This window comes from Rhinolophus ferrumequinum, chromosome 7 (assembly GCF_004115265.2).
Source record: "Rhinolophus ferrumequinum isolate MPI-CBG mRhiFer1 chromosome 7, mRhiFer1_v1.p, whole genome shotgun sequence".
In the NCBI taxonomy this organism is placed as follows: domain Eukaryota; kingdom Metazoa; phylum Chordata; class Mammalia; order Chiroptera; family Rhinolophidae; genus Rhinolophus; species Rhinolophus ferrumequinum.
The window spans coordinates 89,245,830-89,390,008 of NC_046290.1; the positions used below are offsets into that span (position 1 = coordinate 89,245,830).

Here is a 144,179-nt window from a genome sequence, read left to right on the forward strand (position 1 = left end):
GTGATTGTGTATAATTAATGTTTCCTTTGGTTTGGGGACATGTAAAGGATGACTCAAAGGCTGACATCCAGTTTCTAGACTGTAACCAGTTTACTTTATTGTTTATTTTATTGTTGTTCACGTTCTTAAGTTCAAGAGCAACATATATTTTTCACCCTGTGGCTCTTTTATAAATGAAGCTACTTGGTGAAAAATCTATTTACATTTAGGCCAGTGGGAGAAAACATATCTTATTTGGTCTGTCTTCTGATTTACAGTCTTCGGGGGGAAATCATCTCAAATTTCTGTTCCTTCTGAAAAATTGTTCCCCCAATTTCTACATGGCTCCCTCTCATTCCATAGATCTTTGCTCAACTCACCTCAGTGACAATTTCTATGACTACCCCATAAAAAATAATAACACAATTAGGTATCCCCTGCCACCCCTTGGTATTCCTTTCTCCCCTTATCCTAATTTGTTGTTAAAATCTGCATTTATCATCAACCAATCTACCATGCATCTGCTTGTTTATTCTTTTGTGTTCTCCCCTAATGACATGTAAGCTCCTCAACAGATAGAATCTTGTCAGTTTTGTTCATTATTGTATCCCCAGCCTCTAGAACAGTTTTTGCATATCGTGGGTGTTTAATAAATATGTGATGAACATATTACCACAGAGGCTGGAACAAATAATTTTAGCAAGATGGTAGATGGATTTAAACAGGGCAAGTGTTGCAAAATGAAAGTGTCCTAATCTAATACTAGAAAAGTAGTTCTCATTCCTGTTCTGTCTAACTGGTGAGGGACCTTGTGTTATTATTCAAACTTTGTGGGTCTCAGGTTTCTATTTAGTCAATATGGAGTAAAAATAAAACCATTTTAACCCATATCCTATCATAGGTGTAAAAAGTCATACCATGCTGATGACTCCCAGATGTATTTCTCTAGTCAGGACTTCCTCCCTCCACTGCAGACCTCACTGCCTACTCAATATCTCTATTTCAGGGTCTCACAGGCTTCTCAAATTTAATATGCCTGAGACTGAACTCCTCGCAATTCTGTCTTTTTGATGAGTCAGGTCAAAAACCTTGGGTTTGTGCTTACCTCCTTCTTTCTCATACATCCTAACCTCTAATTCATCAGAATACACTGTCAATTCCATTGTCTTAATAAATATATCCAAACTCTGGCCACTTTTCTCCATCTTCACTACTGTCAGCCGGATCCAAGATATTCTCATTCCTAGAGTGCTATCAAAATCTTGATGGAGGTACTGAAGATGTGTCTTGACCATATATCCAAGTCAGTTCCTGCTGGTACACATTGCCTGACGTTGTAACAGATGAGAAATCAGTTGCTATTATACATTGTGTATTTCTTGGACTTACGTAACCAAGAGACCTGACATCCCTTTTGATTTTGCTAGATCAGTATACTTGAACTTGCTCTCTCAACATTCATTCATTCAGCATACAAAAAGGGTCTGATATAAGCAAAACACTTTGCTCGCTGAAAAACAGTTAAGGGCTCATATATAGCAGGAATTATTATTTAAATACCTAATGACAGAAACCTGATTAAAGTTTCAAATAATTAACCAGATACATACATATATAATTAGATACTAAAATAAGATGAGAAAATAAGTACTACAAGAATTCAGATACAAGAGTGCTAAAGATATTGAGACATTTTTTAAAGAAATTGGGTTCGACCTACACAGTTGACAATTTGAAAAGGGCAAGTGGCATTTCCAACTTGAAATTGGAAATGGGCAGTATGGGGCAAAGAGCAGTATTAAGAATTCATGGAAGATATGGTTGAATAGTTAGAGGGCGAGGTGTAGATTAGAGAGTACTAGGAAGGGAAATTTGAGAGCTATCTTACAAGATATGAGAATGACTAAGCATTTTTGAGAAAAAGAATGACCTGGAATTGATGTTTTAAAACATAATATGACTGCAGAATGAGAAATAGATTGGAGCAGAGAGATGTTATATAGATATAGATATAGACATAGATATATAGATATGTATAGATATGTATGTATGTATACACACACACACACACACACACACACACTCACATTTCCAAAAAAGGGATTGTTGCTAAAATCATCAAATGCCCTGTCTGACTCAACCACCCAAACCTCTACAACAAGGACTATGCATATTTAGGACTATGCATATTTAGGCTGTGTCTCATTGTCCAAGCATACACAAGTGTTTCCTAGACCTACCTAAGATGTCTGTAGCACAGGTATTTTTTTTTTTAAGTGTAGATTCTGACCATCCTCTGACTCTTGGGTCGATACAATGGCCGATTCTGTCTACTGCTTACCTTGATTATTAAAGAAGAAAATTTAAAAAAGGACTTATCTCTGTTCATTAACTTAATTTATTAAAAGAGCTCATAGTGATATATGTCCAATGAAGTTGCTCATTTTTAATAAGAATATTTTCTACAATCCTTAGATTCACGATTGCCTAGTATAAAATGTATTCATTAAACCAGATTATTTGTATAACTTGAGATTCATGAGTCAATTAAAAATTACAGTTCTTGGTAAGAAATAAAAAAGAAAAGGATGTGAGGTACAGCAATGTTGATTAGAAAAACTGCCAGACAGCCATTAAAATTTACATAGCGATTCTTGAGATTCTCAGACTTATTCCTATGTGCTTTGAAAAATATGATAACAATTATAACTAGACCTGGTCAGAAATTATATTCTTGTAGGTTTCCTTTGTTAAAGGAAAAATGAATTTCCAAATAACAGAGTGGTACAGGGATACTATCTGGATTAAATCCTTTTGTTCTTAGAGATTTTTTCAAACACTTGAAAGTTGGTGTTGAGAGACAGGTCGGGAGCCTGCCTGCCAATATGAGGTGCAGGAGTAATGGAGAGTATCTCTCAGAAGACCATTGGAACTGAATTATTAGACATTCTTTAGAAAACAGGACATTAATTATGATGTTAAAGCATCCTGGGTTCCATGTCTGCCTTTTAAAACCCGTGACTTAACCCAGTTCAGCTGTGGGCTCAAACAGACTCAAGAACAACTATTTTGGGTTGCATAATGAGTAAGATAACGTTATAAACACATCATTGTATTAGATTGGTGCAAAAGTAATTACGGTTTAAAAGGGTAAAAATAATTGCAAAAACCGCAATTACTTTTGCACCAACCTAATAACGTGAAGAAAGACTGACAATCATAGTCTATGCTTTCAAAGTTGGATTAATGGATATGGAAATATGAGGAACAGGAGAAGCACTGAAATTACTGGTATTAATAATTTACACTGACAATTCTGATTTACCTCGTTTCTTTGGATAATTTAACCTGTTTGAGAAAGCTCTTTTTCCTAAAAGGGCACAGAAATGTTTCCCCTGGCCAGACTTAAACATGGTAGCTGAAATATACCACTTCTTATATTCTGCAATTTCAGGGTTAATAGAAATGTCTACAGTTTTTTGTCCAAGTATTTACTGGTGTAAAATTAGACCTTTTTTTTTTTTTTTTTTTTTTTTTTTAACATAAGGCTTTTTACATTTTGGTAAAGAGCAAACACGACTGCTGCCTGATTCCCCAATAGTGTGCCTCTGTGACACTGCCGGTGACACCCACCGTCTCTGCTTGCATGAGGCTGCCGTCAATATCCTTGTGGTGTCTGTTCATAACTGAGTGGATTAGGGGGAGTGAGGTGGGGGACTTTGATCCTTCCATACCCCACCAACCCCAACAGCCTGGCAGAATTTCTTCAGTCACGGGGCAAGCAATTTTCCCTAGGCAGTGTGGTGAAAAGCAAGAGCAGAATTTATAGCTTTCCTCCAAACTATCCTTCCGTTTCAGCCTCCAGCCACTCCTGCCCCCATAACAGCACTGCCTCACTCACTCCTCAAACCAGCTCTTGGCAGTCTTCAGTCTCCCCAGGTAGACTCTTGCTTCTGTAGTTTCTCTAGGCTCCATTTAGAGGAGGGTAATCAGGAGCCATTTAACAAAAACCAAACATAATTTTTTGGAAGTGGCATCCCTTTCCTTACCATGACTCAACTTAGGAAGAAACTCAGCATATTCATAAAGTCTTGTCCCATCTTGCTCTTGAGATAGATAAGAAACACTAGTACCCTTCCTATCTGCCCTTTAGAGTCTAAGATCAATGGATGATAATTATCATTGTTGCTTGACACTTAACATGGTTTAAAATTTATTTCTTTAAACTTCATGCCATAGGAATTTCATAGTTTATCACTTTTACGATGAGATAAAGTAAAAATAACAATCATCTGAGCGTGGCATGGGAGTAAAACGCATTCTGGAAACAAGGGAAAGAATAATAGAAAATCTTAAGGTCCTCTTACCATATGATTCTATCAGTCATGAAAAATTCCCTAGGAAAAACAGATGAACTTGGGGCACTGTCATAGTTTGGACTGCTATGACAAAAATACCATAGACTGGGTAGACTTAAACAATAATTATTTATTTCTCATAAATGTTCCAGTTCTGGAGCCTGGAAGTCCAAGATCAGCGTGCCAGCAGTGCTGGGTTCCTGGTAAAGGCCTACTTCCTGGTTTACAGGCAGCCACCTTCTAATCGTATACTTCAGGGCAGGGAGAGAGAGAGGAAGCAAGTCCTCCCATGCTTCTTTTCATAAGGGCACTGATTTCATTAACAAGGGCACCAACCTCAGGATCTCATCACCTCCCAAAGGGCCCTCTTCCTAACACCATCACATTGGGGGTTAGGAGTTCACCTTATGATTTGGGGGGAGATACATTCGGTCCATAACAGGCACTTAGGGATATGTGCCAAACATTACAGAGTCTTAACAATTTGTCTAGTGGAAGCTATGTCATGAATATATTGATTATAAATATACATATGTGCATACACATATGTATATTATATATGTATACACATAATCATGTGTGTACATATAACCATGTGCATACGTATATATCATACATGTGTGTACACAATCATGTGTGTGCATATATGTATATCCACATACGTATATCTCTATAGAGCTATCTGTCTATCTGTCCATCTGTGTAGTTTGGAAAGTATATTTTAGGGTTATGGAAAATTTCCTAGGGCTGCCATAACATTACCAAAAACTTGGTAGCTTAAAACTATAGAAATTTATTCTCTCACAGTTTTGGTGACGAGTCCCAATCAAGGTTGGCAGGACCTGACTCCCTACCGAGACTCCAGGGAGAATCTGTTCCATGCTTTTCCAGCCCCTGGTTAATGGTCACATCACTCCAGTTTCTGCCACTGTCTTCACGTGGCCTTCTCCTCTGCATGTCTTCTTTTCTGTGTGTCTCTTATAAAGACACTTGTCATTGGATTTAGGGTCTACCCAGATAATCCAGGATGATCGCTTCATCTCAAGATCCTTAATTTAATTACATTGAAAGCCCCCTTTCCCAAAAAACACAACATTCACAACATTGCCAAGAACTAGGGCATGGAGACAACTTTTGGGGGCCACTGTTCAACCCACTTCAGAAAGGAAGATATTTTACTTTTAGTTTTGCTTTGTTTTCGCTTGCCTGTCATTAATCTCTTTACTATATTGTTTAGCTTTGTGTGATTGCCACAATAATACTGTAGTATTATGTCTTTCATCTCAGGCAATCAACAATGGGGTACTGGAAAGAAAGCCATCTTATACTCAATTTGGTATAAATATACCATCTATGACCATCTCCAAATTGTTCATTCTTTTTTACATCAATATGAAGAAGGTGATAGAACTCTCAAACTAAATGAAATAAAAACACCATTTGGTTCAATTGTGGTTATTTCACAAACACCGAAGGAAGTCTGAATCAAACTTGTATACTTCCAGAGGCAGGACTCAGCCTGCCTGTCTACACAAACGCATGGTGACATTTCCCTCAGAGAAGACACTATGATATCCCACAGCCCCAGTGGTATTTGTGTAGATGAAGACAGAGATATATTTTCCTCCTTGGATCTCTAAACCTCAACGTTTTAACTGCACTAAATGTTTAAGAAGTTCCTTCCAAGTCTCAGGCCTTACTCCAGTTCCCAGTGCCAGGCCCACTTAGTGATCTCTCTTTTCTTCTAAAAATGTAACATTTTTATGTGGCATGTACTCGAACGATGTTTTAGGAAAATAAAGAGTGGAAAGGAAATAATGAGGCCAAATACTAGATGCACGGTTTGTTTTTAGGGCTTCATAAAAACTGTAAAATATGTTTCCATTTCAATCATCAGGTTATAAATAAAACTCACAGTATTGTGCTCACTTTCTTTACTGGCTTCCAGGTTTTTAAAATTAGAGGAACAATGATCCTATTGCAGAAAATGGGTCTTCCTTTCTCAGAGTGAATTTGTACTTAGCCTGTGTGGGGCTATGATAAACAAAATACTCAGTTTCTTATTCATTACTTTCCTGTGGTAACTTTGTCCCTTGGTGATAATGGAGCACAATTTGAGGATTGGTCACAAATTGTGACTTTTTATGTGCCAGACTTCCTCTCGGATTTTGAAATGAGGATCTTAGAGGTAAGGTCAAAAGGCCTCAAGATAGAATGTGCCACTCTTCACTACTTCTTGGCCCCTGGTGGATAATTGACCAAATTTCCTCCTTACCATTAGTAAGGAAGCTGTATGAGCGATAATATGATATATTCAATGCATCCATTTGTAAAAAGCTTTTATTTAGAAGAACTGTACAAGCATCTAGTTGGTTGGTGAAAATGGAGGAATATAGCACAATTCTAATTTTATGTCACACCAATTTTTTTAAAATGCCAGTTGTATAGCAATGTGACTGTAGTGTTTCTTAGCTCCAAATGTGCGTGCCATGTGCTAGATGGAGCCCTTCACTCTCAGTGCCCCAGAAAATGGTATTTCTTTCTCTAGGTTGGTTTTCTAATTTGAGTTTTCATTTTAACCTCAAGAATTGTTCTCATATTTTGCTTGTCCTTCTCCTGCTTTTACCTTTTCCCCGGCTTGTGATGGTTATTTGTCTTCCCATAATTAGATTTTGGTTCATAATATAAATGAAAATATTTATGAGGTTTTAAAAAAAAAAGTCAATTTTAAAATTTGCACATGCAAAAAAATTATTGTGGGAAATGGCATTGAATGAATAAATGAATCTTATATGCTAGTATATATAATTAGGAATTGTTTGGGGTACTAAATAGGCACTAATCAGAAAGGGCAATTAGGCACCTATAAGATATATTCATGTCCAACCTAAATAAAAAAGCACTAAATATCGTTCATAAGGAAAATCTGAAATATTTTTTTCTCACAGAAAATGGTTCATCTACTTTATTTAAAAATCCATAAATACCTAGCCAGTTCTAAAATATGAATAGAATGTTTCTCTTAAATCTTGAGCTAAATTTCTATTTGTCTTATAACAAACCAAGGCTATTTGATGAAGTAAATTGAAAAGTGTTGTTGACATACGGATATTAATCAATATTTAGGTGAGTCCCATTAATTTTTAGGTGATGTCCCATAAAAACAGAGACCAGGACTGCTTGACTTCATTTGAGCAATGTTTGAAACACCATGCATATTTCTGTTCTTAATGATTTTTGAATCACATATTAGCAGTATATTCTGGCCATTATACGATTTTCTTACTTACTAATACCCTATTTTTATACCAAACTATAACCAAAAATTAACTTGCTTATAATTTATCTCAGCTCCATATCTCTTCCATTATGATCTTGCTCATTTCAAGAGACAGAATTCTAGAATCTCATTCTCCATCTCTACCAACGTTTAAGAAAAGTAAAAGAAAACCATTTCTGAGCTAACCTAGGTGATGCTTAAATACAAATGAGTATGTCACTCTCGTTAATCATATCAACAAAGCACTCACTGGCAATTCTTACTGATAATCCATAAAGCAGAGCTATTTCCATTTTTGTGGGCATCTACAATGTGGTAAAGCCATAAACCACTGATGGGACTCATGAGGGAAAATTGTGAGACCTGTGATGCGTAGAGCAGTATCACATATGACTCTATAACTTGGTAGTTTGAGATAAAATGAAAATCTGTCCTAGGTCATGGATCATCTTACAAATAATTTAGTTAAATGTCTGAAAATTCTAAAAGCATATATCAAATTGAAAACAGTTTTATGACTCTGGCGACAGAGAAATTCATGAATCATTCAAGTCCATTTAGCAGAAAAAGCTGGAGAAAACTATTTGTCTTTCACATCTTAATGTGCACTCTTAGATTTTTAACTTAAAATGGTAAACTTACAATGGCAATGGTTTGGGGAGTAAGGGCTATTCCCACATCTACTTAGATTGCAATTATATTCCTGTATTAATTTCCAGTTTTCTAAGTTGTGCTATCCAGAAGCATGTCAGTTACTTAGTTGTACAGTGTGCCATGGGCCAGCAGAGAAACAATGGACTGTAATAAAACTACCAGGACTTTGGGAGTCGGTCTGGACTTGGGTCCATAGCCAGGCTTGGTCACTTTCTATTTCTATAAACTTGGGCAAATTATTTAATTACTCTGAAAAACACCTATCTTGCATAAATAATGTAAGGGTGAGCTGAGGTAATGTACGAGGGTGCCAAAAGAATGTATACACATTTTAATAAAGGAAAAAACTGTACTAAAATTATACTGATGGTAACCACTTTGATCACCTTTTGTAATTGCAGAAGTCAAGCGTGACTTGTATTCATCTTGTTATCAGTATATATTGAGTATTACAATTTTAATACAGTTTTTTCCTTTCTTAAAATGTGTATACATTTTTTTGGCACCCTCTGTATATATTAAGTGCAGTCATTGCACCCAGCTTCCTTTGATTCTTGTTTTGCCTGTGTCTGATTCTCCAGCCTTTCTGGCAATTTCCTTTTTGTTTAAATCTGCATAGTGTAGGTTAGTTTCTCTTGTTTGCAATATATATTATATATGTGGTTAAAGAGAAAATGATTCAGTGTCAAAGCCCTAGCACGCTGCCTGCAATTTGGTAGATAACAACCTTTACTGGTCAGAAGCAGAAATTTGGATAGAGCAGTTTCTTTTCTGTCGCCATCAAAGTTTCTCAAAGCAGACTATTGACGTTTTGAGCCAGATAATTCTTTGTTGTGGGGGATTGTCCTCTGCACTGTAGCATGTTTAGCATCATGCCTGACCTCTACCTGTTAGATGCTGGTTGTGTATCTTCCCTCAACTTCCCTTACTCCTCTCTGCCACTTGGAGCCTTGGTTGTAACAATCAAGAGTGTTGTGCAGACATTGCCCAATATGCCATAGGGCAAAATCTCCCTGGTTTAGAACCACTGGTCTACATGAAGAGCAGGGTCCATTGCCCAGTAACCTGGACCCAACCCTGAGACCTTGTCCTTCAAATTCACCCTTGGCTGGTCACTAATTAATGCAGAATTCCCCCAATATATAGAAAAATGGTCACTGCGTTTTTGGTAGTCATTCCAGACCTTACCGGAAGAAAACGTCTTAATCACAAGAGTTGTTCCTAAATTAGCATAAAATGTCAGGAACATAGAGAAATGAGATGAGATATAGTATTGAATTTATTGAATTACTTAGTGCTCAGTAAATTCCATATGAATTTGAAAAGAAATGACCACTTCAGATTATTCAATTATTCAGAAATATAAATAATTCATATTTAACAATTATCCTTGTTTAATGCAGAAAATCTCAAGACATTATTCCATTTCTAAAATTCAGAAATAATCAAAAGGAAGTGAAATATGTACTGGGGTAGCAAAGTATTCTGCCTTTTGCTAATAATTCTATTGTGTGGTCTTTATTAGACACTGTGTGGGAGAAATTAAAAACCTGCTGTTCTATGACATACCTGATTTCACAAATGGTTGCTTTGATTTTAATATCTTTGTTTTTGAGGAAATAAAACTTTTTAACGTACTATAAACAAACTGCTGACCGTTTTAAGCAATAAAATCTATTAAGCCTGTAAAATGAAAGTGTCTGGCTAGACATTTCTTCAAAGAAGATATACAAGTTCCAATAGGCACAAGCTCAATAACATTACTCATCATGAAAATACAAATCAAAACCACAAGGAGATACCACTTTACACCTATTACAATTAAAGAGACAGATGATAACAGTTGCTAGTGAGGATGTGGAGAAATTGGAGCTCCCATATACTGATTGTGGGAATGTGAAATTTGGAAAATACTTTGGGAAACAGTCTGGGATTTCCTCACAATTACCATATGATCCAGAAATTCCATTCCTAGGTATATCCCCCACAGAAATGAAAACGTTTGTCCACACAAAAACATATACGTGAATGTTCATAGCAGCAGCATCTGTAAGAGCCAAAAAGTGGAAACAGCCCAAATACGCATCAACTAACAAAACTCAGTATATCTATATTATGGGATATTATTCAGCAATACAAGAAGTGAAGTACTCATACTTTTTATAACATGAGCCTTGAAAACATTATGTTTAATGAAAGAAGCCAGCCAGATGTAAATGACCACGTGTCGTAGAACTGCATTTATCTGAAGGGTTGTGTTGGTCTGTTTGGTTTGGTAGTAGTGGGGGTGTTGTGGTCAGAGCTGGAATGTCCCATCTGAGGAGACATTTTCCTGACCCCAAATCTAAAGCAACTACCCAGTCCCTCTCTGAACAGTAATAATTTTCATAGTCTGCATAAAACCAATCAGAGTCTGATATTTTTCCTTATTCATTTATATTTTATCATCCTAACACTGAAATGTAGTCCTACAAGCATAGACCTGGTCTTCTTATTCATGGCTGCATGTCTAGGACCAGGAATGGTGCTGGGCACAGAGTTAGCCACTTAATAAATATATGTTGTTTATGCAAAACAATTTAACATAAGGCTATGGGAGAATCAAAGATAAAAATATTAAACTAACAGTGACAATTTCTTGGAAGTCAGTACTTTAATCTTCACATAAGCCCTGGGAGGTCAATAGTATTATTTCCACTTTTAGAGAAGTTAATAGTTCACTTGAGATTTCAGTCTGTCCTGGAGCAGGATTACAGCTTATGTTTTGCATACTACAAATGCCATGTTTTTAAGGATTACATAGTACTATAGCTGACATTCAAGCAAGTGCCACTGAGATTTAGGGGTGTCAGGGAATACTTCAAGAAGGGTGGATATTTATAACTGGGTTTTAAATGAGAGGAAGCTTCTTCTTCAGGTGGTGGGATTATATACCAATCATAAGCATGGGGAGAGTAGAGCACAGAACTTGTAGAAAGCAATGAGGGGTTCACTTTGCCAGGAGTCCAGAATGAGCTATATTCCAAGATGAGGTTTGGAGAGTGAGGTGAATATTATAATTAATGTGCTCTTTTTTTGCAGAAGTATTAGGGTAGGCCTTCATAGAGTATGTGTTTCACTTCTCTCCCCACACTCTAGCTAACTAAAGATCTTCCTCAATTCCTAGAAATATTTTAGAATCTCTATAGGCTGTGTTCAATAATTCCATTACAGTTCTCTGTTTTCTTTTTTTGGAATTAAGAACTACGTCCAATTCATGTAACGTAGTGAAACTGTACAGATTTTCTTAAATGTACATAACGTAAATAAACATCCAGTTGGCTCCTATACTATTGGACATGGATTGCTAGATAAAGGACACACACAACCCACACAAGTGATAAACCTGGAGCACCCAGCCTTGGCGACCAGGGAGATTGCACCACTTGGCCCCAAAGACACCTACTACATAAGGCCACCCAGCCAAGACTGGGAGATTTAACATATCTACCTAATACATAGAAACAAACACAGGGATGCAGCCAAAACGGGGAGACAAAGAAAAGTGTCTCAAATGGAAGAACAGAACAAAGCTCCAGAAAAAGAACTAAACAAAATGGAGACAAACAATCTCCCAGACACAAAGAGAGTTCGAAATACTGGTTATAAGGGTGCTCAATGACCTCAGTGAGAACTTCAACAAAGAGATAGGAAACAAAAATGGACATAGAAAACATAAAAAAGAACCAGTCAGAAATGAAGAATACAATAACTGAAATGAAGACTGCATTAGAGGGAATCAACAGTAGATGAGATGAAGCAGAGGAAGCTGATTCCAAATCAGCGATTTGGAAGATAAGGTAGAAGAAAAAACCCAATTACAACAGCAAAATGAAAAAGGAATCCAGAAAAAATGTGGATAGTGTAAGGGGCCTCTGGGAAAACCTCAAGAGTACCAACATCTGCATCATAGAGGTACCAGAAGGAGAAGAGAGATAGCAAGGAATTGCAAACCTATTTGAAGAAATAATGACAGGAGACTTCCCAAACCTGGTGAAGGAAATAGACATGCAAGCTCAGGAAGCACAGAGAGTCCCAAACAAGATGAACCCAAAGAGGCTGACACCAAGACACATCATAATTAAAATGGCAAAAGTTAAAAGCAGAGAATCTTAAAAACAGCAAGAGAAAAGCAGTTAGTTACCTACAAAGGAGCTCATAGACTGTCAGCTGATTTCTCAACAGAAGCTTTGCAGGCCAGAAGGGAGTGGCACAATATATTCAAAGTGATGAAAAGCAAGGACCTACAACTCACATTACTCTACCCAGAATTCTAAACTGTCATTTAGAATCAAAGGTCAGATAAAGAGCTTCCCAGACAGGAAAGCCTAAAGGAGTTCATCACCACCAAACCCATGTTACAAGGAATGTTAGAGGGACTTCTTTAAGACGAAAACAAGAAGAGATAAAAAATATTAATAGTAAAATGGCAATAACTGCATATTTATCAACAATTACTTCAAATGTTCCAATCAAAAGACATAAGGTGGGGCCGGCCCGGTGGCTCAGGCGGTTAGAGCTCCGTGCTCCTACCTCCGAAGGCTGCCGGTTGGATTCCACATGGGCCAGTGGGTTCTCAACCACAAGGTTGCCAGTTCAATTCCTCGAGTCCCCCAAGGGATGGTGGGCAGCGCCCCCTGCAACTAGAAAACGGGAACTGGACCTGGAGCTGAGCTGCGCCCTCCACAACTAAGACTGAAAGGACAACAACTTGAAGCTGAATGGCACCCTCCACAACTAAAATTGAAAGGACAACAACTTGATTTGGAGAAAAAGGCCTGGAAGTACACCCTGTTCCCCAATAAAGTCCTGTTCCCCTTCCCCAATAAAATCTTTAAAAAAAAAAAAAAAGACATAAGGTAGCTAAATGGGTAAGAAAACAAGAGCCTTACATGCGCTGCCCAAAAGAGTCTCACTCCAGATCTAAAGATATACACAGACTGAAAGGGATGGAAAAAGATATTTCATGAAAATGGAAACAAACAAACCAAAAATCTGGGGGAGCAATACTTATACCAGACAAAATAGACTTTAAAACAAAGGCTATAACAAGAGACAAAGAAGGATCCAGTAATCCTACTTCTGGGTATTTATCTGAAGAAACCCGAACACTGCTTTGAAAGGACACGTGCATCCATGTGTTCATTGCAGCATTATTTACAACAGCCGAGCTATGGAGGCAACATAGGTGTCCATCAGTGAATGAATGGATAAAGAAGAGGGGATACATATACACAGTGAATATTACTCAGCCATAAAACAACAATCCCATCTGCCATCTGCAATAACATGGATGGACCTACAGGGTATTGTGCTGAATGGAGTAAGTCGGACAGAGAAAGACAAATGCCATATGATTTCACTTATATGTAGAATCTAAAGAACAATACAAACATACAAAACAAAAACAAACTAACAGAAACAGAGAACATTTTGAGGGTTGCCAGATGAGAGAGTGGTTGGGGGGGTGGGCGATGAAGAAGGGGAAGAGATTAAGAAGTACAAATTGGTAGTTACAAAACAGTCATGAAGATGTAAAGTACAAAATAAGGAATATAGTCAGTAATATTGCAATAACTGTGTATGATGTCAGATGGGTACTAGACTTATTGGGGTGATCACTTTGTCAGTTATATAAATGTCTAAACAATATAGTGTACACCACAAACTAATATAATATTGTATGTCAACTGTAATTGAAAATTAAAACAAAAACATTTAGGAGACATAGCAAAAAAAGTCATTCAATGGATTTGGGCTAGAATTAGGATTTGATTATAGTATAGATCAGAGTGATTGTAATATATCACTCAAATTGTCTAGTATAGATATCGTCTATAATGGCTTTAAAATAAATACTTTGGGTTCTGTGCTATGATTGAAAAAAAGAAAGCTAGGAGTTGGGGTATCTGATGAAAACATAGGATGAACTTCCTGCCTCCAGATTTATTTTACATAAGAACAAAATAAGCTAATTTATGTAAGCCCCTATTATTTAGATATATTCTTGTCTATACAGCTGAAGCAGATCCTAAAACTACCAGCCCTAGAGAGTTTCACTCAAGGGAGGCAGAAGGAAATAGCAAAGGAAATAGCTACTCTAGCAAAGGAAACAGCACTCTACTGGACTACTTTCTAATTTTACTTCCATTCTCATTTTGATAATTTCTATAAAGCCTTTGGTAATATTTCTTGTGGTCTTCATTTCTTCCAACAATACTTCAACATCAGAACAGGTAGTTTAGCTCTATGGACTCTTGAGTCAGACTACATGGTTAGGATCCCAGCTTGGCCTCTCATGAGCTGTGTGACTTTGAGCAATTATTTAATCACTCTGTTTCCTCATTTGCAAAGTATAAACAGTGATGAACTGCAGTTTGTAGGTTTTTTGTGATTATTAATTAGGAAATATGTAACAGTAAATGTTGGAGAGAAGCACAGCTATCCCACTCCAGAATGACTTGTTGAGCGTCAGTTGTATATTGAGCTCTATATTCAACCTGGGAGCACAGAGTTAATTAAGTCTCATTCCTTACTCCCTAGAAGGTGACAGTCTAATGCCCTGTGAGAGAAAATGTGTCTGCATTCTTGGAGATGATTCTCTATATAGTTCCATGTCCTGTTAACCACATCATAACATGCAAATCTGAGTTACAGAACAATGCTTAATCAGCAGATAAATTATGCAATTCAGTGCATCCTCCAGTCCCAAGAAGGGATGTCCTTGGCAGGGTACACAGAAAGATCAAAGTGAGTATCATGAGATTTTTTAACCCCACAAAAAGGGAAAACAGACTGGCTCTCAATACCTTCAAGTTGAGAATAATTCAGTTTTAGGGAGACCTGACAAAGTATGACAACATGAAAAATGTCTAATATTACTGAAATTTGTGCAAATGCCAAATTAAACTTTTAAAGCTTTAAAAAAAATTATACTATGAAAAAACTGACAAAGCAATTTCTACATGGCTTCTACTGCCTGTTCATACATTTATACTCAGAGATGCTTCCACTATTGTCAACATGACAGCCCCCACCCCTACTTAGAACTACTGGAGAAAGTTACTAAAGCTTGGAAAGCTGTATCAGTTCTTTAGAAATTGAACATATTTTCAATAGAAATAATGTTATACATGTAGCCTCCCTAACTCAAGATGTGTCTAAATATAGCAGTAATAACACTGCAGACTCCAGCAAGGTACTCCACGCTCTCTCAGGGGAAATTCATAATGGATTCCAACTTTGGATGTCAGGAACCATGTTCCAGTGTTGTCAACCTTTCTGACACTGTCTCCTCAATCACTGGAAATGATTACTGGGACCTGATAAAGAGTTCCAGCCTTCTGGGGCTATGGTAAAGGATAATAGGAAGAGAGCAAGAAGTCCTGGGAGGTCGTTGGTTTTGCATCAGCTCCTAATTACATTTCTTATAGGGCCTTGAGAGTCATTCACATCCCGTTACCCTGACCTGCCCCTTCTGTCTACAGTTTGTATCCTTCTGTAGACCACTGGCATGAAAAACTAAAGTTATTCTCTAGTCCCCAAGTTCCTGAGTGAAAGTGTACAGTCTTTTGGAGCAGTGGTTTTCAAAATTTTTAAACTATGACCCACAATAATAAAAGTGTTTAAGTCATAATTAAATAAATGCATACTTACATATATACATAACTGAAACAAAGGTTTATGGAACAAAACTCATCATATTATGTGATATGCACATTGATAATTGTTATTCATTCTATTCTATTAAAAAATGTTAGTTACAACTCACTAAATTGATTTCACATCTGATTTACAGGTTATATCCCACAGTTTAAAGAATTCTTATTTGAAGGTTTTTAAAAAATTAATAATAAAAGTAAAACAAATACAGCTTGAAACTAACAAATAAGGGAAAAATCACAAAATTCCAAGTCTTCTCAAAAATGTCACTCTACTGGAACTTCAGTTTTCTTTGTCTGTTTAGATGTTGAAGCTCTTTCTTATGTTTGCAAAATTCTCCACCTCATGATACTTGGGGCAGCAGGGCTCATCTCCTATTCCAAAATCTCCACTCTCCAAACACCCGCTTTCTCCACCCCCTAGGAGTGAGGGATGAGTACAACTTTCCAGGCCCTGGTCATGGAACAAGAATTCATCTGGCAGCATAAATTACTATTGGCCACAGTCATCATGGCGGACCAATGTACACTGTTTTGTGCCAAATGGACCTGGGTGCCAGATGCTGCACCCAATCGCCATGTCTGTGTCCACTTGGGGTTTTGTGGTGTGGTTTAGTCACAGTCATTGCACCCAGACTCTTTTGATTCTTGTTTTGTCCAGCTTTTCTGGCAATTCCCTTTTTGTTTAAATCTGCATCGTGTAAGTTACTGTCTCTTGTTTGCAATCAGTTGCAATCAATTTCCCTAAGGTTTAATTAAACATTAGGGATTTTATATCTGCTTTATGCAAAAGAAGACTGTCTTGGCAATTCCTTGCAAAATCTACTTCAGAAGTCCGGTGAAGGGAAGGATGGGTAACTCTGAGAGGTGAAGGTTTGATTGAGAGGTAGAGAATGTGTCTTGCTGGTGAGACAGTAAATAAAGGAAGAACCCATTTGGGGCTTTTTCCATTTTACTTTCTCAACTAGCTTCCCCATTATTTCCCTTCTTGCAGTCTAAAACTCTGAAGTGGGGTGGTTAGATACCAAAAGACCAAGATTCTGTGGGGAGAAAAGTAAGTTAGTCATCGGTAATGAAAAGGAAGGGAGCCCTGGTTGCAGCATTAGGGACTAAAAAGCAAGGCATTATGGTCACTCCCTGAGATAGGCTTTCACATGTAAGAGGCCAGTCCAGAGTATATATGAGTGGAGAACTACATGTGACACTAAAATACATCTATTACCCATGAGCAGTCATCTGAATATTATTATTATTTATTATTATTATTATTATTATTATTATTATTATTATTATTATTTTGGTCAATAGATTGTGAGATCCAGTTTAATTTTTCCCAGTCAAGGGCTAGACGACCAGTATAAATTCTCCTGGTTGGTCCATCCAGATGGTACCTCAGTTTATGTACAGTTTCTAGACAATAGGATTGGAACAAGGAATACCCAAGTACAAAGACGTGGGTTTGTTGGAACAAACACACATTAAATTCCATTGTTGCTTTCCTCTTTGGAACATTATGTTTTGACATTTCAACCATCCTCATTGCGCAAGAAATTCAGACTAAATGTTTTGTGTATGAATCTAGTGCAGATACGCTGAAAACTTGAATTCACACCCAAGATGTCACCAGCCTACCAAATCTGCACTGGATTAACACTCATACGTAAATATGATGACTCCTTATGCCTGCTTCTAGGAAACACAATGTATGGAGTGACAAGGAGGGATTTTCAAGTGAAGATACTTTGGGGGTGATGGACATGTTTATTATCTTGATTGTGGCAATGATTTCATCAGTATATACATATGTCAAACATCAAATCATACACTTTTAATATGTACAGTTATTATTTTATGTATATAATAATAATCCTCAATAATGTTTCAAAAACAAGACATTCACGAAAACTCATTCATAAAGAATACTTAAATTTGACTACTAGCAATATCTTATTATTAGATACTAGAAAGTAAAAGAATATGCATACATGCATACACACATATATACATGAGCTAATTCTGAGTTATTTTCCTTGTTGTGAAGCTAAAACAAACCAAAAGAACCCATATACTACTCTGAATGCCTCAGTAATAGATGCTTCTGTATATTCATGTTGGTGAACCTCTATTTTTAGTCCAGTGAACAAACATCGTGTTTTTTTCCAAAACCAAACCTACACAGAAGCCAAATATTTCATGAAAGCACATCAGAAAACAATCTACTAGCTTTGCTAAAAACAGAAGAGTTGCTCAAGCAATGGATCATAAATGGGGTGGGTAGCCTTAGCCTGGTGCTTTAAATAAATCATAATTCCTAGCAATAAAATATAAAGAAGTAATTTGTATATTCTCATCCTTTTAGAATATCTTCTCTTATCTGTTGAACCCATCTTATAACCCTTAAATGAATTTTCAAATAATTAAGAGGCTTTGAGAAAAAAAAAAGTTCTCATTAAGATTTGTCACTCCCTCATTCTAGCTCCATAATAAATCTCTAATAATTTGTAGGTTTACTCCACCCTTCTTCTAATCCAGGGTGAGGAAATATACCAAGCATTGTGCTTGGGAAGAAGAATGTTGGCCTATTCAGAAAGTTTCCATTTTGCTAAATGAGGTCCCTGCCTTCTCCTACATCTCCTATTCCACCATCTACACTTGACCCTGTGTTGACCTTCCTGTTTTATATTCAAAGAAGAAAGGGGAGTGATCTAGGCCCACCTCAAGTATACTGTAATTTCTTGGCTCCATTTAATCAGCAGAACACCAAGGGGCCCAACCTGTCCTCTTTTAGCAAAAAAGCAGCAACTGAAAGATCGATGAGTAATCTTACCTGATACTTGAAGGACCCTCAGCCCACGTGGGAGAAAAATATCACTGCTGGGATTGAAACTTTATAGATTGAAACTTCAGAGACTGAAATCTCTCTGTTTGCAGCTTGATGTCACCCTGCTCCTGAAGTTGGGTCTGCCACTTCCTGTCTCTAGTGGCAACACTGATTGTTTTACACACTTTCCCGTATTTGTCTGATGGCCTCTGGAAGTTACAAGGGCAAGCCTGAAGCATTAGTGCCAATAGATTGAGATGCTAAAGAAACAAACAACAACAAAATATCCTAAAATGTTAAAGAAATTCTCAATAGTCCAGCAAATTATCTTTTAAATGAATTAAATTCTGGTGAATTTGTCACTCGTCAAATTGATCATTGGTACATTGATAATGTAAGGATCAATCAAGCACGGGAGTCAGTGGGGGTTGGCCAGCTGCAGAAGTTGAAAGACGGGGATACGCCAACCTGCCAGTGTTAGAGCCTCAGCACTTCTAGTGGAGAAGCCCAAGAATGAATCCCAGCAGTGATATTTCTTGTACACGTGAGCTGAGGGTCCTTCAAGTATCAGGCAACATTACTCGTCGATTTTCTCATAGGTGCTTTTTGCTAAGACAGCAGGCCGGGCCCCTTGATGTTGTGCTGACTAAACAGAGCCAAGAAACTACAGTATGCTTGAGGTGGGCCTACATCCCTCCCAGTCCTCCTGATTCTACAAATGACCATTGTGGTTCCATGGCTACGGGATTATCACGCCATCTATCCCAATCCCTACTCTTGGTACTGAGCCTGGTGAAGAGAGAGGTGCAACCAGGCAGATCCTATGGGCTAATATAATAATAGGAGGGAATGGTGGAAGCCAGGGTTCAAGTCTTAAAAGAAGGGAAAAGAAACTTCAGGCCGAGGTTTTCCTGGGGTATTAGCTTGTAACTTCTAACCTGGGGTATTATCTTGGAAACTAGTCTGAACATCAGCCAAGGAACCTCTTCTTATCGGAAGGTCCAAGGAGAATGATTATGGAGAGATGAGAGCTATAGCATATGCCTACCAAGTCTCCCTAATATGTACGAAACTAGAGAATGGAGGCCTTATTGGCTATGGTTTTCTATCTCTGGTTTACCTACTTTGAATCCTTTTATTTGTCATGCAGCTTCTCTGAACCAAGCCTGCTATAGGAATAGCCACAGTGACAGTGGGACACTATAAAAGCTGTTATAATGAAGGATGTGTACTAATGAAATGCCTGGAGAAAATTAAAGTGTGCTAGTTTTGTCCCAGAGAAGTGAGTGATACATTAGGAGATGCTGCACTGGAGGTGCCCTCACCTTACAGTTTTCTCTGCATTTGTTATCGGCATGGGAATGGGTACCTGGCATTTTTTTTAAAGGGCCCACCAAGAGACTATTCATTAGCATTTTTTAGTCTTATATCATGTGATCTTGGAAACCAGAAGACATAAAGACTGAGTGTGGAGATCTGAGGATGAGTCATATGAAAGGACTGAATTGGGCAACCTTGGCTAATAAGGGTGTGAAGCCCAATACGCAGGTCCACTGAGACCAGACCCCAGGGTGCCTGGGCATCAAGAGCAAGTACAGAAAACTCTTTAGGGCAGCCGGTTTGCTCAGTGGTTAGAGCGCAGTGCTCATAACACTGAGGTCGCCAGTTCGATTCCCATATAGGCCAGTGAGCTGTGCACTCACAACTAGATTGAAAACGACTTGACATGGGCTGATGGGTCCTGGAAAAACACACTGTTCCCCAATATTCCCCAATAATAAAATAATAATAATAATAATAATAGAATAAAAATGAATAAAGATTTATTTTTAAAAAAGAAAAAAGAAAAAAAATTCTTTGGTTCATCTGGTGGATGAATATATTCTGTACAGTGTGGATCATTTATGTCAGGTGGGCATCAGCAGATGACCCAAAGCCCAGATTCTGTATGTTTTATATTGCTGGTGGTCCACCAGTATTATGCCAGGGCACAGGTAGACTGCCAGACACAAGCTTGTCTGGTGAGAGATGACTTAATTAATTAACATTCCTTTCAGCACCTTGTCACATATCGTCCTGAGTGGCATGAGGTACTCCTGTGCCTACACTTTGACCAATTATGTGCCCAAATGACAGCCCAGATCTAACCGTGTTTCTACCCTCCCTTAGGTAAGTCCTCTACCCCAAGGCTCTTGTAGCATGTGGTTGCTGGAAGTTGTGTCCCAAATACTCTGATCTTCAAAGAAGGGTGTCAGTCCCCGTGTTTGTTCTGGTTCTCTGTTGGAACAGAGCCACCAACACTGAGAAGAGGGAAGCTATTACAAACAGAAGTATCTGTATATAAGACAGCTGTTTTTAAAAACCATGAATATATATGGAAAATGTCTTCTCGGCAGGATCCTGATTGGCATAAATTTCTGGGCATAGTTTGTAGTCTGTGGCATAAATGATAGTTAAATATTTAATTTGTTTGAGAATTGTTCCCCAAACTATTATTACAGGACCACTTATTTGGTGCTATAAAATTTTTATATTTTAAGAAGCGTTTGATGTGTCGAAGACATATAGTAATGTTAACACCTCCCAAGCCTCTGACAGCAGTTCTCATCTTTAATGTTGAAGTTTGCTTCACGAGTCCTTGTGAGGAATGATATTCTGGGCAACAACTGTTCCTTAATACAGACAGATAGTAGGAAGAGTGAGCTTCCCATCAAACACCAAGCTCTGATCAGAGACTAAAACAGTGATTAAAACCTGAGCAGAACCCTGTTCCTGGACAGAGCTGTAAGGTGGGCGAGTCTTGCATTCAGCATTCTCACTCTGGTATTTAGAGCCATCCATCTCCCTCACATATCCTGTCCACTCCTAGCTGCAGTCTAGGTACTCAGAGCTTCTTGGTCCATTACAAGCATCCACCGTTGTGTTTTGATACCAACATAGCAACATTTGGGTCCTTTCTGAACCTTTTCCTTCTCACCCAAACCTCCCATAATCCAAAATAGCCAAAATGTGACTGGGGTAGAATTTCATTAGAATTTTTCTGGACCCAAGTAATTTGCACAAAGTCAGAATTCCGGAGTTGCAGTGGTAAAATCCTATGGGTGTAAGATTAGAGTCCATCATATGACGCTATTTGTTCAGTCTTTAATCTACTCATGAAACAATTCATCTTCAACAGAAGTGAGGAGGCAGAGGGGACTGGGAGAGGGTTCAAGAGGAAACTCAAATCAGAAATGGGAAAAGGGTAGAGGAGAGCATATTTAGATTGAAAATAAAAATTTTCTTTTTGCATTGATTTGCATTGTCAAATATTTATTTTCAAATGACATTAAATAAAAACATAACATTTCTATATTTCCTAAAGGGAAACCTGGGAAATATTGCGTTGTCCCTGATCAACAGTAATGTTAACAAATGTCTAGAATATTTGCATATGTTTATTCTGTTCATTTTAGTTAAATGATAAATTTACTCACAACTAGCTTATTGTCTTTCCCACCATTTTGCAATAATTAAAAATTACAATTAATAATTATCTATTTTACTCACCTCTTTTTTTGAATTATGTTAACAAGTTATATTGTTACAATTTCTACCTACAAAGTGAATTTTTTTTTGCTCACTAATTTTATTTATTTATTTATTTATTTTATTTTATTTTTTTAATTTTATTTTTTTATTAGTTTCAGGTGCACAAGACAAAGTAATACTTAGACGTTTATCATTTGTATCCCTCACACTGTGTGAACCCCCCTCCCCCCATCCACCATCCCCCTGACATTGCACAGAGCCATTACATTTCCATTGTCTCTATTCCTAATGCTGTACTTCGCTTCTTGTAAGTATATACATACATACATATATATATATATAATCAAGGTTGGCATTCATTATCATTCAGCTTCAGGTGCACAGTGCAGTGATCAGGCATCCACATCATCCCCGAGGTGGTCTCCCAAATGGGACACGTGTCCATCACACACCCCACAAAATCTCCCAACATTATTGATTACGTTCCCAAATTAATTTTCAAGACCCCATGGACATCTTGTGGTTACCGACTGTTTTCTAATCCCCTCACCTTCCCCCTTATCCCCATTCCCCGCCCATCTAGCAACCCTCAGTTTTTCCTCTTTGTCTCCAAAACTGTTTCTGATTAGTTCATTCACTTACTCTTTTCTTTAGATTCCGCATATAAGTGAGATCATATGGTATTTGTCTTTCTCTGTCTGACTTATTTCACTTAACATAATGTTCTCTAGGTCCATCCATGTTGTTGCAAATGGTAAGATTTCTTTCTTCTTTATGGCTGCATAATATTCCATTGTGTATATGTACCACAGTTTCTTAATCCAGTCATCTACCGATGGGCATTTCGGTTGTTTCCATGTCTTGGCTATTGTGTATAGTGCTGCAATAAACATAGGAGTGCATAAAGATTTTTGAATTGGAGTTTTGGATTTCTCCGGATAGATACCTAGGAGTGGAATTGCTGGATCATAAGGTAGTTCCATTTTCAGATTTTTGAGATACCTCCATACTGTTTTCCATAGTGGCTGCACCAATCTGCAATCCCACCAACAGTGCTCAAGCGTTCCCTTTTCTCCACATCCTCACCAGCGCTTGTTGTTTGTTGATTTGTTGATGATAGCCATTTTAACCAGGGTGAGGTGGTATCTCATTGTGGTTTGTATTTGCATTTCTCTGATGGTTAGTGAGGTTGAGCATTTTTTCATATGTCTGTTTGCCATCTGTATGTCCTTTTTAGAAAAATGTCTCTTCATGTCCTCTGCCCATTTTTTAATTGGGTTGTTTGTTTTTTTGGAGTTGAGTTGAGTGAGTTTTTTATAAATTTGTACTCACCTGTCTTTGACACTATTTGAAAATGAATACAAAATTTCTGGAAAAAATAGAAACAGACACATGGCCTGATGTAGGTATGCACACAATGCATATAATCCCAAGATCTTCATCAACAACTTCTTTCATTATGAGATTTCAGGCATGAAATTGGTCTTGGCCAATATAAATTTTGGCAACATATGCTAGTAGTACTCCTGGTAAGTAAAACTGCCTCCCATTTATGGTGCCAAAAATATTCTTGACTCATATCAGTAGTTGCTGAAAATTTATTTCCATGCCTTGGAATGGTGTTAGCAGATCCGTGATAAGAAAACTAAGTGTAACACAATGAGTTTTTCATAAAGTTAATTTTATTATTCTGAAATTTGGTCCTTTATTATAATGGTATTCCCTCCCTTCTTTTCAATGTTGAAATAAATCTTGCTTTTATGAAACAATGGTGACAGTAGATTAATAATTGTAATGTGTGCTTAAGGTTTCTAATTTAACAAAATAAAAGGATGGGAATCTTGTTTCTTTACTCATTTTCTTCCACTAGAGGAGGACAGATTTTACTTGTATTGGAAATCCAAAAGTCTGAGACCAACTGCTCCAGTTTCTATTCTCTGCTTCAAATATTGTTTTCTAGGAGGTGAGTGAATCAGACTAGAGCTAGGAATGAAAAGGAAAGAATTTCAAACATACTTTTCAGGGTGTAAACTGATATCCCCAGTTGTAAACTACCTGATACTAATACTTTTTCTTTTAACTGAAAAGATGTTTCTGAATTGAAAAGACCAGGGCTTCTGAGTAAATTCAGAAAGTGTTTCCTTCATCAACACAGAAGGGTTTTAAGAGCCTTTCTTACTTCTGGGCTCTTCACTGTGACTTTAAGTAATCATTTTCAGATTAATACACCAGAGTCTGTCTTTGGAGTTATCAGTTTTTTCTGTATTAGGAAATCTGAGGTTAGCTAGACGCCAGCTGCGGAATATAAGACAGAAGAAGCAGAAGCCTGATAAAGTGAGACATTGTCATCATTTCAATATGTATAATTAAGCATTTACGCATACTTCTTAAAAGCAGAGAGCTGGAAGGATAGTGTCTGCAGGGGGGGGAGTGTGTAATTAAATACCCCTCAGTTTTTTATCTTCAGTAAAATTTCATCTTTGTATAAAATGTTATTGTTATTCTTTGCAATTACCTCTTTCCTCTCCACTCTCTCCCCTCTTTAGAATCCTTAGTTTGAAGTCCGGATAATTTTTTAAATAATATAACTGAAAACAATGTTTTGTTATTTTTAAGTACAGAGAAGAGTCAGTATTTTATACTTCTTTAAAAATACGGATGTAGAGATGGAAAAGCTCCCAAGTCAATCAATATTTTTGGACATTTTGTGAAAAACACTGTCTAGGCACTCTGGAATTCCAATAAAAATGTCAATACCAACGTATTAATATAAGTTTTCAAAAATACTTTTGTAGAACAAACCAGTTTTGTGGTGTTTTACGAACAAAGAATTCAAATATATTCCTTGGCTGTCCAATTCCTCTCGCTCCCTCCCTCTGTCCCTCCCTCCCTCTCTTTCTCTCTTTTTGTTTTCTGTAATCGTTTAGTTCCCTTAATTCTTTATCGGTTTAATAAATGAAAAACCCTGACCCAATTTCAGCAGCCTGGTCCCCTCGACCTCATGCGATGCTTTCGGGCGTACGTGGCTTTCTGCCATACGTGGCTTTCTGCCATGGGACTGTCCGCTTCGCCTCCAGAGGCCCTTGTCTCTCTGGGCTGGTGTCTCAGCACACCAGCCGAGCGGGGGTGGCGGGACGAGAGCCAAGGGAGGAGCCCGCGGGTGTGGGGGGCGAGCTGTTCCAGCGACCCAGCAGTCGGAGCTGCGGTTGGCCTGGAGCCTGGAGGCCGGAGGTAGGCGAACGACACCCCCGCTGCAGTTCGAAGGCGAGTTAAACCAGCCCCAAGGGTACTCGGAGGGGAGCTGGGGCCGGGATAGGAGGCAGCTCTGTCCAGCGGGCTCAGTGGTCACCTGGGAGCACTTCGCCGGGACAGGTGTGTCCGAGGGGAGCGCCGAGCGCAGCAAGGGCGGCGCTGCCGGGCGGAGATCCCACTGGCCTTGGGGACAGACCGGGCGGAGGCGTGGCCCCGAGACCCTCCACAGAGTCTAGTGAATCAAGACGGAAAGCTTCTGATTTCTCAGCCGCCGCCATCCCAGCTTTTCCTGGCTCCAATTCAGCCTCCAAGTCGCAGCGGCCGGAAAGACCACCCCAAGAAGGAGAAAATCTGCCCCAGGACCTACCTCTGCTGAGGGGGTTGGGCTTGTTTAGGGCCGCAGAGGCGCCAGGCACTGACCCAGCCCGCCCGAGGAAAGAGCTGGAAACTGCGGGAGATCCCGCCCGTCGGGGCTCCCAAGGCGAGGGCGCCGCAGCTCCCTGCGTTGGTTTCGCGCCAGAACCGCACGCTATCTACTTAGCCGCCAGGTGTACAAAGCCTTATCCCCAGCATCCCTTCCTCTGAGCAACCTCTTGTTTGAAAACTTCTGATTCTGTTTCGCAAGATCCCCTTCTCTCCCCGGAAAGGCTAGCGAACTACAGGTGCCAGCCCTGGGCTCTGAGGACCTGCGGAGACCTGCGCCTAGAGGACACTGACGGGGCTGGGATCAGAGCTGCCTCCTGGCCCGGTGGCCCCCATGTACCTATCATGGCTAACAGGACTAGGGGCTGGAATGGTCTTACTGCACTTCCTGCAGAAACTCCTGTTCCCTTACTTCTGGGACGACTTCTGGTACCTTGTGAAGGTGGTACACTGTGGAATTCGGATGAAGCTGTACAGTCGGAAAGGGAAGCTGGTCACTGTCCTGGATAAATTCCTGAGCCATGCCAAGAAGCAGCCCCGGAAACCTTTCATCATCTACGAGGGAGATACCTACACATATGAAGATGTGGACAAAAGAAGTAGCAGAGTGGCCCATGTCTTCCTGAACCATTCCGAGCTGAAAAGGGGGGATACCGTGGCTCTGCTGATGAGCAATGAGCCCGACTTCGTCCACGTGTGGTTCGGCCTGGCCAAGCTGGGCTGTGTGGTGGCCTTCCTCAACTCCAACATCCGTGCCAACTCGCTCCTGCATTCCCTCCGCAGCTGTGAACCTAGGGCTGTCGTGGTGGGCGCAGGTAGAGTATGGGGTCTGGTCAGCTTCTGCAGAAGGTCAGCCCTGCAGGTTCCCCACCTCCTTTTTTTGTTAGAACAGTGCACAACTAATACTTTGGGCCTGTGATAAAGGGTGCATGTTACAAAATAATTTTACAAATTCTATAATATTACAGTTCTGTGACTGGTGTTTTAATAACCCCTCTCCAATCACTCTGATGTAGATTAATAAATCTCAAGACCGCTTTCAGAAAACTCTGAAGCTGTGAGCTCTCTGCTTCTAACTATTTTGGGAAGGGACAATTTCACTGCTATGGACAGCTTCATTGAGTGCAAGAACAGAGAGGTAAAACTGTCGGTTCTAAATTGTATCAGATCTGACAAAATTATTGGAGGAGTAGGAAAGTTATCTTGATTTCATTGCAGAATATCGACCTGCTTCTGATAGTAACACTATCAGGGTTGACTACATTTACAGAACAAATGCAGAGGGTGCCAAAATAAAATGTATACACATGTTAAGAAAAGAAAAAAACTGTATTAAAATTGTAATACTCAATATATACTGATAACAAAAGATGAATACAAGTCATGTGTATACATTTTTTTTTAATACCCCCGGTGTGTTTCAGCTGAAGGACATGAATTCCTATCTGCATGTCTGCTCTTATTTTGTACCTCCTGCAAGCTAGGATTTGCCTAGCAAGGTTGGGCTCCCACATACCAGCCAGTGGGTGGGTTCTTGGCAGATTCTATAGGCTTCTTTCTCTCTCTTCCCCTGCGGGATCTGTCCACCATTTCTTTCCTTCAGTAAGTTCTAACCTTCTGCCCCAACCCCCACCCTTGGAGTTAGATTTTGGATACACATATTGACACTGAACTATGAAGAAAAGTCTTTAGTTAGGGGCCTAATTAACAAAGTACTTAGGAAGCTGGGTTGCAATTACAAAGCAAAATTGAAGTATGAAAAATGATAGTTATTCTCTGAACTATAGCCATAAGTAGGATAAATGAAGCACACAGAATTTGGATAACATGGTGAAGCAACATTTACCACTTGTGCAGGGGCAAGTGATCATGTGACCACAGTTCATCTCTGGATATACTCCGACATTTTATTCTACTTCCCATATTATTGCTCATTCTAATATCGATTGCAGGTTTGGGAGCAAATCTAAAACTCAAATTGTGCTAAAAATGGATAAAACCATCAATTTCCTTTAGAAAAGCAAACGGAGAGGGCCAGAAATCCCTGAAAAGATTTCTGTGGCCATGATGTTGAGGCCAACCTGAGAACCATCCATAGCCAGTCTCCTGAGGCTCTCTTAACACGCACAGGACGGTTACCTCTCAAAATAGAGTATTCAAAGTTTGCTGTTGACTAAGTTGTTGCTTAATTAGGACCAATTAATTTCGTAGTTTTACTTGTGCCCACTTTCCCATCGCTTGCCGATAACTAATTTCATTGTTTCCTTGTTTTTGTTTTTAACAATAACAGTCATTTTTTATATATAAAAGCCATTTTGGGATGCTGGAGTTTTATGCCAAAACAATGTAGTCAGTTTGCTCAGTAAGTAGATAGCTGAAGAAATCAACCTTCAGTCTTACTAACAGTTCTTTTTAGCATGCCTCCAAAGTATAGAAATTACATGTTTTTCAAAGATGGGACAATTCTATTTTGTTTAATTACTAGCTTTTTAAAAAATAAGATATAGCTTACATCAAAGTCACTTTTCTGTATTTGAACCTCTTACCCTGAAATACTTATACTGTATTCTTGGTATCTTGAGTCTAATCAGTGAACAATATATACATATACTTTTTACAACTTTAAATTTCATTGGATGTTTCTGATGGAGGTGTACAGTTAAATCATTGTATCCCCAGGGTGAGTACATAGAGGTGGAAAGACTAGTCATGTGGTTTAGACAGAGATAAAAGCCTGACAGACCTGGATTTCATTTACAGTCTGCCATTTCTTAACTGTGTGGTGGAAAATAAGATCAGTTGCCCTGGGCTCACTTTACTTCATTGTAAAATGGTGATAATACCATCTACTTCACAGTGTACCTCTGAAAATGAAATGGCATAGCTTTAGTAAAGTGGCTGGCTGAGTGCCTGGTATGTACTAACTAGATCCTGAAATAATTGCTATTATTATTATAATAGAATCATCCGAGATTAATAAGGGATCTCATTTGGATTTTGCTGCTGCAACTTAATTTGATGTTAGGTATAAGAAAGACTAGTAAGGACTTTTCTTTGGAATAAGACTTTGAACACTTTACTTTGGCATGCTTTAGCAACATTTTATTTTTCAGAAGTTATATAGAACCGTTTCAGAAAGGTTTAACAGACGGGACAGATAATGTCCATGGTGATAGGTGAAGTTTCAATCATGGCAGGTAACTGCTAAGTGTCTCCAGGAACAAGCCAAAGGAAAAGTTATCAGCTACGCCCCCAGCAAATGTTATTTCTGCTGCTATTGTCATTAACAAAAATATTAACAGTTGCCATTTACTCAAGGCTGATTATGTAAAAGGCACTCTCAGTGATTCTGTGAGGCAGATACAGAGCTATATTTTGAAGACTGAGAGGGAAAGAAAATCATCTAGGGTGTCAAAGGTGACACAAGCTAGTAGGTTTCAGAGCAAAGATTCAAAACCTGGTCTCTGGTGTGAGACTATATACAGTCCAATTGTTTCTGAGAGTGTCAATCCCCTTATGATAAAATATGCATTCCAGTTATATAAAAATAGTAAAGTAAAAGTTGCCAATATTAAGACATCAGGCTTTTAATACACAAATAACTAGAAAAAATTAAAATGTTTATAAAATTAGTATTTCTTTCTCTCATAGTCTAAAGACTCAAAAAGACTTGCAAAGAAGTTTTGTATCTGTGTAGTTTGGTATAGACAGGATATCGAGTGGCATCTAAAATTTTCCCGGAAAATTTCAGCACTTACTAAAAATTAAATAGTCTTAGATTAAACCTACTCCTTTCCCCCCGATATTTCAACTCTGATATTGCTAATCGTGCGTGTGCCAAGATTGTCATCTGCCTGTGTGTTCGTTTCTCTTTACTTAACACAAACAGAATATGTTGTGATGCGTGTATATCGTTTTTAAAAGTCTATGTAATTATATCCTTTGACATATTGAGCCATAATAATAACAATCCCCTCCGTTTTGAAACTACTATATACATTGCAAAGTGGTTTATACGTGTTATCTTATGTGAGCCTCATCACAGCTGTAGCCTCGTGTAAAAGCTGAGGAGGGCAGCCTGGTTAAAGTGGGCACAGACTATTCTCTAGTTTATACGTCTAGGAGAGGCAGTGTGGGGAGGTAGCCTGCATTTTCTGATGCTAAACCATAAAAGTGTGCTGGGTGCACGACTGTCTTTGTCCTCCTTTCTGTTCCTGTTCGTTCCCTCTTTTACCTTTCCCTCCCCTTTCCTTACCAACCCCCTCACCTGCTCCTTTTCCTTCCCTGTCTCTCACCTTCCATCTGTCCATCTACTTTCTTTCAGCACCTTTTACACTAAGACATCCTGCCTCAGGTGTGCTATGACTATTCACAGCACCCCAATGGAACAGTAAAGTTTTATTAGCCAATTCACAGACATAGATATTTGTGTGGCTTTGAAGAACAGGACAAGAACTCGGATGTCAGCTCTTTGAGCTGAGGACGTTTGTTTTGTTCACTGATAAATTCTCAGAGTTTAGCACAAAGGAGATGCTCAATAAATATTTATTGCCTGGATGTATGTATGTATGTATGAATGAATGACCTAACAAAAAACTATGAGGTACATATGGGCATTCGGTAACTTTATTTACTTACAAAGTTTTGCTAATAAATTGTCCCTCTATTGTCCATTTGGTAACTGATTTTGAGAGTAGATATATCAATAGAATTTCTTTGTTGTATTATTTTATACCAATAAAATAAGTGCTAGAATCATGACACCCTAGAACAGGGATGTCCAAACTTTTTTCAACGGTTTTCACCAAGGGCCATATGCGGTAGAATACACAAACAGCTGGCCACTCACTCGAGGTGAAGTACGTATTGCCTCACCTGGTTTATTTAAGTAAACGAAATATATTTTTGGAATTTGCTGTGGGCCAATTAACAATGGATTGCGGGCTGCAGTTTGGACACCCCTGCCCCAGAAGTACAGTGTTTTAGACACACTGAGCATCCACAGAATTTCAGATTTACTTGCATGTACATATTTTGCTCTCTCTCCTCTGTCAATATACCACATATTAAATCATTTTAATTATACATAAATAACTAAGAAAGATTATGTTCATATTACACTGAACACTTTTACTTTAGATTCAATAATATTTTGTGTCTCAACATATTTACAAGGGTTTTGGATTTCTGTTCTCAAGAAGTAAAAATCTTGTGTCAGTTCAATGTACTTACAGTAATGTATGCAGCCTTGCTCTGTTAGTTTTTTCATGAACTGTTCATTCAGACTGTGCAGGACAAATGTTCCAGTTAACAAACGAGCCATTGTAATTCTCCAAATGACTTTCAGCCATAAAGGCATCTGCTTTTTAAAGACCAAGAAGAAGAGCTAGAGGAAAAATAAAGACCCTTTACATTTTATAGGAAACAATATGTATTCAGATAGATAAAATGCATGGCTTATGTGAATTTTGTTATTCACCCATGTATTATGATATTCTGACATATATCTATTTTAATTTTTAGAGAATTCTGTATTTTTACTTACGTTAGTAGAATGGATAGTTGTTTTGCCTTTTTTTCCATTTTAGACTCAGCGAGGTCAAGGATTACCTCCATTCCAAAAGAAAAACCTGATTTTGATAGGAAGTTTAAGTGGCTTCGTGGTTTATTAGCTGGAAAGGGCAGTGTGCTAAGCACTGATGATGCATGGCTTATTCTTTACTGATCATGGGGGCACTGACCTGGGGGTTCTTATTTTCAGTATTTGCTGAACATGTGTTTGCTGTAAGAGAATGATGCTTGAATAATGGCAGGAGCAAAAACAAATTAAAGGAAGGTTGTGCCCCCTCAGGCAAGTCGCACGGCTGAATGGGAGAAACACACATCTTAGAGTCAGGGGAACACGGGCCTGAATCCTAACTGTGCCATTAACTGAGACTGCTAACACATAGCAGATAATCAGGAATATCATTGGGTTTTCTGTGCTTAAACGTAAAGGACACACATGCCTGGACCACAGTGTATATTCAGTAAATGGCCGCCATAATTATTTTTAATTGCATGGTGGCAGAGACATATATGCAAAATATGACATCAGTCTTTGCCCAAGTCTCTTTATTTGGGATTTGCTGTGGGCAGAGGGCTGTACGGAGGGAGATCCAGGCACATGTCACGTGACCTGAGAGAACTGGTTTTAAGCAGCCGTCCTGTCTTCCCCCAGTGACGGAACGGTCATATCTACTTCCCAACCCCAAAGGCCAGGGCTGACATGCTGTCAGGCACAAGTTAGGAGCTAGATGGTTAGCTCTTCTCTGGTCAAGAGGATTGTTCCATTTATAACCAAGAACGCATGTGGCAGATAGCTCTGATGGGGTCTGAATCTTGCAGAAATGTCACCTTGGAATTGCCTTTTGAAAAACATATCATTCACTTACTGAAAAATAGTAAACCAAGTACATCATACCATTGTGGTCCTATTTGAGTAATAATTATTCATTAGCAATAGGAGATGTGTTGGAAATAATTTCAAATGAACTGTTATACTTTTTATTTTCTTGCACAATTTTGCCTTTCTGTTCCCCAAAAGATGTGAGGACAGCTGAGAGTGAAAACACATAAACCCACTTACAAACTTGTGTGCATATATTCAGGGCAGTTAGTAAAATTGTTTCAGGGAAGAAAATGTAACCACAATTGAAAGACTAGTGCTCCTATGCACTTTCAAGGGTTATAGTGATAATTAATAAAATAATACTTGTTGGAAAAAAAGCTGATATTATTCATGAAATGAGTTTCTGGCATAATATGAAGTATTAGTATCTACATCACACTATGAATTGCTTTAGGACTTTTCTTATTTATGCGTCAGTTTTCTGCCCAGGCATCCTATGAAAAACCTGTGGAGCTGCTCTAAGTAGTAGGATGGATGGTAGTTACAAGTATGTGGTGAGATCTATCGTTTATTTCGCTTTGAATTCTGTGTGAATATTGCTTTGCAGTATGGAAAATCAAATTGACCATTTGTAGTTGAGTATCATATTAGTTTTACTAATGCATAGAAGTTTAAATGCTTGCCAATGTATTAAGAACTACAAGCAATACCTTTGAAAACATTAGCTGGTTTTATGTATAATATTAATAGGCTATTTTAAAGAGTTTTTAATGCAGTATGATAACATAATTCACACTAATGGCATTTTAGAGGGATATAGTGTATTCTTCCTCACTAACTTCATAGTCTCAGAAATTTGAATAAGAGATACTATAATGATACAGAAAAAAATAAATTAATTTGTACAAAAAGTGCTAAAGGATTGTAAGGAGGGAGCATAATTTATCTGTTTTTCTGCTTGCAAACACACCTAACACAGTGGCTTGCATATGCAAGAAACAACATGTTTCTTGGAAGAACCTGTTGCTTTGAAAAGAGCGATTGAGGCTTCTCCTGTACTGTAGACTCTGTTAAAGGTCATAGAATATTCAGCTGTCTCGTTTTCTTAAGGTACTTTACTGTCAAGACCTGCAACTACAGTGGATCCCATGGGCAGAGTCACTTCCACAACCAGGTGTCTGTCCAGCCCCTACGGTGTGTGTGCCAGGTGCAGTCAGCCAAAGGATGGAGGACACACATCGTTATTTTGAGGCACTTACAGTTCTATAGTAGGCATCACTAACAAGTAAACCTTCGTGAAATACAGCCAAGTTTCCCTGACGTATTTAAACAAATGCTAGTTTGTGTCAGGACTTAATATTCAGAATTTACTTTCAAAATGACAGGAAAACTTTTCATCTTATTAGGAAAGATTGACAGTGATAAGTAAATAATGACTCTTTATCCCCTACATGACTTTTCACTTTTTAAATTTCAACTTTCACTGTCCTCACCCACATTTCCTACCACTATTGAATAAATAATTTTGTTAGATAAAATTCTACTTGAAAATTCTAAATGTCTCACCTAAGTCAACTTAAAATTAAATTGAAGGAAATTAAATTGTGTCTCCTCTCATTTTTAGGAATCCGCTCACTTTTTTTTCCTTGTAAAAGTCATCACTCTTTGTAAATGCTGACTGTTTCTTCAGACTCCACAATTCCAGCAAAGATTTTGGACCACAATTAATCATACTGTAACTTTCTTTGCACTTACTTTTGCCAATTCAGACATACATATCACTAAGAACATATAAAAGTTTATGGTGTTAATTCACAATTCCAGATGAGAAATTTGAAATTAAGGTAATGAAATGAGTCAGTTCAGAGACTTGTACTTTTACAGGCAAAGTGCCAGATAGAGTCATTAAAACAAAATCTAGTACTAAAAGTTAAAAGAAAATAGACAATTTGAATCATTTGCTTGTCTTGCTTTTTCATTTATTTATGACTTGTCCTTCCCTTAGCATTCCTTCTGATTTTTCACTACTCCTTTTTACCAAAGCAATCTGTAGACAGCAGCTTGCTGTGTGTGCTCAGTAGAACTAGATATTTTCTCTGGACTCTCACCATTTGCATTATTTGGATTTGTCACAGAAATAAAAATGAACTTGAAAAATTTCAAGTCCCAATCTGCCTTCCACCCCTGACATATCAACTCCTTACCATTTTCTGTTTCCTTCGTTTTCTTGCTCTATTTGTGGACTGCCTAGTCCCCTGTGACGCATTTCTCTTGCTGCCTGTCTGTGGTCAATCTGGATTATAGATTTTGAGGAAGTAAATCATGATTTTTCTCCAATGTGTTGTTTTCTAGTAGAACTAAACAGTGACTAACAGATGGCTTTTTGAGATAACCAGATGCTGATTCACGTTCCCAGGAAAATGTTTGATGCAGCACCCTGGAGTCAGCTTCAAAGCAGACTATATCTTGTGGTTATTTTTAAAGTTTTGTTAAATAATTACAAAAAAATATCACTGTTTAGATGGAAAGGTCCATATTTACATGTAGTTGAGCATTCTTTGACCAGGGTAATTTTTACATTTAATAGCATTATTTTTTTTTATCATTGATTTCTTTTATGAGGTAATGTATACATTTTACAGTTAGACTTCAGTTAGACTAAAACCAGTTTTACTGTCCACCAACTGTGACCTTGCTGTATTAGTCTCCTAGGACTGCTGTAATAAAGGACCACCAATGAGGTAGCTTAAAACAACAGAAATTTATCCCCTCACAGTTCTGGGGGGCTAAAAGTCCAAAATAAAAGTGTCTGTAGGGTTATGCTCCTCTCTCAATGATCTAAGAAAGAATCTTTCCTCACCTCTTCCTAGCTTCTGGTGGTTGCTGGCAATCTTTGGCATGTCTCACCAAAGACATGTAGCATTAACTCCAAAAGACCAGTAGCATCTCTCAATCTCCTAATTTCACTTTTGGCTCTGAAATTATCTCTAAGACATAATGACTTTGTGATTCCTGAGTTGTAAGGGGACTCTCCTGAATGTATTGCATTAAAGTAGAACCAAACAGTGACAGGTAGATGGGTTTTTGGAACAATGAGCTACTGAGTTGTATTTCAAGGACAATGTTTAGTGCAGTATCCTGAACTTAGATTTAAAGCAGAATATAAAAATAGTTTCATGGGGCGGCTGGTTGGCTCAGTTGGTTAGAGCACAGTGCTTATAACACCCAGGTCGCCGGTTCAATTCCCACGTGGGCCAGTGAGGTGCGACCTCCACAGCTAGATTGAAAACAACGACTTGACTTGCAGCTGATGGATCCTGGAAAAACACACTGTTCCCCAATATTCTCCAACAAAAAAATATTTTAAAAAATAGTTTTATTTAAAATGTGGGGAAAAACATAGTCTGGATAATGGAGTCTCCATAATTCAATTTGAATTAGCCTACTTGCATTGGTTAAACCAGGTGATAACCAGATTTCCCTTTCTGTGGTCCTGTTGAAACAGAATCATAAAATGGCTTTGGTATTACTTATCCAACATGAAAAGGAAATCAGCATCGTATTTACATTTTATCCCTGTTCCAACACGCAAAAGAAAATACAGGGCGAATGGTTTGAGATTTATGTTGTGTTTACTTATTCCTAATCGTCTGGTTTTTAGATTTGCTCGAAACTATAGAAGAAATCCTTCCCAGCCTCCCAGAAGATATCAGTGTTTGGGGGATGAAAGATTCTGTCCCACGAGGTGTAATTTCACTTAAAGAAAAACTGAGCACAGCATCTGACAAGCCGGTGCCACGCAGCCACCATGTTGCCACAAACTTCAAGTCTTCTTATCTTTATATTTTTACCTCTGGAACAACAGGTATGATTCATTTCTTCTTAAAACTTGGAAAGCAAGAGTGTCAGGCAACTTGCTGCCATGAGTGGTAGCTTGGGCCTTAACTTGGTTTAACTTGAACTTGGCAAGTCACCATGTTCACTCACACAGCCGTTGTCTTCGAGTTTGGTAGGACCAGCAGCACGGGGATGTCTGAAGACCTTGACCAGCAGCCCTGGTGCTTAGAGCATGACATTTGGCCAGCTTCTTTGGGAAGGTCTTCACTAGTTTACTACTCTGTTCCTTAGATTCCTGATTTATAAAATGAAGAGATTAGTTTAAATAGTTTCTAATCATCCTGCTGGATTAAAAAATTCATTAGTCTACTTTAAAAGTTTTCTATATTCTTGTGTAAAATGTTAAATCCTAAACACTATCCAGTCATAGCTTCAATTTAAGCACCTGTCGCTGGCTCTCCTGGTTTTTCTTAGGGTAATTGGAACACGTGACAAACAGGAAATCTTGAAGGTATTACAGGTTTGGGAGAAAATACAAAATAGAATCAAGTAACTAAACTTTCCCTTTTTTAGTTAAATGATAACACACACACACACACACACACACACACATACACAACTGCCTAAGAATTCCAAAGAAATGTTAAACTTAATTGAGCCTTAGAAAAAAACTGAATGATATTTATAGTAGGCTGAATAAGCTTTTTTAACTAGTTTGAAGATAACTGGCAGTTTGAATTGGACATATTGAAAATATGCTGATACTAATTTCTTGTGCACAGGTAGTATTGTAAGCAGAACTACTATTGTATGAGTAAAATTGTCTTACATTTTTTCTTTTTGTCTTCTTTCCTTTTCTTCCTTCTTTTTTTATTTTTCTATTTGGAGTCTAACAATGCTCTCTTTTAGACTAGAGAATAGACTATATTTTTACTATGTTTAGAAGAGCTTTGATAAATGAACAGAAAAATGCTAACATGTATCAAGTTGTTAGCATAAATTTAGTCAGGCTTTGAACTTGGAAAACAACAAATAAAATTTTAGAAATGATAAGCTTTGAAAACTTCCAACAGAACGTTCTTAACCAGTTTGTCTTTATGGCTGATTTCCTGTGAAAATTAGAAAGTGACTCTGGTCTTCAGAGCAATCTTCACCACTGCCCCTTCTCCCCACCCCAAAGAGAACAGGCTGGAGCAGACTGTTATCAGCTTTTGTTCTTCAAGATTAAAACCAGAGTGTTTTATACATTTGCACAGTAGGCTGAAATCAGAAGCATTACTATTTTTTCATTTCATATTTATTTATGTTAAAGTTACACGGCACAGAGATAAAAAATTCTAATTTTAAAGAAAAACACCTTGCTTCTCCCCTGCCCCCATTTCTCCTTCCCAAAACCAACCACATTTAGTAATTTTAGATCTTTCTTTCTATAATCATCCCCATATGTCTAAATAGAGTTAGTATCTTACAGATACTTCATAGATACGTACTAGAAGCTATCTACTGATTTTCCACAATGGAAGACGAGGATTTTGTCTTCTTTCATCACCATTCTCTCCCTCCACTCATTTCTTTCTCTTTCATTCAGGCACTTTTTCTCCCCAGCATCACACTAATATTGTTTCATCATAAATTTTGGCTTGGTTGGTATTAGCATCATAACTTACTAAACACTACTTCTAACTGAGCCCTATAGTATAACAAAAGTACATTTATTTCTTTTCACATAAAACTCCCTCCAACCTGGAATTAGCCATTGTTTTGTTTGTGCATTTGCTTGCTTAGTTTTCTATACAGTTGTAACTGGTTCATATTCATCCCTTTGTCAAAAAGGTAACTCACCTTTGATGTTGAAAAGATGCCTATACTTTGTCAAGCCCATGATTTTGGTCACCTCTTTCCCTTCCTCCCTCCATTTCAGTCTTGACCAGTTGCTCTCTTGGGATCATTCTTCACCATCTTCCTGGGAATTCCCTTCAACTCTTCTTTTTTCTGATCCCCTAATTCCTAGATCCTAAGTTTGTTTCCTCGGTTTACTTTTCATGTTATCATTGCCCTGCTTTCAGTAGCTGTCTGATAAAGAGTATTTAGGGGGTAAATTTAAGTCCTCACATGTTTGAAAATGTCTTTTTTTTCTACCATTACACATATTTGTATAGAATTATAAGTTAGAAATAATTTTTGTGCAGAGGTTTGAAGACATTGCTCTACTATTTTCTTTTTTTTTAATTAAAGTTTATTGGGGTGACAATTGTTAGTAAAGTTACATAGATTTCAAAGTGTACAATTCTGTAGCATGTCATCTATATCTCACACTACGTGTTCAGCACCCAGAGTCAATTCTCCTTCCATCACCATATATTTGATCCCGTTTACACTCTTCTAGAGACCCCTCACCCTTTACCCTCTGGTAACCCCTAAACTATTGTCTGTGTCTATGAGTTTTTGTTCCTTCATTTGTTTGTGTTGTTCCTTTGTTGTTTTCAGTTTTATATACCACATACCAGTGAAATCAAATGGTTCTCGACTTTTTCTGTGCTTTATTATTTTCTGATTTTCAGTATATATATTGAAAAGTCTTTTTCTTTCTGATTTATTATCCTATGCAAACTGGTGTTGTTATTCTTTCTTTCTCTTGGGGATTTTTAGAATTTTTGATGAGTTTTCAGTAATCTGTGACATCATTATGACTTGTACTGACACTGGTCTTATTCATCCATTTTCCTGAGAAATTTACAGGACTTTTTAGTCTAGAAACTCATGTCTTATGATTCCAGATACATGAAAAACTTTTTTTAATTTTGCATTCCCTTCTCTTTCATTTTTATTTCTATTCTTTCTCCCCATTCCCTCCTTTCTATTATACTTGATTAGTTGTTTATTCTATTATCTTTTATCTTTTGAATTCAGCCCTCCTGGACTGAATTATTAATTTTTTAATTTTTTCTATCCCATTTTCCTTCTCTTACCTTTTGATTTACTTTTTTGAGACATTTATCTTCTAACTCTTGTATTCTCTGAATGTTCCTCTTCTTGTAGCATGTTATTTTTGTATTATCGATACTTTACAGTCTCATATCTCTCAGAATATTAATAGTAATAGTTTTTATAAAATTTCCCCTTTCTATCTTGTCTTTATTTTCTTCAACATCCTTTTGTTTTGCGTTTGTATTGGTCTCTAGCCTTTATCCTGGAGAATTTCCTCAATTACCTGGTGACTTTTGGCTAAAAGTTAGTATTTAAAATGCAGATACCAGAACACACACACAAACAAACCAAGTCCTGACTAGAAGCTCGGTGTTCCAGATGGGACTTGTGGACTGCTTGGCCTCCCTGTCCAGGTCACTTCTTGGGGGGATTCAGAATGACTGTCAGTGTCTTTCAGTTTTTACTTGCGGGCTATTCAGATTCCTCAGACAAGAATCTTGAGGGGTAAAACTAGTCAAGTGCCAAAAGGGAATTGGAGGAGTAGACAGACTTTCTCTCATTCCCTCTCTTGATTCAATCCCTCCTCTTCCTGGTGTTTTCAGAGTCATCTTCTCCAGAGAATAAATCTCAGATCTCTTGCCAGTGTGGAGGAAGCACACTGTAATTTGGGCTGTAATTTGGTTGGTTTTTTTTGGTTTTTTTTTTTTGGCATTTTAAAACAAATATCAAAAGCATTTATTGACACTCCTCCAAAACTGGTTTGTGAGTGATCTTATTATACAGGGAAAAGTTTATCAATGTATTCTTTTAGCTTCAAATCCTGAGCAACATGAAGTCTTGTGGAGAGCGGAGTAATGTACAGAATTAGAAAATGTTGTGCTGTATGGATCTGAAGCTATCACAGAGTGTAACAATATCACTTTGAGCCTCAACAAGGATTTAATTGACATTTTTTATAAAAGGCATTTCTCCCTTTCTCTCTCTCTCTACTATAAACCGATGTTTTACAATTCAAAACCCAGAGCTGAATTAAGTGATTGGAATGATAGTAATATGAGAATTTGTATTAGTATGCCACCTAATAGAAAAATCACTTGATTCTCACACAAAAAAAAATCTCATGATGTTGATGATGAAGAAGGTGTTGGTGCAAGTTAGGAAGTGATATAAAGAAGTGAGGCTTTGAAAAGTTAAATGATGGCTGAACAGTCTGCTCATAGCCCCTTTTAGTAGGTTATAAGGGAGCCCTTTGGATAATATTGAATATTTCCTAACCACTCTTACTACCGCCAAGTCCTGTTTGCCCAAGTTCACCAAAATATTATATTCCAGGACGCAGGAACAAACTCAGAGTGTCTCTGAGTAAGAAAAGGATTGCGGTCACTTTTCATACCATTCATGTCTCTCTGACCTAGGAGATTGTGTGATATCTTGATGAATAAGAAATGCATTGTACAGATTCCCTTTTCTATGACCTTGGTGTAGTTGCTTCTTAAACAGAACTTCTATAAGGCTCCCCATTTATAGTTCCATATTTATCTTCTACTCTGTGAGGTACCTGGTAATCAAATTTCTGAGCCTTTCTGGGGTTCGGTGGGGATAAATCAGCTTTCTTCAAGGCTTCACTTTAAATTTCAACTTCTTGAGTCTGCTGTGTCAGTCACCAAATCGTCCATCTGTTATTCTAAATGTTGTTGCTGTCATCTCCAATTCCACGTTCTTTTTGCCTTGAGGGTCTGTGTATGTGTTCAATCTGCCAACTTCTAATTCTGTCACTGCTCACTGGCCTAAGTTAGGTGGCCTCAAGAATGTCTATGGAAGGCTGTTTAAGCCCAGACAGAGCAGCCATACATGCAAAAACTCCTAGAAGCAGTGGGAGGAGGAAAACAAGGTAACTGCCTGCGGCACTGCACCTGGGAACCAGTTGCAATCATCATCTAAATCTCTATTTCTGTTTGTCTCTCCTTCTCCTTAATCTTATGGATTCATTCTCTTTGTTAAAAATTACCCCAGAATTCCCCAAATTATTTATCCCTTCATCTGTATTGGTTTTCTCTTAATATCATTTCTTCCTCCTTCCTCCTAATGCCCAGTTCACTGGACATAGCCTCACTCCCACCTTCATGCCTGGACCACATCCCAACTATGTACTTATGTCTGGGGATATTTGAAGAGTTCTGATGTCGAGAATTCATAGACGGTTAGAAGAGCAAAGGATTTTAGAGAACATTTAAGGTGGCATTTCTCAAAGCATATTCCACACCATATCCCTTCATGACTTCAAAGAAATGAAATAAAAATTGAAAAGGGGCTTTATGACCACATAAGTTTGAGAAATGCCATTAACAAAAATGCCAAGGTTTCTGTACTGCTGGGCTTTTCAAGGGCTTTAATATATTAATGTGCTTTCTAAATCTTTTAAGAGGGAACTCTAAAATGTGATTTTAACAAGCTTCATTTATTCCCCTGGTTCTTTCCTTCTTTCAAACTTTAAAGTCCATCAACCTTTGATCACTTTTGTTTGTTGGACAATCTCATATCTGTTGTCTACTTTATCAAAAAATCTGAATATCTTGGATAGTTTATAATAAGTTAATGAGATCATTATCCACTTTAAGCTAACCAAATTCGGGAAAGAAACATGCTAATCAGTTTACTAAAGTGCTTTGAAGGAGTGACATAGGCACTCAGATGGAAAATTACTAGATAAAACATCCTTCTTTTCTTGACATATCTCCAATTGAAAAGTTCTTGTTTCTAAAGCTGGGTTGCCATGAGATCAGGAACAGTGTGGGAATAACATGGTGACTGAAAACCATGGATAGGAACTTCTTGAAGAAGAAAATGCATAAATATTTGATCCTCTAAAATGAAGGAAAGCTATTGCATTGTCAAGAATCAAATGGGAGCTAGTCAGATTTTTTGATAAAGGAGACAACAGATAATGAGTTTGTTCAACAAACAAAAGTGATCAAAGGTTGATGGACTTAAACGTTTGAAAGAAGGAAAGAACCAGGAGAATAAATGAAGCCTTGTTAAAATTGCGTTTTAGAATCCCCTCTTAAAAGATTTAGAAAGCATATTAATATATTAAGTCTTTACACATGGCTTTGACAAGAAAAGTTGGAGAGGTTCTGTATGCATGTGGAGGACAATGAACTCTTTCAGGTTGTTGGATGCCAAGCTATCAGGAAGAGCCACAGAGACTTCTTTTGAAAAAATGAATAAATAAATCTTAGTTAGGATAATAGGCAAGATAATGCCAGCTTTGTGTATAAGATTGAGTCTCTCCTAGTTAGTGGAAATGGAGCACAAAGCCTGTGGAAATGTCAAAGCAGGTGCAGCAACAAGGTCGGCTTGAGACTCACTCTGATAAGAGTGTGTAGAAGTCATTATAGATTGTGGTTCATAGCTCTGTGTGCTGCTGTGACCAAAAATCCAGTCAAAACTTTGAATCGGTAAATATGTTGAACCAGGAAAAACATAATGTCCTACTCTGGGTGAGATGGTATCCCAGTTGACTATGGGATGTATAAATAGTTTCGGTTGATACGGACCACAGGATATATTATGAAACCTGAGAAAGCCTACAAGAGAAAAAATTGGGATTTAGTTTGTATGGAATAGATGGAGCTGGTTGTCTGAGTAGCTATGCATTTGGAGATACAAAGAGCAGCAAGTGTGGCTCAAATGTCAGTTGGAAGATAGAGCATCATGTCAAGGAGGTTGAGCCAAGATGGGTAAAGGATCAGAGGTAGAGACCCAAGAAGAAACGGCAGTAACAGGACACAGCATGGAGCCAGGGCACAGTAGCGTGTTTTAGACTCTAGCCTTAGACAAGCAGACAACAGCAAGGAAGTCCTTCATTGTCAATTTAGGACTCAATTTCTAGAATTGGGAAATAAAGTCAAATCAGATGCAGTGTAAGTTTGCAGAGCCACTGAGGTTAGTAACCCCCCTTTGACAAGTGGCTAAATAAGACTGTATCAGTACCGGGTAAAGGACGACTCCTACGGCTGCACTGGCCACTGCTCTTCACCTGATCCTGCCATTTGCTTGCTTTCTGGGATTTCTCTGCCATTGGTCTCTGCATGCCTCTGGAACAACTAATGATACTTGTCACCATTGTACTTTATGAATCAAAGTAACTTTATTGATGAGGTAGATTTAGGATGTGGCCTTCTCCATGAAGACTCTCTAAAAATATTAGACGTCAACTCACAGGCAGAATATGACTAAAATACTACCTAATCTAACAAATTAATTAAATGATGATACTTATCTTTATAAAAACAAGTTGTGTTCCATGGTAAAGAAATATAGTTTAAATCATAAAATCACTGCTATTCAACCATTGACAGGGCAATTTCATATTATATATATACAAACTGGATGAATTTATTATGCTGACGTTATATAATACAGAGGGCTATAACAATATGAAAAATATTTAGGCTAAAAATGCAAAGTAACAAAAGCAAAACTTTTTATACACTAATTACAATTACAATTTTTTTTAATAAGAAACCCGTTGTACATAGAAGACTGGAAAGAAAAACTTAAAATTTTTTCATGAATGTATAAAACAATTTCAACATATGTATCACGGAATCTGATATTCTATAATGATCATATTCTGGGACATATTAAACATGACAAAATTAATGGCTCATATTGAGACAGAATCTTACTGGGAATGTTCACTAGAAATTTTCTACTTTAAAATAATTTAGATTTATATTGTGATTTGCCTCATTTTGGATGTACATTTTCAGGTTTTTGTCATTTTTCTCACTTTTATAGCAGATATGGCTCTTATGGTAACTTAGATCTATCCAGAAGAACTAAAACTACAAAATTCTATGTAATTTGAAGTTTTAGTTCTTCTGGATAGATCTAAGTTTCTAAAAATTAATTACAGTAGTAGCTTACGTTTGCATGGACTCTTTTACAAAGCACATTTTGATGTGTTTTGTCTCATGCATGGTTGTAGTTGGTACCAGCTTAGACTTGATTTCTACCACATATGTATTCCTTTCTTTTCTTCCAGGTCTCCCTAAAGCAGCTGTGATTACTCAGCTGCAGGCTTTAAAGGGTTCTTTTGGACTGTGGGCTTTCGGTTGTACTACTGATGACATTATTTATATAACCCTTCCTCTGTATCATAGTTCAGGATCTCTCCTGGGAATTGGTGGATGTATTGAATTGGGTAAGTTTTCAGTTTCTGTATAATAAGTTTTCACAATGCCTAATAATTAGAATTCTTGTTTTTAAAGTTTGAAACTCTACCAGTAGAATTCAGAGTGATTATGTGCACATTACAAAATTATAACACAGTATTTATTAAAAGGATACAATTTCATGACATACTCAGTGGATTCCTGAAATGGAAGGAGCAGTGCCCTGGGATGGCCATGTGGTTGGAGCTGGCTGTTGCCTGGGCTTCCTTTTCCATGGGGTCACTCATCCTTTAATAGTCTGCCCTTATCTCTTCAAATGGTGGGATGTGTCTTTCAAGAGAGTGAATGTGGAAGCTGCATCGCTGTTAAGGTTTATCCTTGGAAGTCACAGAGATCCTTTCACCTGCATTTGGTTGGTCAGAGCAAGTCACAAGCCAATCCAGATTCAAGAAGGGAAATACACCCCATCTCTTGAAGGGAGGAGTGGCAAATTCACATGGCAAAAGTAAGTGCATAATAAGAATTGCTGGTCCGGCCTGATGGCTCAGGCGGTTGGAGCTTCGTGCTCCTAACTCCAAAGGCTGCCAGTTGGATTCCCACATGGGCCAGTGGGCTCTCAACCACAAGGTTGCCAGTTCAATTTCTTGAGTCCTGAAAGGGATGGTGGGCTTCGTCCCCTGCAACTAAGATTGAACACAGCACCTTGAGCTGAGCTGCCGCTGAGCTCCCGGATGGCTCAGTTGGTTGGAGTGTGGGCTCTCAACCACAAAGTTGCTGGTTTGACTCCTGCAAGGGATGGTGGGCTGCGCCCCCCTGCAACTAACAAAGGCAACTGGACCTGGAGCTGAACTCCGCCCTCCACAACTACCATTGAAAAGACAACAACTTAACTTGGAAAAAATCCTGGAAGTACACACTGTTCCCCAATAAAGTCCTGTTCCCTTCCCCAGTAAAATCTTTAAAAAGAAAAAAAAGAAAGAAAGAATTGCTGAGGCTATCTTTGCAAACAATGTACCCCAGGCACCCCATAAGTTGGCTTATAGAGCTTGTGACATAGTAGATTCCACTCATAAACATGCTGACATTATTTGTCCATTCCTAGCTAGTCCTAAAATAATATATAGAGGTCATTTACTACTACATATATGTCTAAAATACTGTAAAGTAATTTTATAGAATAGCATATTTAGAATATGATCAATGTCCAGAGTAAGTAAAGATGAAAGTCAGGTCATTAGCATTTTCCTCAGAACATATTCATATGACTTACATTGTTGTTAAAGTTAGGTTCTGCTGTCATCAGTGAACTTTTTTGTTGGTGCTATCTCACTACCTTACTCACTCTCAGCCTCAAGATATGGACTGTACGATTAATGTTTTGAAATGAGCTTGATATAAATGGCCACTGACAGATTATGAAAGCCTTAAAAGTGAGCAAAAGTGTTCTAGACAGAGCAACGTCATGCGTATTTTATGTAAATTCTGCCCTGGAATATTTTTCCCTACTGCCTCTTTTTGCCTTTTCTCATAGGAGCTACTTGTGTGCTAAAGAAGAAATTCTCAGCAAGCCAATTTTGGAATGACTGCAAAAAGTATAATGTGACTGTGTTTCAATATATTGGAGAACTTTGTCGCTACCTTTGCAAACAACCTAAGGTAAGAGTAATCATTCTCACAGAGAAATAGTAATTTCAGAAAGAAAAAGTATTGAGAAAAAAAGTAATTTTTTGTGTATTATACTCCACCTTCTTCCAGAACATAGTTTAGCTGACTTACAAAGATATATGCAATACCCCAAGATAAAATGAATATGAAGCAAGTCAGAGAAAATAAAAGGAGCGCTATCCAGGAATGTACTAATGTGCTTTATATGGTGGCAGGAAAGGACAGACGGGCAATCCAGTCCACTTCGTGTTTAGACTGATTAAAATTTCTGCACACAGAGCCTGCATCCGATTGTGGAAGTAGATGCATGCTATGTTTACAGAAAGCAATTATTCCAAGATTGAATTAAATAATCTTTTAAAATGCTGTTCTCCAAAAACTCACAACACTGATTTAGCCTTGTTTTTCTACTTTTTTCTTTTGTATAAGTGGTTACATGAGAATATATTTTTGTTTGGTTTTGCTTTAAATGTAAAAAGAAATTTTGCTTTGATTTACACTTGTCTCCCCACCTAAAGCAATCATTTCCACATACTTTTGATAAATTGTCCCCTTCTGAAACTTGTTTAGCCGAGAGAATTGCAACAGCCCAAAGTTTGTCTTTATTGGTTTCCTTGCTTTTTGCCCACAGAAGTTATTTTTCTTTTTCTGGTCTCATTTATATTTCAAGATGCTTATTTTTTTAACTCTCTGATTTTCTAAACATTCTTAAGACTACCAAGAAGTGACTCTGTAATCAAATCAATGCCAGCCCCTTGAAGAATGATGATAGAGAATGCTGCCTTGTGTGAGCTGGGGCAGCAGAACCCCATGGCCTGCCCTTGGCCGTGGAGGAACATCCCTCCTAGGCTAGGGCATCTCTCACTCAGGACCTTTGCCTTCATCACTCCAGCTTAAGGCATGGATGGTGGCTGGGGTGTCTTCTCCATTTGGCTAAAATAAGGACATGCAATCCTTCTTTTACCCACAGGACAGCTGAGACTAGGCTGGAGGCATTTAAATAAAACTTTATTAAACATATGGGATTACACAGAGGAAATAAACACAGAAAAGAATGTGAAACTGGATAATCTTATTTACAAAATGCTTTTCTTTATTTTAAGCTTGGAGTTTGCCAGGGAGAGACCTCCTGTCTAGCTCCTGACCCACCTCCTTGTGGCAGAAGCCATCCTTATTCTTTTCGTTTGGTCAAGAGTGCTTCAAATAGCTACCGATTCCCTAGATCCATAGCTAAGACAGGGAGTCCCAGAGAAATGTTATAATTGTTTTTTACTTTTATTCTCTTCGGAGAGACTTTGCCTATATCAGCATTGTGGTCTTACCTGAAGAGTCTCAGTAAAACAACTATAATGCCACATCCTGACATATTTTCTCTTCTAGTTTTTATTGTATTCTTTGGTAATATAATGTCTGGACTAAGTTAGTTTAAGGAATTAATGTCCTCCAGTAAGGTAAAAGTCACCTTCAGTAAAGGACATAGTAGGCACTACATAATGAACTTCTTCGGGACCTTTCTAAACTGTGCCCCCAGCCATTCCTGTTTCCTCTCATGCTGTAATAGAAACATTAGTTTTTACAGGGTCTTTTGCTCAGTAAGTATTTATTGAATGACAGAATACATGCATTTATTTTTTTTCCTAAAATTTCACCATCTTAAATAATGCTGAAATTATTATCTTCATGCAATATAGCCAATGTAGGATCTCAGAAGTAAAGGTTGTCAAAGGGCATAGCTATTTTCGGTGATTTTCATGGCATGTTTCCAGATGGCTTTTTCAAAGTCGTTGACATGAATTAGAATCTCAACAACATGGGAGTATGCCTGTTGCACATTCTCCTTTCAGTACTGGATGCCGTTAAAAATAGTGGTCTTCCAGTTGTGCTTCATGGAGAACTAACGCTCCCTCCAGCATCCTCAAAAGTCCCTGAAGAATGGAGAACAAGGAAAACGGGCCAGACTTCATGGCCCACCCTTTCAGATATGGTAGATGAAACCCAGTTTGCTTGAGCTTCTTAATAACATTTTGTTTTAACAAAGAATGTCTTGGTTTTTTTCAAAGAATGGGGAAAAGATTATTTAATTTTACTTATAATTTTATAGACTAGAAACAAACACTTTTAATTTCTTCATTAAGATTACTGGCAAGGTGGGATAGTGTTCTAGCTGTATTTCCCCCTTTAAAATGTCTTCTCTTCCTCTTTAACTCATTTATCTCTTTGGCATATAATGTTTTATTCTAGCCATATGAGCGATCATTTCGTATAATAAAGGTATTAACAATTTGTCATACTTGCTGCAAATCTTTTTTCAAGGTGGTTTCCTTTTACATATTTATTTTTTATGAAATGAAATATTCTTTTCACCTATTTGTAATGCACCAATTTGGCGGAAATGAAAGAATTTGAAAGAACTGAGAATTGAAAAAGAATCCCTGATTGCTTTTAGTTAATTAAACATTTTAATTCTTGGGGCGGCTAGTTAGCTCAGTTGGTTAGAGCGTGGTGCTAATAACACCAAGGTTGTGGGTTCGATCCCCACATGGGCCACTGTGAGCTGCACCTTCCTTATATAAAATATATATAAATATATATGTTTACATATATATTTATATATTTTTTAATTCTTAAAGTTCTTTGAAGGAAAGATAGTGTTTGTGAAATAATCTCTCAGCACTTACCTGCAAACAAATTGAGGAGGCGAGAGGGAAATAAATATAAAGCTTTGCCCAAAGGAAAACAATCATTTTTCTGAGCAGAGATGCATTGTGTTCCCTAATCCCCTTTGTTGCTTTCGATCCGAATAAGTACAAGCAGTTCCTGGCATTAGAGATTAGGAAAAGGAGAGTCATTCTGTGATGACGTCTTAGCCCTTGAAGGACAGCTTGCTTTTTGCTGTCCAATAGTCATTCCTTTCAATGGATGTGTGCAGGGAAGGGCTAGCATCTGCTGTGCAGCCAGCACAGCAGTGGATTCAGGTCAGGCCAGAGAGTGAACAAATGACATGGTCCACACCCTCAAGGAATTAAAATTGAATGTCTCGTAAGCCATGGTTGGAAGTCCCAGACATTTATTTAACGTAAATCCTTACGTAAAAGAAAGAGAAACCACATATTCTCTAAGTATATCCAGATTTGTTGTCCATCTCAGGGTAAGTAATATATTCCTAAAGAGATTTATCTGCAGGCAGAAGTCACAGTCTGAGTTGAATGTTTATATGTAGTTGCATAAAAACACCCTAGAATTGGGTTTCCCTGGCAGAAAGCATTTAGACACCCCCACCCAACCCTATCTTTTCTCAGAATTCTAGTTACAAAAGTTCCTTTTAACTTTGAGGCATAAACATTGGTTGTGCCTCAAACTGCTGGCAACAGCGCTATCCTGTAAAAAACAAAGCCAAGGCACTGGCTTCTCTAACTCATGGAGCGATGGGGTAATTATTTTCTTCCCCTGAAACAGGGAGAGCAGCTCTTCCCACTTTCCAATTTTCTAAGTTTTCTGGATTGTCGAAGTACCATCGCACAATATCTGGTTGGATCTGGTTTTGCCTTAATATTAATGCTGCATTTAATATTGACAGCTGGGGAAAATGGTGGAACTTTAGACATCAGTGATCCTCTGGGGGAACTTCTACAGCGTATATCTTATTGAAATAAACCCACATAAGGCAGTCAACAATTAGCCCTACCTAGGGATATACCTAGGAATACTGTCATATATGTCACTCCTTCATTCATTTAAGTAATATTGTAGGTTTGGGTATACAGGGGCACACAAGACAAACAAGACCCTTTCCTCATGGAACTGACACTCTAGTTTGGGGAGAGAGAAAATAAACCAGCAAACACATAAAGGAATGTAATTGCAGACAATGATAAGTATTATGAAGAAATAAAACAAACTTAGGTGATGAAGAGTGATGGGTGGTGGGATTGGGCATTGTTAATTAGATCGAGTGGTCAGGGAAGACTCCACTGAAATGGTGGCCTGTGAGCTGAGGAACTAATAGGACAAGTGGCAGCCAGCCATGGAAAAGCTGGGGGACTGCAGTCCTGACAGAAGAACCTGAAAAGGAGGAAGCCCACAGAGGATACAGCCTGAATCTCGGAATAGAAGGAGAGTGTAGCTTGGCCCTCTATGCACCAGCTCTTGTAGGTTTGGTAGACCATAGAGGAGAAATTTGGATTTTATTCCCAGCAGAGCATTTGGGAAAAGGTAAAGGCAAATTAGAAGAAGAAAAAAAAAAACTATACCAATTTGGGATCTATTTTGAATGACATTAACAGGGATTAAGTTCAGGGATAGGGAGAGAAGGAATTGATAAAATCAAGAATGAATCCCAGGTTTTTGGTTCAAGCATCTAGGTAAATTTTGAACCATTTGCAGAGATAAGGGAAACTGAGATTTGAGGAATGACATTAAATTTCTCTTGGACCTGTTGAGTTTGGTATATTAAGTAGGCATCTAGGTGAAGAAGTAAAATAGGCAGTTGGATCTATGAATCTGGAGCCCAAAGAGTCCAGAGGATGGGGTCCAATTAACAAAGCAAAGACCTGTTATGATGCATATGTATGATGCCTGCTTTTCAAGTTAATATTATAGTTTATCATTTAGGCTGTATATTTTGTCCATAGCTTTTAGAGTGAAACACCTACATTTTGGCATTCTCAAGGCATAGCCAATACCTTTTAATACATGTACTTTAGTATACATATTTTTTCTATAAATTATATCCCTTTTCTTTATTCTGTTTTCTTAAAAGCTAAGAAATTCACTGGGAGCCAGAAAGTGTCCTTATGATTCTGGAGACTTTCATTAAATTGTATTAAAACTTTTACAAAATGGATTATACTCTACTCCCATTATGAAAAGAGAGACATTGTAAAGCATCCAGATATTTGATAAATATTCATTAAATATCATTCATTAAAAGCCATACAAATTGTATTAAATTTTCCACTAATAATGTTTGGTCAACCCTTAATTGAATTCCTGTTTGCTGGTGGGGTTTGACAGTAGCAAAATGAAAATGTTGAGTAACAAGAATCAAATGATAGCACTGAGATTTCTTTAAGACTTCAGTTTGAAAAGAGACCTACTTTATTTGCTCTAGTGAGAGCCCATCATTTCTTTCAAGCTTTAAGAGTTTTCCTTGTCATAATTAGATAAGCTGTGGAGATGAGGAAGATGTAACAGTACCAGAGAGTACAATTTTAAGAGGGGAGACTAAATGATGTTGACTTGACCTAGATCTCTTGAACTTGTTTATGTTTTGAATGGGTCTAAAGATAGTTATAGGCTAAATGCATTGGCATTACCTTGTCTCTGGTTCAGTGCATTACTATTTATTATTTTTTTCTATTAAAAATGGATATATTAAAAATAGTTGTTCCTTTGGAAATGTTTTCATTTCCTTAGTTTCTACATAACTTCAAGTGTTTTATCATCATGTTTTTCCCATTCCACATCTTGTAAAAGATATAGTTTATCGAAGCATTAATCTGTGTAAGCTTTTCTCATCATACTTAGTAACCACTAAAGAATGACATTTTTAAATTAATGTAAATGTTAATTGTTGTTAAGATATGTTGATAACTTTTCTATATGCCTTCATATCTGGTGTGAGAATATTAAATACATCTTTGATTTATTTAAGGAAAACTGGATTTAAAAGACAGGTGATTTTCTCAACCATGTAATAATATGCTTCAAATATTTGAGGGAAAGAAATAATAAAAAAAGGTATAAATTTCTTAAAACAAGTAGGTCTTCGAGATGAATCAATTGTTTTGAATGTTGCAGAGAAGAAAATGGTAATGAAACTAATTTCATTACCATTTTCTTCTCTGCAACACTCAAAATTTCAATCTCTTGTTGTATAACTTTCTGCTGGTCACTTTTCCTCTTGGAGCCATAGTTCCTATCTTTATATAAAATAGGTAACCATACCTACTTCTCCTAATTTGGCCCTTGATTCCCACAATCCAGTTATGAGATATATGTGAAAAAGCCCAATACAAATGGAAGGATTTTGTTTTTAAACAGAATGTAGTAATGTTTTCCATGAATGTCATTATAAAATTAATTTTTGTGGGTGTTGAAAACTAATTGGTTTTTGACTAATAAAAATCACACAGTGATTGCAAAAATCAATTTAAATGGAGCATAATTTAAAATAAAACTTTAATACTATTAAAATATTAAAAATTTAATGTTATTATACTTGTCGCAAATAAGAACACTAGAAATAAGAATGTAAAATCAGAAACCCTGAAGCATTGCTTTCTTTCCACTTTCAGTTTTCCCAAGTGCTGCCAGGATAGAAAGCACCTATTCAGAATAAATGGTCTGTAAATGACAACCCCTATTACTATTATTTTTCCCCCTTCTTCCGCCTCCCCCACCCCGCTCCACCCCACTCCACTCCAGTTCAAGCCGTTGTTTCTCAGTCCAGTTGTGTAGGACACAGCTCCCTGGCCCATGCTGGTGTTATGAGCCTTGCACTCCCCCCCACCCGCCCCACGGAGGCAGTTGGTCGGCGGAGGCAGTTGGTCGCCGGTTATCGGTCATCCGCTCACAGCAACTCATGGCAGCCCAGCTCCAGGGAGAGCTGTTGTTCACAATCTTAGCTGTAGAGGGCGCAGCGCAGCTTACTGGCCCATGTGGGAATCGAACCGGCGTCCTCGGCGTTAGGAGCATGGCACTCCAACCACCTGAGCCACCGGGCCAGCCCCCGCCCCATTACTATTATATCTAGAAAACAAGTTTGAAATTAGACCACAATGTGGTTGCTTTTTGCTGTAATACTTGAGATCATAGAGGTTTTTTCAGAGTATTATTTATGCCTTTAAATGGTTTGCTGAAAGGATGGCTGTCATCTCTGAAACCATGGTTTGCCCAAACCCGGACTGGAGAGGCAACATGACAAAGACTTTTAAGGGACAGCTGGAGCCCCCACTGTCTTAGCCTTGTAGGCCTTTCATTTTACGTACTCTCTGATTCTCTCTACAAAGAGGCCCCTACCCTCTCCTACTACATTCCTTTCCTGCTTCAGTATAAGAAAGTCTGTTATTTTATGCCTGTTTTTCTGCCCCAGTATTCTCTGATGTCCTGTTTGCATTTAATGTTACTTTGTACCTTTCTGTAATACCTCTTGGCTTGCTGTCTGTATTTTTTCAATGTATACAAGTATTAAAATGTCTGTGAGAGAAGCAAACTGTTGGAATGTATAGTCACTATACATTCCATTCTATGGGGTATATTGGCATGACACTTGTGCATGTATAATTATCGGTACATTTTAGGGAAAGGGGGTCTTATATAGAATCAAGGTAGAAAAATTATGATTTTCCAGTCAGGATGGCAGAGTAGGTAAATGCTGTGCTTGCCTCTTCTCACAACCACATCAAAATTACATCTAAACTACAGAACAACCATCATTGAGAATAGCCTGAAGTCTGGCTGAACAGAAATCCTGCAACTAAGGACATACAGAAGAAGCCATTTCAAGACTGGTAGGAAGGGCAGAGATGTGGAACAGTCTTCTCCAACATCCACGTGTGGTGATTAAGAGTCGAGAAGGATATTTCAGCTGTGGAGGTACCTTCTGAAAGAGTGAGGGGTCCCAGCACCACACTAGCATCCCCAGCCCAGGGTTCCAGTGCCAGGAAGAGAATTCCCCATAATTTCCGACTATGAAAACCAGCAGAGATTGTGGCTGGGTGAGATTAAGAGTGGCTACAGTCCCAGGTGTTCCTCTTAAAGAGCGCATGCACAGACTTACTCACTGATGGACTCATTCATTCTGAGCTCCAGTGCGATGGCAGCAGCTCAAAAGGCACCAGGGCCATACAGGGAGGAACGTAATTATCTGGCTTTAGGGCAAGGGCCAGAGAGGCAGCTTTTTCCCAAACAGAAGTGCTGGCAGAAGCCATTGTTCATTTGCTGAGCTCTTCCCCAACCTGACGTATAGATGCAGGTGTCCACCATGTTGGAGTCTCCATCAGCCTGGTGCTCTGGTGATTCCCTGAGACCCCACACCACCTAACTTTCGGGCACACTCAAACCACTTCCAGTGGCTTTTCCATATAAGCAGTCTGTCTTGGCTCATGCTACAGGCTTTCCTAAAATCTTTCAAATGTACACAAAACCCAGACAAGCAGCATCTGGCCTCAGCATACCGATACCTATTGCTGAGCAGCCCCAAGCCCAACAATAGCAGCAGCCAGCCTCGGTTCTTGGCTTGGCCTCTCCCAAGCACCTCCAAGCCCAGCGTGGGTGGTGGCCATCTGCAAATTGCTTTTTGGCTCATTCCAGGTGGCCGCAGACAAGGCACAGGCTACTTGGCCTGTGGCAGGGCCCATCACAGGATTCCCTGGGCCTGGCCTGCCCAGGCTGGCTTTTGGACAGCCAGAGCATCACCCAGCTGCCTCTGCAGACAACACAACCACAAGGCAGACTGAGCGGACACCAAAGCCCTGCTAAAGTGAATCCTGCTACATGGGGTCAGCTCCTGCACCACAGCCCTTCCACTGTAGTCACGGCCAGGCCTCACAACCGATGAGCCCAAGAGTCAGTCCCTCCTACTGATGTGCAAACAGCAACTGAGGATCAACTAAAACAGGAGGGAACACTCGACCCACAAAAGTGACACACCTGCAGCACCCAGCTCAGGTGATCAGAGAGACTGTGACACTGGGCCCCAAAGGACACCTACTATTTAAGGCCACTCTACTAAGACTGGGAGACTGGTAGCAGCGCTACCTAATACATAGAAACAAACACAGAGAGGTAGCCAAAATGGAGAGACAGAGAAAAGTGTCCAAAATCAACTAACAGAACAAAGCTCCAAAAAGACAGCTCGACAAACTGAATACAAGCAATCTACCAGGTATAGAGTTCAAAACACTGATTATAAGGATGCTCAGTGAACTTAGGGGAAGACTAGATGAACTCAGTGAGAACTTTAGCTAGGAGATAGGAAACATAAAAACGGAGACAGAAAACATAGAAAAAGAACAGTTAAAAATGAAGAATACAATAATTGAAATGAAGAATACATTAGAGGGAATCAATGGTAGATTAGGTGAAGCAGAGGATAAAATCAGCAATTTAGGAGATAAGGTAGCAGAAAACACCCAATCACAACAGCAAAAAGAAAAAGAATCAAAAAAATAAATGAGGACAGTTTAAGAAGCCTCTGGGGAAAGATCAAGCGTACCAACATTCACATCATTGAGATACCAGAAGGAGAAGAGAGAGAGTAAGGCATTGAAAACCTATTTGAAGAAATCATGACAGAAAACTTCCTAACCTGGAAAGGAAATACAAGTCCAGAAAGCACAGAGTACTCAGAAAACAAGATGAACCCAAGACACATCATAATTAAAATGCCAAAATTTACAGCCAAAAAGAGAATCTTAAAAGCAGCAAGAGAGTTGGGGCCGGCCCGGTGGCTCAGGAGGTTAGAGCTCCATGCTCCTAACTCCGAAGGCTGCCGGTTCGATTCCCACATGGGCCAGTGGGCTCTCAACCACAAGGTTGCCAGTTCGATCCCTCAACTCCCTCAAGGGATGGTGGGCTCCGCCCCCTGCAACTAAGATTGAACACAGCACCATGAGCTGAGCTGCCTCCTGGATGGCTCAGTTGGTTGGAGTGCGTCCTCTCAACCACAAGGTTGCCGGTTCGACTCCCGCAAGGGATGGTGGGCTGTGCCCCCTGCAACTAGCAACGGCAACTGGACCTGGAGCTGAGCTGCACCCGACACAACTAAGACTGAAAGGACAACAACTTGACTTGGAAAAAAGGCCTGGAAGTACACACTGTTCCCCAATAAAGTCCTGTTCCCCTACCCCAATAAAATCTTTAAAAAAAAAAATGCAGCAAGAGTAAAGCAGTTAGTTTAGTTACCTACAAGGGAGCTCTCATAAGACTGTCAACTGATTTCTCAACAGAAACTTTGCAGGCCAGAAGGGAGTGGCAGGAAATATTCCAAGTGATGAAAAATAAGGACTCAAAACCAAGATTACTCTACCCGCTCTCCCCAGCAAGGCTATCATTTACAAGAAATGTTAAAGGGACTCTTTAAGAAGAAAAAAAATAAAAAATATGAACAATAAAATGGCAATAACTACATATCTACCAACAAAATTACTTTCAATGTAAGTGGATTAAATGCTCCAGTCAAAAGACTAGGGTGGCTAAATGGATAAGAAAACAAGACTGCATGCAATGCTGCTTACATGAGACTCACTACAGATCAAAAGACATACATAGACTGAAAGTAAAGGGGTTGAAAAAGATATTTCATGAAAATGGAAACAAAAGAAAAGAAATTGGGGTAGCAATACGTATACCATACAAAATATACTTTAAAACAAAGGCTATAACAAGAGACAAAGACCCAGTAATCCCACTTCTGAGTATTTATCCAAAGAAAGCCAAAACACTGCTTCAAAGGGACATGTGCATCAATATGTTCATTGCAGCATTATTACAATAGCCAAGATATGGAGGTAACCTGGGTGTCCATCAATGGATAAATGGATAAAGAGGTCATACTTATATATACAATGGAATATTACTCAGCCATAAGAAAGAATGAAATCTTCCCACCTGCAACAACATGGATGGACCTAGAGAGTATTGTGCTGAGTGGAGCAAGTCAGAAAGAGAAAAACAAATGTCACATGATTTCATTTATATGTGGAATCTAAAGAACAAAACAAACAAAATAGAAACAAACTTGTAGATACAGAGAACATTTTGATGATTGCCAGCTGGGAGGGGATTTGGGGGGCTGGGTGAAAAAAGGAATGGGATTAAGAAGTACAAATTGGTAGTTACAAAATTTTCATGAGGATGTAGGGTATAGCAATAGGAATATAGTCTCTAATATTGTAATAACTATGTATAGTATCAGACAGGTACCAGATTTATGGGGGTGATCACTTTGTAAGTTATATAATTGTCTAATCACTATGTTGTACACCTAAAACTAATATAATATTGTATATCAACTGTAATTGAAAAATAAAACAATTATTAATTTTTTTAAAAGATCGAAGAATTGTAATCACTAACAAATATTGTTATATATTTTAGATGATCCTTTAGGCATTAGACCATACTTTCATTTTTGGTATTAAGCAGCTCATTTTCCAGAACTGAAGGCAGAAGTGGTTTGCCCTTTTATTTTCACTATGAATTTATGTTTCCTTTCTGTCTTTCCATCTTTAATAAACAGTACAGTCTTTGTTTCCTGAGAAATGAAGATTGATACAAAATTACCCGTATTTAAACAGAACCTCCAAAGTTTCACTTTTCATAGACATATAAAGAGGCAATTCAGCCTGGATGTGTTATAGATTCTCTGAGTAGGATTAAGCACATGCTCTGGAAGAAGGAGACTTTGTTTCTAGGAGGGCATTGTTAGAGGCCTGCTATTTCAGCAACTGAATAAATAAATCTATGACCGGGTAGGAGGTAACTATAGTTCAGTCACTGCCTTACCTATAGCCGCTCAACAGACACTGCTGGAAAAACAGATCCCTAACATTTTGAAGAAACAAGAGCCTTTGTTCAAAATCCACGCGACTCCTTTACTGATATGGTCACATCAATTTAATGCATGGCACTGAAAGCCAGAGGAAAACTGATCTGCTGAAATCCAAGATGTTGGGATCTCTATATTGAAAGCTCTGACTCATTCAGCAAATTCTCTTTAAATCCCTGATAGGATTTAAATGGCTGAAGATAAAATGAGTACTTTCTGTATATTGTAAAATGGCTTATTCTATGTGTGTTCGTGAGTGTGTAAACATTTAAACACTAAGTACTAAATTAAAATTCATGTTTTGATTGATTCCTATTATTGAAATCATGGGGAAAGGCTTGGGAAAATGGAACATGGGCTTTTGAGGGTGTTTTAAGCTGGTTTTCTCCCTCCTCCCCTTTCTTTTCTTCCTTTTTCTCCCCTCCTTTCCTCCTTTCCTTCCTTCCATCTTTCCTTCCTTCCTACAGTCCTTCTTTCCTACGTTCCTTCCTTCCTTCTTTTCTAACTTCCTTCCTTTCTTCCTTCCTTTCTTCCTTTCTTTACTCCCTTCCTACTTCCTTTCCTTTCTCCCTCCCTCCCTCTCTCCCTTTCTTTCTTGGACCTGCCTTCCAGCCCTTTCTTTCTACCTTCCACAAATATGTTGTGAACACCTCTGTGCATAAAGCACCGTCCTAGGAAATGGAGTACAGCAGAGGACAGAACAGGCAACAGTACCTGCCCACATAATGCCTACCTTTTAATTTGTTCAAATTCTGTCTCTGATTATTTGGCATGTGACCTTGGCCCTGAACTTTGTTATCCCTGTATGCAAAATAAGAATAATGCTTCTTATTTTATAGAGTTATGATGGTGACTAAAATGAGATAATATCATAAACTGGACATATAGAGCGCAAACATATTCACTCCCTTTGCTTCTCCTGATTTGGCTGTAAACATGATTTTTGTTCCTGTCCCACACTCTGGATTTCTGTATTTGCCCTCTTTCTTGATCTCTCTCTACCTCAGTTTCTGTTTGTATGTCTTTCTATTTGCATGTATCTCAGTACCTGTGTCTCTCTGTGCAACTGTGTCTCCATATTTGGGTGTCTCTATGTGTATGGCTCTCCCTCGTTCTTCAAGTATGTCTTCTTCAAGTATGTCTTTCTTCAAAGTATGTCTCTCCATGTCTAATTTATCTTTTTTTCCTCTCTCTCTCTCTCTCTCTCTCTCTCTCTCTCTCTCTCTCTCTCTCCCCTTCTCTTCCTCTATGTGTCTCTCTTGTTTTCTTTCTCTGTGGGTCTCTATCATTTTTTCCCCTTTCACTCTCTTTCTTGCTTTCTGTCTGTCTCAGTCTCTCATTCACTCTCTGACTCTCTCCATCTCTTTGTCTCTCTCTGTCTCTCAGTCTCTGCCACTCTATGGCTTTCTCTGGTATATGTATATACGTAGGTGTTCTGTATGCATTCATTCATTTAATTGTAATTGTATTTATGTATATTCCCCTCATTCCATTCCCAGCACAGCTTAGATATCCAGTGATATTTAGGTAGTAGCCTCATAGCTCAGGAAGAATTAAAAGATACAGGAATTTGTTCTAAAGAAGCATTGAGGGAACTTATTGACAGAGTAGGGGATTTTTTAAATTATAGATGGACGTTATGAAGATCTGGTCGTTTTTGAGATGATGTACTGCTAGTTTCACAGCAATTTCAAAATGGACAAATATAAAACCAAATAAAATCAAATATATGGTGATGGAAGGAGAACTGACTCTGGGTGGTGGACACACAATGGGATTTATAGATGATGTAATACAGAATTGTATACCTGAAATCTATGTAATTTTACTAACAATTGTCACCCCAGTAAATTTAAAAAAAAAAAAAAAAAAAAAAAACCCTGAAAAGAAAGCAAGCTGCTGCAATCCTGGCTTTCAGCTAACATATTCAAGCAAAACAACCATTTTACCTGAATTAACAGAGGAGAATTTGGGAGCAAGGGAGCTGGCCACTGGGCCTACCTCACCTCTGTCTTGCTGAGTACTTTTGCAAACCTAAGTCTCCTCCCTGCATTTGAAACCCTGGTCCTGAGCACAGCCCACCTCCACCCCTAGGGACATTCTCACGGAGCTAAAACAGCTGAGTTCTGCTGGGGTCACAGAGGGAAACAGGCCTCAGCAGCATAACAAGCCAGGGTTTCACCCAGACGAGTGCAGAAAACAAACCAAAAAAAAGAAAAACACAACAAAATATAATTAGCAACCCTCAGACTCTCCTCTCAATTTGGACATATTCCCGGGTCATCTTTTAATGGTCCCTTTGCCAATCCTAACGATTTTTTTCTTCCTCACATTTGTCATTCTGCTGACTCTCCTTTCCCATTTCTCTGACCATAATCTGGTTTCTTCCCCTTATCATCTTTTATCTGGACCACTTCAGCTGCTAACCATCACCCCACCAACCTCCCAGGCCACTGTGCCAGTTGGAGCCAGGTTAATTCTGTTTTTATACAGGCTCTGCTTGATTCCCTGCCCCTGGCTTGCAGTCATCTTCCAGGGTAACAAGAAATCTTCACAATATCACTTATAAAAAGGCTCAGCTAACCAATAATTATTTTGCTACCAATATACTCACTGTGCATAAGAAGCTATTCGTCCACTTTACAACTAAAACCAACTCCCAGTTATTTCCAATGCGATAAAGAAACATAAAGTGAACATACATGGTAATCTAGATGAGAAAACAGTGAACCAATATTTGCAGCACTGATGTATTATTATCCAATTAACCAGATGATACTTGACTTGTCTTAATATTAAGAAATTGTTGCTTTTTTAACTTTATTTATAATTTAGGACGGGGTCAGCAAGCTTTTTCTATAAAGCACCAGATTAGTAAATATTTTAGGCTTTGTGGGTCATGACATTGTGGATCACAACTACTTAAATCTGCCTCTGTATTGCAAAAACAGCCATAGACAATCCATATAAATGGGTACGGCTGTGTTCTAATAAAATTTTTATAAAGTTAGTTATAAAGGAGGTAGTCTGAATTTGGACCCTGAAGTCTGTAGTTTGCTAACCCTTCATCTACAGTTTATGGTAACATCTTATTGTACATATCTTTTACGTAATATTTCCATTCTTGTGTAAACTGGTTTTTTTAAACTTCTGGGTTTTTTACATGTATATACACGTGAGTTTGTGTGTATATGTATGCCAAAAATAACTATATCTTTTGAGCGTGCTATAGGGCTTCACATAATTTTTACATTATTACAAATAAAGGAATCATAGGTTTCAAGTGTACAATTCTGTAATACATCATCTATATATCACATTGTATGTTCACCATCCAGAGTCAGTTCTCCTTCCATAACCATATATTTGACCCCATTTGCCCGACTACCCCCCTACTAACCATTGTCACCCCAATAAATTTTAATTTAAAAATAAAAAATAAAATAAAGAATTCATATTATTTTCATTTATGTATATTAAATGGACCATGATTTGAATCAAGCAAACAAAATCTGAATAATGTCATTGACAAATTTAGATAATTATCTCAATAAACTGTAAAGTAACTAATTTATCTCACATGTCAATTATGTTATTTATATTTTACTCCTTCAGGAGTGTTTATGTTTATATTCTCAATTATCTTTTAGAGGAAGATTTGAGAGAATTGTTTTAAAGTATTCTGTGTACATATGCTTATTGAATTAGCTTAAAGATGTTTGTAAAATTTTAGACTTTTATTAATTGAGGACTTTTTATTTGCAAGTCTATGGATAAGTACAATTGAATTAATTTAAAACTAAACTTTTATGAAGTCTAAATTGGTCATAAATGAGATAAATCATTATATGAAATTTTGAAAGTTACACCTTTCTCACAAGATTATTCTAGATGAATATAATAGTTAAATGTAAAGAAGAAAATAATCGATTGATTTTTTTATTTTTACTATGGGATGGGAAAGATTTTTAATCACAAATTAAGTAGAAATAATAACAAGAAAAAAGTATAATATATTTAATTATAAAAATAAACACACTAAACAAATATTAAAAGTAAAATTAAAAGAAAATAAATAATGCTATTAAAATAAAACATTAATTTTATAAATTATTAATGACATTCAACTTGTCTAAAATCAAAGAAAAACAAATTAAATCTAAAAAAAGAATACACCACATTTTCTTATCAAATCTACAATGTTTTAAATTAAATGGAAATCCTTAATTCTAGTGCTTTAAGGAGATATGATGTAAGTAGGAGGTCCTTTTTATACAACAATTTAGCAACAAAGTCATAAAAATATTTACAACTATTGGCTTCTTCCAGGAATTTATTCTAATAAGATACAAAGATTTATAGAAAAGATATTCATTCTGTGTAATTTATAAGGGTGAATATTTATAAACAGTGTGGCATCAAAAAATAGGTGATAGTAAATAAATTATGACATAATTATATGAAAATCATATAAACATGAAAAATCATATTTTTGAAGGACAAGAGCTAATCGCTTAGAACAATGCTCAGCATATAACAGTATATTAACAAAGTAGAATAGTATATTGTTCTATATACAGTGTGTTTATAACTTTTCATGTGTATATATAAACATATAAAAATAATGTTGGCGTGGTAGAATTTAGATTATTTTTATTTTTTATTTTTCTATACTTTTGAAATTTTCTGTGATGTGCATGCATTTCAACATCAGAAGAAATATACATTCTTTTTCTCCCCGCAACACTAAATAATGAATTCGTTAATCCTTTCTCACACCCTTCTTTCAAAGCATGATCTTCTGGCTTTTCTTTTAAAGAACAGGAAAATAGAATAAAAATATCTTGAGAGTTAAATCAATGAATTTTACATTTCTAGACAAAAGCCCTATCCTGATTTTGATAATTTGATTTTCTATATCAATTAAATGATTTTGAATAAGTGTTTATTTTTATTTAGTAAGCTTGTGTACCTATATCCCACGCAGGTTAAAGTCTAAGGAATTTAGTTTATAAACCACCTTTCTTTTGGTTTCTGGAGTGTGTCAACACATTTTGTAAATAATGATACTTGCTAAAACCCATCTCTGACCTGAAAAGCATCCAAGAGTTAAGCCATATTAAAGAGTATTCTCTGTTCAAGCAGGATTAGTCCTTTGATTTGCAACACTAGTGTTTTATACAGGAAAATGGCAGTGGAAAATCCAAAAACTAATTCTCGCCGGGTAGGCAGTATCTAACATGCCCATAGGTGTGAACCAGTGCAGAACTGGTCTGGGTTTACTTAGCGGTAGAAAAGAATGCTCTGTCCTGGAAGAAGCCGCTCTTATCTGAGTTTTGTTTTGTTTTTCTCTATCTGCAGAATATTTACCATAAACCCCGTTGATGTGGCCCTAAGAAAATCAGCAAATCAGACTATTATTTCCATTTCATCCACAGTCTTAGCTGTCTCTTTTTTTTTTAAGATTTTATTGGGAAAGGGGAACAGGACTTTATTGGGGAACAGTATGTACTTCCAAGACTTTTTTCCAAGTTAAGTTGTTGTCCTTTCAATCTTAGTTGTGGAGGGCGCAGCTCAGCCCCAGGTCCAGTTGCCTTGCTAGTTGCAGGGGGCGCAGCCCACCATCCCTTACGGGAGTGGAACCGGCAACCTTGTTGTTGAGAGGAGGCACTCCAACCAACTGAGCCATCTGGGAGCTCAGTGGCAGCTCAGCTCAAGGTGCCGTGTTCAATCTTAGTTACAGTGGGGGCTGCCCACCATCCCTTGCGGGACTCCAGGAGTTGAACCGGCAACCTTGTGGTTAAGAGCCCACTGGCCCACGTGGGAATCGAACCGGCAGCCTTCAGAGTTAGGAGCATGGAGCTCCAACCGCCTGAGCCACCGGGCTGGCCCCCGTCTCTCTTTTTCTTTTTAATTTTTATTTTATCAAGTTAGTTTTCACAGTTAAAAAAATCAAATAGTACTCTCAAGACAAAAAGTGCCCCCCCCCCGTTCCTTCCCCCCCATCAATACCTTGTGTCTGTAGTGAACACAGGGTAGCAAATATCTTTTCAAATTAGTGTTTTTGTTTCTTCGGATAAATACCCAGGAGTAGAATTGCAGGATTGTCTGGTAGTTCTATATTTAATTTTTTGAGGAATCTCCATACTGTTTTCCACAGTGGCTGCATCAATTTACATCCCCACCAACAGTGCCCAAGGGTTCCCTTTTTTCAATGTTGTCTCCAACACTTGTTATTTCGTGTCTTTTTGATAATAGTCATTCTAACAGGGATAGGGTTATTTTTGATCAGTGTACAATTCATGTTAATTAACATAGTGCTTATTGAATATAGAATAAAATATTGTTCTATTTCTTTTAATTTCAAAATATGAACTAGCAGTAAAAATACAAGATTGCACATTCAAAAATAATAGTTACAAGTAATTGTCATAATATTTGGAAGCCAAATATTACAGTGATTAGATTACTTCAGTTTCTTGTTTACTATAAACTAAGCACTGGAATTAACTGTATACTGCAGTATATAAGTGAGACAGGTATTATCAGTTTTTGCAGACGAATAAACTAAGAATCAGAATGGTATTCAACCTCTTGTTCAAAGTTACATAGGTAATAAATAATAGAGCTGAGAGTACAAACTCAAGTATATTTTATAATTTTTTGTGAAGTAATGCTTTTTTCCTGAAATACGCTTTCTTCCTCACTTGATCTCTACCAAAATAAGTCTTCAGAATTCTGGATTTTGGAATAGCTTTTTCCAGATAGAGGGAAATAAAAGCTACTGTATTCTGCCGCGTATAATGTGCATTTTTTTGCCCAAATTTGTGAGGGAAAAATAAGAATGAGTATTATACATGGGTAGCACTAATTCCGTATCTATGTTTTAAATCTTTTACTTATGCTTATGAGTTAAATCGTAACTCTAGAAATCAATAATGATATCCATATGCAAAATAATACCCTGGAATACAATAATCGGTTTTGTTGAACTTGCAATGACAAAGAGTTCTTGGCCTTCTATGATGCATAAATATCGTAAATTTGTTACTGGTACATAAAATTTCTTGTACCTTATATCTGTTCTTGTATTTTGTAATTGTCACATAAAATTTCATGTTAAAATATAAATGCTAAAATTCCTTTATAATACAAAAAACAAGTACCTAAATGTAAACAAATAAAAATTTGAATTAAAAAATTAGAACAAAAGATTTTTTTCCCCTTTGAAAGTTTGGGCCAAAAACATGGGTGAGCATTATACATGGGAGCACATTATAAATGGTAAAATACGGTATCTTACTCTGGGCCAGGGTTAGTTTCATGAGCTATTGAACACAATTCTGCAGCAGAGACTTACATGGTTTTTTTTTTTCACTTCCCTTCCATTATTGCACGTATGTAACTTACTTCTGGATATTTGCCATTTAAGTAATAGCAACAAAAGGAAGAACTGGAAAGTAGGATTAATAAATTACAAGTAAAATCTTTTGTTCTAACAGAAAGAAGGAGAAAATGATCATCAGGTACGTTTGGCAGTTGGAAATGGCATACGGAGTGATGTATGGAGAGAATTTTTAGACAGATTTGGAAATATTAAGATGTGTGAGCTTTATGGAGCTACCGAAGGAAACATTTGTTTTATGAATCACACCGGGAAAATTGGAGCAGTTGGAAGAACAAATTTCTTTTACAAAGTGAGTACAATATTTTCTTTACAAATGAAATATTTTGAGGTCCGCTAACCTCTCTTCTAGGTTTGTGCTTGGAAAGTATGGTAAATATAATCACCTTTTTTTTTAAGTTGAAAACTTCTATAAAAAAGTAGTGGCCTCTAAATAAATTACGGTGCTCTAAGTTACGAAAACCTCAGCCATCTCCCGTGTCTTCCCTCTGTCATATGAGGATGATGACACCTAATTATTTTGTTTGGTTTCAAATTTAATAAGTATAAACAGCAAGCATAGGTCTTGATATATATTAATTTGACTCCATTTTCCTTGAGTATTTTCAATCCACTATTTCTACTTACCTTTCATTTTTTTATCACTCAAAAAATTATGTATAAGCTTCTAATATATGGTTTCTTTAAAAACTATATCAAGATACCACTAAAATCTTAAAAGCAGCCAAAAAATCACCTTCCTAGGAGTAAAAGATTTACAGCTGATTTCTCAATAGCAGCCATGGAAGACAAAAGATAGTGGACAGATACCTTCAACTGTCTTGGAGGAAATAATTGTCAAAATAGAATTTGTACTCAACAATATTTTTTAAAGAATAAAATTGAAAAAAAGAAACCAGTCTCGAAATTATATAGCACAATTTATATAACTTCAAGGGAAAATAAAATTCAGGATCATAGTAGGATGTTTTAGTTTAGCTCTTTCAGTATTTCACAAAACAAGCAAAAAAAAAAACTTTCAGTGATATAGAATATTTGAATAACACAATAAACAAACTACTTTAACTAATGAATGTATAGGACACGGCATCTAAAAACTGCAGAATATTCATTCTCTTCAAGCATTTATGAAAAATTCACAAACATTGCTGGATCACTTAGGGAATTCTAGCAAATTTCAAAGGATTGAATAAATATGGATTATGTTCTCTGACAACAGTTTAATTAAGGTAAAATAAAAATTCTTAAATGGTAGCTAGATCATCTCCTATATACTTGGAAATAAAACATCCCTAAATTTCCATGAGTCAACAGAAAATGAGAAAGTAATTTGAGCTGAATCATAATGAAAATATTACATTTCAAAATTTGTGGACTCAGGTAAGAGCCCCTGAAAATTAGTGGGCTAACTAACCATTTATATAAGTTAATTTGAAAACACAACTAAAATAAACTCAAATAAAATAAAAAGAAGGAAATAATAAAGAGCATAATTTTTTAAATAGAAAGGAAACATTTAGTGTCAAAAGAGATAAAAATATGATTTTTAAAAAATAAAGAAAGAGATTCAAAGCTGGTGTAAATTGCCCTAATGTTTGGAACCTGCAGAAGGCGCAGACTGGTTTTACAGCACATTCTTTGGGACTTTAAGTGTCTTGTCGCCATGTCAGATATGCATCTGCATTCTGAACAAAAGTAATTTTGGGAAAGTAAGTGCTGATACTACTGAGTTTTACATTCCTTATAGTTAATTTTCTTAATTCATTGCACTGATTCCGTTAAAAATTGGCATTTATATTGAAAGCTTCTTAGTGAAGCTGAGTCATGCCAAGGCAATCATCCAACAGGAGTACAATGAAGACAATTTGTATTTTTATTACTGGCTTAGCTTCATTATAATTTTTTAATATCTCAAATTCCCTGTCAGACTATAATAATGTCAATAATACAGGAAGTCATGATTGCCTCCAATTTACTTAGAAAACTTCTGATTTTTCAACTCATTTTAGGTTTTGTTTTCAGTTTGGAAATGAAAAAAAGTATATACCTAATAGCATAATGAATTCTAGTCTTTCTTTTATCATTTCACTCATATATTGTTTTGTTACATAGCCAGCTGTCCAAACACTTTGGCCGAATAATTGTTTCATAATTATGTGGGAAGATTTGATAAGGGTGCCTCTCAAAAATTTAAACCTAATGGAAGTTTACACTTATTGTCTCAGAGAGGAATCAGCTCCTAAATGGAGTTAGCATGTGAAGGGAAAAGATAAGGCGGCAATACAGAGTTCATGTGACCCAAAAGTCCTTCTATGTGCCATACGTACTATTTAAATGCATGACACTAAAAGGATATGTGTCCCATATATGCCTCCAAAGCAAACAATATAAAAACAATTTGATGACAAAGCATTTGAGAGACAAACCCAAGTAAAAGTTATGGACTGCCTTCTTTTAAACACACGGGGATAATAATTGGGAAGGAACAAAAATGAAATCCCTAGAAGAAATAAAATTTGAAAAGCAGAGAAAATGAATCTAAGTGAAATGCAGCTGAAAAAAATATGGATGCACGTCAAAATAATACGTCCTCCAAAGTGGCCAGGTAATGTTTAGAAAAACAGTTTCCCATATGTAGGTATAAAAATTGCAATAATATGCTCTTTATAAATAGGAGCTCAAGAAAGAGGAAAGTACAAGGAAAATATACGTATAAATCAACAAAAGGGATTGGAAAACTAAGCATGCTCAGCTAGAAAATGAAAAAAATATTACAGAGATGAACACCACATTAAAGGACTTACAAATAAACAGAATTGTAAATACTGTTAGGGAGCAAAATGGATGGAATTAAGGAGTCACGTAACCAAAAAAATAAATAAATAAAAGAAAAGAAAAAGAATACACATGTAATAATATAAAATAAATTAACAAGATAGATTTTTAAAACATAGACAATGATCTGACATATGCTTAATTGGTGTTCCACAGGGAAAAAAAATCAAAGACATGAAAAATCATTTGAAACCTAATAGAAGAAAACTTTCTTAAGATAAAGATTTGAATCTTCAGCAAACGAGCACATTGTGTTCCATGAAAAAAAAAATATATGGCACAGAGTGATCATCAGAAAAATATATCCTGGTGAAATTACTGAATATAAGTTAAAGAACCTGTGGGGACAGAGCCCCAAAAAGCAGTTTCCAGGCTCTTGGACTCACATAGAAAGGTGCTGGCTCAGGTAGTAAATGGCCATTGACTGTGATCAAATGGCCATGAGCTGTGGCTAGTTGGCCATCAGCTGTAACCAGTGAGCCATTGAGCACTAATATAATTGCTGTGGCTAGGCTAGCAAAAAAATGGGGGCTAGCAAGAAGATGGTGGCTGAGCTAGCAAGAGCGGATTGCAGAGAGGCGGATGCCGCCAGTGAGAGTACAGTGGTATGACTCCCCTATCTATGGCTCCGTGGGTGTTCCTTTTTGGCCTCACCATGTCCTGCGTTCTTATGTGGGGAGCGGGAGCAGATACCCCCAAGGCCGCCCTGCACGACACATGGCGCAGCGAGCAGGGTCTCCCGCACGACAGAACTATAAGGAGATACTAAGGCAAAAAAAGCAAAGGATGTATTAAGTGTAGGGTAGAAATGGAAAACATCTCAGGCATCTCTCAAAACAGAAACAGGGGCAGCCAGATGGCTCAGTTGGTTAGAATGTGGGGTCTTAACAACAAGGTTGCCTGTTTGATTCCCACATGGGTTAATGAGCTGCACACTCCACAACTAGATTGAAGACAACGAGCTGCCACTGAGCTTCCAGAGAGGAGGCCAGATGGCTCAGTTGGTTAGATGGCTCAGTTGATTAGAGCACAAGCTCTTAACAAGGTTGCCAGTTCAATTCCCATGTGGGATGGTGGGCTGTGACCCCCTGCAACTAAAGATGGAAAACGACCACTGGACTTGGAGCTGAGCTGCGCCCTCCACAACTAGATTAAAGGACAACAACTTGACTTGGAGCTGATGGACCCTGGAGAAACACACTGTTCCCGAATAAAAATTAAAAAAAAAACAAAAAAACACTGACTGCCAGAAAAAGAAAAAAGGAAAGCAATGTTTTCACCTAAGTTGTTCTTCAAGTATAAAGGCAGCAAAGAGGTGTTCTCAAAATTTTAAGAAGTCAGAGAATATAATACCCATGTATATACAGAAATGCAATATTTCTTCATAAAATTCACTGAAAGAGTTTCTGGTCAATCTGAAGATAAAGCAGAACTGAGCAATGAAGGAATGACCTTAAGTTAAAAGGTTTGATTGAATCCGTTTACATGTAGAAGATTGAATGGCTCTGAGTTATGTTTACAGATAGAATGGAAGTATAAATCCTCACAATATAAAGATAGCACTAACGAATGGAAATTGGGTAGGAAGAGAGGAAGAAGCATAAGCGCTAATTCTCTCGTCTTTCACAGTAGTAAATCTGTAGATAAAATGTAAAGATAAAATATGTCATTTAATAAAAAGGTTCATTCTCCTCACATTTTATAAACTTTTTTATTGTCTTTGAAGTAGGCATCTTTTAGGGACTGGGAAATTTAGCCAACTGCAAAGTTAGGGAACAGTCCACATGAGACCACCCTTACTTCTGACTTCAGTTGCAATTTGGGAGCCCCTAAGACCACCATTAGGTTTGATAATTCACTAGAAGGACTCACTGAAAGCTGTTATACTCAGAGTTACAGCTCATTACATCTAAAGGACACAAATTAAAATCAGCCAGGAGAAAAAGCAATAGGACAGAATCCAGAAGAGCACCAAATGCAAGGCTCCCAGTTGTCCTCTCCTATGGAGTCAGGACAGAATTACTTTCCGTAACCATTGTGTGACAATATACATGGAGTATTGCCCACTAGGGAATCTCACCCACCCTTGGTATCCAGAGTCTTGATCATTTAAATCTAGTTGGCTGCGTCCTTAGCTGAGCTCCATCTACAACCTCTCAGGAGGTCAAGCTCGGTGACTCAAGCCTTACACTGATCACATCATTGGTGTGGCTCAACTCATGTTGTTTCCATCTGGTTGCCAAACGCCCTTAGGCAAACAAATACACTCTCATTGGTCACGACATTGCTAGGGCTTAGAGATTATTTCCCAGACGCTGAGAGCAAAAGCCAGGCCTCTGGTTAAATTCTGGGTTAAGGTTAAATTCTTTACCCCAGGGACTGATATCTCTCATGATAAAGAAACACTTTAGTTTAACTTTCCAGTAAAATTCAATGAAAGAATTTTGTCAAATTCAAGAAATTTTAAATTGACTGCATGTATTAAAATGGTGTGGTTTCATTTTTCACAAATAATTTTATTAATCCATTTCCAACCTTTATATCAATTTCAACACAAGTTTGTAATGACATTCATCAAGTGCATTCCTTTATACAGAGGTTGCCAAAAAAATGTATACGCATTTTAAGAAAGAAAAAACTGTATTAAAATTGTAATTCTCAATATATACCGATAACAAAAGATGAATACAAATCGCGTGTATACATTTTTTGGCATTACCAGTATGTATTTATTAAAAGTTTTCAATATACCTGGCACTGTGAACACAGTCAATAAAAACAGACTGCCCATGTGCAGATCATATTCCATTGGGGAAGACAGAAAACAAGATAAAAAAGTAAAACAGAGTCTATATTACATACGCATAAGTGCCGAAGAGAAAATTCAATAGAAAAGGAGATTTTGTGTGTGTGTGTGTGTGTGTGTGTGTGTGTGTGTGTGTGTGTATTTGTGTTGGGAGGGTGTTTTGCAATTTCTGAAGGGTGGAAAGGGAAGGCCACAGTGCAAAATTGACATTTTGGAAAGACTTGAGAAAATAAGGGAATGAGGCATGAGGCTATCTGGTGTTCAAAGTGGACTGAATAGCTAGCGTAAATGCCCTGAGGTCTCGATAGACCTGGCATGTTTGAGACCACAGTAGTGAAAGTGAAGTGAGCAAAGATTTTGAGCAGAAGATTGAGTGCATCTCTTTTAGCTCTAATGGGATCCTTTTGGCGGTGTTGAGAATATATTACAGCATGTTGATTTTGGTTTACTTTTGGTTGAGATTTGGGGAAATTTTAAATTTTCTTATTTTTCTGTTTTGCTTGACTTTTTTAAAATGAGGATTTTTAACCACAATGAACTCTGCAGCCATTCGGAACTATGCTGTTGCATAAAAATGCATTCTAAAACTAAGTATTCAAAATAGCCCAGCTATATGTGATATTATATGTTATAATATTTAAATATATATTTATAATAGCTACATAGATGGATAGGTTTGTGCTTTGTGGTGTGTGTGTATTTTTTAGGGTCGTCTGTTCGAGAAAACAGAGAAACTGCCTTTGACCTATGGTGTCAGGTAAATGAGCCTCTACTATACCAGCCAAGACAATGTAATATAATGTTGAAAGGAAAAACCCTGAATTGGAATCACTGTGCCAAGGGCCCTAGTTCCTGCTCTTTCCCTACTTGACTTTTTGACATTGACAAGTCACTTTGCTCTGTATTCAAAGTCTCCTCATGTATTAATAGAGGAAATAATTTTTGTGTTCCCTGTCTAAATTCTAGATTTACAAATCTGAATATGCAAAGGCATCCAGCTGTGTGTGGGAACTCCAAAGGCCAAGGTGTCCGGCCACGTAGGTGTGTGCTGCGCAGTTCAAGGGGGATCTATTTACCTAGAATGTTACGGATGTCTCCCTGCAGCTGTGCTCTGGACACACGTGCCTGTACTTGTACCTAGGCATCCATTTAGGGTATATGAAGTGTGGTGCCTATTTTTTTATTTAGTTTTATAACACAGCCATTTTGTAATGTCATGGGACCTTTCAAGGGCAGGGGAAAACAATAGAAATCCCTCTGGCAGAGATGTAATACTCTGATCCCCCCACTTCTAGAAGATGTCGTGATATATGTCAATTTCATTTGTATTATAAAATTACCCAATTGCTGACCATCAGGTCCTCCGTATCTGATAACAGCACACTGAACAGTGGTTTGGTGTGGAGTGAATCTCACCCACACATGTGGTTGCCAAATGAATAGAAAAGAAATAACACTAAAGCTGATAACACCAGTTGCTGGGCAAATTTTCAAAATATAAAGCATGTTAAAACAGGACGGAAGAAATTGTGTAATGATCAGGGCTCTGTTCTTGTTTGGCCAAAATGATAATTGTAGTTCCGGAACTTCTGGAATCTTTCTTTTACCAATTATTAGGCAAGTGGCCAGTATCCTGTTATCCCAATTACCGACAAAGACCAACAAGATGCAAGCTTGCATTTAATAAAAAATCTATATGTCTAGAATAACAATGTGTTTTTGCTTCGCAACCACTTTCATTGGACCTCTTCTTAAATAAGATAATACTAATTTCTACCTCACAGGGTATTTTGATGATTAAATTAAATACTGCTCTAAACTTTTCACACAGTATCTGCATACAGTAAGTGCTGAATCAATATTAGTTGCTCTTATTTATATTTTAATTCAAATAGTGAATTGTGATTCTAGTTACCTGCTGATTTCACTGAGATTAAAAACCAGAGATATTTGTGCTTAGTCTTTGATCATAATATTATTACATTTATCTCAGAAATCTTATCTTTTCTTACTTATTTGTTTCTATATTTGTGTCATTTCTCCTCCCTCTGTCCTTCTCCTCTTTCTCTCTCTTCTATTTGTCCTTCTTATTATTTTTCCTCACTTCATTTTATTACCTCCATTGTAGTTTACTGTTTCCTAGTTCAGCTTACTAAGATTGCTTATTTAATTGATCAGGAAAATCTCAATTTTCTTATATATAAAATGAGTGTTAGATTGAACCAATCTGTAATTCTCCCCCAGGATTAGATTTTAGTGGATCTATGAATCTGTGTGACATGGTAATAAATGCACATTTCAGGAGCAGGGCGCTGCAATATTTGGAAACAAGGAGAGATGTCCCGATAGAGTGGTTCCCAGTGGGATGTGATGTTCCACAACAAATTTTGCCACCTCACACCACAATAGTGTACAGAGAAGTACTGAGGGTTAGTTGAGAGACGTTACAGTGAAAGGCCTGGGGAAACGGTCAAAGTAAGCGTCCAATAACAAGTACTTTTTTGGGATCTGGTGCCTTCTCAAAGGATTGTAGTTAAAAATAGACAACAAAATCCTTGCATTCACATAGTTTTACATTTTAGTTCTATTAAAACTTTCCATTCGAGGGATATTTTGAATGATTGCCAAAAAGAAGAAGGCAAGAAAGTGGTCCTCTTTCCTAGAATTCATTGAATATGTGGACTGAGTACAGGGATTGCTGACGTTCACTCAGTCAGGATAGAAGTTACTAATGTTTGGCTCGGGTAGTGTGCAACATAAAGAAATGAAAGTAATGCCAGTACATGAGTGCTCTTTACTAATACCTTCAATTTTGATGTTCAAATATTTATTAAATTTTTGCATCAGAACGTTACGTGTTTAATAAATCCACATTCTAATTCTTTATTTCAATTGAGCATAAATCTGCTACCAGTAGATGTCACTGCACAAATAATAACTAAATCTTGTTTTCATTTTATTTTGTTTTTTGCAGCTTTTTTTGCTTTCGATTTGATAAAGTATGATTTTCAGAAAGATGAACCTATTAGAAATGAACAGGGCTGGTGTAGTCATGTGAAAAAAGGTAAGATTCTTGTATCTGAAGATGTCACTTCAGGCAAAGTTTCTCAATTTCCTTTGAATTACTGCTGATTTTAGAAAAGAAAGAATGGTTATTTCTAATATATAATGTGACTTACTTGGAATTTCAATGCAGGTAGAATGGCTTAATTATTAATATTATTAGGTTGGTGCAAAAGTAATTGTGGTTTTTGCAATTATTTTTAACCTTTTAAACCGCAAGTACTTTTGCACCACCCTAATAGATGTTAGGGGCCCCAGGTAAGTTGATCAGCAGTAAGTTATTAAAATTTAAAAGTGATTACTATTGACTCATATTTTTCTTAATCCACCACTTCTGGTTTGTGATAGAGGCATATGTCCAATGTCCTGTATCACCAAAATATAACATGAAAAATGAAGGACTTAATTTAACATTCTAGGTGTAGTGGAAAGTCAGGCAGGCTTGGATTTAAATCGGGGCTTTTACACTTAGAAACTCTACTACTTTTGGAAGGTCCCTCAACCTGTCTGAGTCACTTTTTGTTCATATGTAGGGGGGGCGATATTGATTTTGTGAGGTTATTGTTGACATTTAAATGAGATGATGTATGCAAAGCCCTTTGGAGGGCCTGGCACGGGCTAGTTATGCCCTCCCTTCTCTTCTCCCTCTCATTTCCCTCCTCCACCAAAGTAGACTTTCTTATAATTTTTGGTTAGAAATTTTAGTGAAAGCAAGTGCCCCAATTAACTTGCTGCTGCATAAAATCAATCTAGAAAATTAAATGTAAAGAGGTGCACTTAGAATTGTTTAGCGATCCAGTCTGAATAAATCAAGCCAAAATTATTTTTACTGCCTCAGAATATGTTTAAAATACATTTCAGACATAATTTCCTTTAAATCTTCACTTCCAATGTGGAGACAAAGGTTCCAAACCTGTTTTTTGTTTTGTTTTGCTTTGTTTCTTTGTTTCTTTACTGGCAGCTGAAAGATTGGAAAATGTATAAGCTTTGTCTATTAAAAGACAGATTTGCCTAAGGCCTATTTATCAAATGTCTTTCCCTAAGTCAACTCTATAGGCAGTGTCCAAGGGAAAAGTCATTTCAAAGAGATTACAAAGAACTTCATTTTCTTAAATATTTTTCTTTTTCAATTACAGTTGACATACAATATTATATTAGTTTCAGGTGTACAGCATAGTGGTTAGACATTTACGAGGTGTGATAGAAAAATATGGTGAATGTTTAAATGAAAAAAGATTTATTACAGTAAAAATCACATTGCCATTAATCCCCCTCAAAATACTGCCCCTCGCTTATCCATCATTCTTGCCACTTTCTGAAGCAGTTCTGGAAGTCCTCTTTCATGAGGGTCTTTATTTCATTTTCCTTCATGACAACACTCCATGTCACATATCACTTCTGGTATACGGCAATTTCTGTCAAATAAAAACTTTGCAGTGTGTCCTCATCCACTTTATTCGCCAGTGCTAGCACTGTGTGACTTCTGGCTCTTCCCCAAAGTCAAAATGATCATGAAAGGTAAATGTTTGGAATTGATTCAGGACATCAAGACAGCCATGACAGTGCAACTCAGGAAAGAGGACTTCCAGAACTGCTTCAGAAAGTGGCAAGAACGATGGAATAAGTGTGTTCCAAGCAAGAAGGAGTATTTTGAGGGGGATTAATGGCAATGTGCCTTTTATTGTAATTTTTTTTTTTAATTTAAAGATTCACTGTATTTTTTTAAATCACACTTTGTGTATAATTTATGATGTGAACCCCCTGTCTAGTCTATTACCTACCTGGCACTATACAAAGATATTACAATATTATTGACTATATTTTCTATGCTGTACTTTACATCCCCATGACTATTTTGTAACCACCAATTTGTACTTCTTAATCCCTACCCATCGTTCCAACTCCTCTCCCATCTGACAGCCATCAAAATATTCTCTGTATCTATGAGTTTGTTTAACTGTTTTGTTTGTTTCTTTGTTTGTTCTTTGGAGTCCACATATAAGTGAAATCATATGACATTTGTCTTTCTCTGTCTGACTTACTCTACTTAGCACAATACCCTCTAGGTCCATCCATGTTATTTCAGATGGCAAGATTTCATTTTTTTTATGGATGAGTGGTAGTCCATTGTATATATGTACTTCTTCTTTATCCATTCACCCATTGATGGACACCCAGGCTGCCTCCATATCTTGGTTATTGTAAACAATAAACAATGAAACTATGGAGGTACACGTCCCTTTGAAGTAGTGTTTTGGGTTTCTTCCTATAAATACCCAGACGTGGGATTACTGGATCGTTATTTGTCTTTCGTTATAGCCTTTGTTTTAAAGTCTATTTGGTCTGGTATAAATATTGCTACCCCAGCTTTTTCTTTTTCCATTTCCATTTTCATGAAATATCTTTTTCCATCCCTCTACTTTCAGTTTGTGACTCATTTCTACCTGAAATGAGTCTCTTGTAGGCAGCATATGTAAGGGTCTTGGTTTCTTACCCTTTAGCCATCCTGTCTTGATTGGAGCACTTAATCCATTTACATTTAAAGTAATTGTTGATAGATAGGTAGTTATTGCCTTTTTTTTTGCTTATATTTTTTATCTTTTTTCTTCTTCTTAAAGAAGTCCCTTTAACATTTCTTATAATATTGGTTTGGTGGTGATGAACTAACTCTTTTAGCTTTTTCTTGTCTAAATGAAGCTCTAAATGATAGCCTTGCTGGATAGAGTAATCTTGGTTGTAGGTCCTTGCTTTTCAATACAATATTCCATGCCAATACATTTTGGCCTGCAAAGATTCTGTTGAGAAATCAGTTGACAGTCTTATGGGAGCTGCCTTAGCGGTAACTAACTGCTTTTTTCTTGCTTTTTTTAAGATTCTCTCTTTGCCTTTAACCCTTGGCATTTTAATTATGATGTGTCTTGGTGTTGGCCTCTTTGGGTTCACCTTGTTTGGGACCCTCTGCACTTCCTGGTCTTGTATTTCTATTTCCTTCACCGGGTTAGGGAAGTTTTCTGTCATTATTTCATCAAATGAGTTTTCAATTCCTTGCGCTCTCTCTCTTCTCCTTCTGGTACCCCTATGATGCAAATGTCAGTACACTTGATGTTGTCCCAGAGAGCCCTTAAACTATACTCATATTTTAGGATTCTTCTTTCTTTTTGCTGTTGTAATTGGGTATTTTGTTGTACCTTATCTTCTAAATCACTGATTTGATCTTTTCATCTCTCCTACTATTGATTCCCTCTAATATATTCTTCATTTCAGTCATTGTATTCTTCACTTCTGACAGGTCCTTTTTTCATATTTTTTCTATCTCCATTTTTATGTTTCCTATCTCTTTGTTGAAGTTCTCCCTGAGATCACTAGGCATCCTTATAACCTGTGTTTTAAACTCTGCCTCTGGTAGATTGCTTGTCTCCATTTTGTTTAGTTCTTCTAGAGTTTTGTTCTGTTTGTCCATTTGAGACACCTTTCTTTGTGTCCCCATTTTGGCTCCCTACTTGTGTTTGTTTCTACGTGTTGGGGAGAGCTGCTATGTCTCCCAGTCTTAGGAGAGTGGACTTATGTAGTAGGTGTCCTGTGATGCCCCGTAGCACAGTCTCCCTGGTCACCTGAGCCAGGCACTGCAGATGTGTCCCTTGTATTCCTTGTGTAGGTTGAGTGTGTCCTCCAGTTATAGTTGAATCTTGGTTGCTGTTTGCACATCAGTGGGAGAACTGGCTGTGACTACAGTGGAGGAGTTGTGGTGCAGGGGCTGACCCTGTGGAGCAGGATTCACTTTAGCAGGGCTCTGGTGCTGGCCCAGTCTGCCCTTTGGGTGTGTTGTTCATGGAGGCAGTGGAGTGGTTCTCCTGGGAGGGGGTCCGCCTCAGGTCAAGTTCAGCCGCAGCCTGTGGCCTGCCCAGGGCTCCTTGGGATGATCCACAAAGCAATCCGCAGATGGCTGCCACCTGTACTGGGCTTGGAAGTGCCTGGGAGAGGCCAACTCTCAAACCGAAGGCAGTTGCCACCAATGCCCAGCTTCGGGCTGCTTAGCAAGAGGTACAGGGCGTGTGGAGGCCAGATGCTGCTTGTTTTGGGTTTTGAGAACCTTTGAGAGATTTTAGAAAAGTCTGCAGCAGGAGTCAAGACAGATCTTTTGGATGGAATAAACACTGGAAGCAGCTTGGGTGGGCTGGCAAGTTGGGTGGTACAGGGTCTCAAGGAATCACCGGAGCAGGGCAAACAGTATTAGCCAGGTTGATGGAGATTCATATATGGGGACCACCTATGTCTGCACGTTGGGAAGGGGGAGGTCTCAGCAAAGGAACAGTGGATTCTGCCAGCACTTCTGTCTGGGAGAAAGCAGCCCCTCCAATCCTCACCCTGAAGCCGGGTTGCTCAGCTCCTCCTTGTAAGTCCCTGGTGCCTTTTGAGCTGTTGCCGCAGTGCTGCAGCTCAGAGCCAGTGAGTCCATTAGTGAGCAAATCTGTGCGCAGTCCCTTTAAGAGCAGCGCCTGGGACTGCAGCTGCCCTTTGTCTCACTCAGCCACAATTTCCACTGGTTTTCATAGCCAGAAATTGTGGGGACTTCTCTTCCTGGCACTGGAACCCTGAGCTGGAGAGAGGCTGGGACCCCTCGCTCCTCCAGGGGGAACCTCCGCAGCCATGATATCCCTCCCAATTTTTAACTGCCACACGTGGGTGTGGGACCATCCTATTATGCATCTCCACCCCTCCTACCAGTTTTGACATGTCTTCTTCTGTATATCCTTAGTTGTTAAGACATTTGTTCAGCTATACATGAGGCAATTTAAAATGATGGTTGTTTAGTGGTAATTTTCATGCGGTCCTGAGAGGAGGCAAGCACAGCATTTACCTACTCCACCATCTTGACTGCAAATCACAAGAACTTTATTTAAACACACTTTATTAGTGTGTTTCATTTAGTATTACAATTACAATAATATCTGAAATTGGAATTTGAATCCAATGCTTACATAACCTTGGAGTTACTTAAAAAGTGGATTGTCCCCAAATATCTGCTTTACTATTTTGCAATTCTCATTATGGGTTACTAGATATTTTCTGTTTCTATTAAAGCATCATGTTTTGCTTTAAATTATGCCTATCATGGATAGGTAAGAATGCACTACAGTCTTTTTAAGCATTTGCAATAATTGATTTCTCAGGGAAGAAACTGTCAGTTTGTGTGTTGAAGAAGAAAAACAAAATAAATTTTAAGAGAAATATGAGGCCTGGAAAAATTCTGAAATACAGGGAATGTAGACCGATGGAATAGGCAATGCAGGAAAGGCTTTGTAGTGAGATGGACCTGATTAAAAAACAAATGTCAACCCCAATGTTTGGCAGCTGTGTGACAGTGGGCAAGTTGCTTTTTATTCCTCGGTTTCTTCAGCTGTAGATGAAGATCACAGGAGGGCCTGTCTTACAGGTTTGTGATGAGCATCAGAGGGGATACATTTGTAAAGCTCTCAGAATAGTGACTGGTACCCAGAAAGTGCCCAATACGTGTAGTAATGACAGTGATTACCATGATGATGTTCATGATGGTGCTGGTGACGATGGTGACAGTGAGGGGCCTGTTCTGTAGCAGAGAAGGCTTGTTCAGGCCAGTAGCGTGTGTGCCCTTGGAAATCAGAATGCCCAGAAGGACTGGGGGTGATGGGAGTTGAATAGAGACGGTTAAAATGACATAAATTACTGCAATTCAACCCCATCTAACTCTCGCCTGGATGTTGTCTCTCTTCACAGGGGGCAAAGCAAGTCAACAATGGCCTTGGGATCTTCTGAGGCAGTGATTGCTGCTCCCTTTGTCTTCTCCCCTTCTCTTAGAAGTGGTTTTCCACCTTGCAGATTGCTGGGCGAAATCTTGATTCATTTGAAGTAAAACTAATGAATTTCATATCTCATCTCTTGCCCGTCAAGGATTTCCAGACTAACATCCCAGAGGATTAAAATATTTTCCTGACTTCTAATAACATGTTAATTAGATCAGAGATGGTACTATTCAAAAACCTTAAGGCAAAATCATTGAGACTTGAATTTGAGTTCTAGGTCCATTGCTTTCTATCTGTTGGACTTTGGTAACTTTACCCTTTTAGGCCCTGGTTCTTTCCCTGTGAAATAGGGATTATAATTATCAATTTCAAAGGATATCTGTGAAGAATAAAAGGGCTCATGGAGCTTGCTACATGCGTAATAAATACCCAATAAATAAATATTGCTATAGTACTATCATATCCTTATTAAAATTATTATTATGGTTGTTTATAGCATAGTTGTCATTATTTATTATCAGTAGTATAATCTAAAAGAAACTAGCCATTGGTCTACCCACCCAGAATGTGAAATAATATACCTCTTTTTACATTCATTTCCTTTTTGTTAGTTTTTCCAAAGTGGAAGAATATGTAGTTGTCCTGTAAGCACCCAGAACAGGTAATGTCAAATATAATAAAATAAGTTCAAAGGAAAGTAAGATAGGTAACACTGGCTGTGTTGCTCAGATATAATTTAGGTACATAATGCATGGTGTGTATAATAATAGTTTTGATCAGATTACTGAAGAATACCTTTTTCTTTCAGGAGAGCCTGGACTTCTAATTTCTCAAGTGAATGAAAAGAATCCCTTCTTTGGGTTATGCTGGGAATAAGAAGCACACGGAAAAGAAATTGCTTTGTGATGTTTTTAAGAAGGGAGATGTTTACTTTAACACTGGAGATTTAATGGTCCAAGATAAGGAGAATTTCCTTTATTTTGGGACCGTATTGGAGACACTTTCAGGTCTGAAGTATCATCAGTTGCACTAATTGTTCTGTAATTGTGAGCCGAGCTCTGACCAAGGCTCTATGGGAACATTATAAATCACATGCCCTTTATCTTCAGGGAAGACAGAGGCCTTTTACTCAGTCATGTTTCCCCATTTAAAAATGAAAAAATCGGCTATCTGTTTCCAGATTGAACATAAGTTAAATTTTGATGTCAATTTTTATAATTATTTTAATGAATCCATTAATCCAAATTAGTGAGCTCCTTTCTGTAGTATATCAAACAGGTAGATGTGAAGTCTAAATGGTAGGGTTAAAACAGAAAACCAGTTTGGTCAAATATGGTATAATTCTTGACCTAATGATAAAAATAATGAAATGGCAAAATTTCCCTTTCTATTATTTTCATTTTTAATTACTTAAAATTATTTTAGGCTCATGAAATTATTTTACTTTACTAACCAGTGACTATAGAACAATGAAAGACAGACAGTAGACATGCCAAAAATGCTTGAACGAATTATACTTACTTCCTTACCTCCTTGTGCTATGTTAGGAGCTCACTTCATGTAAAATTATTTTAATTAAAATATACGCTAAAAGATTCAAAGGGATTAATCCCTAGAAATTAAAGGAGGTCAGTACAATGAAAGACAACTATAGCTTTCCTTTTAATTTTGTTTTTTTCTTATCTCTTTCATTAGAGATAGGGAAATGTTTGTACTTAACTGTTATTACATTACAAAAACACTGACAGTAAGCAATTTATACCAGTGAGACATAGTAAAGTAATTTTAACTAAAAAGCATACTAATCTTGTTGACTTATCAACAAAATGCTTCTTTAGAAAATGCCTTTCATTTTGAAAGCTGCCATTATTTTTGGTTATTAGATGCTTGCACAGAGCCAAATGCACGGCACTAAAACTGAGTACCTAGTACTTCAAATATAGGTACTCTAACTGGCACTTGCTTTTTATTTAGATGGAAAGGGGAAAACGTTGCAACCACAGAGGTTGCTGATGTTCTTGGAATGCTGGATTTCATACAGGAATCAAACGTCTATGGTGTGTCTGTGCCAGGTAGGAATATATTCTGGGTTTTGGAAGGATTCTCAAAAAGAGAACTTTTATTTAGTTTTGCTACAAACTTACTAATTCAACATTTTATTTTTTATATATTAAATGATTGTTGTAGTCTCGTCTTGGCAAATAATGCCCTGGACCAAGCTAACAAACTTCACGGGCACATCAGGGGAAAGGTATCCAATGAATTTTAATGTTTGTGTGTGTTTTTCAGCAAAGCTTAAAAACCCTGGTCAGTGAGTCACTGCTTGACAATAGGTTACAGCTTTTCAATAGTCTATTATTTTTCTCTTTAAGACTAGAATTTATACATGCCACTAAATAGAAACATGTTCTAGTTTAAATGTTCAACAACACTAATTTGTAGTTAAGTTGTATTTTTTTAAAAATTATTTTAAAATTTGGCCTCATTTATCTTTATAAATAGGCGTTTTAGGATTGGTAAATAAAAATGATCAACTCGAAATCACAGGATTCCCCTTCACTGTCTATTTTTTTTTTTTTTTTTTACAAATGACAGTATTTTTCAACTAATGCTTATATGGGGGGGTCTGGGGGACTGTGGATAGGGGAGCAAAGGAAGGAGATGCTTACTCTACTAGCTAACCATTAGGTGCTGGAGAAATGGTCCAGGAAATTCTGATCTCCTGGAAGGATCGATTGGTGGCATGATAAGCAGTAAGCAATCTGTGGAATTAGTTATGGAAATACTGTCTCTAGTTTCTTAACTTGAAAATATGTCCTTTATTTTTTTCATTGATACTTAACATGGACATTTCTCTGTAACATGTTTGCCTTTAAATAGATTTTTCCTCAATGTTTTGTATTGATGTTGGTAGGATGCAAATTATGGATCATTTATGATGTTTTCCATTCCATCGATTTCATTTTTGTAGCATAGATAGTTAGGATAGACTCTGCCTTTCCCTGTTCCTAATTATTTCTAGGGAATAAATCATATGCTCAGGGAAGGACTCACTCATTCATGATACTGTTGCACTGTTCTTGTTGCAATAAAGTTAATGTCTCTGTTTACAACAATTAATATGCAATTTACAGGATTATTTTAAAAATTCACCAAGTACTTATAAAATTGACTCTGTTTCAAACTTTTTTTCAGAATGTGAAGGAAAAACAGGAATGGCTTCTATTATTTTAAAACCAAATAAGTCTTTAGACTTGGGAAAAGTTTATCAACAAGTTGTAACATTTCTGCCAGTGTACGCCTGCCCACGATTTTTAAGAATTCAGGTAATTTTACTTACCCATCAAATTTAAGACCAGGAATCCAAGAGATGGTTTAATTACAAAATAATATTTTATCCTTTCAATAATATGTGCATTTTATTTATATTAGAGAATTTCAAGAACAATGAAAAAGACTTGGGGATACTAATTTATGCCATATTTTAAGCCTAATTATAGAAGGGGGAATTTGATGAAATGCTAGGATGTCTTTCTCTTTGTCCTAATTTGGAATTGCTCTCTTCCTCTTCAATCAAGACCTCAAGAGCAAAAATGGTGGCCCCATAGATAGTGGCAAGCCAAAGCATATCTTACACTTGCCTTGTGAAAATATCTGGCACTCTGTGCCTAAAATTAGTTTCTGCCAAGCTGACATCAAGGTATCTGTAGGATGTGTGCAGAACTTAAAAGCAACTGCTTTAAGCAATTCTGCTTTTAATCTTTGTCCTCATTCTGTCTAACTTCCCTCTGGGATTTTATATTTTGGAGGAATTCTGAATTTATTTGTTTTGAGAGGTGGGCGCTCTCTTGGTAGGTTACTAGAATAGAGCACAGTAAAAAGAAAATAAATTTACTCAGCTACTGGGTAACTTTGCTTGCTCATTTTTTTCAGCCATTCATTTATTTAATACTGTGCTTCAAATATAATTTCCCAAAGCTAGTACTCATCACCTCTTAACACCCAAACACAGAATTTTTCCAGATACACTTGTCATGTTGCTATTAAATCTCCAGTAGAGCAACAGATGGTGTCATGTTTGTTCATTTTTAAATAATTTGCTGAGCAATCCTCATGGTCAAGTCACTGTTTGACCAATGGGACACATTATCTGAACTGTCATAATACATATTTCATTTACATAATATTTTTTTTATTTTTAAGAACTTTTACACATTATCTCAGATTATTTTCATAACAGTAGTCTCAAATACTAAAGGTAAGTAAATATAAAGCAGAAGTGACACATTTTTAATTGAAAAAAGTTTTTGAGATAATTGTGGGGTCACATGGAGACTCCACATGAGAGTAAAAAAAAATAATAGAGAGAGATCCTGTGTATTCTTTACTTGGTTTCCTCCAGTGGTAACATTTTTCAAAACTATTACAACCAGGATATTGACATTGATACAATCTATCCATCTTATTAAACTTTTCTCTGTACTCAAGTGTATGTGTGTGCGTGTGTGTGTGCGTGTGTGTCTGTGTGTCTGTGTGTTTATGTGTGTGTGTATTGTGGGGGAGGAAGAAATTTTTCTCCAGCCAAGATTCTTCCAGCTGGTCTAATAATTAAATTGACATGAGACAGTTTAACAAGAGAAAATAACCAAATTTAATTACATACGTACATATGGGAACCCCACATACCTGAGAGAGTCAGAGACCCCACATACAAGAGAGGTTCAGAGACAGAAAGTTAAAATGAGACATATAAGGCATTCTGAGCTAAGGATGAGGTAGGCTCCTGGACTTCAGAGAGGAGGAAGGTCATTTGCAGGACAATAAGAAGAGCAGATGTTCAGTAATTAGAAGTTTTCCCTGCCATATGGATAGGTGATAAAAAGTTATTTCTGGTGATAACTCATTATGGGCAAGGCCCCTAATTTAAATTCTTTAAGGGAGAGGTAAAAGTGTCTTGTGAACCCACAGGGTCTCAATTACTTTCAGCTCAAAATAATTCACATGTCAAAGTGATACATTTTGGAGAGGCCTGTTCTGAACCCCTCCAGTATTAAGTTCTCTTATCAGCTGTGTAGCTTTACACATCAATGAAGACAGTCAAGATATGAACAATTTCAACACCGCAAGAATCCTTCATGCTGCCCTTTTATGACCACACCAGCTCCCTCCTGCTCTTCCTACACCACCCCAGAAACAATGTATTTTAATGGAATAGAAAGTTGACAAATCAAATAATATTTTAAACATTTTTTCCCCTAGGGCAACTTAAAATTCACTTTTATTAAGCAGAAGAAATATTTGGCATAGGACTACTCTAGAAGACTAAATCAGTCTTGTACAAATTTAGAAAATATTTTAGCATCATTAAACAACTAAAAGCACTTGGGCTCTGACTTTTATGTTTATTAGAGTATTTGCTATAGTTAGCATAATGCATGACACTTAGTTGGCAGTCAAAATATTTATTTAATAAATGAACTAATGATTTGATATAAACAAAAGAATAAGTTACTTCTGACAAAATGAATAAAACAATTACTAAAAATCTGTTCAGCACAAATTTTGAAAGGATTCTCTTGCCACTAAAATTACAAAAAATAAAAATTTTAATGTGATATTACTCCAATATGGCTGCAAAGAAATTAAATTGGTCCTTTCATTCCGTCTGTGGAAACACAAATTATTATAACCTCTCTAAGAAACAATTTGGTGAATATGTGATCAGAGTCTTAGAATTTGCATATATTTTGACTTAGGAATTTTATTCCCAGAAATTTATCCTTAGGGAGTAATCAAAGATGTACAAATGTTATGTAGAAAGTTGTACTTCAAAGTGTTATATATAGTAGTAAAATTTTTTTGATGTTCTAAGTTCAAGAATAAGAGTGAGGTTAACTAAAATATTATAATTAGATGAGACCTTATGAAACCATTAAAAGTGCTGTTTTGATGAAAATTACCTAACCTGGGGAAATGTACCTGGTATGGTACATTTTTTTTTAAAGCAGAACATAAAATTATAGAAACAATGAGCTTCCAATTTTGTAAAAAAAGAATATGTGTTTCTACACAGTCAAATCTAATTCTCTGATGACAGTGTTGGGTAGGAGAGGGGAGAAAAGGGATGAGAGCAGAGAAGATGTTTTAGAGAGCATTTTTTATTTCTAATGTTAAATTATTAGTAGTAAATAGAAATGGCCATTGGGTATGAAAATGTTATACATAACTCAATATTATAGTCTATATTGTTAAATATGTTCTATATATATTTTATATAATATTAAATGATTCCACTAATCCTGATAATTGCTTTATAGGAAAAGATGGAAACTACAGGGACATTCAAACCAAAGAAGCTTCAGTTGGTGCAAGAAGGATTTAGTCCGTTGAAAATTTCTGATCCACTTTACTTCATGGATAACTTGAAAAAATCTTATGTTCCATTGACCAAAGAACTTTATGATCAAATAATGTTAGGTGAGATCAAACTTTAAGATTTTTTTTTAATATATATGGGGTTTTCATATGCTTTCTTAGGAGAGGTGAAAGGAAAGTGTGTGGTTCTTTAATATGAAATGGAAAAAAGGAACTGACATTAATTAAGCATGTGCTATATTTCCTTAATTAAAGCTTTTCTTTAATTAAGAACTTTAATTTGTTTTAATTGATTTAAAAAACTTTAGTTGATGTCCTTTTTACCTATTTGGGGATTCAGTACTAAATATTTGCCTTAATCATAAAACTTATAAGTAATAAATAAGTGGGTAATAATTTAGATACTTACTACAAATGTACTTTGTAATAGTTAAAGTTTCTAATTTTGAATAAATTAGATTCTCTTGCCAATAATTAAATTTTAATCAAATATTTTTATGTTCTCTGTCCTGTAATTCAATAAAATCATCTTCATTAATATATATTTTGAGATTTTGTTCTGATTATAAATTTCTAGTCAAAGGAAACTGACTCAATGCAAACTCCTGTCTCCCTTATCTTAAATTCACATTGAGATGATACAAGAAATATGAAAGTTTGAAACAACAGAGCAGAAAAACTGGTAAGCCTGAAGCATTTAGAAATTTTTTGAAGATATATAAATGGGATCAAATTCATGATAAAATCCAATAGAGCTATAGAAACTAATAATAATACAGGAAAAGAATAGACAAGAATATAACTCCAGTTTTATTTGTGAGTAGTTAACTGGGAAATGTATTGCAAGGATAGTGTAATAAGCACAACTGTATTTATCTCAATCTGGAAGCACCAGACTCCAGTGTTTGCTTCAAGCTGGAAGCACATGAATGAGTCTCTTAACAGAGTGAGTTATCTTCCATAGGAGGGGTTATTTATTATACATTCATTGACAAATATGTATCACACATCAGAGAAGTATATGCAGAGGCTCTAGAAGAGGAAAGAATTTGGCATGTTGGATGCACAGAACGGAAGCAAGTATTCCAAGTGGCTGGAGCAAAGTAAATGTAGAGGAGAAAACTCTGAGTGGACGATGGACCTGTAGGCAGTGTTTGTGCTTTATTTCAAGTGCAATAAGAATCAATGGAAATCAGTTAATCATGGAAGAGACACTATGAAAAAGATTACACCAACTGCTGTGTGGAAATCAGAGTGGAAAATGAGGCAAAAGTGGAAATGAGGAACCAAATAGAACTATTTGTTTTGGTGAGTTTTATGCATCACCTTGGGTAGGCCATGGTGTGCAGTTGTTTGAGCAAACACTAGTCTGGCTGTTGCTGTGAATGTATTTTATAGATGTGATTAAATGTATAATCAGTTGACATGAAATAAAAAGATGACCCTCCAAATTGTGGATGGGCCTCAGCCAATCAATTGAAGGCCATAAGAGCAAAAACAGGTTTCCTAGAGAAAGAATTCTGCCTCAAGACTGGAATGCAGAAATCTTGCCTAAGTTTTCAGCCTGCCAGCCTGCCCTAGAGATTTCTGACTTGCCAGCCCTTACAATCATATAAGCCAAATTCCTTTAACTCAGATAGATAGATTAAATAGATGATAGAGAGATAGAGAGATAGATAGGTAGATAGATAGATGGTAGATGGATAATAGATGATAGATAATATAGATGATGTAGATAATAGATATAGGTAACACACACACACACACACACACATACACACAGCTCAAGTATAGATGGAAACACAGGAGTGATCAGAGAAGTAGGAGGCAAATGAGCTCTAGAGTGTCACAGACCTATCAATAGTCAATAGTGTCGAATGATACTGATTGATCTAGAAAGGCAAGGCTAGAAAGAAGTTACATGGATTTGGCAAAATGGATGTCATTAAAGACCTCAACAAGAGTAATTTTTGACTGATGGGGAGGCAGCAACCAGATTCGGATAGGCTGAAGAGTGAATGGTAGGTGAGGAAGTGGAGATAATTCTTTCATGAAATTTTACATTAAACAGGGACAGAGAAATAAAAACCTTGGGGAGTATGTGGAGTCAAAAGAGAATTTAAATATTTTATTTATGTTTTGTTTTGACTCGACCATCTTGATTTACACGAAACAAATAAAACAAGAGGAAAAGATACATTGATAAGTCTTGGTTTTATCCTGACTTTGTCTCCCACCCTTGGTAGATAAACACTTTTTATTTTATTCATTTATTGGGAAAATTTTCAGTGTTTCTTTATGAAGATACAGTAAGTATGCATACATATTCTTATTTCTGTGCCCATTTTAAGCATATAAAATACTATTCTGTACATGAAGTTTTTATATTTAATAATATACATGGGAGACTTTTCCAAATTAACATACAGAGAGCTTCCTCATTTTTTATAGTAGTTTTTGGTGCATATATTACACTTTATTTAAACAGCTCCCTATTCATGCACTCCTGGATTGTTTCTAATATTGTGCTACTACAATGCCCAAATTAATGACCTTGTAAATATTTCTTCCTGTAAACATCTAGGTGCATCTGTTGAATAAATTCCCAGAAATGAGATTGCTGGACCATGTTTTTATAGTGTAGATAGGTATTGCTAAACTGAATTCAGTGGGGTTATATAATTTTACGTTCCTATCAGCAATACATGAGGGCCTGCTTCCCTATTCCCTTGCCAACTGTTGTGAAACCTTTGAATTTTGCCAATCTGATAATTGAAAAATAGAAGCTAAGTGTACTTTCAGTATGTGTTTCTCATATCATGAATAAAGTTGGACATTTTTATACTCTTAAAGAATTATATTCTCTTAACTGTTTGTGCTCATTACCTTTGTCTATTTTATTTTCACTGTGTTACTTACCTTTGCTAAAAGATCTTTATTTAAGAGATTATCCCTTATCTGTGATATGAGTTGCAGATATTACCCCACTTTTTCATTTGTCTTTTGATTTTGTGGTGTTTTTCCCAAGCAGATTTTTTTCTTCTCTCTCTCTTCCCTTTCTCCTCCCCCTCCTCCTAACTCTTCTTCTTCTCTTTCCCTCCTGTTCTCTGTCATCTTCCCCTCCCTCTCCATCTCCTTTCTCTGTCTCCTCTTTCTCTTCCTTCTTTCTTTCCTTTCCTTCCTGTTCTTTTCCTTTCCTTCCTTTTGTCTATTTATGTAGTCAAATATTTTATCTTTCCTTCTTGGTTTGTGAATTTTGAATTAAACTGGAAAGGTTTTAACCTCTCCGGTATTCAAAAGAAATGGTTTATATTTTCTTTCAGTGATTTTTATGAGATTTTTTATTTATTTAAATATTTCATGTATCTAGAAGTTATCTTCATATGTAGTGTGTGGTATTAATTTATCTTTTCCAGATTGTAATCTTATTGTCTCAAGACCATTCATTTAAATTTTTATCTTTGTTCTATTTATGTCACTGTTATTGTTTACTAAATTTTTATCTTTGTTCTAGTTTTTGGTCTCTTTCTATTGGTCTGTCTTTCTAGTCGTGAACCAGTAACACACTGCTTTAATTGCTGAGGGTTTATAGTATGTTTTAATATCTGATGTGACTCATTACCCTTCATGGCTCTTCCTTTTCTATAGTATCTTAGATGTTTCTCCTGTTTATTTTTCCACACAAACTTTAAAATCACCTTGTCTAGTTCTAGAAAAGGGAAGTATTTTTAAATATGGAAAATGACAGAGCATATTTATATGCTAAGGAAAATAATGTGGTGGAGAGGAGAGATTAAATCAAAAGAGAAAGGGGAATAATCAGGAACAATTCTTAATAGGGGGAGAGAACATGACTTCCAGAACATGTATAGTAAGAATGGCTTTTGATATTCAAAGGGACATTCATTCATTCCCATGGCAAGAAAAATGAGGACAATTGGCATATGCATTATTTGAATGCTATGAAAATGACAGTGTTCTCATCTGATGACTTGTATATTTTCTAATAAATATGAGTAGGCCCAGCATCTGAATGGAGTGGCGTGGGTGAGGAATGAAAGATGGAAAAATATGATTAGAGTGGGAAAAAAATCAAAATCCAATTGGAGATTGGAATTGTCTGATGACATGAATTGGAAAGAGAAGAAAGCTGGAAGCCCTTTGAAGTCTTCAGAGGTACCAGGATATGAGAAAGTTAAAGCACGATCACAGAACCAGGAAGCATAATAGTCCAGAAGAGACCATGAAGTACAAGGAGCACATCTTGACCACAAGATGTGTGAGGGTATGTGAGAGTTTACTGCCTTCACTTCAGTGGACCAAAGGAAAAGTGGGTCCTTCCAGGGAGAGCAAGTTTTTAATAAGGCAAATAATGGAGGGATGGGATTGATAAGACATTGAGGGTTTATAAGGAATTTGATGTGCACATATCTGAGTTCCATCGCGGCCCAGAAGAAAGTCTGGGCAGCAGGGACAGTTAGAGAATGAGAATTAAAAAACCAGGATATAATACATAGCCTGAGTTCAGAATCCTGGGAGAGGTGTTAAAAATTCAAGTTCCCAGGGCTTACATCCAGAGTTTCTGATTCAATAGAGCTGGGTAGCACCTGGGAATCTGTATATTAAAAGCTGCACAAATGATTGTTAAGCGCTCTGGCCTGGAGAACCTTTGTGTCGTATTGGAGGCTGGGGACTAAGGTAATAAAGGCTTCCAGCAGTAACCCGATGGGAGGAGGAGCCACACTGTTCACAAGGTCAGCTGTGTCCACTTTGAAACCCATTCACACGTGCAACCCTTTCACCTCACTGTTGAAATGTGACAGAGAAAGCCGACGGTAATCACACAGCTGTGCTCTTATCTCCAGAAAGATTTGAGTCAAAGAGGATACATAGTTGAAATGTCAGATTAAATCAAGAAACCAAAATTCGGAAAGCAAAAGACAATGGAAGCCCTTCCATTTCCAGATTCGGGAAAGGAAATCGGTAACTATTCACTACCTTTTTCACCCTGACTCTTGCTTGTGCTATTTCTTGAACGTACTATTCTTCTCTGTCAGTGGACATTGGAGTCAAAAAAATGCCATTTTCTGTTTTACAAATTGTCAATGACATAATGAAAAATTAAAGCAAATTCTCCATATATTAAAAGCTGCAGTATTGAGACTATATGTTATATTTTAGAAGTCCAATGCGCTATCCATTGCGCAACGGAGCCACCTTATATGTTATATTTTAATGCAAACAAGCTAAAAATATTGAAGGTGATACCTGAAAGCTTATGCCAAAAGGGCAATAATATAATGAATAAATTCTGTCAGACTGAGTTTAGCAAACAAAACAGGCAATTCATTCTGATGTTGCCAAAAAACCCAGTAAGGGAGAAATATGAACTAATTGGTTTATATCAAAGATAATAATCAAACCTACTGTTGTAAATCGGGCATTAACCAAATATTTGGTGGTTGATAAGCAAGCTAAATTATTAAAAGAAAAACGTATGAATGGTCCATTGTTTTTTATCTGCATCAAAATACCTTCATACTCTATTTAAATCCAAAATGAGGACATTATTTGAAGTTATTATGATCTAGTTGTTTGCTATATGAAAAACATAGAAAGACATTTAGATCAAATGGAGTTTTGTAGTAAATGAATCATTGTCTAGCAAAACAAAAGTATTACTTTAGTAACAATATAAAAATATTGATTTAAGAAAAGAGACTGAAAACTCCCTCTCGTACTATTCGGTAACATCTGAGGTTTATAATTGATCTTCAGTAAGAAGGGGAGAGGATGAGGAAGCTAAGTTCTCTGTATTTTTTTTTCTTTTTCCCGAGATAAAATTTTGCAAGTACCATGTGCCCATGTGACCGAAAGAGAACATGCTGTAAAAATGTGAGTGAATTGTTTTCTTCCCCAGCACATTTCATTCCTCATAGCACTTTTAAAAATCTAAAGTTTAACTTATATCAAGAAAAAATTACAATAAACAAAATTACGCATATATTTTAAAAAACTAGTTAATTAACTAGCACTTTTTTACCTTTCACCTGAGCAGATAAATTTCTATTCCAGACTGAATTTAACTCTCTAATTCTATTCCCTCTCAAGAAAAGCCATTTTTCACCTCACAACTCATCTACTTTCAAGAATTCTACATAATGTAAGAGCTTCTTCTCCAAATATTCACTCATATTTGTCCTTTTCCTTGTCCTTATGAGTTTGAGACTAAGACTCTGCACTGTGTTAATGAAAAACAATCCAGCCTAAGAGAAAAAAAGCTTATAAGAGTTTATTTGAGCCAAACTAACGACACTTGCCAGGAAGCAAAGTCTCAATGGATTGAGAAGATGCTCCGGAAAATGGCCGTTTTGCAACTTATTTTATACATTAGAATCAAAGGAGGAGGGTTACATGAAATCCATTGGCTGTAGATTAAAGGCGTGGGAGAAAGCAAAGCAGGGAGATCTCTGTCATTGGATAAAAAGTAAAATGGAGAGACATATACTTCTTTTACATGGGTGGGTACAGGATAATTAACAGTTTTTTATAGCACATCGAGGTAGTATTTGGGGAACAAGATAACAATGAAGGATTTTGTGGGTTCCTACTCTAAGGTGGTGGGTTTGTGTCCCCTGGGGGGTCTGTAAAAAGAGAATACTCTGACATTCTAAGGCTCTGTTATCTTAGATGCAAAAAGATAACAGATAAGATAAAGATTGACCTTTCTCAAGGAAGCCACAAGCCAAGGATGTGACTACTGGCCACAATTCGCTTTTACTTAGGAATTTTTATGTTCAGACCCTCTTATGTGGTTATTTGCAGGGTCCTGAGCTTGTCAGATTTAACCTGTGGCCCCTTTTTCCATCTCAGGAACCACCTTTCACCCGTCTCCCTCCCTCTGTTACCCAAGAACAGGCCCTTCTTGGCACAGTGTCCCGGTTTGGTTCCTACATCCAGGGTCGAACATGGCGGTGTCCGGGCTTGTCTCCCACACCGGGGTCGACCCGGCAGGCTGGACTAGATTCCCACACTGGGGGTCGAACCCAGGCCTTGGGGAGGAAAACTGGGGATCCTAGCCTCTACGTTGCCAGGGGTAGGCCCTCCTCAGCACAATGTCCAGGTTCTTGGCATCTCAAGCAAAGAATTGAATGAGACACAGAGGTAAAGTGGTGAAAGAGAAGTTTTTTAGAAGAGATAGTACCCTCCAAAAGTTTGGAGTGGGCAAAGCACAAAGGAGTGGCCCAAAGGCTTAAAGGGCTCATTATTAGAAGAAACGTACAGTCCAAAGGGTTTGGAGCCGCCCCCCCCCCCCCCCGCCCCCCAGCAAAAGCAAGGCTCAAAAGGCTCTGACTGGTGAGGTCTTGGAGTTTTTATTTCCTTTTCTTCTAGAATGGGCCTTTTCTCTCTAGGTATGGAGCCACTTGATTGGTACCTGTGATGGACAATGGCTAATGGTTATGGTAAACAAGGGCACGTTTGGGGGGAGAGGGGAGGTCTTTTGAGCGGTTATTTCCCATAGACTATGTTGGACGTGCAGGAATGTTATCTGACCTATCCAGGCATCTCGGAGACCCAATTCCTGTCTCTAACTGCCTGCCTTATGCCCCCCTTGAGAGACATGATCCCTGTAAGTCTCTATGGGAAATTGAGGAACAGGAGATCTCTTCTTCTGTATCTGCTTCCTGCTGAATGTGGCCGTTGTCCCTAGCTATTGGGGATTCACAGGACTCTCACCCTATCTGATCTTAGATGAGGGGAAGGGGTCTCAAGATCCGCCTGGAGGACCAGGTTGACCTCTGTGGTTGGGATATAGTGGAACTCTTGTTGGGGCATCACTTGTATCGTAATGGCCCCTAGATGAGGAGAGCTAGATTTTAGTTAATAGAGTTAAAAGTGTTGGCCCAAGATGCAGGATTCAAAGCCATTGACACAGGGTGACTGCATGATGAAAAATTGTTCAGCTTCATGGAGCCTGGCCTTTCTTCTGGTTTAACTGGTCATTCAGTTGTTGTTCACCGGGGAGCTAGGCCTGGAAAGATCACTGTAATGCAATGACCATAGTCAACAGACATTAGGGTAATTACCTGAAGCAGGAGGTAGGAGATGTTTATGATTCAGGTTAAAAACAATATATTATTTATGATTAAGAAACTGATTTGAAAAATGATTATAACCAGTGTTAGGCACAGATGGAAGAATGAGTTGCGGGAGACCAAAATTGGTCTATTAGGATTTATTTGACGTGTTTGGGCCGTGGGAGGTCAGGCTAGAAAAGACCATAACCTCCCCGAGCAAAAAGGGGTGTGGAGTGTTATAGGAGGGGGGTAAATGAGGCTGTTCCCCCTTCAACGCTTCAGGGGGTTTTCAATGTGTTGTCTCTCGGCAACAAAGGCTTTCTGAGCATGACCAAGCCCTCTGGCTACACATCCTGGCCCCCAGGCCGCCTTCTGGACCCACTGCCCAGACCCACTGATCATAAGCCCCTAGGAGACAAACACAAGCCAGCAGGTACAAAGTACAAAGCAAGACAAGATGGCTTTTAGGCTAAGATGGTTTTTACATTCCAGGCGCTTCTCCAGGCCTAAGGCAAATACAAGCCAGCAGGTAGAAGGTATAACGCAAGACAAAACTTAGAGCTTCTATAGTGAGAAGAAAACTTAGAGTTTCTATAGTGAGAAGCCCTTTTGTTTGGCCCATATCGCCTCCTCACTACCCTCTCAACCAGCTAAGGCAAGAGACATCCATTACCTCAAAGTTGGCCTGTTAATTGTAGCAGAACACAGAACCATGAAGTCAGTACTTCATTTCTGAGTTTCAGAAGTCTAAGCTCCAAAGGCAGTCAGTTTCTTCTTTCTGGAGAGTATATTCAAGGAAGTGGCGGGGCAGATACAAAAGGGTTAGATATTGGTGTGATTCCCAGAGAATGGGCTCTGTGTGCTGGCTGATGTCTGAGACCAAATACTAGGAAAGAAAAGAACAAGAGAAACCCTAATTAGAGCACAGGTGGGAGGTCTGAACCCCAGTCCAAGTAAAACACTGGGAGGCTACAAGAGCTCAAGGGCCCCTTTATCCAACATGTGTGGTGTAGGTAGGAATTGCCTGTTGCATGTCTAGGCAACAAGGGTGTGAGACAGCCTGAGAAAACTCTTCTTCTGCCAGCATGGTTTGGGAGCACAGCCAAGGATTTTTCCAAGCCTTTTAGAGGGGCACTGTAGTAATGAAAGAACTGAAGCAAAAACGTTTGACGTTGGGAAGAAGGAAGACTCAGCTGCCACTTATGTGCCACTGATCTGCTGACCAGATGGGCTCATGGGATGATGGACAAGTCAGCAGATGCCAGCACGAAGTGATCACAGTGACCAAAGACTGGTGTCATTTCCTGTGCACCTGAGTTTGTGGGCTGATACGTTCGCCAGTCACCGCTCATGTTTTCTCGTCTTCTTCAATGTTTACTTTGCTGAAAGAGGTATGAATGGCTACTTATCAGAAAACTGGTAGCACAAATAGCATCTGCCTATTTCTGTATCAATTCAGGATTTTAATAATATGCGTGTATCTGAAATTTAGTAACGAGAACGGGATTTGAGTCTGTGGAAAAGGTTGAGACAGTTTAGAGTATTTATCTACATAATATTTTTTTTAAAGATTTTATTGGGGAAGGGGAACAGGACTTTATTGGGGAACAGTGTGTACTTCCAGGCCTTTTTTCCAAGTCAATTTGTTGTCCTTTCAATTTTAGTTGTGGAGGGTGCCGTTCAGCTTCAAGTTGTTGTCCTTTCAGTCTTAGTTGTGGAGGGCGCAGCTCAGGTCCAGGTGCAGTTGCCGTTGCTAGCTGCAGGGGGCACAGCCCACCACCCCTTGCGGGAGTCGAGGAATTGGACTGGCAACCTTGTGGTTGAGAGGATGCGCTCCAACCATCTGAGCCATCCGGGAGCTTAGCGGCAGCTTAGCGGCAGCTCAGCTCAAGGTGCTGTGTTCAATCTTAGTTGCAGGGGGCGCTGCCCACTATCCCTTGCAGGACTCGAGGAATCGAACTGGCAACTTTGTGGTTGAGAGCCCACTGGCCCATGTGGGAATTGAACCAGCAGCCTTCGGAGTTAGTAGCATGGAGGTCCAACCGCCTGAGCCACTGGGCCGGCCCCTACATAATTATTTTTAAAATTTTATAACACCTTCTTTACTACTCTTATTGTGGTTTAAATATATTAAAAGTTTAGTTAAAATATTAATAGAATGTAAATTCTACAAAATATAGTTCATCATGAGAAATGTTCAGGAGAAATATAAATAAAATTAAAAGGAAAGAATAAACAATTTTCAAATGTTGCAGATGGCGATGTTTAAACATTTTGAAAAGCAGCTGGCTTAACACCTTAGTATGCATGACCTAGATGATAAGGAATTTTAAATACATCTTTTGCTAATAAATGTATGTGATCAGATATAATAATTCAGGAAAAAACTGTTGTACAGGATTTTACTGAGTTTAAAGGTTAGGCCTTTTCCTATAACTATAATGTCAGTTTTTATCCAGGTTATATTAACCTATTTTTTTTAATGAGGCCATAGTAACAGCACATATTGGAGCATTTCTGTTGTCTAGCATAGTACCTGGCTCAGAGGTGCTTTAAAAACTATCTTTTTTGAATGGATGAATGTTATCTCCTTTTCGAAATACTATACCCCTACTAATTCAGCTTACAATTATTGCATTATCTTAAAAATTCATATTGAACATGGAGTCAACTGAAAAACCATAACACTTTATTTCTGACAACATTTCTGTGAAAGCATATCTTTTTCACTGCTTTTAAGGCAAACTAATTTGTTCTTTTCCTATCTTTTTACAGTTGATCTCAAAATGTAGGATCATTTGACCATGTTTCCATAGTGTGCAAGTTTTACATGAGAGGACTGGAAGCAACATTATTATTGTATGGGTATAAATATCTAATTTTACAAGGAATGGCTGTTAGAATCCACCAAATGTTAGAAGTAAGTTATACATGCTTAACTGACATCCACAGTTATTTTATTCATTTTATCTGACTAATGCTGAAAGTAATGATAATTAGCCAAGAGCTAGTGTGTGTTAGATGATAATTACTGCCTCAGCCGGGGGGAGCGCAAGGCTCATAATACCAGCATGGGCCAGGGAGCTGAGTCCTACACAACTAGCCTGAGAAACAACAGCTTGAACCTGAGTGGCAGGGGAGGTGGAAGAAAGGGGGGGAAAATGCTAACACAATTCTTTGGCTACATTTATGGTTACAAATATCTACTTCTTTCTAGGGCACTGGCTCTTCTCCGAGGAACCACTAGGAGACCATGAGAAAGTTTCCAGGAGTTACGAGCCTCTTAGGCATTTTTCCTAATTAGATTTTTACCATCAGGTCAATAGTTCAGCCTTAGCTAATTTCCTGTAGTCTGAACAGCTAAGCTTATAATTTCAAGCATATCAAGGTCAAATGAGATTAAAGCCAAATGCGTTGGCTGTGAGTGGCTTAGGGCCAGCACCAATGGACATAGCAATCTGGGGGTTTTTTGGGTTTTTTTTAAAGATTTTATTGGGTAAGGGGAACAGGACTTTATTGGGGAACAGTGTGTACTTCCAGGACTTTTTTTTTCCCCAAGTCAAGTTGTTGTCCTTTCAATCCTATTTGTGGAGAGTGCCATTTCAGCTTCAAGTTGTTGTCCTTTCAGTCTTAGTTGCAGGGGGCACAGCCCACCATCCCTTGCGGGAGTCGAACTGGCAACCTTGTGGTTGAGAGGATGCACTCCAACCAACTGAGCCATCTGGGAGCTCAGTGGCAGCTCAGCTCAAGGTGCCATGTTCAATCTTAGTTGCAGGGGGCGCTGCCCACCATCCCTTGCAGGACTCGAGGAATCGAACTGGCAACCTTGTGGTTGAGAGCCTTCTGGCCCATGCGGGAATCGAACCGGCAGCCTTCAGTGTTAGGAGCACAGAGCTCTAACCGCCTGAGCCACTGGGCCGGCCTGCAATCTGGTTTTAAAATGTCTTAGCTCTCCTGATTTAACATACTCACTCAACTCCAGCATGACCTTTCTTTGTTTCAATGTCCAATCAGTGTGCCTAAATCTAGAATCACAATACGACAAACATTAAACAGGAAAGGATGCTGTGACAGCAGGTATAAACCAGGCAAACAAGGAACAGTTATCTCTATTTAAATCCTGAAGGCTAATATAAATAGAAGGTTACCAGATACCATGAATTGTAGTGAATGCTTCAAAGACCCTTTTCTCAGCTCTTAATTTATATCATATTTTTAGGCATGGCCTCTTCATTGACTTCTGCCATCTCAAACTTTCGCCTTATCCTGACCACTGGCATTTCCTTTGGTTGATGGACTGGATGTCCTTGAAGTCTAAAGGTAGCCTTACAGGTGAGAATAGCCCTTGTTGGAATTTCAGCAACTTCCTTTCAGCCCATAATCGGCATTCAAGCTCAATCTTGCATACAAGATTCTTGTACTAAAATCTTTTTGTTGGATTTGTTTGCAATATAATTTCTTATTTAAAGTCTTCATTATGTGGATGACTCTTACAAATTGTCTTATTTTTCTTAATTATAACATTTATATTAAAATCAACTTCAACTGAGTTTTCAGAGTGCAGCTAATTAATGTGTAGCCTAGGGTCTGATCAGGTATTATCTGCACAGTAAACTTCTACAAACATACACACACCTGTATCTTTTTTTCTTTAATTTTTTTTTTGTTGGGGAATATTGGGAAGCAGTGTGTTTTTCCAGGACCCGTGAGCTCCTTGTCAAGTCACTGACTTTTTTTCAATCTAGTTGTGGAGGGCTAAACTCACTGGCCCATGTGGGAATAGAACCAGCAACCCTGGTGTTATGAGCACTGTGCTCTGACCACTGGGTAAACCAGTCACCCCACACATGTGTATCTTCATTAGGCAACTTTGCCTACCCTCAAATGTTAAAAATATCCCTTTTTATGGCCAACCACTTCCCATTGCTTTCCATCAAGACTCCTCTTTCTCACTTGGTATTCTCTTCATCAATTATGCACTTTTTCTCCTATATTTATCCTACCAGTCCCCTGGGTCTCTCACAGTTTCTAGGTTTACTCCTTAATAAAAAGAGAGAGAGCAAGAGAGAAAGAGAGAGATAGAAACTCCCTCAATTTTGCATCCCTTTATAGCTACTATCCCATTTTATGACAGCCAAGATTCTTGAAAGTCTACTGTGCCCTTGTTATTTCTCCTTCCTTATTTGCGTCTTAACTCACTTAAGTCTTATTTTTGATGCCGTAATAACATCAAAACGGCTCTCCAAAAGTCCTTAGTCATCAACATATTGTTAAATCCAATGGCTTTTCGGTATTTTCTGTCTCAATTCACAAGCTCTGTTTGACACCTTTGAGAACTTATTTTTTCTTGAAACTCTCAAATTGCTTGATTTCTGGGGTATTACTTTCTCTGGGTTCTCTTCCATTTGTGGATGAAAAAGGGGCCACATACCAAATCTGACAAGCTCAGGGGAGGCCAGCATGACAGGCCCTACAAACTCAGAGACAGAAATTAACCACATAGGATGTTCTGAACACCAAGATTCCTAACTAAAAGCAGGTCATGGCAGGTAGTCACATCCTTGGCCCATAGCTTCCTTGACAAAGGTCAATCTTTACCTTAAGTGAGCCTGTCTTTTTGCGTCTAAGATAACATACCCTCGGAATATCAGAGTAATCCTTTTTTCAGACCCCTCAGGGCACAACCCACCTCACCACAGCATAAGACTACAGAACCCCTCATTGTTATCTTGTTTCCCAAAATACCATCTTCTCTATGTGCTGTGAATGTTCATTGTTAACTATCCTGTACCCACCAACGTAAAAGAAGTATGTGTCTCTCTGTTTTACCTTTTATCCAAGCCCAGAGATTCCCCTACTTTGCTTTCTCCCATCCCCTTACTCTACCAACAATGGATTTCATGTAACCCGTCTTATGTCTCCTCTTTTGATTCTAATGTATAAAATAAGCTGCAGAACTGCCAATCTCTGGAGCATTTTCTTAATCTGTTGAGATTTTGCTTCCCAGCAGTTGTTGTCAGTTAGGTCCAAATAAACTCGTTAAACTTCTCTACAGGTTTGGACATTCCTTACATCCACACATTTCATCTCAAAATCTTTTGCTCTCTTTTTTAACTAATTTCTTAACTATTGATGTATCTCAGGATTTCAACCTGCTATATTTCTGACCATAGTAAACTGCACCATTATTTATCCATTCAACTACTCAAATCAGAAACTTTTGTCTGATTAGAGGCAGATTCCCACATGATAAGATCTTAAAATATATCTCTTAAATATCTCCCTGCATGGATAACCCTTCCCTCACGCCCTTCTCTACCTTGCTAATTCATACTCATTATTCAATAGTCATCAGAGACTTTGTCTTTCCCAGGAAATCTTCCCTACTCCATAAGCAATTTCTGAACAGCACAAAGCAAAGCTGGAAGTATGAAAATAACTGAGTCCATCTCTTGCCAACTGACTGCATATTTCTCGTTCACACTAAGAAAAGCAACTGAAAGCCTTTGAGTTAAGACTAACTTCGATTTAAGTTCTTCTGGCTATCTCTTAGAGCCTGTTAACTGGCCATACCATCTGGCCTTGTTTTCATTATTAAGAATAGATGAGGGTAAATGGGGTCATATATATCATGATGGAAGGAGAACTGACTCTGTGTGGGGAACACACAATGTGATATAGATGTTGTATTACAGAATTGTAAATCTGAAACCTATGTAACTTTACTAACAATTGTCACCCCAATAAACTTTAATTAAAAAAAAAAAACAAGCATGAAGCTATAAAACTGAGATGGGTAAAATATTCACATGAACCCCCCAATTCAACATAAGTTGCATACTAGAACTGTCAGCTATTCTAGAACAGCTCAAGAGAGTCATACTAGATTCTAGGAAAATTGAGAAGTGAAATTTGTTTCTGTCTTTTCTTTCAACTTCATGATGTTCCTCTCTCTGGATAGATATTTGGAGTTCCAGGTTATAGATATTTGGAGTCCACTTGCTCCATATCCCTAATATTATATCTATTATTATTATTGTTGTTGTTGTTTCCTTAGAATTAGCTAAGCTAATGGAAGTTGATGTTAAACATGCTTACATAGAACTTATGCCCATTTGAATATTGATGGAACTGGTACTGGGGCAATGCATATAATAAATTCATGAAACCCTTGACTTATAAATAATAAATATATTATTAATGATTAAATTCAGAGATTATCTGACTTTTAATGTGATTTCTTTGCAGTTTTTATTAAAACACTTATTTTTAATAAGAAATGAAGAAACCATTTTAACAGGATAGCCCTTGTGCATGTAAAAAATAATAAGAGTATTACCTTGACTGGTAGGACAAACTAGTTATTGAGACCACTCTTCCCACTGAGAACAACTATAAAACCTGCATAAAATATGTGGTGAAAAAATGTATTTGAAGTGATCAGGATCCTAACAAGGTAATAAAGAATTACTGGATGAGGAGACAGAAATGCAGAAAATTGAGCCTTGACAGAAATATGGAGGAAAAAAATCCCTTTGGGGCTGCTTTCGCTGAGGGATCTTTGGTCAACCCAGAAGCAGGGGCAAGGAAGCTGAGCAACACAAGTGAAAGAATTCAGGGGACATGGGGACAAATTTTGCTCTCCAGAGTACACCAATAGTGGGAACACTTAGAAACCCACAATGCTTTAGGTCTCAGAAGATTGCATTCTAGGAGTTAGGGTAAACTGAGAATGATCAGCTCTTGCAGAGATGGCAGAACAGCTTTTAGGCATCTGAGAGGTTCTGAAAAACTTCCAGTTGTAGCATTTAGCACATTTACATTTAATGTGATTGGTATTAATAGTATTTGAGTTAAAACCTGTAATCTTCCTACTTGCTTCCTACATGTGCTGCCTATTTGCTATTCCTTTTACTACTTTTGTAACTTCTTTAACCATCTGCCTATTTATCTGCCTCTAACTTAACTTTTATTTTGATTGAAGTTTGAGTTTTTTGAATCTATGGATTGAAGTCTTTCTATTAGTTTGCGGAAATTCTTGGTGGGTATCTCTTCGAATATTGCTTCTGTCCCATTTTTCTCCCTTCTAAGACTTTAATTAAATGCATGTTATACATTCTAGAAAAATACAACTTACTTACTTAAACTGATACAGAAGGAAATGGTATATCTGAATATTCTTCTATTAAATAAATTCAGTTGGAAATTAGTTGTTCTGACTACAGGAAATTAGCTAAGGCTGAACTACTGACCTGATAATAAAAATCTAATCACATCTAAAAAACAAAATAAATGAACAAACAAAACAGAAACAAACTCAGAGATACAGAGGATATTTTGATGGTTGCCAGATAGGAGGGGGGTTAGGAGGATGGGTAAGGGGAGGAAAGGGATTAAGAAGTAAAAATTGGTAGTTACAAAATAGTCATGGGGATATAAAGTAAAGCATACAGAATATAGTCAATAATATTGTAATAACTATGGATGGTGTCAGAGGGGTACTAGATTTATCAGGTGGTCACTTTATAAGTTATATAAATGTCTAATCACTATATTGTACACCTGAAACCTAATATAATATTATACGTCAACTGCAGTTGAAAATTTTTAAATATATTTTTAAAAAGAAAATTAAAATTAAAACCACAGAGTATGAGAAAACATTTGTGCATATGTGTGTATACACACACACAGAGCACTCACTTTTTATTGAAAAGAATACATAACATTAAGTAAATGTCTAGAATAGCAAAAATATATAACCCTATATTAGTAAAGTAAACTTGTTAGTTTTGCATTTTACCCTCTATGTGCATGAATATTTTCATGTTGTAATTATGGTGTACATACAACTTTGATTATTTTATTTTAACATAAATATGTTATGATTTTCTACATTCTCTGTTTTTAAAGTCTTCATAGGTATAAATAAGGTAGTTATGTATAATAAAAGTTGGAGCTAATGTATGTTAATATTGTAAAGAGAAGGAACTTTTACTGGTGCAAAAAAAAGTATGGCATAAATGAATGACATGTGGAAAATACTTAATAAATTAGTTTTTACCATTTTCCATGTTTTATGGTTTCCATTATAAAAATTAGATAGATTAAAACAAATCAAGTGTGTAAGAAAGTCAGATTTAAAACTTTATGAAATTCTTTACTGAAATTAAAATTTCTGAGTTTAAAGCCTTAATATTTAAATTAAATTTACCTCATCTTATTTAGAAAGTACAAGAGTAAGTTCATAATCATAAAATAACATGAATATTTAAAAATATATGATTATAAATTACGAAATATATTTTTAACTGCAAGATGAAAATTTCATTTATTAATTTAAAATTCCAAAAGAACATGAATACAAAACCGTTACCATTCAAGCTATAACCTGATTCTTATTTGAAATTCATCATGGAATACTATGAGAATTCATCTCAAAAATATTTCAACCTCCAAGTTATTGGATATAATGTAAGATTATAGTCAGGAGAACTAGAATTCTATTCCGTATTTTACCTGTGAGGAGTTTTGTGACCTTGGATACACTTAACTTCTCTGTGTCTAAGAATCCTTTAATATATAAAAATAGTTACATGACAAAGTTTACATTTTTTATTTGTGTTAACTTTTAGATATCTGTATGCATGATCTATGTGTGTACGTGTACAGGAATGTGTAAATATATAAAGGGTAAGACATTCCTCTACTTCTTTTTTCAAATTTTATATTTATTGTTTTGCCATTCACATAAACTTTATCTCAGCAATAATCTTCTACATAGCAAAAGAAGTGTTTCCAGTATAAAAGGGGTAGTTTGATTTTACTAACAAAGTCATTGATAACCACCTAGTTACCAGGCCCTGTTACGTGCTGCTTTCTGAATGCAAGATTATATAAACAATTATACTTTTTCTATTTTTTAATAACTTCTAATAACTACAATCAAGATGATTGCCAACAGTAACACACACATGAATCACCGGATGATGTGGTTAAAATGCAGACTTGGATTCAGTAAGGTTCAGAATCCAAGATTCTGCATTTCTAACAAATTCCCAGATGGTACCCATACACTGCGGCACAGATAACGCTTTGACAGCGAGGGTGAGCTTTCTGTACTGCTGCTTAAAAGTTCCCCAGGCTTTTTCCTCTTCAATTGTTTGTTCTCTTTGGTGTTTGGCATTCTGTACTTCTTCTTGGCTTATTTTGCTATTTCCTGGTTCTATTCCCCTTGAAGTACAATCTACATGTTAGAAGATAACCCTAAACTCTTTCATTTATAATTCATTTTTCAGCCGATTGTGCTATCAGTTACTGATGTAAGTAAGAGTTGCGATAGGTAAGTCTTCCATTCTTATAAAAATATCCCGTTTCTTTTTGTAGATCTATCTTCCTAAGGGGAGCACTCACTTGGGACCAAACAAATTAGATGCCAGAAGCACAGATACTAGACTTCAGTCCAGATGAGTTCGGGGGCTGCAGACCACACAGGTGAGAGGAAAATAAGGTGAAATACAAGAGAAATGCATTTGCTAAAGGAGTCCTGGAGTTTAAATTTAGTCAGCTCCCAAGGGAATTTTATTTTGCAGATCTACAAACTGACAGAAATGCCTGGGATAAAAGTAAACTATGTCATATTCTGGTGCCTATCTATCTTTATATATGCTACATAGGGTTTTAACTTTTTCATATTAATTTGGCAAAGTTCTGAACAGTGAAAGCTTCTTGTGTCTATCTTTTCTAGGTATCACCCTAGGCCTAGTTTAGGGTGAGTGAAATGCCAGACAGCCTCACAGAAAAATCACTGTACTAGCAGTTTTCAGCAGCTCTTATCTTCCTGAACTGGCCTGTTACATTTACAGCTTTATCATGGTTACCTGTGTCTGTTACACTAATGTATGGTGTGTGTGTGTGTGTGTGTGTGTATGTGTGTGTATGTGTGTGTTAGATGTTGTTAATTTGTCTTTTTAGTTGATAGACCTGATACAGGAGAGCCTCCCACTATAGGAAATTTTTTTTTTTTTTGCTCCCACCTCCCCAGTTTTTAAGCCATTGTTTCTCAGTCTAGTTGTGTAGGACACAGCTCCCTGGCCCATGCTGGTATTATGAGCCTTGCACTCCATCCAGCTGAGGCAGTCGGTCACCAGTCGGTAGTTGGAGGCTCACAATAGCTCTCAGCAGCTGCCGGCCACTCACACCAGCTGCCGGCCACTCACACCAGCTGCCGGCCAGCGCAGCCACCGGCAGCTCACTGCAGCCCAACTGGCATCTCACACTGAGCTCAGAGCTACAGCTGTTCACAGCAGCCCAGCTCCAGGGAGAGCCGTTGTTCACAGTCTTAGCTGTAGAGGGCGCAGCTCACTGGTGAACCGGTGGCCTTCGGCTTTAGGAGAATGGCACTCCAACCTGCTGAGCCACTGGGCCGCCCCTGCCACTATAGGAATTTTAAGTCTCCTTTTCCCTAGTTTCTTAGCTCCCTAGTTCCTGATCTTAATCACCTTTCAAATCAGCTTTTTAATCTTAACAGAAGATTGTTTCTAGCAGCCTGAATCATAGGAAGTCCCCTGCCATTCCAGGTCCAGCTCCTGGGTGAACACCGCCACCTGAATGACTGGATTAACCAGAAAAAAAGGCCACAGGCTCCATGAGGCTAAACAGAATTTCTATCACACAGCCAGCTTGCATCAATAGCTTTGGTCCTGCTTCTTAGGCCAACACTTTTAACTCTGCTTAACGAAAATCTATCTGTCCTCATCTAGGGGCTGATGGGATACAAATGATGCCCCAGCCAGACTTCCAGTACATCCCATCCAAAGAGGTCAACACAGCCTTCTGGGCAGATCCCGAGACCGCTTCCCCTCATCTAAGATCAGATAGGGCTAGAGGTCCATGAATCCCCGATATATAGGGACACTCCACATTCAGATACAGAAGAGATCTCCTGTACCTCAGCTTCCTATAGAGATTTACGAGGATCACGTCTCTCAAAGGAGATGTACGGCAGGCAGTTAGAGACAGGAATTGGATTTCCGAGACGCCTGAGCATGTCAGATAATATTCCTGCATGTCCAACATGGCCTAGACTGCCCAGAAAACCTCCCCTCTCCACCCAAACCTTTCCCTTATCCCCTATAACCATCAACTACTATGAGGAAGCTAGAGGATACAAAATACCTAACTAGATTAGACCAGTCACTCACACCTAAAGGCTACAATGACCTTCACCTCCCCTTAGCCTCATTATCATTACAATATCATACATATGCCCAGAAGTTCATTAATATCATTATAACAGATTGAATTCTGGGAAGGAACATGCTGCAGTCTAAAAAGATGAGGTAATAGCCTCCTGTCAATCACAGGTGCCAATCAAGTGGCCCCACACTTAGAGAGGAGTAGCCTATTCTAGAAAAAAGAAAATAAGAACTCCAAGTGCTTGCCAGTCGGCGCCTTTTGAGCCACTCTGTTGCTCGGTCCAACTCCTATCTCTTTGGAGTATGCTTTCGCTTCTAATAAACTGCTCTTTCACCCCTGTATTTTTGTGTCGCATTCAATTCTTTGTTCGAGATGCCAAAAACCTGGACACCATGCTGAGAAGGGCCTGCTCTCTGTTAACAGATCTCCATTTTAAAAGTAGCCACATCTAACCTTGAGGTAGAAACTGATGAATATAATGCAGAGGTCCAAGATACTGAGCTTAGAGCCATAACTGAGTGGGATTCTTGGGTTATCTTCCTCAGAGTAGGGCTAGATGTTTTCTGTTTGGGTGTTGAGTGTGAATCAATTGAACCAATACTGAATAAACAAAATGGTGGTGTGGATGGAAAAGGGGCCACATGTTAAACCTGGCAAGCTCAGGAGACTGAAAATAACCACATAGGATGGCGTGAATATAAAAATTCCTGACTAAGGTGGGCCATGGCAGGAAGTCCTTGGCCTGTAGCTTCCTTGACAAAGTTCAATCTTTACCTTAAGTGAACCTGTCTGTTGTCTTTTGGCATCTAAGATAACATACCCTTTGGAATGTCAAAGTAATCCCTTTTTGCAGAACCCCAGGGGGCACAACCCACCACCTCAAAGCAGGAAATTACAAAATCTCTCATTGTTATCTTGTTCCCCAAACACCATCTCTATGTGCTGCAAAATGCTATTAACTATCCTGTACCCACCCATGTAAAAGAAGTGTGTGTGTCTCCATTTTGCTTTTTATCCAATCCCAGAGATTTCCCCCACTTTGCTTTCTCCCACCCCTTTAATCTACAACCAATGGATTTCATGTAACTTTCCTCATTTGATTCTAATGTATAAAATAAATTGCAAAACGGCCATTTTCCGGAGCATTTTCTCAATCCGTTGAGACTTTTCTTCTTGGCAATTGTCCTCAGTTTGTCTCAAATCAACTCTTATAAGCTCTCTCTTAGGCTGGATGTTTTTTCGTTGACATTACTCTTTGGTAGTCATTATGTTGATTATCAAATAGTTCCAGCTCACTTCTTTCCAGGCGTATCATGGAAGGTACATTGGTTTCTGTAAAGTTATAGGTGACCATGGGATTTCCTGTGGACAACTGTGATCAGAAATGATGCATATTAATTTAGCAAGGACTTCTGATGATCACAGAAACTTCTATCTCCTGAGTAACTACATTGGGCAGAGCCCTCTCTGACCCATGCTGAACGTATGCTGCAAGCAAGAAAACAATTTCACTGGATTAAGCCATTATTACTAGGGATTATAGGTTATGCATCATAACCTACGTATCTAGTCTGACTAATGTAGATTTTAATTTGCTCACTCTCTGTCTTCCTAGTCTTTTCTGACTATTTCCTTCTTTTTCTGTCATCTTTCCCCTACCTCCCTCAAGCTCTAGTGCTTGCTTCGGTCTGTACCTCATAATTTGTGATGGGCGAGTGGTCTTCTTCATAGTCTCTCAATAGACAACATGTAAGTAGCCACCACTGTCTAATCTTAAGGTCAACCCTGACGGATGCCATACTACTCAAATAGAATTCATAATGACAATATAAATTATCTCTACATCATCTGGAAATGACTCACATTAGTTAATGACTGGCCTTCCAAGTGCTGACCATATGTTTTTGTTGTAAATATTATTAACTTATAGACTGCAGCCATTATCTAAATTAGCACATATTTAAGCCTGGATGAGCAATACAAAAATCTTTGAGAATTGGGCCGTGTGTTTCGATTCTGTTATCTTTAGCCACAAGGAAAGGGTACTGCAAGAAGTTTAGTGGTTTGTCTTTCTTTGATCTGTGCAGAATATACGTTTGTCCCCAGAAATCCCTTTAGTGAACTGCATGTATTAATCACAATAAAAACAACTTGAAAATCATTATGATTTCCAACTAGAGTTACTAAATATTAGTTTATTAAGTTTATTCGTTAAACAATATATCAAGTCACAACATAAGCAATGATATTTTGTATTTTTAAATGAATTTAGTTTTGAGAATATACATATAGGACATTGCAAATCAATAAGTAAAAGATAAACACAAATGACAAAGAATTAAAATAAACAGTTATAACAAGAAATCTAAATGTCTAACAAAAATATGAAAGATGTTTAACCTCATAATTAATCAGTGAAAGGAAAATTAAAACCACAGAGATATCATTAAACACCATAAGTCTGACAAAAAAGGGAAAAAGTCTGTGAAAGAATAGGCAAAATGAGATGGAAAATTGAACCGCATATATTCCTTCTAGAATATAAACTCAATAAAAGACCGATTTGACAATATTTCATAAACCTCAGTTTAATTTTACTTCTGATAATATATATGCTCTAGAGATTGCTTAGGAGTGTGACAAGTTTGATGTTTAGTCTAAAAAACCCTTTCCTGGAATCTAGCTGTTACAGAAGGAACTTTAACTAGGCTGGGGTATTGCGGGTACAGGAGTCTAGCAAGCTATTCTAGAAGGGTCTGTCTTAAAAAATTTTAAATGATAAGGTGTATCTCATTTGTTTATTGCTTATTGCCAACTCAAACATGGTGTTCCTTTGATGGATTGGCTAAAAGTCCATTCGTTCAGCAAATACCTCAACTGCATACAGTTTATACAGCATACTTTTCTCACATTACTCTAAAAGCCCTGCACTTACAGTGACTGTGTATGTATAAGATGATAAAGTACACGATGGAACAAGGAGTCCTGCCAAAGACAAGAAAGTGGGAAAATTCCATAACCTAGGAGTACTGCCTTTAAAGGAAAAACCTCTTTTCATTTGACTTCTATCTTGACACATTCGTTCTGGGCAATTTTTCTATAGGATTTTTTTTTTTTTTTTAACAATGGCAGCTAGTTTTTTAAGGTCACTAATTTTCTGGGTTCAAATCCAGACACTGCCACTTAATGACTATACTATATGACCTTGGATAAGTTGTATAAGCTCTTTCTACCTCAGTGTTTTCATCATGAAGTGGGAATCATAACAATATTTATCTCCATGGCTGTGTGATTGACTTAAATGTGTAAAATACTGTAGTAGGCTGAATCATGGCTTCCAAATATATCTGGTCCTGATCCCTGGAAACGTATGTTACCTTCTATGGTTAAAAGTGTCTTTGCACATGTGATTAAGTTAAGGATCTTGAGATGGGGAGATCATCCAGGTGAGCCCTACATACAATCACATGTATCCATGTAAGAGGGAGGCAGAGGGAGATCTGACCATCTATGATCTGACGGACATAGAAGAAGGTGATAAGAAGATGGATGCAAAGTTTGGAATGATGTACCACAAGCCAGGAAATGCCAACAGCCACCAGAAGCTGGAAGAGGCTAGGAACAGATTCTCCTCTAGTCTCCAGAGGGCGTGTGTCCCAGCTAACATCTTAATTTTGGCCCAACGGTACTGATTTCTAGAACTGTGAGAGAATAAACTTATATCGTTGCAAGTCACCTAGTTTGTGGTAACTTGTTACAACTGGCACAGGAAACTAATACAAATTCTTACACCCATGCTTATAGTATACTCAGCATTAAAAAGCGTTTGTTAGTTTTCCAAGAAAATGGCCAGATGTTCACACTCTGAAATACTGAGAACTGGACAGCTCGAGGACCATTAACTGTGTATTTTCAGGGAATTTGTGTCTGAGAACAGAAGGAGGTTCCAGATGGAAGCTTTTTCTGACAAGGAAAGTGAATAGAACACGCCGTGTGGCAGTCCACCTTCTACCAGCAGACCTTTTAATCAAATGCAACAAGGGAGAAGGGACCCCTATAGCCTTAGAGGGAGGCAGTGGCCGCACTCCAAAGCCTTCCCCTTCCACTTAATTGAGAAGATGTCCTATTTATATTTCAGGCAGCAAAGTCACCTGGGAGGATATGTGAGGGATTTGTCAAAGCTTTGAAAATGGTTTCCCCAAACGGTATCTGGTGATAAAATTTTGCTTTCCAAAGAATGATAAGAAACTCATGCAGGAGAAGCTGGTCTACTATAGTGATTAAGAAACTTTGGAGTCAGATCAACTGACCCGCTACTGGGTCCCTATTCTGCAGTCACAAGTTAATGAACCCAAGCTGCCATTTCACCTCTGTGGGCCTCAGTGTTCTTAGTAAAGTATGGCAGGAGGAAGGCAGGAGGGAGGAAGCACTGCCTCATTGGATTATTGTATGAATCAAATAATCCATGCAAAGTAATTGGGCTTGGACCTGCTGAGCAGTAAATATTCGATAAATAATATCCACAAAAAGTGAGGTCAAAGAACTAATTTATTAAGAGATACGGAGGATTAAGTAGACAACTGATTTAAATAAGGCTAAGGGAAAGTAAAAACATTTGTGCACACACAAAAAAAATCCCATTTGTTTTTTTGTTGTTTGTTTTAGTCCCAAATATTGATTTTATTTTGCTTTTAGTCTATAAAACTTAAAAATCCAGTAGCACAATGTCTGAGGGTATCATATTAGGGTTGAAAAGGTTGTTCCTAAAAAGAAAAGTAATAAGAGACAGCACAATTTTTTAATAAACTTAAATTGGGGGAAAATCCTGCCTATGAAAGTAGAGGTTGGCATCAAAGCAATATTAATCATAGAAATCCTCTTTTTGCTAAGTTACTGCTCCAGAAAGGAGGTTATAAGATATCACTTCAACTCTTCATGGCTAGATTTTAAAATTTAACTCCCTCATTTTCTTAATGAAGGTGAAAGAATTGACAATGTGAAGTGGCCACAGAGGCCTTGTAGAAAAGCCAGACATGTATTACCCAAGTGGAAAAAACACAAAGCCTCCCCATCTGCTTCAGTCACAATGCTCACATGTTGAAAAACATCCCAAGATTGTTGAGTAATGGAGCAGAAAGTGGGGCAACAGCCATCTGCTGTCCTCACTAAGCAAAGCCAGAGATGGAAGGCTGAATTTGGCTATCCTTGTGATAGTTTGTGGCCCTTAGTCTTTGTTGTTCACCAGAAGCCATTCTCTCCTTTAGAACCAAGATACTGACTTGTAAGTCTAAAGGTGGGCACGTGACCCACTTCTGGCCAATGACATGCCAGAAGAATTTTACTCAAGGGTTTCTGGAAAAGATATTTTTCCCTCAATAACGGCAAGGGAAGCAGAGAAAATGTCTCTGCCTTGTGCTGTCCTGATTCCAGCCACTAAATACAGTTGTGTGGTACGATTGGACTTACAGGGCCTGTCGCAGGACCATGAGAGAACTAGAGAGACACCGACCTTGAACTATGACATTGTTGAGCTGGTATTCCCACTGTAGCCCCCACCCTCCTCGGGACTTCTAGTTACATGCAAATGTAAACTATTTGTCAGGCATTCCATTCTTGCAAGTAAAAGTATTTGCAATTGATACAATATATACAAATAAATTCAGATTGTCAATGATTTTAGTTCAGGGACCTTGGAGCACACTAAGATATAACTGTAGTTGGCCCTCCGTATCCATAGTTTCCACATCTGCGAATTCAAAGAACTGTGGATCAAAAATATTTGGAAAAAAATGTTAGTCGCTGCTGATGGTTGTATCTGTACGAAACACGCACAAACTTTTTTTCCTTGTCATCATTCCCTAATCCACACAGTATAACTATTTACATAACCTTTACATTGTATTATAAGTAGTCTAGAGATGATTTAAGTATACGGAAGATGTGTGTAGGTTATATGCAAATACTACACATTTTCTATAAGGGACTTGAGCTTCCATGGATTTTGGTATCTGCAGACATCCTGGAACCAATTCGCATGGATACTGAAGGGAGACTGTATATTTACATCCTTGGGTAGAGGGTGAGAAATGACTTCAAATCACTCAACCAGAGAATAAAAAGAATGGTAAGGAAAAAGATAAATCAAATTTAGTTATTCATTTATTTGTTCAAGTATTTATTCAGTTTGTATTATTTGACAGGCATTGTACTATTGAGAATACCGATGAAAGAGATGGACAAAGTCTCTGCCTTCATGTAGCGTGTACATGAATAAACTTATGAAAAAGATGAATACTGAACGGCAAGATAAATTGTGTGGAGACAATGGGAGTTCTGGGTTTAGTAAAGAGTATACAATTTTGCTTTTTCCTTTCCATTCCAGGAGTCCCTTTATTGAAAAATGAACCAGACTCAACATTGGACAGAAACTTCCTGATGCAATACATGGAAATTCTGAAATACAAAGTATAATAAATTATAAACGCCTTTCTATCTACAAAAGATGGTCATGGCAAGGTGAATGTATTAAAATAGAAATGTGGCTCTGGAAGTATGTTTTTTGAAAACAAAATAATTAAAGACTGTTAGGAATACCAGACTAGACCAAAATTATGATACCTTTAATAGAGATATATATAGATAGATATAGATATAGATATATAAAGAATTAAGGATAGCAGACATTTGAGAATAGTAAACAAAATTATATACAATAAAAAACAAAGTATAATTAGACAACGCCCTCATTTTCTTATTCCAAAGTTGTTAACCTGACTATATGGTTACCCAAATTCTCTACCATTCATTCTCAATAGAACAGGTGTTCCTGATCCTACAAGAAGCCCCAACCTCTTTCTGTGCTCTGGATTCCATCCTTTTCAAAGTCTGTATTCTTTCAGTTCTCCTCCCTCCCACTGCACAATAAATCTGTTCCTTTCTTCTGGTTAACTCTCACCAGTGCAGATCAATAATTTAATGTTGGGAGCATTTTCTATCTTTAAAGACATTCTTTAAAACCCCTGTCCCTCTTGATCTAAACAGTTTATTGACCCTTTTCTCACTACCAATTTTTTCTTTGATCTCAATAAAACCAGATTTTTATCCTCTATATTCCAATGGAACTGCCCTTGTCAAAGCCACCAAGAGCCTTTATGTCACCGTATTCTCTACGCTTCTCATCTTACTTGCTCTCTCAGCAGTATTTGACATACTTGTCCGTTCTTTCTACGAGGTTGAACTATATGAAATTTCTGGCTTCGTAGGTCTAAAGTGATTTAGGCGATTTCATTTGGCTCAATAAAATAGTGGTATGTACTTTATTTTTTTTGTTAACTTCCATGAATCCAGTGTCTGGGTTTTTTTTTCCATTAGTATCTATTTCTTATCAATCTCACTTCTACCTTTATCACCTTTGCTTTACCTTTCCTCTTTGACATAGGTCCTATTTTCTCCTCCACCTCTCATCTCCCTCCTGGTGATCTCATCTATTCCCATGATTTAAATACCTGCTTTGTGCTGGTGTCTTTTATATTTATATCGGGTATGAGTGCAACTACCTACTCACCTCCTACTTCCGATACCTTATAAGCATCTCAAACTTACCATGGCCGAATTGGAATTCTTGATTTTAACCCGACTCGCACTTCTCCTAGTCATCTTCACCTCAGTAATGGTGCTCTGGCGCTGCCAGATGCGCACACACAAAGACTTGGAGTCATTTGGGATTCCCGCCTTTTCCTAATCTCCCACATCTAATCTATAGCAAGTCCTCTTGCTTTTACCTCCAAAATACTAGCAATTCATCCACTCACTTCCATTTACAGTTCCAGTAGCCTAGGGCAGTGTTCCTCAACCTTGGCACTATTGACACTTTGAATCAGTTCCCATTGTAGGGGGGCTGTCCCGTGCATTCATGGGGTGCTTAGCACCATACTTGGCCTCTGCCTAATAGGTGCCAGTAGCATCTCAGTTTCCAACTGTAGCAACCAAGTGTCTCCAGGGGTTGCCAAATATGCCCCAGGGCAAAGTCACTCCTTGCTGAGAACCACTGCCCCAGAGCCATCCACCACTACCTCTCACCTGGACGACAGTAATAGCCAACCAAGCAGGTCTCCTTGCTTCTTCTACCTCTGACCTCCTACACCTCTTACATTCAATTCTCCACAAACTAGTAAAACGAGTAATTTTTTTTAATCATAAATCAGTTCATGTCATGTCCCTGATAAAAACATTTTACTCGGAATAAAACCGTATTTTTTATGGGGGTTACCCATTGCTCACATCTCTGCTCTCTCCTTACAATTCACTACGTTCCAAACACACCATTCCTTCAACATACTAGGCTTCTTATATTCTGAGAGCATTTGGACTTGTTCTTCCCTCTGTCTGGAATACTTTTCTTACACTCAGATCACAGTTTAAATGTCTCCACCTGAGAAAACAGATCACAAACCATTTTATTTAATAGATCCTGCATCCTACCACTCCCAGCTGTGCTCTATGACATATTCTTCTTAGCCTTTTCACTAACTAGGGTTAGCTCATTCATTAATTTGTGTGTATGTTTTGGTCTACCTATCCCCGGTAGACTGTAAGCTCCATGAGAACAAGGAGCTCTATAAGAGCATATCTTTCTCATTCACCACAGATTCCTTAGTATATATTATTCACTGATCAAATGAATAGGTGAAAAATTCAAAAATTCAGTTTTATATTAATGTGAGTTTGAATAACTTTACGGGTAATAGTCACAGCTGGATGTGCCCACAATTGACTAACATTTGGTGATGTTATAGTAAAATAATAATAAATCCTAGCAATAATTTTCTGCTATTTGTCTCTATTAGATGATCTCCAAGGTCTCTTCTGGTTCTAAAATTTATCTGATAGCTCTTCAGATCATTTGATTGTACTACATTCCATCTATGTATAAATTAACATTTTGACACCTTTCGTTTCCTTTGCAGAAAATTGTCAGGATTCCTCATGGTGAAAGGAGTGAAAGCTATTGTGATAATTGATTGTCTTTGCTTTTATTATCACAAAGTTTCCACAGAACACAAATAGAATCAAAAAGTCTTGTGTGAAGCCTGCTGAGAAATCCAGGAATCCTCTAGTAGTTATCCCAGGATAAATTTACAATGTAGACAAACAGTCACCTAAAAAAAAAAAAGACCTTTAATTGAGTATGCCTTTGATTTTTCAGTACAGTAAGCTTGAAGATATATTCAGTGTAACAACTCTGCACCAAATATTTGTAAAGAGCCTACTATATGCCAGGAAGTGTTCTTCAGGTTGTGATCCAACAGGAAACAACAAAAGCAAGTCTCTGCTCTCACAATACATACAGATGGTGGTAAGTGATTTGAGGCCCATATTTGAACTCAGATCTAAATTTAATGAGAGAGCAAAAACTCATAGACTCATGTAAAACTCAGGTGGTGTGGCATGTAGGACAAAAGTAGTTTTCAGGCAGAAAGAATAACAAGTACAAAGGATGAAGAAGAACAAAGAGTCAGTGGGGCTGGGCTGGAGTAGAGAGAGTGGCAGAAATGAAGATCAGTGAAATAATATAAGACATTGGATTGTACTTTATAAATTATTTAAGGTAAAAATTTACATACAGTAAAATGCATAGATCTTAAGTACACAAATAAATTAGAGAATATTTCCGTCACCCCAGAAACTTCTGTGACCTCTTTGAATCATTCCAATCCTTCCATAGGCAACCATTGTTCTAATTTCTATCACCAGAAATTAGTTGTATCTGTTTTTGAACTTCATTTGAATGGAATCACACAACTCTTTTACGTCTGGCTTAATGTTTTCTTTCCAGATTTATCCATGCTGTTATGTGTATCAGATACACATTCTTTCTTATTTTTGTGTAGTATTGCATTCTGTGACGTTGTTACCATTTATCAAATCTCATTGATATTTGATTTATTTCCAGTTTTAGGATATTGTGAATGGAGCTGCTATGAATATTTGTGCATAAGTCTTTTTGTGGATATATGTTTTAATGTCTCTTGCATAAATACTTAGGATTGCGATTTTATGGTGAAAGGACAGATGCATGTTTAACTATGTGAAAAGCTGCCCGATCAATTTCTCCAAATGGTTGTGCCATTTTACGCACCCACTGTAACGTAAAAAAGTTTTACATCCTTGATCATTCACTCTCATAATCTAGTGCCACACATAATCTCTCAGTTTCTGCTGGTACATGTTGGTTAGATTCTGCAATCCCTTTCCTTTCCTTCCTTATCAGGCCCAGTACATCTGTGGCCTGGTTTTGCTGTTACTTGTCTATGAATGGCCATAGGTACCAAGAGCAAAGTTGCGGGGGTGGGGGTAGAATCCTGGGGGAGTTCATTGTCTGCAAAAAAAAAAATAAATAAATGGGGGAATGCTAGTCATTAAAGAATCTGAGGATTCATGATTTTTTGGATTCATCAACCCCATAAATATGAGCATGCTGAAGGCTTAATAGGATTGCTATTTTTGGCCATTATTTCTTCAAATATTCTTTCCATCCCACTATGTCTCCCCTTTCCTTCTTGGACTCCAATTACACATATGTTAGACCACATAATATTGTCCTACAAGTCACTAAAGCTATCTTCATGCTTTGTGAATCTCTTTATGTTCTTCACATTAGATAATTACTATTAATTTGTTTACAGTTTCACCAATCATTTCTTCTCCAACCTATAATATGATGGAGTGAATACTATCCAGAGTGAATTAGACTATCCAGTGAATTTACCATTCCAGATATTGTACTTTTGTTTTAAAACTTACATTTATTTTTTTTGTCATTTTCATTTCTCTGCTGATATTCTCCATCTGTTCATTCTTAGGACCATGCTTTACATTCTTAAATGTACTTGTGGTAACTGCTATTACCATGTTTCCCCGAAAATAAGACCTAACCAAAAAATAAGCCCTAGCATGATTTTTCAGGATGACATCCCCTGAACATAAGCACTAATGCAACTTTTGGAGCAAAAATTAATATAAGACCCAGTCTTATTTTCGGGGAAACAGGGTATATTACGTTCTTTTCTTTTAATTCCAACATCTGGATTTTCTTGAGGTCTGTTTCTATGTACTACGGAATTTTGAATAGAAAAGTGATATATTCTGAAATTATGTTTTTTAAAAGAATTACTCTGATTGCCACATGGTAAATGGACCTTAAGGGTACAAAAATCAAATAATGGGCACCATTTATGTGGATAGTGTTATAGTCAGATGAGAAATGATGGTGAGTTGGTCTTGGGTGGATGAGAGGGTTCTGACCATCAGGTTTTATTGATAGATTGGAAGGAACACTTTTATAATTGGCCCACCCAGAATACGTACCTTTTGTAATCAGTCAGCCTAGAGGAAGTACCTTTCTCTTATTAGCACAGATGTGCACATCTGCATACAGAAGGCCGTGCAATGGAGTAATAGCTGTAAAAATATCATTTTGAATCTAATGGGTTCAGAAAACAGAGTTTCAAATGGAATCTCTCAAAGGTTGATGAGAAGCCAACAAACAGACTATTTTCTTTAGCTTGGATACAAGTGAGTGATAAAGGACAAAGATTGGTCCTAGCATTACTTGAAAGCAGTGGTTCTCAACTGAGGGCAAATTCTCCCCCTGGGGATTTTTGGCAATGTCTGGAAACATTTTTTGATTGTGAAGACTCGGGAGGAGTGGGGTGCTACTGGCATCCCCCAGCCAGGGATGCTGCAAAACATTTTACCGATACACAAGCTAGCCTCCCATGAAAAAAGTAGTATCCATTCCAAATGTGCCAGTTGGGAAAACCGGCCTTAAAAGTTATTACTTTACACAACTGGGAAACCCCTAATATCTAAAATCTAATTGCATGTTTAGATTCAAGATCCTATCTTCCTAGGACCTGATGTTAAGGAAACTTTGTTCCTTGTGTATGCTTTTCTAATTCCAGTTAATTATAGTGCCTTACAGCATTCATAAGGCAGAGGATTATTTTATTTGAAGGTGATCGCTTTTACTCTCTTAAAAACAAATCCTCGGTTTGATTTTAAAGTCCTGATATCTACTCTTAAACCTCTTTATATTTTGCAATTCCCAGTCCAAGTTCTCCCGGAAATTGGGTTAAAGATAAAGGGAGGTCAACATATCAAATCCATACTAGAGATACGTGTTCCATGGGACTGGAAAACAAAATAAAACATAAAATTCTGAGCCATGGGTGGCCATAAGGAAGCATTTTAAACTCTGCTGCTCCTAGACTATCTATCAGCCTGTCCTACTGATTTTAGATTACTGCTATCTCCGAGGAGGACTGCTTGCCTCTGCGACAGGATCAACAGGTAACTCCTCCCAGCAGGTTCTGGCAGCCTGTGTCCCCAAGTACAACTCCAAACTCTCAGAAAACACCACTCATTCTAAGGTGGGCGGAGCCGGATGGAAGGGGTGCCCCAAACCTCTCGGAGAGGCGGCCCCGCAGCAGCCAAAGGTCGGAGAGGGCGATCCGGAGGCGGGCGCAGGCGCTCGCTCCCTCGCGCGCGCGCGCACCCGCGCCCCAGCGCCCAGCCCTCGGGTGCGTCCGCCCTCCACCCCAGCGGGAAGAGGACCCGCCCCCTCGCCTCCCCGAGCGGGCTGGCGAGCGGGCGGCGCGGAGGGGCGGGGCCGCAGCGGCCGGCAGTGTCTGCGGCTCGGCGGCCTCGGAGCTGGCAGACGCTCGGGGGAACATGGCGGCGACGGAGGCGGCGGTCCCAGCGCTCCCCAACAGCGGCGGCGTGGGCGCGGGGGCGCCGTCGGGCACGGTCCCAGTGCTCTTCTGCTTCTCGGTCTTTGCGCGGCCCTCGTCCGTGCCGCACGGCGCGGGCTACGAGCTGCTCATCCAGAAGTTCCTCAGCCTCTACGGCGACCAGCTCGACATGCACCGCAAATTCGTGGTGCAGCTCTTCGCGGAGGAGTGGGGCCAGTACGTGGACCTGCCCAAGGGCTTCGCGGTGAGCGAGCGCTGCAAGGTGCGCCTGGTGCCCCTGCAGATTCAGGTGGGTCCTGCCGGTGGGGGAGGCTGCGCGCCCCACCGCTGCTCCCGGTCCCCGTGCGTCCCTGTCCCCGCTGCGCTCCTCAGGTGCCCCGCGCCGCCCGGGCCCTGCGCGCCTCGCCAGCTTGGAAGGGTCGCGTCGCTATCGCAAGCCTCGGAGACGGCCCAGAGAATGTGCCGGTCCGGAGGTGACGGTCACCAGCTGTCCTCGGTCGAGGCGGGGGCGTGGGCCTCCCAGCTGGTGGCGGCGCGCGCGAACGCCCCCACGTGTGTGGTCCTCAGCCGCCCGCATCCGCTTTGTGTGCCAGGACCGAGTCCCAGCCTCCTGCGTAACCGAAAGGCTGTGCAGTAGTGGCTGTGTTTTTATGTCGAGGTGATGCAGCACGGGGGGAAGAGATTGTGAGGAGTATTGGCCTTAGGGTTTGTTACACGGAGTTGTGTTCACCGCTTGCGGGAACACAAACTTCAAGGAGTCAGACCCTTTCCCCCTCCTCTTCCCCAGCTTTCAATTTCCTGACCTTAAGCCTCCCTAACCTTAAGTGAAGTAACCTTTCCTGAGCCTCTTCCTAGTACCTGTCACCTGAATCTGTTGATTGATTATATACACGCGTCGCCTACATTGAAGAAGTCGATTGACTCCAGGACTGCAACGCCTTATTAAAGATCAACTTCAGCCAGACCATGATTTCCTGGTCGTGCTGGCTGAGAAAGTTGTTACACCTCAGGACTATCTCACATCTTTTAGATATTCTTTTAAAAGCTGTGCTCTAATACTACAGTGGGTCAGGTCTCCTGTCCTCTTTCTACCTTCAGAGGATTCACTGGAGGATTTATATTTTTAAAAAGAAAACATAAAGGTATACTTTAGATATCACACCATCAACATTTTTTCTTTAGTCGAGAAATTGATAAGCCGTTTCTTCAGGAGGCCCAATTGGAATGTGGGATTCAGAGTTCGAAGGCATTTTAATATTCAAGTGTTTTCTGAGGATTGGTCTCTAGGTTTTTTTTTTCAGCCGCCGTAGGCAGTGGAATTGGTCTTGTTTCCTCTCACTCTAACACCCTTGCCAGAAGCTTCCAAAGCAGGTACTTTAACCTGGATAAAGTTCCTGTTCAGAGGACAAAGGCCTTGAGAGTCCACTGCCAACCCTGGAGAGTCTAGAGGGAGGCAGATGGTCTCTATTACCCCAGAATTTATCCTGCTGTCCTTATGGAGAATTTGGTGGTGTTTACTACTCCCCATTTTTATGTCTTCAGGAGTTTCCATGGCAGTCACGGGAGTGTAAAGGATAGCATAGGGAATGTAGTCAATAATAGTGTAATAACTATATGTGGTGCCAGATGAGTGTTAGATGTGCTGGGGTGATCACGTCGTAAGGTGTGTAAATGTCATCACGATGTGTACACCTGAAATTAATATAATACTGTATGTCACCTATAATTGAAAAATGAATTAAAAAAAATAAAAAATTAAATTAAAAAAAGGCTGACACCTCTCTGCAGCCTGCCTTGTCCGTCTATTTAGATTATTGCTGCCAAAATACCTAAGAAGTTGGATGCACCTTTGACAAATCCATTAATAAAGGCAAGAATCCAAATACCAACTGAGGAGGTCAAGAGCTATCCTGAGGACTCAGACTTCTGTGTGATGATTTGCTGTAGGGGTTGGGAGGGCGGGTGGGCTGCTACCTATTAAGATGTTATGCCAAAGTAGCACCACCCTCCACGCACATCTGTAAGGTTTTTTTCCTCCTCCAAGGTAGGATTTTTTTTTTTTTTTTGAAAAATCCAAAGCCTGTGTCTGACAACTCTTTGTAATTAAACATTCTGGAAATGAATAATGCATATGTGTATATTTGAAATGTCTTGTACATTCTCAAAAGGTATTATACAATTCAGGTCACTCGTGGCTTTTGAAACATTTCGCTTGGTATAGGAGATAATTTTTTGTGGTGATATTTAAAATAATTACAATAATAGCACTACTCTGTACCATTCTTTAAAAAAATTTTTTTTCACTAAATAGTCCAAGAATTCTTAAATATCTGTTATATAATACTTTATATATTCTTAAATATTTTAAAATATTTTTCTTTTATGTCATCTCATTTTAGTAATCTTATATTTTGATTTCTTCAGCCAGGTGCCTCCCCCAGCTTAAAAATAGATAACGTGGAGGGATACACGCACACGCACACATAGGTACACACTCCCCACATATATCCATATACCTATTCTGATACCTATTTATATCTATATGAAAACATAATATATGCATATATATGTATATATGTGTGTATATACTCTCAGAAGAGAAAGAAAAGATATTTCTTTTCGTGACCATTTTACTGTATGTTTTTTGGAACCCAGCTTATAATCCTAGAGACATGAACATTTTATGCTAGAGTTCTTTCTACAGACGTTTGGGTGGCAGCTATAAGTGTCTGGCACAGCGAATGCAAATGTGAATAAGACCCGATTCTCGTTCTGTAGAAGAGCAGAACATACAGGGGATTGCCAAGGTTCCGTGGTGGATGTACAAAAGTATGTGAAGGACCTCCGTTATAACTGACTGTAGCATTCATGTTTTCTTTTTTATGCTTAATGAAAATATCAAGCTGAATGGAAAATAGGCCACCAACTTGAACTTGTAAAGTCATTTGTTTTGATGCTATTCATCATTCTTTGGAATAGATGCCTACCATGTAGGAAGATTCAAGGTGGCCCATTGGTGAGGCCACGCTACTGGGGTGGTAGGCCCCTTCTCCCAGAGGCAGGGACAAAGAACATAAGTTTGGCCACATGTCGTCCACTGCTTAAATAATGTGACTTGTTATTTCTCCAAACATAGCCTTAGAGCCTCCATGACCCTGGGTCACACACTATGTATTCTAGAATATATTCTCCATTTCCATAGGGGTCTAAGTTTGCTTTCATGTTTGTTCTGACTGCCATTGCTAGTGACCTTGTAAAACACGGTGGTTGCTTGTGCCACACTGTCTGCACCCACGTTTGGTTAGTGGTTCTATGGGGACAGATCTTTAAGACCCCCATTGCCAATATTAGCCTATAGTAACTTTTTAGTGTCTTCTTTTATGAAATAGTCTGTCAAAGTGATCAAGGTCTGCTGACAGCTCAGGTAGCCGAACAGCTCTTGTTTCAAGCATGGTTTATGTGTCTTTAGCTTTGTCAGAATGCTTGAAGTCAGAGGAATTTTGAGATGCAGAAGAAATGTAAATGAGAGGATTATGCAGTGGGAATTTAGGTCATATTTATGACTTACAAGTTTTAATTTTTCAAATGGAATTTCTCAAGTTTTAACTAATGGAAACATTCATCTCTGGAAACTCATGTAAATTTGATATCATACCTCCACCAGTGTGTTTTCCAGCTTGTCACCAGGGAAAGCAGAGCCCAAATAGAAGAGAGGAAGATGTAGTTGTGAGAAGGATGCCAGTGAGAGGATTTTGCTTTAGTACGGAGGAGGGAAGGCTCTGACAGCTTTGTGTGGGCAAAAGATAAGGGCTTCCCTGGGAAGGTTATTTTGACCTTTTCCTGAGATTGTTAGTTGGGAAGGGATTTGGCCCCAGCTTTCACTTAGAAGTTTATTACTACTGTTACTATTTTATACAGGGGTGTGGACATTTTATAGCTAGAAGAGACTCGAGAGTTCATGGTGGGAAGAGAGAGAAGGCAAGGTTTGGAAAGAAGAGGAAAAGGAATCTGCTCCCCCTTGGCCTTGCTAATTTGAAATGGGTGACTTTTTAGTATGCAGTCGTTACTATGGGAGCATATGGGAGGAGCAGGTAGAAATAAATATTATTTGGCAGCCTAAATTAAAAAGCCTAAAACCTGTTTTGCCAGAAACAGATCATGTAATGGTTTAAGTATTTTGGTGACATTTGGAAATCTACTTTATGAGTCATAATTCTGCAGCCTATGTTAACAAGTTAGGCAATATTAGTGTGTGTGTATATATCTGTGTAATATATGTATGTGTGTGTATATATATATATATACACACACACACACACATATATATGGATCTTAGTAGTAAATGGTATTTTTAACCTCATTACACAAAAAGTTTTTTAACATGCTGAACTTCAGAGTGTGGTGTATGTTTCCTATACGAGAGATAACACAATAGCCTAATGTATTTATTGATTGATTACATGAAGCTCATTAAATCCTTGAAATAGCCCTGTGAGGTAGATACTATTTTTCTTGCTTTGTTACAGATTAAGAAACTGCTGTTTGGAGATAATAATGTATTGGCCTAATTTAATGTATCTGAAATTAGTGAAATTGAGATTTGGACTCAGATTCTAATGTCCATGGGCTGGGCTGTGTAGGGAGCCTTGTAACCCGGGGAAATCATCACACCAACTTCTGTTTTAAGTGAGTCAGTATTGGAACAAGGTCTTAACTGTAGCTGGGTAATCGGATTTCCTTAAAAACACTTCTGAGTGAAATAATGATGCCCCATGTCCTTTTCTGGACTTTCACCCAAGCAGATCATTCCTATTTTGTGACTGTAATAGACTACCAACATTTTGAAAACATCACATTTACAATTCCAAACTTTAGTCATTCCTAAAGATACACATTTTACTCACTGTAGTAGTTGACTGAGGGGCTGCTGTTCCAAAGTACCACACACTTAGTGGCTTACACAACAGAAATTTATTTTCTTCCCAGTTCTGTTAGGCTAGAGCCCAGGGTTGGTTCCTTCGGGGTTGTGAGGGAAAATCCGTTCCATGCCTCTGTCCTGGTTTTTGGTAATTTGCTGGTAATCTTGGGCATTGTTCGGCTCATAGATACATCACACTGATCTCTGCCTTCCTGTTCACAAGGTCACTCTGTCCAAATATCCCTTTTTTATAAGGATGCCAGTCATATTGAACGAGGCATCCACCCTCCTTCAGTATGACCTCATCTTAACTAATTTCCCCCCCCTCTGCCACCTCCACCACCCCCTCAATCCGGTTCAAACCATTGTTTCTCAGTCTAGTTGTGTAGGACACAGCTCCCTGGCCCATGCTGGTATTGTGAGCCTTGCGCTTCCCCGCACTGAGATGGTCAGTCCTCGGTTAGCTGCTCACAATGGCTGCTGGCCACTCACATTGGCCACCGGCCGCTCATGGCAGCACACGGTAGCCCGGCAGCTCACGCCAACCTCCAGGGAGAGCCGTTGTTCACAGTCTTAGCTGTAGAGGGCGCAGCTCACTGGCCCATGTGGGAATCGAACCGGCGACCTCGGTGTTAGGAGCATGGTGCTCCAACCACCTGAGCCACTGGGCCGGCCTAGTATGTGTTATTTATGTATGGATATGTGTAGATATATAGATATGTGAAGGTGTGTGTGTGTGTGTGTGTATACACACATATTTTTTAAATGTGATTTCTTCATGCTTCTTGAACGTACATTGATCTGTAATTGCTACACTTTTATTTGTGATGGCACTTGGTCAAGTCCACTTTTAATTTGCTGTATTGCAGTTGCAAGATGTAAATGGCTATGAACAGTATTTTTAGTTAACCACAAGGTTTTGTTTTAAGAGAAATTCATGAGTAAGAAGTCCCTGAAGTATAGTCAGTGTGTAATTTAACAACAGCTTTTGGAATTCATACAGATTAGTGAAGGGGTGGGGGTGTTGGTTAGATATGGTTAGGGGGTTTTTTGGTTTGATTTGGGGTTTTTTATTTTTATTTTTTGTAGCCTCAAAGCCTCTTTTGGCTTATAAGACTTGGAGCTTATTCATAAAGTAATACCTTTTTCCCCAACTACTATAGCATAGGGAGACCATTTTTTAAAATAAACTTTTTATTTTAGAATAATGTTAGAGTTACAGCAAAGATAGCACAGAGTTTTATACCAATATCGAGCTTCCCCTCTTATTAACATCTTACGTTACTGTAGCATATTTCTCACAGCTAAGGCACCAGTATTGGTACATTACTATTAACTGAGCTCCACACTTTGTTAAAATTTCAGTAGCTTTTCCCTAATACCCTTTTCTGTTCCCGGGTCCAATCCAAGGTACTAATTACATTTAGTTGTCATGTCTCCTTAGGCTCCTCTGGGCTATGACAGTTTCTCAGACTTGCATTGTTTTTGATGATCTTGACAGTTTTGAGAAGTGCTGGTCAGATATTGTGGTAGCATGTACCTCAGTTTTGGTTTATCTGATTTTTTTTTTTATACATAGATTGGAGTTGTGGGGTTTTGAGAGGAAGATCATGAAGGTCATTCTCATTACGTTACAGCAAGGCTACATACCGTGTTTCCCCGAAAATAAGACCTAGCCGGACCATCAGCTCTAATGTGTCTTTTGGAGCAAAAATTAATATGAGACCCAGTCTTATTTTAATATACTATAAGACCAGGTATAGTATAATATAATAATACAATATAATACAACACAATACAATACAGTACCGAGTCTTACATTAATTTTTGCTCCAAACGACACATTAGAGCTGCTGGTCCAGTTGGGTCTTATTTGGGGAAAACACGGTACCATCAACTTGATATTATTGATTACCTTAATCTGGTTGAGGCAGTATTTGCCAGATTTTGCCAGGAGGGTAAAGTTACCCTCCTCCCTTCATACTCCACTTTGAGGTAGCAGATTATTACGAAGTGCAGGCCACATTTAGGGGTGCTGGGAGTTAAACTCCATCTCCTTGAGAGGAGAATATCTAGGCATTTTTGATTCACTGAATTATAACCAGTTATTGCTGGATAAAAATGTGCCTTGCCACCTTATCTCTATGGTTTTTTTCTTTGTTTACGGAGGGTTTATAGATGATGAGTTCCTAGACTAGAAAGATTTTGCAGGGTGGTGAGTATTTTAGGGGTGCATTTTCTGATCTCAATCTGTGTCTAGTATGACATATATCTGATGTGATCTCCTACACAAAAAAGTATACCTCACTGCTGAAATGAGGTACAGGGAAGCACCAGGTAACAGGAACCCCAGTAGACCACAACTCTGAATGTTTAGGATTTCTGTGTAAGGTTTTATTCCTTCAAATGTCCCAAATATTTTGACCATTTTATATTGTAGTTCTAAAATATTAGATAATTTAACATTTTCTTAATGAGTGTGCTAAAATGATGTCCCAATTTATAAGTTATATCCAGCTTGTTACTCCTTCACTAGAGGTCTAGATTATAGAACGAGTTAAGTTTTGATCTGCTTTTATTGTATTTTGAATCTTTTCTCTGTTGGCTATCATTTCTTGCTGCTGTCAGTTTGCCAGTCTCCAGCAGTTTCCTTTCTCATTTGCTGTTTATAACCTGGGAATTTAGAATCCAAACAGCCAAACTTGTTGGGAATGTATTCGAAACTCTTGGTACTCGAATACCCAATTTTCATCTTAATTCATTGAGTTTCCTGATTGTGATAAATATGTTTAAAAATGCAAATGTCAAATTTATGTCTGTCCATTTAACAGTAGTGATGTGTTTGGCATCATTTCATTACATTTTTGTGAACTCTAAGAAATTACTCTTGAGAATAGCATCTTAATATTTCTATCTTGATTATAGTCAGTACAGTCTGAGATAAGATCTGAGAGCTGGAGATCTAAGCAAGTATAAGCTGTATGCTAATTGCATGGCCATCCAACACACTTATGCAGCAGCCCAGGAGTTTTATTTTGCATGCTTGCTGGTTTTCACATGTAGTAGAATGGTGAGATTGACTCAGTTGCATTACTATAATTTGAAACAGGCCAGTTGCAGGTGAACTGCTTTTTATAGTGAGCCCTAAATACATTGTGGATGTGTTTAAAATACATAGATTTTGAGCCTTGTAGCCAAGATTTAACGTTTACTGCGAATTTAAAATACATAGACATAAATAGTGATTCTTTTAAAAATAGTCCTGAGTACTCATATACACATCATTTTCACTGCTTTTGAAAATGACCAAAATGGAGACATAATCTTTGCATTAAAAATTTAAGTAAGGAAACAGTCAGAGATAGAATATATAATTTAAGATCCTTGAATATTTATTTTAATCATACTTGATTGGCAAAGTAGGAAAACCTTACATATAGTGTTAGAATTACAGATGGCACTCGTTCTGTCTGACATGAACTTGGTGTTGGATGGCACGTGGTCGGTCAGTGCACATCTGTAGAGTTAGTACCAGAGGGAGACTGAAGTGCCAGAGTCCCTCAGACCAGGGCGTAGGTAAATAAAGTGCAAACTGATTAGAATAGTCATACTACTATGTTTCCCCGAAAATAAGACCCAGCCAGACAATCAGCTCTAATGTGTATTTTGGAGCAAAAATTAATATAAGACCCTGTCTTATGTAAGACCCAGTATTACATTCTATTCTGCCCAGTATTATGTCATATTATATTATATTATATTATTATATTATATTATATTAAAATAAGACCAGGTCTTATATTAATTTTTGCTCCAAAAGACGCATTGGAGCTGATTGTCTGGCTAGGTCTTATTTTCGGGAAACACGGTATTAAGGATAAAAGATTCCTTTTAATGATTCACTTAATTCCTGTAGTAATTGTTTCCTAAGAGTATGCTGTGTGCAGGGTACTAAGGCAGAGTCTAGGGCCAGGCTGGTGGTGAAGTCACCACCATGTAATCGGGACACCGGTTCCTCTAGAAAATTACTAGTAATCATCATCCATGGGTGGTGAGAGAGCAAAACAGGATAAGTAGAATGAAGGTTTAAGAGGTGACTAGTGAGAGTAGTGGTGTGGTTTCATTCAGAACCAGATTGCATGCTTTACAGAGCTTTCTGTAATTTGAGAAGGTAGAAAGAAAAGCACCATGGACTTTTAAGAGTTCAGTGAAATTAATTCTTATATTCAATAGTGATTTTCACTATTTGGTAGAACCATATTAGGCCCAAGTTGTTAGAGTAGACCAGTCACAGCAATTAATGTAAACTCTTGGTAATCGAATACCCAATTTTCATCTTAATTCATTGAGTTTCCCAATTGTGATAAATATGTTTTAAAATGCAGATGTCAAATTTATGTCTGTCCATTTAACAGTTGTGATGCGCTTGGCATGATTTCATTACATTTTTGTGAACTCTAAGAAATTACTCTTGAGAATAGTATCTTAATATTTCTATCTTGATTATAGCAATAATTGTGGATTTGTTTCTGTTGCTTTTTTAGTTTTATGTTCCATGGTCTCTGCTACAGATTACTTTAAATTTAACTCTTTATGTGTAAACAATGCCATCATCAAGTTTATGTTTTTTACTATTGTGACTTTTTTTTTCTGATGATAAAAGTAATACATATTTTTAAAATGACATCCAGAAAATGTTTTTAAATAGCACTTGGAAAATATAAAAAAGTACAAACAAGACAAATAATCAAACAAAAACTAATGGACACAGACAACAGTTTACTGGTTACCAGATGGTGGAGGTGGGGAAAGAAGGTAAAGGGGGTCAAATACATGGTGATGGAAGGAGAACCGACTGTTGGTGGTGAACACACAATGCAGTGTACAGATTATGTGTTATAAAATTGTATACTTGAAACCTATATAATTTTACTAACCAATGTCACCCCAATACATTTAATAAAAAGAATAAATATTATATAGATAGAAAGGTAGGTATATGGATAAGAAAGGTATAAAGAAAAAAATATTACCAACAACCCTAACTATAATATATAACCATTTGTTATTATTTTCATATATTAGCTTCTACTTTTTATTCATATTTTTACGTTACTGAAATACCATTGAACTGTGCTCTGTTTTTAAAATTCACATTAGATTATGAATATTTCTTCTTAGATGGGACAAATTCTTTGAAAACATATACATGTGTTATTTTAATTGGCTAAAAAATGTTTTCCATGTGAATATGTTAAAATTTGTGAAATCATTTCTGTATTGTTGATCCTGGATTTATTACTAATTCTCACTATTAAAAGCAATTCAGTGAACATCTTCATGGATCTTTTTTTTTCTGTAATTCAGATAATTTCTTTTGGTTAATAGTTACAAAAATTGACTTACAGGGTCAAACAGTAGGAACATTTTTCTTCCTTTATTGACCTCCACTGAAACTAAATGTCATTGTGTTATGCAATGAGTACTAAATCATTGTTTTCTTTTTTCTCAGCTCACTACCCTGGGAAATCTTACACCTTCAAGCACTGTGTTTTTCTGCTGTGATATGCAGGAAAGGTTCAGACCAGCCATCAAGTATTTTGGGGATATTATCAGTGTGGGACAAAGATTGGTATGCTTGTTTATTTTTTCCAATTCACTGAAGCATAATACACATTCATATATACACACATACGTATATTGCTAATTATCTTTGTGGGTTTTGTTTTGTTTTGCAGTTACAAGGGGCCCGGATTTTAGGAATTCCTGTTATCGTAACAGAACAGTACCCTAAAGGTCTTGGAAGCACTGTTCAAGAAATTGATTTAACAGGTGTAAAACTGGTACTTCCAAAGACCAAGTTTTCAATGGTATTACCTGAAGTAGAAGCGGCATTAGCAGAGATTCCTGGAGTCAGGAGTGTTGTGTTATTTGGAGTGGAAGTAAGTACGTTTTGTTATATTTTGGACATGATATCATTTGTAGAAAACTTGATTCCAGAATGCATTTTTGTATATAGAATACGTGTAGGTGGTAATCATGATGAAAAATAGCCGTTTGTTATTGATTGATCAGCATGCCTCTGATCCAAATTAGGTTGGTATAAAAGTAATTGCGGTTTTTGCAATTATTTTTAACCTTTTAAACTGCAATTACTTTTGCACCAACCTAATATATATACGTTTTAATTCATGAAACTCTCACAGCAACCCTCTGAGCTAAGTTTTCTTGGTCTTCCCATACCATATATGAGGAAACTAAAACACAGATGCTGCGTGACTTGCTCAAGGTCATACAGCTTGTTGGGGGGTGGAGCTAGATTTGAATCTTAGGTTGGTGAATTCTTGGGCCTTTACTTTTTACTGCTCCTTTGGAACACATTTTCATCAAAGGCATAATTTTTTATTTATGTGCTGTAGGATTTCCCCTTGGTCATATTTTTGCTTGAGAAGAACCTTAGAAGTCATGTCACTCATTGTCCTTCACATTTGAATTATGTACATACCTTTTTATTTATTTATTTATTTATTTATTTATTTTAAGGAGGGCGCAGCTCACAGTGGCCCATTGTGGGGATTGAACCAGCAATCTTGGTGTTATTAGCTCCACGCTCTAACCAACTGATCTAACTGGTCACCCTTGTACATAACTTTTTTTTTTTTTTTTTAACAATGTTACTTGTGCAAGTCAGAATCTGATACCAATTAAATGGGGACAGCTTTGCCAATAAACAAGAATATGCTCTTCCATGGCTAGGAAGGGAGACTGCCACAGTTGACAGGTCCCAAAGATACATGGAGCATAACTTTTTAAAGGGAAAGAATACTCATGGATTCCTAATACTGAATAAAATGATTTTTTTGTTTGATTTTTTTTGAACATGCACAAACAGAATATAAGTACTTATTCATAGCTTATAAACAACTGTTGAACTAAATTTTAAAAAGTATGAAAAAAGTATAAAAACAGTGAAATCCAAAGAAGAATATTAATGTATTTACGATGTTTCAGTAGTAGGTTTATAGTAGTAGGTTTTAATAGTAGAAAGATGTAGTCTCGGGTTTAGATGTATGTTAAATATCTGTATTTTGACTTCAGTGATAATATAGAGAAAGCCTGTCGTATAAGTATGTCACACCAGATGCTGTTGCTGACATCTGTACTTTTTTTGCTCATTTATCATTATTAAACCTCATGCCTAAGGAAAATCATCTTTGAGCTGTCCTCCAGTGCTAATTTTAATAAGCTGTCAGTAGATAAAAGCTCTCTTGTCATGTAAGATACGTGGCATTATTGGCATCATGGCATTATTGAAATATGCTTTTATTGGTTCTTTCATTGGTAATAACACAGTTATTGTTGGAGCATGTTTTTACTCTATATTTTCTGCTAATGATGTGTTGTTACAAGTTAGTACTTACAAAGACGGAACCTGTATAATAATTTGCTAATGATATAGACTGGGTATTTTTGCCTGTGTCACATGCTATTTTTAGCTTGGCCTACCTTTCCTCCTGGATGCCATGTAACAACTCAGCTTTCTCACTACTTTCTCAGTCTGCAGTACTGCTGACTCATTATTTGTGTTAAGCACTTGGTATGAATTCACATATAACCTCCCCTGTGAGTGGCATCAAAACTGAGTGGTACTCGTCAGCTGTATAAAGGTCATCCAGGTGACATACTTGTAGAGGGATATCTTTTAAAACATCACAGAGCTCTAAGAATGTGATCATGGTTCCTAGTGTGAGGAACGTTGATGTACCCCAATTCCCAACTTTACAAGGAGGAAACCAAAGCCAGAGATGCAGTTTATGCCCACAATCTCCGAGCAAGTTAGAAACAAAACTAGAGGTATCACAAGGTTGTTAGACATATAGTGCTCTCTCTGCTTCATGTGTGCTTGCACATTTGTAAAATGCTTTTAGTTGACCGCCTTACTACATACGATTTTTTACTTTTCCACTAGACTCACGTGTGCATCCAACAAACAGCTCTGGAACTAGTTGGCCGAGGTATTGAGGTTCATATTGTTGCTGACGCCACCTCATCAAGAAGCATGATGGACAGGATGTTTGCTCTTGAGGTAACTGTCCTGCTTTAAAATAAATCATTTATGACTTTTCCGAATAAATTTGAAGAGCATTGAATATTTAACAGCAACTGAAAGATTGACCTCTTAAATTTGAGTTTGGTCAAAAAGTATCTGATTCATTGATTTCCTGGAGTCTGGACTGTGCATTGACGAACATTTGAGGTCTCACCCCCATATCTTATCTTATATCTTCTTTTTCCTTAGGACTAGATTACTAGTGACACCTTATACCTTTTGTCATAAGTTTGCTGTATAGTGTTAATGTGTGAACTAAGAGGTATTCCAGTAAGCTTAATCTGAAGCATTTAGAGATTTGCAAATTAGAAACAGCTCACCTAGGTTTAACTCAGCCAAGATCTAGCCAAATCCAGGCACAGTGGGCCTAAGCCTGGTTCAGCCTCACATCTGGTTTCCTCAGACTTGAGTTTCTGGGGCTAGGCGGTGTGTCACTGAGTGTGGACGCCACTCACATACAGTGTTTCACGGCTCTTTGCACTAGAATGTCAGGGTGGTGGTGATCTCTGCGCAGTGTTGCATAGCAGGAGTCTTACGTAAGCATTTCCTGTTCCCAGACATTGAAAAGCAAACTACCACATAACCCTTTAACACATTCACTCCATATTGTGGTGTGTTCTCTCTTTCTCTCTCTCTCTCTCTCTCTCTCTCTCTCTCTCTCTCGCCCATTTAATTCTAATTCAGTAATACTTTTAGAATAATGTATGTGTGGATTCAGTTGCTGAGTTCTCTGATTATTTTTATTGAGAATGAGAAAAATAGATTTTTTTTTTTGAGACCCTCCCGTGTTCCATGTACAAGCTGGCCTATGAAGCACTTTATAGGATTGCTAAATCATCTCTTTAGCCTAAAGTGTTCCCTAGGGTGGTGAGGTAGGGCAAATGAGGAAGGAAGGTCGGTTTGGGGGGACTGACGCACAAGCAGGTGGGTGGGTGGCAGCAGCAATTGTTTTAAGGCCCTGGTTGGCTGTCCCTTCTCTATTTTATTCCTAAGGCAGTGAATACTATTTTGTAATTACTCATTTTGTTTAACTGTTTTTAAGTCCATTTGGACCATTGGGTTCTCTGATAGTTAGGTTCAGAGTGTTGCTTTTCCCCATCTCAGCAAAGATCTTTAAACTGTTCTTAAAGCCATGAGTTAGCGAACCTCCACTTTCCAAATCCCTTAGTACTTTGAGTTTAAACACTCCCACTGTCAGAGCCTCACCGTCTTGACAAGCAGCTCTTTTCCTCTGTGGATAATTTATCTTTCTGCTAATGCTGAGATCCAGACTTGAAGTGTGTTTCCAAGGAAATGAAAACTAAAAACATACAAAAAACAAAAATCCTCCTGGCTTGTAAAGACATTTCAAGGACTTTTGTTCTGCAGTCATGTCTTTATGATGACATTTATTACAGAAGATTCTAATTGTTGGCGATTCTGTCTTCTCATGAGACTCAGAACAAAAACATGGTCAGCTATTTACCATCTGAACCTTATTCTTTGAGAAGTGGTCTGTAACCTCAGTGACTAGGAGCCAAACAGTGGAGGGATAATACAGATTTGAGTGCAGGTGCTAGCATTTTGTGAATTTGTGTCCTGGGAATGTTATCTACTATCTGTGCCTCACATGGAAATCATAATAGCCACCATATGGGAGGATTTTGGTGAGGATTGAATGAGATCGTGTATAGATAGCACTCAGTGCAGTGCCTGACACGGTAAACAGTCAGATGTTAGCTGCTGCTTTAGTTGTTGTTTTTGTCTGTTGTTATCTTCAGGAGGTTAGTCTTATCAGAAATGTAGACACATGTATTAGCTTCCAAGACCCAGAAGGGGCTAGTCCTGGGAAGTTTTAAGGAGGGAAGGAAAGAATATGGTCTGGGTTGCTTTGGGAGAGCGTGGAGCAAAAACAGCGTGGCCTTGGTTTAAAGTGTCAGGGGTGAAAGGGGAAAAAGAAGCAGGTCAGGTGGTGATGGCGGGGACGTATGCCACATTCCCCATTTTTCTTCTTCATCTAAATTTGATATGGAGGTGTTTTAAGTTGCCCCTACAAGATTGGGAGAAATGTGTTGGTTTTTTTTATTCTATGACTATGAAAGTTAAATAGCAACCTGGCCCGTTCCCTTTCTCTATTCCTTTAGAACACAATGCCTGAAGATAATTACTGACCCTCCATACTGCCTGTTAAGGTTATTATACTAAAAAGTTTATAGTTAACCATTACTGAAACTTGTGCACCAGGGTCTGTGGTATGTGCTTTATTCAACAAAAACATTTTGAGCACCTGCCATCTGTTAGGCGTTGTTGCTTTCAACTAACAATTGTAGAGTGAATGCAGGATAAAATAGAATAAAGCCCTCACTTGGACTTGATGTCCTTGTACTTCTGGGGAGTTGTTAGTGTTGCTTGGAAATCTAATGGGTTTGTCTCCCCCCAACCCTCCATCCCCACTCCCGCCCTCTCTGAGGCTGTCACTGCTTTGTGCTCTTGCAGTTTTCAGTTGGGCCAGAGCAGTCTTTCCTTTCCGTTGGCCTGGTTGGACCGATGTTGCCAGTGTAAGGCAAGAACTGCGGAATCCTGTTCGCCACGTACCTGTGTTAGACAGCTGGAGTTTTCATTCCCCTTGTAGGCCAGGGAAGACAGTGAGTTTGGGACCAGTGTTATAGGTGTCCTCGTAGCTCAGGGTGGTGGGCGGGAACCAGCCAGTGTTGGGAAAAGCCGCTGCTGTTCTCTCCCTGCGGAGGCACCCTTTCTGGTTGGGGCTGGCAGCCTCTATGGGAAGGTCTTCTAGCCTCATCTGAAAACTTTGCTTTTGGTGAGGTGAGCCCCACCTTCCCCTAACACAGGTTCTGGGCTGGATTATTTTAATCCAATCAGTATTGGCCATATCTCAGTCTTGAAGCCACGTAATATTGTGTAGCTTTCAGCTTACTGAAATGTGTTTCTGTGCCTGACGCGTGCCTGCCACGGTGACCTGACTCAGCCTCACTGAGGGCTGTTGGCCTCAAGTGGACCTGGTTCGGGTCAGCAGAGCTCTGGGGAAAGCTGGCTTCTTCCTGGGTCATCGGATTTCTTCCTCAGACCTGAGAACAGCTTTCTAGTTCCTGCCTCACTAAGGAACTCGAAAGATGAGTGACTTTTGTTGGCATTTTGGAGTATATAAAGCACTTTCCCTGACAAGTGTGTGTTTCAGAGTCAGGCTTAATATTGAAAACCAGCGATTCAGCAGTGATTGAGTGGTACAGAAGTCAGCGCGGGCCAGCCAGCTGGGAGGGCGAGAGCTGGGCTGGCATGACTGGACGTTCACACAGCTGAGCCGCAGCTCGTCTTCGAGTTATTCCCTGCCCTCTCTCTGAAGCAGGCACGCAGTCCTTTGAGATTTCTACGTGTTTTGATATAGTCAGGAGTTGACGGAAAAGCAAAGAGAAGGAAATTCATTTCCAGAAGTCTTTAAAAAACTCAGAAATAACTGACCTTCTGATATTTGCCCCAACATAAAGGGCACTAGCAGCCTTGCTTTTTATCTTCCTCTTTCCTGTGTTTTTCCCTGCTGAGTTCTGGTCAGCTGCTCTGCACACTCTTTTTGTTCTGAGGTCCAAGCTTGCTTTCTGATAAGTCGGCTACGGCTTATACTCCCTTCTGCGTCCTTGGCGATAAAAAGAAAGATTCTGCCAGTGGGAAGGTTGGGCCTGTGGATCTAAAACCATCTGAAGGACGACTGACTTGCACTCCACAGGGATGCCCTGGCTATTCAGGTGACTCTTAACGATGAGGGACTGATCTGGGTTTTTCCCCTGACTTGTCTGGGAAGTTTTTAAGCACCTCATTGTCCATGGTTCTTACAGTGGATGTTTCTTGGGATGCCAGTTGGCCAGTTCTTTGGCCTAGGGTTTCTGATAACACACAACGTCCAGAAAAGGAATCTCTACGCTGGAATTCTCACCCCACTCCTCCCGCCCCCGCCCCCTTTTCCTCCACTTTCTCTTTTTGCTGTCCTCCCTCCCTCTTTCTTCTGTCTCCCTTCTCCCCCTCTTTGAGATTTCTGTCCTTGATTCTTTATTTTGATTTCCCCTGGAGCAATTTGGCAAAGACATTCTTTGACCTGACAGTGAAACTTTGTACTCTGGTTTAGTGAGTCTAAAAAAGTGGATGATTGTGGCAGTGGTGGTGGTTCTGTTATCATCCAGGGGCATGTTCTTCAACCTTACGCGAGGCTCTTCTGCCACCAGTCATTTCTTACTTAGTGGAAGGACAGACAGGCTCTGTGTCAGATGTGTGGAGACACACAAAAAATTAGAAGCATTGTTTTACAGTCATCAGCTTTGATTTCCCTTCTATCCCTGGCACGTGGAAGTCATAATATTGGCTGCCTGTTTTCTTTCACTTGTTTCTAGCCCATGTTATTAATACTGAGAGTAACCATAATGGGTTTGTAATGTGGCTGGTTTAAAATCTATCTGCATCACTGAATTTAATAGTATGGCTCAGGACCCTGATTTTAATACAGGATACTAATTCTTTTGTCGAAGCTATTTTTTGCTGGTTTACTATGGTGTTCATTCTCATGCTTGCTTCTTGATTTGTCTTCATCTTTTTATTTTTTTAAGCGTCTTGCTCGAACCGGGATCATAGTGACTACCAGTGAGGCTGTTTTGCTACAGCTGGTGGCTGATAAAGACCATCCAAAATTCAAGGAAATTCAGAATCTAATTAAGGCGAGTGCTCCCGAGTCGGGTCTGCTTTCCAAAGTATAGGACATTTGAAGGACTGGTACGCTCCTCACCATCAGGTGACAGCACTGCAACCTGACAAGCTCTTGTCTCTACTAGAATTAAAATGTCAAGTGGAAAATTGGCTCTTTTTTTGCGCCTCTTAGTAAAACTTAACCAGTTAGACCATTCGGGTACTAGTATTTAGTTACAAACGTCAAAGGCTTCAGGTGCTGCTTACCTTTTTTCTTAATGTGCTTTTATTTATTAAAAAAATAAAATTATAATGGGGGTGCCTGTTTGTCTATACTGTATACATTGATGATAACTTTCAAAAGTGCACTCTTGTGACATTTTCTTTTGTGCACTGTAGAGAAAAAGATGTATTGATAATAGTTTGACTTTTGTATTATTGTAAGATTGTTATAATGTTATAACAATGTTATAATGTGGATTCAGTGTTTTTACTTTACAGGGTGATTAAAATAGGATTATTATTTCAATTTAAAAAGAATTTAAGAATAGAACTCGAATTCCTGTTACTCCTTTCCCTCACAGTGCAGTCAACTTACACAATGAGTTGCACTGATCTAACCAGATGAAATTATGTTGAATAATTATGTATCTTTCTTGATTATGCTAATTTTCTTATTCTGGTCACCATCACTAATTCTGTTAATGTTCTCTTTTTTAGCTGAATCTATTCCTAGAGGGACTCATTGGGTCATTGCTTGTTTTAATTTTGTAAACCGGTGGGATGATTTGCAATGCCATATAATTACTAGAGGACTGTTTGAAATCCTTGAGATAATTACTTTAGCTGACTATCTGTACAACCATCTTGAATACATCTTCTAATATGTACAAGGTTTAGCAAAAGGATAAAGGCTGGATAAAATGCAGTGTTAAACCATATTTTTGTTTGATATTTTCTCTACCTACCCTCCAATTATAATGGCACCAGTAATGATTTTATAGTATTAATTTTGTAGTCATTGCTACCCTTCAATAAATTTATTTTCATTAAACACTTATTAGAGGGTTTTAAAACTTTTAAATAGTGTGTGAAATATAGAACATTGCTGTCTTTTATATTAAAATAATTAAAGAAAATGTCTTATGTGAATGAGATTATTTTGTCCCCCACAACATGGCTCTGTGAGTACTGTTCCAGGGATTCTAATACTTATTTAAAGATATAAAATTTCTGACATTTATAATCTTTCAACTCATGGGAATTTCAAAGAAGGAGACTCTTTTGCAGGCAGGGGTAAATGGATTTTACTGAAGGGCCTTCTTCATGATTTCAGAGCGGTAGAAATGCTTGTTCTTTTTTCAGTGGTAACAGACAACAACTTAGCATTCTTCTTTGGGTGGGTATGTTTAAATATTTATTTCCAGCAAACTTGTGTGTCGAAAAGAAGAATCAAAGATTTCTCCACACTTTAGTTTTTAATAAATGTAATTTAGTGCTTCTCAACCTTTAATATGAATGCAAATCACCTGGGCATCTTGTTAAAATGCTAACTCTGGTTCAGCAGATCTGGGGTCGAGCCTGACATTTTGCATTTCCACTGGTGCTGCACAGAAGGGGCCACACTTTGAGAAGCAAGGATTTAACTAACAACACCTGTTTTCTTTGGCTGCAACAGACCCTTCATTTCTCACGAAATGCCAGCACAGTGAAGCCTTTCAGAGCTGAAACCAAGGCTGTGACCCTGAATTAGTTTTCTGTGGCTACTATAACATGTTAGCACACACTTAGTGGCTTGAAACAACACACATTTCTTATCTTACAGTTCTGTAGGTTAGAAGTCTGAAATGGGTCTTCCCTGGGCTAAAACCCATCTTTCCCACTAGATTGTAAGCTCCTTGAAAGCAGGACCTGTGCATTTTTAATACTCATTCTGGAAACATATTTTGAGAACCTACTAAGTTCTAAACATTGTGCTATGTGTTGAGGATGAAAAGATGCCCCTAGGAAACTTATGGTCTAGTACAAAATCCGATGTATCATAAACTCAGTAAATGTGAATCAAGTTACGTCAGAGGTTCAGGAATGTCAATTCAGTATTAAAGTCCAGAGTAACATAATTGTGAATTCTGCCTTCTCACTTTTTTTTGCACATTATGCAAAGCAGGGTGACAAGGCCTCATTATTACAGGAAAACAATTGATTTTAATATATTAAGCTTTGAATTTGGAAGTGTCTATAATTTTGTAGGATAAAATTCTTTTAACTGATATAAAGAATATGTGAACATAAGCAAAATAGTGTATTGTCACATCCAGCACAACACGGGCAGTGAGGGAACGAGAAGGGGTGGCTTTAGGTTAAGTTTTAAGAAAGAAACAGAGACTTAATGTAGTTGAATCTCAGAGGGCCAAGGGTCTCACAGTCATGAAAGACTGGAGTGCAAAATCAGGCCGACTGGTGGCTTTTATTGATTATACAAGGGAGTAAAAATTATCTACGGTCTGTGAAACTCATCCATCATATCACAAAGGTGATTTAATCCAATTATGCCTGCCTGCAAACAGCTGGAGCAGAAAGCCCTATGATGACTTATTTAAGGTGTGTACCCTCCTGGGGATAAGTCTCTCATGATAAAACTTTGTTGTTGAGCTAAAGAGGGAGAGCTGATATTATCACTCTCCTAACTTCTCTCACAATCAGGTGAGAGGGAAAGCCCGTGTCAGCAGTGGCTTCCTTTAAGCAGGGGTAGGGGAGGCAATGCTCCTTCCATATTTTCCATAGTAGCTCATTGGGGTCCCCACACAGTTCTGCCTGTCTTAGGTTGTTCCTCACGTGAGAAATCTCACCCGTCCTTGGCTGGCAAACAATCTTTTGGGGACCGGACAGAGAGACATGAGGTGTAAACATAAAAGATGAAGCAAAGTCCCAGGAAGGTACACAGTGTCACAGACTCTTCTTTCTTTAGGGAAAGGTACGAGGGGACAGTCTGCTATACTGCTGCGTGACAACAGTGTATTGAATTGCAAGGGGGTTAGGAGCAGGATGAAGACACTTGTCACACAGGGTGTCTGTCGGGGTCTCTGGTCCCACTCCCCACATAAGAATGCAGGACATGGTGAGGCCAAAAAGGAACACCCACGGAGCCATAGATAGGGGAGTCATACTACTATATTCTCGCTGGCGGCTGGGTTGGAGACACAGGAAGCAGGAGCCACACTATCCGCAACCCGCCGTCCACTTCTCTGCCAGTCTACCAACCTCACTTGCTAACTGCAATCTGCTGTGCGAACTGCAATCCGCGCTTGCAGGTTCAACCACCATCTTCTTGCTAGCCCCCATTTGCTGCTAGCGTAGCCACAGCAGTTATGTTAGTGGCCAGTGGCTCACTGGTTACAGCTGATGGCCAACTAGCCACAGCTGATGGCCATCCAATCACAGTTGATGGCCATTTACTACCCGAGTGAGCACCTTTCCACGTGAGGCCGAGAGCCTGGAAACTGCACTCCTGGCTCTGTCCCCACAACACTTTATTTAATGAAATACTAAAACATCTTCAGAAACTTAATCTAAAATTAAAAGTAATAAAATGGATAACTTATTCCAACCAGGAAACCAAATAACCTCATTATATCCATTCAAATATCACGTTTCTCTAGGTGGAATATTTTCCCTGTTTAAAAGTTGATATTTGGGTAAATGTGCCTAGAGCTGGGTAGAACTGTAAAGATTGTGATCTCAAAGGTTCATTTCCGGTGTAAAATTCTAAAATGGTTTTATTTTACAAATACAGTTAGTGAGGTCTAGAGATAAATTTACAATTGCATATGTGGTTAAAATCACAGTGGGATGAGAACCAGGTTACTTAACACATCGATCTTTACTTTCTTACATTAGTTAATAATGCTAAAGATTATCAGAAGGAAAGGGAGAATGATGAAAAGGATACATTTTTACAATCTATGAAACAGTACAGTTTTACATTAGCAAAGCTAATGGGATACTCCTACGCTGATAGCTTTCCCTGTGCCGGTCTTCAATCTAGCCTGATTTCTTTCCAGATGGTTTTCTAATTCAGGATAATGGCTTATAATATGAAAATTATTGTTTTCATTGTCAAATAACAGCATGTCAATATCCCCACATCATTTAATGCCTACTTAATCCTTCAGTGAGCATTATTGTTACTGTTGAACCCTTAGATTAAAAAGAATTTAAAAATCACAAGGTTACCATAATGAGATATATCAATGACTAAGATTGAAAAGCATTTTGAAAATAATTGCAATTGGCTTTTAGAATTCTTATTTCCATGTTGTTTATCTTTTAAGCCTGAACAGCAAACATCAATAAAGTTTATTTTTAGAAGCGATTCAAATCCAATATGGTGGTCAACATAACCTGTTAATTCCTGTTGGAGAGATTATAATCCTGATTTGCCTGTTGTAGGAAATAATTCTGAAATGGCCCCCAAGGTTCCCACTCTGGTGTGTGCATACCCTCTCCCAGTTAGGTAGTGGAACACTAATCTCGGCTGAGCTGTAGAAGGGTTAGCTCAGGTAACAGATCTCAAACGAGTTCACTTTAGGATTAGGGAGATTGCCTTTGTGGTCCCGAGCCAATCAGGTGAACTGTTAAAAGGGCCTGGGCTCTCTCTGGCGCAAGAGAATCAGAGTGTCAGAGGGATTCCGTGGGAGGGAGGCTCTCCACTGACTTAGAACATGGAGGGAAGTCCAAGGCTAAGAATTCAGCCGCCAGCAAGGAAACAGGGACCTGAGATGTACAATCATAAGGAACTGAATTCAACAACCAACCTGAAGGAGTTTGGAAGCAGATTCTCCTCAGAACCCCCAGGTAAGGACGCGATCGGGCTGACATCTTGATTTCTGCCTAGTCAGACCCTGAACAGAGAAAGTAGTCATGCTGTGCCTGGATTTCTGACCTACAGAACTGAGGTAATACATTTCTCTTGTATTAAGCCACAAAGTTTGTGAAACCTTGTGATACGAAGCAATGGAAAACTGAAATACTTGCTGTTCTGGTTTGTTGTGTGTGGTTTATTTTTTAATTTGCAGTCATGTTTATATGAGGAAAAGGAGGAAGGAGATAAGTGGGACCCTGTCAAAAGAATAAAATAAGTCTGTATCTTCAATTCCAGTTAGCTCCTATTAATTTGTTTCCAGAAAAGTGGGGTAGGCAAGGAAAATGTATGTCCTGTAGTCCATTGTGTTGGTGTAGCATTTTTTTTATTGTAAGGTTAACTTTTTGTATTCTTCACTGCAGAATATAGTCAACTTAGAGCCAACTTATAGTCAACACACATATGTCATATATGAACATTCATTTCTTGATAGGATTGTTAGTTGCATAGCGTATTTTACTAATCAACTCTAAAAGTCACTTGGCTTCGGATTTGTTCATTGTTCTTGCAGCTGCTTCCTTGTTAAAATGTTCCTCCCACTTAAGACAGTAAATGCATGAAATGAAAGGTGATGGGTCTTAGAACCTATAGTTAATACACAAGTACTCATTGTTAACATATATTGAATATGCAACTTTGAATTGGGCTTCTGGAAAATGCATATTGTACTTTCAAAATAGCTTGTTTGGCAGGTCCAACTAAAAATATGGAATGCCTTATAATTGTTAGAAATGTAGAGATTTTTCCAAGAAATTAAGACCCTAGAAAGAGTATATGAAACATATGAGTGAAACACAGGTATAAATTGTTAGCCACTAAAAAAAGGAATAAAAAAATTGTTAGCCACTACCCAAATGTTAGTGTCTTTTTGGTTGTATTGTTTGTATGCCAGTAAGTAAGAGCTTTTTTTTTTTTTTTTGAGAATTTGGCAAAATTTAAATATTCTGTGTCCCATGATATCAGTATTGGATTTCAGCAATTTATTCCTGCAGGTGAACAATATGGTTTAGATATAACTGTGTGTGTCACATGCACACATACACATAGCTTTCTTTTCAAATTAAAAAAAAAAAAGTGGTTGGGGTTTTTGGTGGAGGGAGTTGTCAGGAAAGAAAAGAAGAATGGGGTACTTTCCTTTCCATCCTGGAGAAAGAGCCACTGGTTATGAAATCCATTGTAGAATGGAAAGCATTGAAATGACAGGCCAGGCTCCATTCTTAATAGCTTTGATACTTGGGGCAAATTTCATCTCTCAAGTTTACCAGCTGCATAAACAACACTGAGAAATGGCCTGGGTAGAATGGTTCAGGGCCTTGGAGACATGACACATCCAGTAAGACATGTAGAAGCGCAAGAAGTCTCAGGGGGACTGTATCTCCCAACAGATGCAGTGTCCTGTCCTTGGGAAGGGGAGAGTCTGGCAGGGCACTCGCTCTCTCCAGCAGCCTTCGAGCCTTTCTGAGAGATCTCTAGGTTCTCTCCTACAGGAAATGAGATGACAAAAAACACCTACCACTTCATCTAGATATTAGATGTTATACTTCTCTGAAAATCTTCATTTAAAATAAGTTCTATAGCTTGCCTAAGGCTAAAAATTGAGCCTCAGAATTTTCACATAACCAAGCACACAGTATGGCTGATTGCCCTCAAGTGTTAAATGGATGCTATAGAAAAGAAAATGAATCATTGTAATTATTCAATTAAGGATGGTCTGTATAAAGAGAAATATATCTTAGAAAATGCAAACAATTATGAATGTGTAACTAAGAAGTACTACCTCACTTTTTTTTCCTTTGATAGCCATAAAAAAAATCCAATGATTGAATAAAGCATAAGGGTATTGTGAGCATTTAAAAAATTATCTTCATGGAATGTCTGGATTAGCTTAGAGATATTTTAAATTGCATTGTTTGAGATAAGTTTTTTCAAGAAATGAATGAAAACTCATTGCTTAGTCTTTTGAAACACTTTATAGATATTTATTTTAGATAGTGGAATAAATTCTGTGAATACACAAATTTGCTAAATAGTACTATGTTTAGATCAGCTTGGTTGGTCAATAGTTCTCAAAATAGGTTTAGCATCTTCTCTTTACCACTTGAAAAAATTCTCTATTGAAAGACCTAATAAAGATATAAATGACAGATACTTGGGAAGAGAAAGTGTTAATGATTTCAGTCCATACTAACTTGCGAAATAGTAAAGCACAGTTCTGGAAAAATCAATATTGTGCTATCATTAATTGTTAAAATGTGGACTGTACACAAATTCTGTTTTGTCTGATTTGAATGTGGAAAGATAGAAGTCCAGGTGCATAGGGATTTGCTAACATCAACAAAAGCTGTTCTGTCACTGATAGACTAGGAACATAGGTTTTGAAATATTTTAACACATAAGAAACAATACAAGCAAACTGTAGCTACCACGAATTCTCTGGAGTGAGTATGTATGGGTTTATTTGTTCATTCTTTCAGTACTGTTTTATTGATTACCTATGCTTTGAAAACCTCCTCGTTGAGGATAGTCTAGAGAAGAGAAAGCTGTGGTTTCTGAAGGAACTCAGTGTAGGGAAAGACAAAACAAAGGCCACACTGGGTGTTTAGTACTACGAAGAGGTGCTGGACACAATTAGGGAATGCCAGATGCCAGATTCCCCCCAGAGGGGTTCGGGGTTTTTAAGCCTTTCATTTTAGTTCTTTCTGGTAGGGTCTGTTTGGTGGTTG

At 38.0% G+C, this 144,179-nt stretch overlaps 2 protein-coding genes, 1 long non-coding RNA gene and 2 other non-coding genes across 5 annotated transcripts; 4 read left to right on the plus strand and 1 right to left on the minus strand.

Annotated features, from left to right (window-relative positions):
• Positions 1-25,432: 25,432 nt before the first annotated feature.
• Positions 25,433-86,284, plus strand: SLC27A6 (solute carrier family 27 member 6). Its single transcript, XM_033111258.1, is given in 12 exon segments — positions 25,433-26,813; positions 36,051-36,254; positions 44,205-44,363; positions 45,866-45,990; positions 65,053-65,251; positions 73,571-73,660; positions 80,248-80,297; positions 80,299-80,416; positions 80,419-80,446; positions 81,414-81,511; positions 82,635-82,765; positions 85,757-86,284. Coding segments are annotated over 12 exon segments (1,860 nt in total). The 5' UTR covers positions 25,433-26,332; the 3' UTR covers positions 85,934-86,284.
• TRNAI-AAU (transfer RNA isoleucine (anticodon AAU)) lies at positions 48,473-48,546 on the plus strand. Its single transcript has one exon. It is a non-coding gene; the product is annotated as a tRNA-Ile (tRNA).
• Positions 86,285-96,671: 10,387 nt separating the features above from the next.
• LOC117024439 (uncharacterized) lies at positions 96,672-104,386 on the plus strand. Its single transcript, XR_004423451.1, has 3 exons — positions 96,672-96,812; positions 98,112-98,224; positions 104,279-104,386. It is a non-coding gene; the product is annotated as an uncharacterized LOC117024439 (long non-coding RNA).
• A 14,371-nt stretch (positions 104,387-118,757) lies between these two features.
• Positions 118,758-137,660, plus strand: LOC117025308 (isochorismatase domain-containing protein 1). Its single transcript, XM_033111186.1, has 5 exons — positions 118,758-119,131; positions 129,273-129,392; positions 129,499-129,702; positions 131,730-131,846; positions 136,460-137,660. Exons 1-5 carry the CDS (start codon positions 118,823-118,825, stop codon positions 136,604-136,606), a joined length of 897 nt encoding a protein of 298 aa, XP_032967077.1. The 5' UTR covers positions 118,758-118,822; the 3' UTR covers positions 136,607-137,660.
• On the minus strand, positions 130,430-130,560 carry LOC117025430 (small nucleolar RNA SNORA24). Its single transcript, XR_004423623.1, has one exon. It is a non-coding gene; the product is annotated as a small nucleolar RNA SNORA24 (small nucleolar RNA).
• Positions 137,661-144,179: the final 6,519 nt, after the last annotated feature.

Coding starts and splice junctions, on each gene's coding strand:
- LOC117025308 (XM_033111186.1), top strand. CDS start 118,823: ATGGCGGCGACGGAGGCGGCGGTCCCAGCGCTCCCCAACAGCGGCGGC. Junction 129,703..131,729: donor TTGTGTTATTTGGAGTGGAA/GTAAGTACGTTT, acceptor CTTTTCCACTAG/ACTCACGTGTGCATCCAACA. Junction 131,847..136,459: donor ACAGGATGTTTGCTCTTGAG/GTAACTGTCCTG, acceptor TATTTTTTTAAG/CGTCTTGCTCGAACCGGGAT.